Raw genomic sequence first — 144,179 nt, 5'->3', positions numbered from 1 at the left:
ACAAACAACTCACAACACAACACAAACACATGGGAAAGTGACAAGGACAAATACTCATGCGAAAACAGAAGAGCTGGACAAGTAAAAAGAGGAGGAGACACAGATATAGGCATGGCATGCCCTTATAAAATGATGTAAAACACCGCAAGGTGACTCAAAGCGGAGTCTCCCTTTTTTCCAAAAATTGGGCCACATAGACATTCCTTCAGTGGCAGCACTTGTGCCCCAGTTGTACACTTCACAGGTAGAATATCAGAAAATATGGAGTCATATTCCAATATTTAGATATAAAATGTATACATTTTATTAGATATAATTCATAATTCATAAATTGAACTGACAAGACGGGGGAGGGGGGAATAAAGTGCAAGATGGTAGGGCAGCAATTACCACAGAGAAAAATTCTTGGGGAGCACAGTATCAATTTTTATGCAGATGGCAGCATGTACATAAACCGGTAGCGTTTAAGCAAACCGCATAGGGTAAAGCACCGTAGCTAAAGTAGACCGCGGGCACAGGAGACAACCCAGCAATTACATAGATGGAAACCCACCAGCACTAAGGTCATCATGCACACATAGATGAGAGCACTCACTGTATTATCACATATAAATCCAAGTGCCAGATATACACTGTGGCCACAACCTGTCCGTGTGCTGCATACCAATGCAGGAAAGATTTTTTCCTTCCTTTCCAAAGAGCTGGTAGGGTTTATTTTAAAGTATAGAAGGATTACTCCAAATGCGGGTTAGCTCATGTCCCAGCGGCTAAAATCTTGGTGCCACGGTGATAAGAGAGCCCGCTATGCAGTCAGCGGCATGCTGCAATCATACAATAAACCAGAGTAAAGAGGTTAGTTGTGCTTACCCATTTAAGTAGCTCAGCGGTAAAGCTGTCCTAGGGGCCCCGATGCTGCGTTTCGCGTAGGGCTTCCTCGGGGGGCCATGGTCCCCCGAGGAAGCCCTACGCAAAATGCAGCGTCGGGAAAATATGGCCCCCCGAGGAAGCCCTACGCGAAATGCAGCGTCGGGGCCTCTGCATCTTGCACTTTATTTCCCCTCCCCCGTCTTGTCTGTTCAATTTATGAATTATGAATTATATCTAATAAAATTTATACATTTTATATCTAAATATTGGAATATGACTCCTTTTTTTTCTGATATTCTATTGTGCTTGGAGTCTCCAAATGTGACTTCTACCATGTATTTGATCTCACTTCACAGGTAGATTTGCATCAAGCACATTCAAAAATACGCCATCCTTAACTGTCCCCAGGATGACACCGGGGTGGGTAGCAAAGTCTTTGCTGAACCATGACTTGTTCATCTTGGATCATTTTTAGAAACACTGCAAGCAAGGGTTACTCCAAGCAGAGTCTCCCTTTTTTCCAAAAATTGGGCCCCCAAGACACCCCTTCAGTGGGAGCACTTGTGCCCCAGTTGTACACTTCACAGGTAGATTTGCATCAAGCACATTCAAAAATACACCATCCTTAACTATCCCCAGGATGACACCGGGGTGGGTAGCAAAGTCTTTGCTGAACCATGACTTGTTCATCTTGGATCATTTTTAGAAACACTGCAAGCAAGGGTTACTCCAAGCGGAGTCTCCCTTTTTTCCTAAAATTGGGCCACACAGGCACCCCTTCAGTGGCAGCACTTGTCCCCAGTTGTACACTTCACAGGTAGATTTGCATCCAGCACATTCAAAATACACAAGCATTTACTCTCCCCAGGATGACACAGGGGTAGTAAATTCCTTGTGGATCCATGACTTGTTCATTTTGATGAACGTTAGCCTGTCCACATTGTCACTGGACAGACGCGTGCGCTCATCTGTCAGCACACACCCAGCAGCACTGAAGACACGTTAAGAGACAACGCTGGCAGCTGGACACGACAAGATCTCCAAGGCGTAAGTGGAGAGCTCTGGCCATTTTTCAAGATTTGAAGCCCAAAATGAGCAAGGCTCTATTTGCAAAGTCATGGCCTCGATGTTCATTTAGAGATACTCCTGGGAGATTCACTCCGTGCACCACGGTTGTTTGGTGGAAAAGCCGAGCTAAGATCGAGTAACAGCTTTTGCTGATACTCCTGCATACGTTCGTCCCTTTCTATGGCTGAAATTATGTCACAAAATTTGGACTTCTACCGGGGATCTAATAGTGTGGCAAGCCAGTACTCATCATCACTTCTAATTTTGACAGTACGAGGGTCATGTTGGAGGTAGTGCAGTAAGAAGGCGCTCATGTGTCTTGCGCAGCCATGCGGACCAAGTCCACGCTGTGTTTGTGGCATAGAGGTGCTACCCGTTCTTTCTTCCTCTGACATCTCCCCCCAACCTCTTTCAACTGAAATTTGACCAAGGTCTCCCTCATCCGCTGAGTCTTCCATGTCCATGGACAGTTCGTCCTCCATTTCTTTATGTTCTCCTGCTACCATTCGCCCTTGTTGATCCCTGTCCCCCATGGTCCCATGTCTGCCGCCTTGGTGATGATGAACGTCTGGACCTTGGTGATGTTGTTGTCCCTTGCGCATATGAATCCTCCTGTAGTTCCTCCCCTTCCTGTTGTCCCACCCCCTGACTCCGAATAGTGTTTAGCGTGTGCTCCAGCATGTAAATGACTGGAATTGTCATGCTGATAATGGCATTGTCAGCGCTAAACATATTCGTCGCCATTTTGAAACTGTGCAGAAGGGTGCATAGGTCCTTGATCTGAGACCACTCCATCAGGGTGATCTTCCCCACCTCTGCATCTCGTTGGCTCAGGCTATATGTCATGACGTATTGCACCAGGGCTCGGCGGTGCTGCCACAGTCGCTGTAACATGTGGAGAGTCGAATTCCAGCGTGTCGGCACATCACATTTCAGGCGATGAACCGGCAGGCCGAAAGACTTCTGGAGTGATACAAGTCGATCAGCTGCGGCGGTTGAACGTCGGAAGTGAGCAGACAGTTTTCGTGCCCTGTTCAGAAGGCCATCTAGGCCGGGATAGTGTGTTAAAAATTGCTGGACAACAAGGTTCAACACATGAGCCATACAAGGCACGTGTGTCACCTTGCCCAGGCGAAGGGCCGCACCCAGGTTTGCAGCATTGTCGCACACGGTCTTACCAGGCTGCAGGTTGGGTGGAGACAACCATTTACCAAACTCAGTCTCCAGAGCTGTCCATAACTCAGCCGCTGTGTGACTCTTATTTCCAAGACATTTCAAGATAAAGACCGCCTGATGCCATTGCGCTCTGCTGCCAGTATAGTAACGAGGGGTGCGTGATTCCTTCTGCGCAGATACAACGCTGGTGGCCTGACCAGGCAGGCTTGGGGCGGAGGTGGAGGACCCAGACGAGGTTGAGGAGGCAGAAGCAGTGGAGGAACTTGGACAGACAGAGGATTGACACACAAGTCATGGGGACGGCAAGACTTGTGCAGCAGACCCTTCACCATCTATCACCATAGTTACCCAGTCCCCAGTCAGCGACATGTAACATCCCTGTCCATGCTTACTGGTCCAAGTATCGGTGGTGAAATGCACCCGTTCACACACAGAGTTTCTCAAGGAAGCAGATATGTTGTGTGCGACATGCTGGTGTAGCGCAGGCACACCTTTCTTAGAGAAGTAGTGGCGACTGGGCATCTGGTACTGGGGCACAGCGACAGACATAAGGTCTCGAAAATCCTGTGTGTCCACCAGGCGGAAAAGCAGCATTTCAGTAGCCAAGAGCTTACAGAGGGATAAAGTCAACCTCTTAGCTTTGTCATGGGTCACAGGAAATGGCCTTTTATTTGTCCACATCTGAGGGACAGAGATCTGGCTGCAGTGTGTAGACGGTGGTCAGTAGGGTGTCCCTGAAAAAATTCAGGTTTGTGAGGAAAGTGCAGGCATAGACATGATGTTGCCTTCATCCAACGTTGGTGCTATTGATGTCTGAGAGAGCTGTACACACGCACTTGTTTCCCCTTCCAAACCAACTGACGACCTACCAAGCAAACTGCCTGGTGTGGTTACAGTTGTGGAAGTTGTGCGTGGAAAACCAGGTGTTACAGCTGTCCCCACAGTCCTAGAAGATGAAGAGCGCGCGGATGCACTGGAAGGGACAGGCGGTGGATGGTGCGCTCCGCTAGGCCGCATTGCAGCACGGTGAGCTTCCCACTGGCACATATGATATTTATTCATGTGACGATTCATGGAAGAAGTTGTCAAACTGCTGAGGTTTTTTCCTCTACTAACAGATTCCCGACAAATTTTACAGATCCCATGATTTGGGCGATCCTTTGCAAAGTCAAAAAAGGACCAGGCTAGGCAAGGCTTAGAGGACATGCGACCTGCTGAGCCACTCCGACTAGTGCTCAGAGGCAGAGTGGTGGCTGAGGATGCAGTTGTAGACGTGCTACCAGTACTCCTCCTCTGTCCAGGAAGGCGCAAGGTAACTTTGTCATCAGTTGCATCCTCCTCCACCACCTCTGTTGACCTCCTCGAGTGCCTGACTGTGGGTTGACAGTAGGTGGGATCCAGAACTTCCTCATCAAGCGTTGTGTTTGCACTCCCCTCTCCGTCAGACCGAGCCTCTTCCTGCCCTGACCGAATATTTAAGTTGTCATCCCAATCTGGTATCTGCGTCTCATCGTCATCAGTATGTTCCTCATTCACCTATAAACAGCCCCTTTAAATTCTCAAGAATTGATTCCCATCTAAAACATATATTACCTACAATGATGATACAGGAATCTAGATTGCTTTCAAAAAGTGAAAAATTATTTTTCTTCATAAGCAAAGTGCATAGTCATTTTAATTAATAACATTTAACAATAGGACAACAGTTTAGTGAACAATGGGGGAAGAATAGTATAGCCGCACTAAAATTCGTAAGGTGGCGATCCCTGAGCAGACGGTGACCAACAATAGTATATTTATTCATTAGATACCGGCATTGACTAAATTACAAGAAATTGCAAAGGAGATGATGTCTGAAGAAATGTGCAAACATGCCTGAATATCTCCATGCAGAGACGCTCAGCAACCTACTTTAGTCCAAATAGTAGGACTGTGTATCTTTAGACTGTAAGTATAATAACCATAATGACCATAGGTTATATGAGAGCTGCAAATGGATACCATTCAATACATGTGCAAATAGTATTCAAGTTATTATTAACATAATACTACCATATATAAATCAATCAAGGCCACATATAGATACCTCTCAGATAATTTGTAGTATGCTAAGTAAACAAGTTGTAACCTTCAATGCACTTGATTGCAATACTAGTATTTTAGTCCATACCGGAAGTCATATCTTTCAGTAGTTTGAAAGTCACCACGTGGTCGGGGGCCGTCACCAGAGAATATACCTCAACGCACGTTTCACCGCTCTGGTTTCATCAGGAGGCTTGTGTGACATGCAGTGATTTCACCTTTTAACAATCCCCTGATCCAGCACAGGTGTGCGCGCCCGGTCAGTTGTTTTGGACACGCCCGCCCCAAGATGCACATCCCGCGAGCCCGTCACTTGTCGAGCGCGTCATACGCCGCGTGACCGATCACGTGCAGTCAGCGGTCATGTGACACGGAGCCAGCAGGGAGACCGGATGTATCATCCGGTCGCCATGCCAACTCTCTCTGTCGGCTGACTTGCTCGCGGTAATGCGCAGCGCATGCTGCAGGCACGTCTCTCCGTCAGCGCGCATTCCCTGGGCCTGATCATTTGAATCACATCAGAAAACAAAACATCGCCAGTTGTAAGTAACCCTTTTCATAGATGATGTCAGTACATATACCGCCTATTCATAGCCTAATTTACATATGATCATTTATCCTGGAAGGATAGAGAGAGAGCAAAAAATCAATATAGGGATCGCATCCTATATTCTTGCAATTTAGATAAGAGAATGGGATAGCTATTCAGTAATCTTTGTATATATTATCATAAAATAGCCACCATTATATATATAGAAAATATTGCAATCCCAATTTTCTTCTCTCTTGTCTTTTATTTCCTTCCTTCATTCCTTAGGCTTATGATAATTAGGTTCTTTCATTACGCATCATCCAATGGGGGTCATCATTCAATAAATGGTGAATAATAGCGGAACTATAACATACATGGGGAACTACAAGGAAAACAAATAAATACAATTAAAAACATGTGTAAGAAAAATTAAGTTAAAATTCGCGCTAACCTGATAAATAGGACTTAAAGCTCAGGGACTCATTTAGTCCCGTAGGTGTCATTGTATCTAGGACTACTATCCGCTTAGTTTCATTTTTCAATAATTCGTTCTTATAGTTTCCACCCCTGGCACCTAAGCTTACATGGTCAATACCCTTCACCTTAAAGCCTATTGGGCTACTGTTATGGTGAAGAAAGAAATGTTGTGGTATTGATTTTAACCCCACTATATCTTTACAGCCCTTGGCATTGACTATGTCCCTCACATGTTCCAGGGTTCTCACTCATAATTGCCTTGTGGTCATGCCTATGTATATTTTGTTACACGGGCACCAAGCGTAGTATATGACCATGTCTGTCCTACACGTAATGTTATGAGTGATAGAATAGTTTCTAGAAGCAGAACTATTGTCAAACGTTACACTCCTCTGTATGTATTTACAAGCGGTGCAGTTCCCACATTGAAAGCACCCCCATCTAGGTCCTTTTTGACCCAGCAGATTATATTGTGGTGGGACATAATGGCTCCGCGTAAGCATGTCTCTTAGGTTTTTGGACCTACGCCAAGTCATTGCTGGGTATGTTGTTAAATGTTTGGCCAGGTCCTTGTCAGCCAACAGGATCTGCCAATATTTTCTAAACATGCCCCCAATCTCGTTCCACCTATCATTGAAGTTAGTGATGAATCTCACTTGTTGGAGGTTCTGATTTCTTTTATGTGTCACTAATAGGTGCTCTCGCTCACTCCTTGCTGTCCTAATGAAGCCCTGTCTGATGTTTTTAGGTTTATAACCCCGTTCTTCCAAATTAGTTCTTAATCGTTGGGCTTGAACACCAAAATCTCTATCATTTGAATATATTCTCCTCATGCGTAGGAACTGTCCTATAGGCACTGCCTTGATGGTTTGAGTATGGTGTGAGGACGAGGCGTGCAAAAGTGTATTGGTCGCCGTTTTCTTCTTGAATACATCTGTAACAATGTGACCATCCTCACCCCTCATGATTAGAACGTCCAGAAACTCCACCTTCCAATAGTCATATTTGGATGTTAGTCGAATGTTAAATTCATTCACATTCAGTCTTTGCAAGAAATTCACCAGGGATGCCTGAGGGCCCTGCCATATAAACAGGATATCATCAATGTAATGATGCCATGGGACCACTGCATCGAACCCCTCTACATGTTGGACAACCTCCCGCTCCCACAGCCCCAGGAAAAGGTTAGCATATGAGGGCACACAAGTCGCCCCCATTGCCACCCCCTGGAGCTGTAGGTAATAGCGGTCTTTAAAGATAAAGTAGTTATGGGTTAAGATGTAATCCAATAACTCCATAACGAATTCCATAAATTCAGTGTCCATGTTAGTCATTTGCAGAAAGGCTCTAGATGCAGCGGTCCCATGGCTATGAACAATCGACGTATATAGTGCATCAACATCACATGTAGCCAGATACATATCTGGTTCCAGTTGAATGTGGTTGAGGCGCCTTAAGATGTCTGTCGTATCCCTGATATATGATGGCAGGGTCCCGACACATCCCTGGAGAAAAAAATCAATAAACTTGCAAGCCTTCTCATTTAGTCCATTAATTCCCGATACTATGGGGCGACCGGGTGGACGGTCTCTATTTTTGTGGATTTTTGGAATGACATAGAAGGTTGGAGTCTTTGGGCAGTCAACCATGAGTCCATCTCTCATTTTGAGTGAGATTATGCCTTTCCTAAAGCCCGTTTGTATAATGTCATCTAATATTCTTTTGAATTGGGCAGTAGGATTGGCATCCAGTCTTTGATAACATATGCTGGTGTTCAACTGCCGAAAAACCTCACATTCATACTGATCTGCAGGCCAAACAACAAGATTCCCCCCCTTATCGGCAGGTTTTATCACCACCGTTTTCATATTTTTAACTCCTTAATTGCCTGTCGTTCAATAAAGGTCAAATTAAATTTTGTAATTTTGTCTGGAATGGTATATAATGCCTCTCTTACCAGCTTTACAAAGATGTCCACATTCGGACAAAGGCCATGAGGGGGGAAAACTTTGAAATCTATGCAGATAAGTAGGAAATTTAACTTGTTCAGGTTCTTCCACTTCTTGCTGCTCTTCCAACAGAGACTCCAAATCCGAAAGAGCTTGCTGTTCCTTAAATGTAGAGAATAAATTATTATCATCACTGTTGGCAAAGAATTTTTTATATCTCAATTTTCTAGCAAACAGCTCTAAATCTTTTATGATAGTAAAGTGATCTAGTTTTGCTGTGGGGGGAAACGTAAGTCCCTTTTCAAGTACACTGATCTGAGACTTCGTAAGTGTTATATTAGAAAGGTTAATTACCTTTAATTTATCCTGTTTTTCTGCGCTCCTTTCTTTTGATTTCTCAGAACTCGTCCGGAACCACTCAAATTTATGGCATCGGGTAGAGGGCCGTGTTCCAATATGTCTCTCCTCCCTTGCCGCTTGGCTAAAAAATGCTCTCCACATGATTCCTCAGAAAAACTAGATGCTAGGGATGATGACCTTGAATTTCTAGCTATCCTCCCTCTCCCACTTTGATTATTATTATAATAATGATATATTTTTTTATTCTGATAGTCTGATAAATCTCGTTGGTATTTCTTGATTTTTCTATCTTGAACTTCCTTTTCACATTTATTAATTTCTAAATCAAGCTCTTTATCGAACTTGGAATGCTCCTCTGGAGACAGACTTTCCTGAATCTGGATTTTATAATTATCTAGATCTTTCTCTACTATTTCAATAGCTTTTTTGTCCAGTCCTATAAGTAATTCTATGAGAGTGCGAGAGCATCTAGTCAGTGCCTCCTCCCACCTTTCAATGAACAGAGGGTCAGAGATTACCGCCGTGGGAAATTTTTGTATTCGCAGTCCACGTGGGACTATGTTTTTTTGAAGATACGTTTCTAGGGAAACCTTGTTCCACCATAGACGAGTACGACGCTTGAGAGAGTGAATAAAAATAAAATATGAATAAAAAGAATTTTTCACTTTTTGAAAGCAATCTAGATTCCTGTATCATCATTGAAAGTATGTTCCTCATTGTCTATAACAACAGGTGTTACAGTTTGTGAATAAGGGTCAACATTATGCTCAGAAACTTGATCATCACGGCCTGAATCTGAGTCACAAAGGTTCTGGGCATCACTGCAGACCATTTCCTGGTCTGTACTCACTGTAGCTTGGGAGCATACCTCTGATTCCCAGGCTGTAGTGTGACTGAACAGCTCTGCAGACTCAGCGATCTGTTTCACCATACTGTGCAGGGTGGATGGAGACTTGAGAGCTGGGAGAAAGCAAGTGTGATTGGGATAACAACTCAGAGGACTGGTTTTTTCTGGATGCAGTAGTTGAGGTGGAGGAGAGGGCACTTGTTGGACCACTTGACATCCATTCAAGCATGTTATTTTTTTGGGCATCATCTACCTTTGTTCCAGTTGTTCGTGTCCGTAAAAAAGGGAGCACATCTGATTGTCCACGGAAAGTAGTAGACATCTTACTTTTGCTGGAAGATGGCCTATCTTCAGCAGATGTTAATGGAGCTTTGCCACCTTCCGCACGGACACAAACTTTTTTTCCTTTTCCAACACGTCTGTTCCCCTTTCCACCAGCATCTGTCATTTTGCCACTCATTTTGATTGCGACAAGATTGTCCACTTAAAATGTGGTAGTAAAAATTGAGAGGTGGTGTAGATTGCAGAGGTGGTCTAGCTTTATTGACAGCAGAAGAAACAACACAGACTATCCCTGACAATGCAACTATGGCCCTTAAACTGGCAGTACAGTTTGCTATTATAATGGCTTAGTAAAAATGAGCTTGAGGGTGCAATTCAGAGGTGCTGGAAATTGCTTGGCACCAGTGGGACACTAATGAAGTCCAACAGCCACTTTTTGGATGCCACTAAGTTTCCTCAGTGTTTGCTATTATAAAGGCTTAGTAAAAATGAGCTTGAGGGTGCAATGCAGAGGTGCTGGAAATTGCTTGGCACCAGTGGGACACTAATGGAGTCCGACAGCCCCTTTTTGTATGCCACTTAGTTTTCTCAGTGTTTGTTATTATAATGGCTTAGTAAAAATGAGCTTGAGGGTGCAATGCAGAGGTGCTTGAAATTGCTTGGCACCAGTGGGACACTAATGAAGTCCAACAGCCACTTTTTGGATGCCACTAAGTTTCCTCAGTGTTTGCTCTTATAATGGCTTAGTAAAAATGAGCTTGAGGGTGCAATGCAGAGGTGCTGGAAATTGCTTGGCACCAGTGGGACACTAATGGAGTCCGACAGCCACTTTTTGGATGCCACTCAGTTTTCTCAGTGTTTGCTATTATAATGGCTTAGTAAAAATGAGCTTGAGGGTGCAATGCAGAGGTGATTGAAATTGCTTGGCACCAGTGGGACACTAATGGAGTCCGACAGCCACTTTTTGGATGCCACTAAGTTTTCTGTGTTTGCTATTATAATGGCTTAGTAAAAATGAGCTTGAGGGTGCAATGCAGAGGTGCTGGAAATTGCTTGGCACCAGTGGGACACTAATGGAGTCCGACAGCCACTTTTTGGATGCCACTCAGTTTTCTCAGTGTTTGCTATTATAATGGCTTAGTAAAAATGAGCTTGAGGGTGCAATGCAGAGGTGATTGAAATTGCTTGGCACCAGTGGGACACTAATGGAGTCCGACAGCCACTTTTCGGATGCCACTAAGTTTTCTGTGTTTGCTATTATAATGGCTTAGTAAAAATGAGCTTGAGGGTGCAATGCAGAGGTGCTGGAAATTGCTTGGCACCAGTGGGACACTAATGGAGTCCGACAGCCACTTTTTGGATGCCACTCAGTTTTCTTAGTGTTTGCTATTATAATGGCTTAGTAAAAATGAGCTTGAGGGTGCAATGCAGAGGTGCTTGAAATTGCTTGGCACCAGTGGGACACTAATGAAGTCCAACAGCCACTTTTTGGATGCCACTAAGTTTCCTCAGTGTTTGCTCTTATAATGGCTTAGTAAAAATGAGCTTAAGGGTGCAATGCAGAGGTGCTGGAAATTGCTTGGCACCAGTGGGACACTAATGGAGTCCGACAGCCACTTTTTGGATGCCACTCAGTTTTCATAGTGTTTGCTATTATAATGGCTTGGTAAAAATGAGCTTGAGGGTGCAATGCAGAGGTGATTGAAATTGCTTGGCACCAGTGGGACACTAATGAAGTCCGACAGCCACTTTTTGGATGCCACTCAGTTTTCTCAGTGTTTGCTATTATAATGGCTTAGTAAAAATGAGCTTGAGGGTGCAATGCAGAGGTGATTGAAATTGCTTGGCACCAGTGGGACACTAATGGAGTCCGACAGCCACTTTTTGGATGCCACTAAGTTTTCTGTGTTTGCTATTATAATGGCTTAGTAAAAATGAGCTTGAGGGTGCAATGCAGAGGTGCTGGAAATTGCTTGGCACCAGTGGGACACTAATGAAGTCCAACAGCCACTTTTTGGATGCCAGTAAGTTTCCTCAGTGTTTGCTACTATAATGGCTTAGTAAAAATGAGCTTGAGGGTGCAATGCAGAGGTGCTGGAAATTGCTTGGCACCAGTGGGACACTAATGGAGTCCAACAGCCACTTTTTGGATGCCACTAAGTTTTCTCAGTGTTTGCTATTATAATGGCTTAGTAAAAATGAGCTTGAGGGTGCAATGCAGAGGTGCTGGAAATTGCTTGCCACCAGTGGGACACTAATGGAGTCTCACAGCCACTTTTTGGATGCCACTAAGTTTTCTCAGTGTTTGCTATTATAATGGCTTAGTAAAAATGAGCTTGAGGGTGCAATTCAGATGTGCTGGAAATTGCTTGGCACCAGTGGGACACTAATGAAGTCCAACAGCCACTTTTTGGATGCCAGTAAGTTTCCTCAGTGTTTGTTATTATAATGGCTTAGTAAAAATGAGCTTGAGGGTGCGATGCAGAGGTGCTGGAAGTTGCTTGGCACCAGTGGGACACTAATGAAGTCCGACAGCCACTTTTTGGATGCCACTAAGTTTCCTCAGTGTTTGCTATTATAATGGCTTAGTAAAAATGAGCTTGAAGGTGCAATGCAGAGGTGCTGGAAATTGCTTGGCACCAGTGGAACACTAATGAAGTCCAACAGCCACTTTTTGGATGCCACTAAGTTTCCTCAGTGTTTGCTATTATAATGGCTTGGTAAAATTGAGCTTGAGGGTGCAATGCAGAGGTGCTGGAAATTGCTTGGCACCAGTGGGACACTAATGAAGTCCAACAGCCACTTTTTGGATGCCACTAAGTTTTCTCAGTGTTTGCTATTATAATGGCGTAGTAAAAATGAGCTTGAGGGTGCAATGCAGAGGTGCTGGAAATTGCTTGGCACCAGTGGGACACTAATGGAGTCCACTTTTTGGATGCCACTAACTGGCAGCACTCTTTTCAATTAAAATGGCTTTGCAAAAATGTGCAGGAGGGGAGAATGCATAGATGGTGGGACTTGCAAGGCACAAGTGCCACAATAATGGAGGACAGCAGCCACTCTTTGGATGGCACTAACTGGCAGCACTCTGAAATTAAAATGGCTTTGCTAAAAAGGGCAGGAGGGTACAGTGGCAGGGTTGTGAGTCAGTGTAGAGGAAAGGAAGCCTCACTTTCTATCCCTCCTAATGGTGAAATGCAGCAAGGAAGTCCCTGAGCTTAGCTACACAGACGCTGTTATCTGTAGCTGTTAAAAACTGTTTCCACGGACCTGACTGTCACCTATGGCTCTGAGCCGGATGAAATGAGCCCTTAAAAGGGCTGAATTAAACTTCTATCCCTAATCTGTAGAGTGCTGTGTGTAGAGCGTACACAGCAGGATTGGCGGCATGAGCTGCATCAGCGGTGACTGTCACCCAGACGCAGAAGTCAGATAATGGCGTCTAGACGGAAAAATGCCCGTCTTTATAATGCAAGGACATGTGACATGGACAGCCTATGACACATGCCCTTGCTTGTCTGGCAAAAAGTCTACTTAGCTGTGTGTGTGTCTGGGATTGGCTGACATGCTGGCCCACCCCACTACACGCGCGCTTAGGGAAGGAAGAAAAGAAAAAAAAAATGGCGATCGCCATTATCCCAGCAGCAGTGATCTGAACGCGCAGTCCCCGCACACTATACGCTGAAATTTCATAATAGTGTGAGTCACAGAGTGACTTACACTATTACAGTGAAAAGCCAGCTAGTAATTAGCTTGGCTTTTTGCTGATAGAACCGTTCTCGAACGTAACTCGAGCTAACGAACTTTTAGCAAAAAGCTCGAGTTCTAGTTCGATCTAGAGCACACCCCAAAATCACTCAAACCGCGAACTGGAGAACCATGAACCACGAACCGTACTCAACTCTACTCCTAACCCCCACCCCCAGTTACTGTAGGAACCTCTATACAGGTGTTGATCGTGTTGAGGAATAGATGCGTGCAGGTGTACCTGGCAGGACCTGTCCAGCCTGCAGAGGATCTAACCTGCACATTTATCTAGATCGGTTGTGGATATGGAGGAGAACCCCATTTTCCAGAACTTAGAAAATAATGAAGAAGCTGACGTCAAGAAGACAGGTGAAACCTAGCTGCCTTCCAGTTGTTGGTCGTATACCATGTTAGAGGGGTTAAGTTCTAGGATACCCCTGAAAAGAAAAGCCCAGTCAGGTCCTGTGTATTAGAGTTGAAGGCAGATGAGCCTTGCTGTCCTATTGCCCTCATGGGCAGTTACATCTGAACTTATACTGCTTTGTAGTCCATCATGGACTTTGTCTGTTCAGTCATGAACTTTGCCCAACCACACATGGACTCTGCCACTTGAAGGACTGTTGATGGGGGAGGAAGGACGGATGACTCAATGTTTCGGCTGGGTCAGGAACCTTAAGGACTGTGCCTTTGGACATGAAGGGCTGCTGCTGTGTTTACCTGAGGGCCTATGTTTAACCGTGAACTTGGACACTGTCCCTGTGTACCTGTAATGCCCATACCAGTATCCCCGTCCTGTCCTGCCCCCTCCCCCGGTGGGGATGTCCAATCTCTCCCCTGCCTGGCTGTCCTGTGGTGTAAGCCCTATCCTCAGATCATGCTGCTGTCTCTCAGGGCTTGAACACATCTCACAGGCCTCCTGGGAATCCCCACACTGCCACGCCCCTTTTCATAAAGGGTCAGCATGTCCTGACAGGTCAGCTGTGAGGTTTCAGCTATTTAACACACCTTCCCCTTAAGGGAGGTGCCTGGCAATGAGTTAGTTATGTTGCTAGTTCTCAGGTCGAGCCGCTTACTAACGTGTGTACCTGCTATCACCTCCAGCAACAGTAGCGAAGACTCAGCAGTTGGTCCAGTTTGCTCCCCCAGGCAAGTGAACTGTATTTTTTGTACAGTGGACTCATTAATACTGTACTTGCCCCACGACCACAAGTGTCAAACTAGTGGGATGGGGTCATGCCGACCCAAGCAGAAGAGGCTTTCTGGTGCATGGAATCTGTTGGCCAGCTGTAAGGGGACCTTAGAGGAAAAAGAGAGAGCCTGACTGAGGACAATGGGAAAGGGGTGTCCAATCTACAAGCGGAACCTAAGGAAGCAGTAAAGTAAGTGTTGGGGTATAGTGGACATATCAACACACATTGATCAGTATGCCTGTATATGTGGGAAGATGCAGGATATCCAACTGTCTATCTATCCATTTGTTGTCTCTGTGGCCAAAAACAAACTATTATCTGAGAAAGGAGCTAGTGTATTTTAAAGCTGAAGATGGTGAATGTGTTATCAACTACCTGCTGCTCACAAGTTTGGCCATTTATTAAAAGGACAGTTTGAAAGTCTTGTTTGGTTTCCTCATTGCAAGGGCCAAACAGGATGGTACCGCACAATGTGCAACACAGTGGAAATTGGAGATCCCAGACTCCAAAATATCGTCACATACACACACAGATAACCTCCAATTTTCTGCAATGTGCCTGGGCATGACAGATGAGGCCCTGTTCCACAACTACCACCTTGGCCACTCTTCATGTAGAGCAATGACTGAAGCCTCACCGGCCGCAGTCCTATGACAGAAACCCCGTGGCTGTCAGGAAGCATATGTTTATTTCCTCACAGTAGCGGGGCTCTCAGGGTGGTGGCCACACATCTTTAGAATGCTACTAAACTGCAGATTAACCCCATATCTGCAGAGTGATAGTGTTTTTTTTACATGACAGTTTCCCTTTAACTGCATGCATGCCATTTCAGAAGCTTGCCTCACACAATTTAACCCTGCACAAGAGCTCAGAACATCATCAGCACCATGGGGCTTACAATGATGTGACTATGCATTTTATGTCAAGTAAAATCAATGTTTCTTCTTGCGGTTGTTGATCATCTGCAGCACTGTTATTGATTAAGTTGTAGGCAAGCACGAAATATATCCGAATTTTGCTGCAACACTGAGTTCAAAACATAATGTGTTTGGTTTATCCTATCATATTGATAGCTTAGGAAATTGCAGAGGTTTTGTTTTTTTCTCAACTTAGATCTACATCTTGAAGCACACCAATCACCAGGATTTTCCTATATAACCTAAAGCCAGTGCTATATTGGCAGTATCATGCTGATTCTATGCATACCTTTAGTTGTCAGCTAGGATGTATCGGTTTTGAAATGAAAGCAAGTAAAGCTTGTAAAATGAACAGGTGCCGAGCAGCTAATAGCTGGGGTGGATTTGGATAGTGATTTCTGCCCCCGGCCTGTCCGTCCTCCCCTATCTATTATATATGCTAATTCTATTATAGAAGGTTGTGGCTATAAATCAAGATGGCTAGATGGACCTTGCTGATGTCATACCCATGTGCCCAGAAGGGGCAAGACCTCAGCCAACAGAAAAATAATGTTGCTTCCTGGTATCAGCTATGTTGGCTTAGGCCCCCTTCTGGTCACATGGGTATGACGTCAGCAGGTCTTTCAACCCACCATGATTTAAAGCCACAACCATTAGTAAAACACTTCTATAATGGAATTACCATAAATAATAGATAGGGGGAGGATGGACAGGCAGGGGGCGGGAATCACTATCAAAACCCACCCCAGCTATTAGCTGCTACAGCTGCTACCAATCAAAAAGCTGTTCATTTTACAAATCTTACTTGCTTGTGTTTTAAAAACTATACATCCAATATCACAACTAATAGTATCTATAGAATCAGCATGATAGTACCTCTATAGTACTGGCTTTAGGTTACATGGGAAAATTTCGGTGATTGTTGCGCTTTAAAGATGATCTGTCACCAGATTTCACAATACAAACTATTAACATTACCACATAGACCTTGGACGTGAAGAGACTTGGCTTTTAGCTTGAAAATCCATGTCAGAATGGCTGTATAATTCTGATATTAAAGGGTTATTCCCATAATTGCATTATTTATCACAAAAAAACAATGCCTACCGTATATGCCGGCGTATAAGACGACTGGGCGTATAAGACGACCCCCAACTTCTGCCCTAAAACTATAGAATTTGGGATATACTCACTGTATAAGACTACCCCCGTTCAGTATGCTTCAGTATGCTAAGAGCAGGGGGCCGCACTGTGTGAGGAGGTGTTTTTTTTACTGTCCAGTATAACCAATAGGATTAGTGCAGGGGCCAGCATGTAAGCTCTTCATTAATGTCCCTGCATGGATGCGAGGGGAATCTGGCGTTACTGCACTAATCGTATTGGTTATACTGGACAGTGAAAAAAAAAAACACCTCCTCACACAGTACGGCCCCCTGCTATATATACGCTATATATCCGCTGTATATATACCAGTATATATGCTGTATGATATACCAGTACGGGGCCGGGCTGTGTATCGCGTTTCCATAACGACGAGGCAGGAACTTCCCTGCTAGAGCGCTGACGTCAAGGCAGAGCTGCTTGCCTCTGATTGGCCAGCGCTCTGCCATTCAGCAGCGGTGACAGGAAGTTCCTCCCTCGTCGCTATGGAGGCAGAATCCAAGCGTGGAACGGAGTGGAGCGGCGCACTACAGCACCCAGGTATATATCCGGCGTATAAGACGACCCCCCCACTGTAGCCATTATTTTAAGGGGGTAAAAAGTCGTCTTATACGCCAGTATATACGGTACTTATTTTTAATATAAAGTTTAATCCCAACATAAAGGGTTTTTTTTGTACCTACTTTGTGTCTTTTGCATTTTTATCTATCCTTCTGTGCATATAGCTTAACATAGCTGATAGGGTTTGTTCTATTTTTAAACTGATAACACTACATTTCCCAGCAGCACTCCAGAATAACCGACAAGCTAAACTAAGTGTTGATTTCACCTTATACCTCTATATACTCTTTGGTCCAGTACCGAAGCCTGTCTGGTTAATATTATCTTCTGCAATGTTTATCAGTATACTGTAACTGTCTGTGTGTTTTTACTTTTACAATATTATTAGCTGGTTTACAGCAGAGTTCATCTTTCCTGCACTCCTCCAAACTGAAATTTGTAATAACTGTACAGTGCAGTGTTGAGACACAAGCTGAGCTGTGTTTGTTGCTTGCCTCTCACAGACTGATAACGTCAAACTGCAAGTGCAACTCTGTTTATGCCTATGGAAGAGTATTACCTTCTGCCATATGCATCCACAAACCAGCATTTGACCCCATAAAACAAAAATTTGCAGTAAACGGGCGCTGTAATAACTGGGACTTTTAATTAAGTAAAATCACAACGCGTTTCTGGCATGATTCATCCCCTCCCTTAGGTAATAAGACAGATCACTCACCTATAGCTGTTATATAGGAAATATATGATGACTACAATGATCAATCGTTAATTAATTAATCTACCAATCAATTAAAATATTTTCAATAGCTTAAAATAATACACACTATTAGTTGAAGCTATTCAAAAGGTTTTAATTGATTGGTTAATTAATTAATTAACCAATGACCATAGTAGTGATCATATATTTGCTATACAATAGCTATAGGTGACTGATCTGTGTTTTCACCTGAAGAAGGGGATGGATAGTCCCGGAAACACATTGTGATTTTACTTAAGAAATAGTCTCTTATTTCACAGTGGAGCCAGTTATTGCGGCGGCCGTTTACTGCCTATTTTTGTTTTTTTGCGTCTATTGTTTTACTCCCATTGGGAGCCGGCAGATAGAGCAGCAGCAATCCTGAGCCCATGTTCCAGCCCTACCATGAACTGGCAGTTAATCAGAAAGAGCCATGTGTGATCTCACTCACGGATCCGCAGCAAGCGACACTACTCTAACCCCTGACAGGACGGTCAGGCCAGCGCTTTGTCTGCAGTATCCATTCATCTCTGAGGTGCCACTGACAACGATGGTGTGGATCGCGAGTCTCCCATCACAGGCTAAATAGCTGATCAGTCTCAATGGCGTCCATACAACGGTCCCTGAGATCAGCAATAAGCGGGTTTCCTGCGTTTTTCCTGCTAACACAACCAACATAGGTGAGTGCAGCGCACTATCTATCCCTACCATCTTACCAGTCAGATACACACAGAAGTGCTTCTCCTTTCTTTCTATTTCATATAAAGCATTTGGAATTTCACATCACTGATCTCTCAGCAGCAAGCACGAAACACCCCTTTGTCTCTCTTAAAGGGAACCAAACATCAGGATTTTCGTGTATAAGCTGCAGCCGGTGCAGTACTGGCACTATCATGTACAGTGTGTACATACCATCAGGGGGCAGCTCGGGTGTTTAATCAGTGAAATCCAACTTTATAAAGTTTGAAATTTCATGCACTTTTTGATTGACGTGTGCACCTCTCTGTTAATGTCCGGGCGGGTTATGCAGGAGTTCCCCGCCCCCCCACCAGCCGGTTCCTCCCTCTCTCCTGATGTCCGGGCGGGTTATGCACGTGTTCCCCGCCCCCCCCGCGCTGCCTGTTCCTCCCTCCCTCCGGCTGTATGTAAAATGCTAATCTTCAGAAACATGGCGCCGGAGTGGGCCTCTGCGCATAGCGCTTATCTCCGGCGCAATGTTTCTGAAGCCCGCATTACACAGCTTGGTGTCTGCAGACTGCAGAACAGCTGATCAGAGGACGCGATCAGCTGTAGCTATGATGACGTGCCGCCTCAGGACACCGGGCCAGGACAGGAGCTTGCCAGCGACATCGGGGGTCAGGTGAGGTAAGTTCACAATGGACTCACATGACCCCGTGACGGCAGTGCTGCGAGACCCGGTCACGGTAGTGATATCGGGTGGCACTGTCTTCACGGGGTCAGGTGAATGAAATTACTAGCACCTGTGATGTCATTGCCCCAGCAGGCATGCACACATTATACACACACTATATATATATACACACACACACACACACACTCTGCTGTGTGTGCGCCCCTGCGTTGACCTGGGCTCACCTTCTGAGTTCCAGGTCACTGCAGGAAAGCACTCACAGCTGTGTGTGTGTATAATGTGTGTATGCGCGTGTGTATAATGTGTGTGCGCGTGTGTATAATGTGTGTGTGCGCGTGTGTATAATGTGTGTGTGCGCGTGTGTATAATGTGCGCGTGTGTAAAATGTGTGTGTGCGCGTGTGTATAATGTGTGTGTGCGTGTGTGTATAATGTGTGTGTGCGCGTGTGTATAATGTGTGTGTGCGCGTGTGTATAATGTGTGTGCGCGCGTGTATAATGTGTGTGTGTGCGCTGGCGTGTATAATGTGTGTGCGCGCGTGTATAATGTGTGCGCGCGTGTATAAGGTGTGTGCGCGCGTGTATAATGTGTGTGCGCGTGTATAATGTGCGCGCGCGCGTGTATAATGTGCGCGCGTGTATAATGTGTGTATGCGCGTGTGTATAATGTGTGTCTGCGCGTGTGTATAATGTGTGTTTGCGCGTGTGTATAATGTGTGTGCGCGCGTGTATAATGTGTGTGTGCGTGCGCGCGTGTATAATGTGTGTGTGTGCGCTGGCGTGTATAATGTGTGTGCGCGCGTGTATAATGTGTGTGCGCGCGTGTATAAGGTGTGTGCGCGCGTGTATAATGTGTGTGCGCGTGTATAATGTGCGCGCGCGCGTGTATAATGTGCGCGCGTGTATAATGTGCGCGCGCGCGTGTATAATGTGTGTGTGCGTGTATAATGTGTGTGCGCGCGCGTATAATGTGTGTGCGCGCGCGTGCAATGTGTGTGCGCGCGCGTGTGTATAATGTGCGCGCGAGTATAATGTGTGTGCGCGCGCGTGTATAATGTGTGCGCGCGCGTGTATAATGTGTGCGCGCGTATAATGTGTGTGCGCGCGCACATATAATGTGTGTGCGCGCGCGCGTGTATAATGTGCGCGCGCGTGTATAATGTGCGCGCGCGTGTATAATGTGCGCGCGCGTGTATAATGTGCGCGCGCGCGTGTATAACGTGTGTGTGCGCGCGTGTATAATGTGTGTGCACGCGCGTGTATGCGTGTATAATGTGCGTGTGTGTGTATAGTGTGTGTGTGTGTATAGTGTGTGTGTGTGTGTGTGTGTATAGTATGTGTGTGTATAGTGTGTGTGTGTGTGTGTATAGTGTGTGTGTGTGTGTGTGTGTGTGTAGTGTGTGTATAATAGGATAATAATGATGGAGGAGGCGGAGGATAATAATGATGGAGGAGGAGGAGGATTATGAGGAGGAGGAGAATGGTGATGGAGAAGTAGGAGGAGGTGGAGTATTCATAGAGCTTACCTATCCCCGCTGCCTGCCGCGTCCTCGCCACCTATGCTGCTGCTACTTGCGGTTGTATAATGAATTTTTCATCGATATGTATGTTGGAAGGTGGCTTGTGCAACCAACGCACCAAAACCGTAGGAAAAACGCATGCGCTTTTCCTGCAGTTTTCGCGCGGTTTTTCCACAGGTTGGTTCCTGCGTTTTTTTTATGCTTAAACTGCAATAAATAATATAGATAATCGATAGACAGATAATGGATAGAGGGAAAGATGGATAGATAGATAGATGAGAAAGACCTATATAATGTCCCACCCCCTGCATATTCTAAGCTGGCACCCTTTAGTGACTTTCATGTGACACTAAAGGGTGCCTAGCCTTGTAATTAGCCAAAAAATAAATAAATATTTTAAAAAAAGACGTGGGGTCCCCCCTATTTTTTGTAGCCAGCTAGGGTAAAGCAGACGGCTGCAGCCTGCAGACCACAGCTGGCAGCTTTACCTTGGCTGGTAATCCAAAACAGAGGGCACCCCACGCTGTTATTTTACATTAAATAAATAATTTAAAACAAAAAACGTGGGGTCCCCCCCAAATTGGATCACCAGCCAAGGTAAAGCGGACAGCTGGGGTCTGATATTCTCAGACTAGGGAGGTCCACTGTTATTGGACACTCCCAGCCTAAAAATAGCAGGCTGCAGCCGCCCCAGAAGTGGCGCATCCATCAGACGTGCCAATACTGGCGCTTCGCCCCAACTCATCCCGTTGCCCTGGTGCGGTGGCAAACGAGGTAATATATGGGGTTGATAACAGCTGTGAATTGCCAGCTGACATCAAGTCCTGGTATTAGTAATGGGTGGGCATCTAGTAGACACCCCCATTACGAATTCCTTTATTTGAAAGTAATACTTTTTATTAGAACAAAAAAACCCCCGACGCCATCCCTCGTTGACCAATTTATTAACAAAATTATTAAAATGCTAAAGGTCCGCCGTAATCCATTTAGATGTCCCCCGACGTTCTCCAAAGTTGACCCTGAAAAGACATAAAAATAGAAATTAGAACACAATAGACGCCATATTTTCAAATTTAATTCCCTGACATCCATAATCCAGGTCCACCGAGATCCAAATCTGGGGTTGATCTCATACTCCCTGGTACGTTCAATGCAGAACTAAAAGTCCCCCATTGATTGTGATAGCAGCCCCTCACTTCCACCTGTGACGTCATTGCCCCAGCAGAGAGGCGCGCGCGCGCGCACACACACATACTATACGCGCGCACACACATTATACACACACGCGCGCACACACACATTATACACACGCGCACACACACATTATACACACGCGCGCACACACATTATACACACGCGCGCACACACATTATACACACATGCGCACACACACATTATACACGCGCCCACACAGATTATACACACACACACGCGCACACACACATTATACACACACGCGCACACACACACACACATTATACAGACGCGCGCGCACACACACTATATACACACGCGCGCACACACTATAAACACACACACACTATACACACAAACACACACACTATACACACACAGACTACACACACACACTATACACACACACACACTATACACTACACACACACTATACACTACACACACACTATACACTACACACACACACACACACACACACTACACACACACACACTATACACTACACACACACAGACACACACACTATACACACACACACTATACACACACACTATACACTACACACACACACACACACACACTATACACACACACACTATACACACACACACTACACACACACACACACTATACACACACACACACTATACACACACACACTATACACATGACAACACAAGGCCTACCCATTAAATTAAAGACACCACACTTGAATAAAGTAAATGGCATAAAATGGCCGTGACATTTATTAAGGGTTACATAATAAATAAATTAATTAATAAATAATTAAAACCAATATTTTATTAAAATTCTTCCATAACCATATACCATAAATAACCAGTCCGCCAGTAAAACTGGCGACTTTACCCAATACTTTCAAAAAGAAGTCCATAACCAACCAGTCCACCAGTAAAACTGGCGACTTTCCCACTAACAAATGTCACGACGAGAGCAGTTCATGAAGTAGTCTTTCTCCAGGGGGGGAGGGTGGGTGTTCTTCTTGATCTTCAATTCTTCTGACAGCCAGCTGACGGAAGCAGCTACTTTTATAGTTAAAATTACCCGCACTTTCTGCCAGCTGATCCAATCAGCTGGCAGCAAAACAGGCGCGCAAAAACCAGACTAAACCTGTCAGAGCCAGAATACCTCAGAGCCACTGACTGAAAATTTGTTAACCCTTTCTGCACCTGAATAATGTTAACCAAATTCACAACCAAATAGTGAGGCCTGTGTTATCATGCGGTCGCTACGGCATACAAGATACCGTGCTCTGAACATGACAACACAAGGCCTACCCATTAAATTAAAGACACCACACTTGAATAAAGTAAATGGCATAAAATGGCCGTGACATTTATTAAGGGTTACATAATAAATAAATTAATTAATAAATAATTAAAACCAATATTTTATTAAAATTCTTCCATAACCATATACCATAAATAACCAGTCTACCAGTAAAACTGGCGACTTTACCCAAACGCCAAGGACTAACAGTCCTTGGCCCACCCCCACTAACAAATATCACAGCCATTTCTCGATACAATTTTGGAGCCCTAAATTGAATATGTCCAATCCCACGTCTGACAGATGGACTAAATCATCCCTGTAAAGGCCACTCAGAAAACCTTCCAGATCAAGATGTCTGTAGGTTGACCCATTTATAACTGGTAAAAACCTTTCCATGGCACGGTTTACCCTTTTCCGAATCCGCTCCCGAAACCTCAGCCTGTCACAATGCCACTGCAAACGGGGAACGATTTCGGAAAAGACCAAACCCGCATCAGGAAACCATGACCTAATGATTGAAAGGTCTCTTCGCATGGCAGCAATCAGATCAAGAGTTTTCACTTTTCCAATATCATTCCCACCCAAGTGCAAAATGATTAAATTTGGAGAAGGCCACAATGTTTTTAAACAGCTCATCTCCTTCATCAGTCCGTCCCATCTCATACCTCTAACGCTGTACCACAAAATGTTAAAATGTTCAATATTAATGGCTAAATTCTCTCCATATGACCTTCCTGATGCTCTTCTCTTGGCCCAAAATATGTAAGAGTGTCCCACTATCCAAATGACAATGGGACCTACAAAAAAGAAAAAGAAATTTTATACTAACAACCTTGGACGGACATAAATTTTGTAACGCTTTGACTCCCATCTCCCAATCCCCATAATTTTACTAGCCGGTAACCCCCTTATGGCTGCTTCTGTAGCTGCCCCTATACGAAAAGAATGGGATGACAGTTTAAGATGCTCTAGATTCAGTTTAATCAAGGATTTTTTAAAAACTGAATTAAACTGAAACACCGTCACCGGACTCCCATCCTGATGGATAAGAAACGCCCCATCAAATGGAGGTCTAATCTGAAGCCAATTGTTAACATTGGAGACAGGACAAATAACTGAATTCTTTATCCGAAATAACCTAACGTTTGATCCCAAACCATCCTGATCAGACTTAGACCTACCAATACAAATCCTCAACGACTTATCAGTAACAAAAACATCTGAAAACATCAATCCTGACAACCGACTCCTACTAACAGAAACTAACTCACTAATCCTAAAAGCTCCAAAATATGCTAAAACGAATGCCACCCTAAACACCATTGACTCAAAGTCATTAACGCAAATATATGGCAACACATTCCACAATGAGAGCAATAACTTAAGAGAAATAGGTCTACGATTATCCGGCTTCCACGTCCTTTTCCTATAACCTTTCAATGCCTGTTGAACTGGGAAAAAACTCTTCAATGACAACAGACCATGCAATCTCAAGAAAAAAGACACACCTGAAAAAATATTAGAAACTGACCCCACCGCTAAATTCTTTCTCATCAAAAAATCCAGAAATTCAAGCGCTAAACCCACATTACTCTGAAAACAATCCACTTTATGAAAAACACAAAAATTCTGCCATTCTAACCATGCGGCCGAATACCTGGCCCATGTTGAATCAGCAATAGACCTCTTAATAGCCGAAACAACTAAGCCATCACTACAATCCATAAAGCTTCTGGGCACGGGCTCCCGAGAGAAATTGCCATCGGTTCCATACAAAAAAGTTCTTCCCGATCCTGCAGAGACAGAGCATTGTCCAACTTATTAACCCTGTCTGATTCCTGCTATCTGATACCAACAGCATCCTTCGATTTGACCACAACTTACCCCAGACCTCAACCAACCGCAAAACTGGAAATAAGGACATTCCCGTACTACTGACCGTCACAACAATAACCTTCCAATAATTGCGCCAAAACTCAAATACGAATTCACCTTGACAAAAAACCGTACTCACCCTGACCAAAAACAACTACAAAACGTAGGAAAGTTCAAAACTCCCGCCGAAAAAGTACCGCCACATAAACAAATCTTCCTTAAGCTGATGTGCCAAACTAATATAAGAACCCGAAGATGATAATCCCTTAGTATCAGCCTTCTGTCTGTCTAGGGAGCGCCTTAACCATCCCAGCATGTTTTGTAACCTCACTAGAGTCGCCGCCTTTAAAAATGGACTCTTTACTGTTGTGTTGCTGCTGGTTACTCTGATTCTGTTTCTTAAAGCATTTGATGACGGCATGATTGCCCCCGCAAAAGGAGCACTCATGCCGAAATCTGCAGTTAGATGCAAACTTACAATTTGATTCATTATAAGCGAAACAAAATCCTTTACTAACAGTAGAATTATTAATACTCTGTCTACCAAACTGGCTTCTCTGAGGAAGCATCAGATTCAGCCAAAGACCGATGTCTTTTTGACCCCACAGCACACTGCGATGGATGGCTAACTTCTGACGAAAACTCTCATCATAAGTCAGCCATGCCTGACCGCCGAAGCTGCGATAAGCTTCCAGTATGCTGTCAAGGTGCTGAAATAACCCCGAACAAACAGAAGGGTTCCTTTCCCCTAAAACAGAGGAAAAGATGCAAAATGCCTGCAGCCAGTTATGAAAAGATCTAAGGGGACCTTTCTTCCTATCATCCAACTCCGTCTTATCCTCTTTATTAACATTATCTCTGTTAGACGGAAGCAGAGAAAATAAATCAATAAATTCCCCCTTATAAATCTTTTCTTTAACTGGCTGCGGCAGATGAAAACCCAGGGGAGACAAGTCACATGTCAATGCCTCTTTAAATAAATAACCAGGCAATGACATGGACTCCTGACTACCCATAGGGGCTGCACTACCCCCCCTAGGCGTCCCTCCCCCTGCTAACAATTCTCCTAACACCTTCCTAACTACAGACTCCATACTAACAGACAGAGGGTCGACACACGAGACAGACAGGGGAACATTGAACATCTCACCCCTCCTTCTGCTCTGCGATCCTCGGCCCTCCTCTGGAATTCCAGCTTCTGCAGCTGAGCCACGCTGATGATCCTGTTCTCTGACTCCAACTGGCAGATCATCTTCTTCAGACGGGGAGTCAGACCAGGGGGCCCCCGTCGCTCTTCCGGCCTCCGGCACGCTCACACTTGCTGGTGCAGCCCTGCTCCTGCTAGGATTTTCAAATCCCTGGGTCAGCGCCGCGCTTTTACGACGGCGCTGACTAGATGATCCACTCTTCCTCTTCCTGGACACATGACCGGGTGCAGGAGGATGACGTGCTGAAGTCCCGGCAGACAAGATGGGCGGCGATAACTCCGCTCCGGCATTCCCCTCTTCTCTGGACGATGACGTCGGGGGGAGGAAGCTGCTGCGTCTCTGGGACCTCCTCCTTGCAGGGATTTCCTCAGTCAGCTCTGCCATCTCCTCAGGAGCGGTGAGTTGAATCACCGCAGCGTCGCCGTCCATTTCTTCCTCAGCTTCTGCTGGCCGCCTGGGCACCGCCAGGCATTGTTTAAGCCAGGCTTCTCCGCCGTCCTCGCTCGCCCTCTTCATGAACTCCTGTAGCAGGCTCTCCATCAGCTGTTCTTCTTGATCTTGAATTCTTCTGACAGCCAGCTGACGGAAGCAGCTACTTTTATAGTTAAAATTACCCGCACTTTCTGCCAGCTGATCCAATCAGCTGGCAGCAAAACAGGCGCGCAAAAACCAGACTAAACCTGTCAGAGCCAGAATACCTCAGAGCCACTGACTGAAAATTTGTTAACCCTTTCTGCACCTGAATAATGTTAACCAAATTCACAACCAAATAGTGAGGCCTGTGTTATCATGCGGTCGCTACGGCATACAAGATACCGTGCTCTGAACACACACACTATACACACACGCACACACACACACACTATACACACACACATACTATACACACACACACACTATACACACACTATACACACACACACTATACACACACGCACACTATACACACACACACTATACACACACACTATACACGCGCGTGCGCACACACATTATACACGCATACACGCGCGCGCACACACATTATACACGCACACACATTATACACGCATGCGCACACACATTACACACGCGCGCGCACACACATTATACACGCGCGCGCACACATTATACACGCGCGCACACACACATTATACACGCGCGCACACACATTATACACACGCGCGCGCGCACACACATACACGCGCACACACACATTATACACGCGCGCGCACACACACACATTATACACGCGCGCGCACACACATTATACACGCGCGCGCACACACACATTATACACGCGCGCGCGCACACACATACACGCGCGCGCGCACACACACATTATACACGCGCGCACACACACACATTATACACGCGCGCACACACACATTATACACGCGCGCGCACAAACACATTATACACGCGCGCGCGTGCACACACACATTATACACGCGCGCGCGTACACACACATTATACACGCGTGCGCACATTATACACGCGCACACACATTATACACGCGCGCGTACACACTATACACGCGCGCGCACACACACACATTATACACGTGCGCGCGCACACACACATTATACACGCGCGCACACATTATACATGCGCGCAGACATTATACACGCGCACACACATTATACACACGCGCGCGAGCACACACATACATTACACATATTATACACACGCGCACACACACATTATACACACGCGCACGCACACATACACACGCGCACATTATACACACGCGCACGCACACATTATACACACGCGCATACACACACGCGCATACACACATTATACACACGCGCATGCACACATTATACACACGCGCATACACACATTATACACACGCGCATACATATATTATACACACGCGCATACACACGCGCATACACACATTATACACACACACAGCTGTGAGTGCTTTCCTGCAGTGACCTGGAACCCAGAAGGTGAGCCCAGGTCAACGCAGGGGCGCACACACAGCAGTGTGTGTGTGTGTGTGTGTGTGTGTGTGTGTGTGTGTGTATATATATATATAGTGTGTGTATAATGTGTGCGTGCCTGCTGGGGCAATGACATCACAGGTGCTAGTAATTTCATTCACCTGACCCCGTGAAGACAGTGCCACCCGATATAACTACCGTGACCGGGTCTCGCAGCACTGCCGTCACGGGATCATGTGAGTCCATTGTGAACTTACCTCACCTGACCCCCGATGTCGCTGGCAAGCTCCTGTCCTGGCCCGGTGTCCTGAGGCGGCACGTCATCATAGCTACAGCTGATCGCGTCCTCCGATCAGCTGTTCTGCAGTCTGCAGACACCAAGCTGTGTAATGCGGGCTTCAGAAACATGGCGCCGGAGATAAGCGCTATGCGCAGAGGCCCACTCCGGCGCCATGTTTCTGAAGATTAGCATTTTACATACAGCCGGAGGGAGGGAGGAACAGGCAGCGGGGGGGCGGGGATACACGTGCATAACACGCCTGGACATCAGGAGAGAGGGAGGAACCGGTTGGTGGGGGGGCGGGGAACTCCTGCATAACCGTTTACCATAACATTAACAGAGAGGTGCACACGTCAATCAAAAAGTGCACAAAATTTCAAACTTTATAAAGTTGGATTTCACTGACTAAACACCCGAGCTGCCCCCTGATGGTATGTACACACTGTACATGATAGTGCCAGTACTGAACTGGCTGTAGCTTATACACGAAAATCCTGATGTTTGGTTCCCTTTAAGCCTTTTATACAGCATTTCCTGGCAGTACGTCAGTGCTCTTAGACCCTGTATATACAGCCCCATCCTGCAGTTCAACAACCTTTCAGTCCTATGCTGCATAATATTATTCCTCCCAGACCATTTTTGTATAGCTTTATCCTGCAATACATTGCTCTTCTTAGATACTACCAGCATACATGCACACAGCTGCTTTATGGTATGAGCTTTGCAATGTAATGATAGAGCCCTACCCCTTCCGTTGACATTATCCCTCACAACTGAGAAACTCTGTTTTAAACTAAACCCAGAGCAGAGCTTATGCTGGTAGAAAGCCAGCTAACAAACACCTCACTGTGCATGTGACACGCCCACCAGGGACATGGGGCACTCAGAACCGGAATGGGTAGGTTTCTGGGAGGATGTCACGACGGCAAGGCCTGACTCTATGACCTTGGCGGTGTTTTTAATTAAAATGATGAGATGGGGGATATATGTACATGGAATATGTTGTGACACCACCTGTGGTGTGCGGCCAGATATGAGCAGCCGCTGCCTTCCAGGTCCCCTGGGGTCGGTGGTGACGCAGCAGAGTTGGTTTAGCTCTCTACGAGTAGAGCTTAGCCCCAGGGCAGGTAAATTGGTGATAGAGTCTATGGTGTTGAGTAGAGATGAGCGAACCGGTCGCGGTTCGGCTCGAGGTTGGTTCGCCGAACGGACCTCCCGTTCGAGTTCGGTTCGTCGAACGTTCGACGAACCGAACTCGAACTGCATAGGAAACAATGGCAGGCAATCACAAACACAGAAAAACACCTAGAAAACACCCTCAAAGGTGTCCTAAAGGTGACAAACAACTCAAACACATTGGAAAGTGACAAGGACATATACTCATGCGAAAACAAAACAGCTGGACAAGGAAAAAGAGGAGGACACACAGATATAGGCATGGCACGCCCTTCTAAAATCATGTAAAACACCGCAAGGTGACTCCAAGCGGAGTCTCCATTTTTTCCAAAAATTGGGCCACACACACACCCACCCCTTCAGTGGCAGCAGTTGTGCCCCAGTTGTACACTTCACAGCTACATTTGCATCAAGCACATTCAAAAATACGCCATTCTTATCCATCCCCAGGATGACACCGGGGTAGGTAGCAAAGTCTTTGCTGACCCATGACTTGTTCATCTTGGCTTCTTTTAAAAACAATGTAAGCAAGGGTTACTCCAAGCGGAGTCTCCCTTTTTTCCAAAAATTGGGCCACACAGACACCCACCCCATCAGTGGCAGCACTTGGGCCCTAGTTGCAAACAGGATGTTTTGATTTGCATCAAGCACATTCAAAAATACGCCATTCTTATCCGTCCCCAGGATGACACCGGGGTAGGTAGCAAAGTATTTCCTGATCCCAGCTCTGTTCATCTTGGCTTCTTTTAAAAACACATCAAGCAAGGGTTACTCCAAGCGGAGTCTCCCTTTTTTTCCAAAAATTGGGCCACACAGACACCCACCCCATCAGTGGCAGCACTTGGGCCCTAGTTGCAAACAGGATGTTTTGATTTGCATCAAGCACATTCAAAAATACGCCATTCTTATCCGTCCCCAGGATGACACCGGGGTAGGTAGCAAAGTCTTTGCTGATCCCAGCTCTGTTCATCTTGGCTTCTTTTAAAAACACATCAAGCAAGGGTTACTCCAAGCGGAGTCTCCCTTTTTTTCCAAAAATTGGGCCACACAGACACCCACCCCATCAGTGGCAGCACTTGGGCCCTAGTTGCAAACAGGATGTTTTGATTTGCATCAAGCACATTCAAAAATACGCCATTCTTATCCGTCCCCAGGATGACACCGGGGTAGGTAGCAAAGTCTTTGCTGATCCCAGCTCTGTTCATCTTGGCTTCTTTTAAAAACACATCAAGCAAGGGTTACTCCAAGCGGAGTCTCCCTTTTTTTCCAAAAATTGGGCCACACAGACACCCACCCCATCAGTGGCAGCACTTGGGCCCTAGTTGCAAACAGGATGTTTTGATTTGCATCAAGCACATTCAAAAATACGCCATTCTTATCCGTCCCCAGGATGACACCGGGGTAGGTAGCAAAGTATTTCCTGATCCCAGCTCTGTTCATCTTGGCTTCTTTTAAAAACACATCAAGCAAGGGTTACTCCAAGCGGAGTCTCCCTTTTTTCCAAAAATTGGGCCACACAGACACCCACCCCATCAGTGGCAGCACTTGGGCCCTAGTTGCAAACAGGATGTTTTGATTTGCATCAAGCACATTCAAAAATACGCCATTCTTATCCGTCCCCAGGATGACACCGGGGTAGGTAGCAAAGTCTTTGCTGATCCCAGCTCTGTTCATCTTGGCTTCTTTTAAAAACACATCAAGCAAGGGTTACTCCAAGCGGAGTCTCCCTTTTTTTCAAAAAATTGGGCCACACAGACACCCACCCCATCAGTGGCAGCACTTGGGCCCTAGTTGCAAACAGGATGTTTTGATTTGCATCAAGCACATTCAAAAATACGCCATTCTTATCCGTCCCCAGGATGACACCGGGGTAGGTAGCAAAGTCTTTGCTGATCCCAGCTCTGTTCATCTTGGCTTCTTTTAAAAACACATCAAGCAAGGGTTACTCCAAGCGGAGTCTCCCTTTTTTTCCAAAAATTGGGCCACACAGACACCCACCCCATCAGTGGCAGCACTTGGGCCCTAGTTGCAAACAGGATGTTTTGATTTGCATCAAGCACATTCAAAAATACGCCATTCTTATCCGTCCCCAGGATGACACCGGGGTAGGTAGCAAAGTCTTTGCTGATCCCAGCTCTGTTCATCTTGGCTTCTTTTAAAAACACATCAAGCAAGGGTTACTCCAAGCGGAGTCTCCCTTTTTTTCCAAAAATTGGGCCACACAGACACCCACCCCATCAGTGGCAGCACTTGGGCCCTAGTTGCAAACAGGATGTTTTGATTTGCATCAAGCACATTCAAAAATACGCCATTCTTATCCGTCCCCAGGATGACACCGGGGTAGGTAGCAAAGTATTTCCTGATCCCAGCTCTGTTCATCTTGGCTTCTTTTAAAAACACATCAAGCAAGGGTTACTCCAAGCGGAGTCTCCCTTTTTTCCAAAAATTGGGCCACACAGACACCCACCCCATCAGTGGCAGCACTTGGGCCCTAGTTGCAAACAGGATGTTTTGATTTGCATCAAGCACATTCAAAAATACGCCATTCTTATCCGTCCCCAGGATGACACCGGGGTAGGTAGCAAAGTCTTTGCTGATCCCAGCTCTGTTCATCTTGGCTTCTTTTAAAAACACATCAAGCAAGGGTTACTCCAAGCGGAGTCTCCCTTTTTTTCCAAAAATTGGGCCACACAGACACCCACCCCATCAGTGGCAGCACTTGGGCCCTAGTTGCAAACAGGATGTTTTGATTTGCATCAAGCACATTCAAAAATACGCCATTCTTATCCGTCCCCAGGATGACACCGGGGTAGGTAGCAAAGTCTTTCCTGATCCCAGCTCTGTTCATCTTGGCTTCTTTTAAAAACACATCAAGCAAGGGTTACTCCAAGCGGAGTCTCCCTTTTTTCCAAAAATTGGGCCACACAGACACCCACCCCATCAGTGGCAGCACTTGGGCCCTAGTTGCAAACAGGATGTTTTGATTTGCATCAAGCACATTCAAAAATACGCCATTCTTATCCGTCCCCAGGATGGCACCGGGGTAGGTAGCAAAGTCTTTGCTGATCCCAGCTCTGTTCATCTTGGCTTCTTTTAAAAACACATCAAGCAAGGGTTACTCCAAGCGGAGTCTCCCTTTTTTTCCAAAAATTGGGCCACACAGACACCCACCCCATCAGTGGCAGCACTTGGGCCCTAGTTGCAAACAGGATGTTTTGATTTGCATCAAGCACATTCAAAAATACGCCATTCTTATCCGTCCCCAGGATGACACCGGGGTAGGTAGCAAAGTCTTTGCTGATCCCAGCTCTGTTCATCTTGGCTTCTTTTAAAAACACATCAAGCAAGGGTTACTCCAAGCGGAGTCTCCCTTTTTTTCCAAAAATTGGGCCACACAGACACCCACCCCATCAGTGGCAGCACTTGGGCCCTAGTTGCAAACAGGATGTTTTGATTTGCATCAAGCACATTCAAAAATACGCCATTCTTATCCGTCCCCAGGATGACACCGGGGTAGGTAGCAAAGTATTTCCTGATCCCAGCTCTGTTCATCTTGGCTTCTTTTAAAAACACATCAAGCAAGGGTTACTCCAAGCGGAGTCTCCCTTTTTTCCAAAAATTGGGCCACACAGACACCCACCCCATCAGTGGCAGCACTTGGGCCCTAGTTGCAAACAGGATGTTTTGATTTGCATCAAGCACATTCAAAAATACGCCATTCTTATCCGTCCCCAGGATGACACCGGGGTAGGTAGCAAAGTCTTTGCTGATCCCAGCTCTGTTCATCTTGGCTTCTTTTAAAAACACATCAAGCAAGGGTTACTCCAAGCGGAGTCTCCCTTTTTTTCCAAAAATTGGGCCACACAGACACCCACCCCATCAGTGGCAGCACTTGGGCCCTAGTTGCAAACAGGATGTTTTGATTTGCATCAAGCACATTCAAAAATACGCCATTCTTATCCGTCCCCAGGATGACACCGGGGTAGGTAGCAAAGTCTTTCCTGATCCCAGCTCTGTTCATCTTGGCTTCTTTTAAAAACACATCAAGCAAGGGTTACTCCAAGCGGAGTCTCCCTTTTTTTCCAAAAATTGGGCCACACAGACACCCACCCCATCAGTGGCAGCACTTGGGCCCTAGTTGTACACTTCACAGCTACATTTGCATCAATCACATTCAAAAATACCCCATAATTAACCGTCCCCAGGATGACACCGGGGTAGGTAGCAAAGTCTTTGCTGACCCATGACTTGTTCATCTTGGCTTCTTTTAAAAACAATGTAAGCAAGGGTTACTCCAAGCGGAGTCTCCCTTTTTTCCAAAAATTGGGCCACACAGACACCCACCCCATCAGTGGCAGCACTTGGGCCCTAGTTGCAAACAGGATGTTTTGATTTGCATCAAGCACATTCCAAATCCACAAGCATTTACTCTCCCCAGGATGACACAGGGGTAGTAAATTCCTTCTGGATCCATGACTTGTTCATTTTGATGAACGTCAGTCTGTCCACATTGTCACTGGACAGACGCGTGCGCTTATCTGTCAGCACACACCCAGCAGCACTGAATACACGTTCAGAGACAACGCTGGCAGCTGGACACGACAAAATCTCCAAGGCGTAACTGGAGAGCTCTGGCCATTTTTCTATGTTTGAAGCCCAAAAGGAGCAAGGCTCCAGTTGCACAGTCATGGCATCGATGTTCATTTGGAGATACTCCTGTATCATCCTCTCCAGCCGTTGAGTATGTGTCAGACTTGTTGTCTCTGGTGGCCTTGCAAAAGAGGGTCTAAAAAAATTATGAAAAGATTCCATAAAATTGCTGTTACCGGCACCAGATACGGTCCTACTGGTACGGGTAGACTGGTGAAGATGACGAGACCGTCCCATGTTTGTCAAGTTACAACTGGGAGATTCCCTCCCTGCACCTGCACGGTTGTTTGGTGGAAAAGCCGAGCTAAGATCGAGTAACAGCTTCTGCTGATACTCCTGCATACGTGCTTCCCTTTCTATGGCTGGAATTATGTCACAAAATTTGGACTTGTACCGGGGATCTAATAGTGTGGCAATCCAGTAGTCATCATCACTTCTAATTATGACAATACGACTGTCATGTTGGAGGTAGTGCAACAAAAAGGCACTCATGTGTCTTGCGCAGCCATGCGGACCAAGTCCACGCTGTGTTTGTGGCATAGAGGTGCTACCCGTTCTTTCTTCCTCTGACATCTCCCCCCAACCTCTTTCAACTGAAATTTGACCAAGGTCTCCCTCATCCGCTGAGTCTTCCATGTCCATGGACAGTTCGTCCTCCATTTCTTCATGTTCTCCTGCACCTTGCTCAACATTTCGCCTGCTACTATGCGCCCTTGTCGATCCCTGTTCCCCATGGTCCCATGCCTGCTGCGTTGGTGATGATGAACGTCTGGACCTTGGTGATGTTGTTGTCCCTTGCACATATGAATCCTCCTGTAGTTCCTCCCCTTCATGTTGTCCCACCCCCTGACTCCGAATAGTGTTTAGCGTGTGCTCCAGCATGTAAATGACTGGAATCGTCATGCTGATAATGGCATTGTCAGAGCTAAACATATTCGTCGCCATGTCGAAACTGTGCAGAAGGGTGCATAGGTCCTTGATCTGAGACCACTCCATCAGGGTGATCTGCCCCACCTCTGCATCTCGTTGGCCCAGGCTATACGTCATGACGTATTGCACCAGTGCTCTGCGGTGCTGCCACAGTCGCTGTAACATGTGGAGAGTTGAATTCCAGCGTGTCGCCACATCGCATTTCAGGCGATGAACCGGCAGGCCGAAAGACTTCTGTAGCGATGCAAGTCGCTCAGCTGCGGCGCTTGAACGCCGGAAGTGAGCAGACAGTTTTCGTGCCCTGTTCAGAAGGCCATCTAGGCCGGGATAGTGTGTTAAAAATTGCTGCACGACAAGGTTCAACACGTGAGCCATACAAGGTACGTGTGTCACCTTGCCCAGGCGAAGGGCCGCACCCAGGTTTGCAGCATTGTCGCACACGGCCTTACCAGGCTGCAGGTTGAGTGGAGACAACCATTTATTAAACTCGGACCGCAGAGCTGACCACAACTCCTCAGCTGTGTGACTCTTATTACCAAGACATGTCAAGCTAAAGACCGCCTGATGCCGTTGCGCTCGGCTGCCAGCATAGTAATGAGGCGTGCGTGATTCCTTCTGCGCAGTGAGAACGCTGGTGGCCTGACCAGGCAGGCTTGGGGCGGAGGTGGAGGACCCAGATGAGGTGGAGGATGCAGAAGCTGTGGCGGAACTTGGACAGACAGAGGATTGACACACAAGTCGTGGGGACGGCAAGACTTGTGCAGCAGACCCTTCACCATCTATCACCATAGTTACCCAGTGCCCAGTCAGCGACATGTAACGTCCCTGTCCATGCTTACTGGTCCAAGTATCGGTGGTGAAATGCACCCGTTCACACACAGAGTTTCTCAAGGAAGCGGTGATGTTGTGTGCGACATGCTGGTGTAGCGCGGGCACACCTTTCTTAGAGAAGTAGTGGCGACTAGGCATCTGGTACTGGGGCACAGCGACAGACATAAGGTCTCTAAAATCCTGTGTGTCCACTAGGCGGAAAGGCAGCATTTCGGTAGCCAACAGCTTACAGAGGGATAGAGTCAACCTCTAAGCTTTGTCATGGGTCGGAGGAAGTGGCCTTTTATTTGACCACATCTGAGGGACAGAGATCTGGCTGCTGTGTGTAGACGGTGTTGAGTAGGGTGTCCCTGGAAAAATGCAGGTTTGTGAGGAAAGTGCAGGCGGAGACATGATGTTGCCTTCATCCAACGTTGGTGCTATCGATGTCTGAGAGAGCTGTACACACTCACTTGTTTCCCCTTCCAAACCAACTGACGACCTTACAAGCAAACTGCCTGTTGTGGTTACAGTGGTTGAAGTTTTGCGTGGAAAAACAGGTGTGACAGCTGTCCCCACAGTCCTAGAAGATGAAGAGCGCGCGGATGCACTGGAAGGGGCGGGCGGTGGATGGTTCGCTCCGCTAGCCGGCATTGCAGCACGGTGAGCTTCCCACCGGGACTTATGATATTTATTCATGTGACGATTCATGGAAGAAGTTGTCAAACTGCTGAGGTTTTGACCTCTACTAACAGAATCATGACAAATGTTACATATCACATGAGTTGGGCGATCTTTTTCGATGTGAAAAAAGGCCCAGGCTAGGCAAGGCTTAGAGGCCATGCGACCTGTTGATCCACCCCGAATAATGCTCATAGGCAGAGTGGTGGCTGAGGATGCAGTTGTAGACGTGCTACCAGTGCTCCGACTCTGTCCAGGAAGGCGCAAGGTAACTTCGTCGTCGGTTGCATCCTCCTCCACCGCCTCTGTTGACCTCCTCGAGTGCCTGACTGGGGGTTGACAGTAGGTGGGATCTAGAACGTCATCATCAATTGTTGTGTTCGCACTCCCCTCCCCCTCAGACCGAGCCTCTTCTTGCCCTGACCGAATATTTAAGTTGTCATCCCAATCGGGTATCTGCGTCTCATCTTCATCAGTATGTTCCTCATTGTCTATAACCACAGGTGTTACAGTTTGTGACAAAGGGTCAACATTATGCTCAGAAACTTGGTCCTCACGGCCTGAATCTGAGTCACAAAGGTTCTGGGCATCACTGCAGACCATTTCCTGTTCTGTACTCACTGTAGCTTGGGAGCAGACCTCTGATTCCCAGGCTATAGTGTGACTGAACAGCTCTGCAGACTCAGCCATCTCAGTTCCACCATACTGTGCAGGGCTGATGGAGACTTCAGAGCTGGGAGAAATCAAGTGTGATTGGGATGACAACTCAGAGGAATGGTGTTTTTTGGATGCGGTACTTGAAGTGGCTGAGAGGGCACTTGTTGGACCACTTGAGATCCATTCAAGCATTTTCCTTTTTTGCCCATCATCTACCTTTGTTCCTCTTGTTCGTGTCCGTAAAAAAGGGAGCACATCGGATTGTCCACAATAAGTAGTAGACATCTTACTTTTGCTAGTAGATGGTCTATCTTCAGCAGATGATAATGGAGCTTTGGCACCTTTCCCACTGACAAAACCTTTTTTGCCTTTTCCACCACGCCTCTTCCCCTTTCCACCAGCATCTGTCATTTTGCCACTCATGTTGATTGCGACAAGATTGTGGACTGAAAATGTGGTAGTAAAAATTGAGAGGTGGTGAAGATTGCAGTGGTGGTCTAGCTTTATTAACAGCAGAATAATAAAGAATAAATATCCCTGACAATGTAACTTAGTTATAATTCGTTGGAGTGTGCAACGCAGGCAGACGTGCTGCAAATGTCTTGGCACTAGTGGGACTATAGCAAAGTCCAATAGCCACGTATAGGATGCCACTAGGTACACTGAGTGTGTGCTAGTATAATGGCTTAGTTATAATTAGTTGGAGTGTGCAACGCAGGCAGACGTGCTGCAAATGTCTTGGCACTAGTGGGACTATAGCAAAGTCCAATAGCCACGTATAGGATGCCACTAGGTACACTGAGTGTGTGCTAGTATAATGGCTTAGTTATAATTAGTTGGAGTGTGCAACGCAGGCAGACGTGCTGCAAATGTCTTGGCACTAGTGGGACTATAGCAAAGTCCAATAGCCACGTATAGGATGCCACTAGGTACACTGAGTGTGTGCTAGTATAATGGCTTAGTTATAATTAGTTGGAGTGTGCAACGCAGGCAGACGTGCTGCAAATGTCTTGGCACTAGTGGGACTATAGCAAAGTCCAATAGCCACGTATAGGATGCCACTAGGTACACTGAGTGTGTGCTAGTATAATGGCTTAGTTATAATTAGTTGGAGTGTGCAACGCAGGCAGACGTGCTGCAAATGTCTTGGCACTAGTGGGACTATAGCAAAGTCCAATAGCCACGTATAGGATGCCACTAGGTACACTGAGTGTGTGCTAGTATAATGGCTTAGTTATAATTAGTTGGAGTGTGCAACGCAGGCAGACGTGCTGCAAATGTCTTGGCACTAGTGGGACTATAGCAAAGTCCAATAGCCACGTATAGGATGCCACTAGGTACACTGAGTGTGTGCTAGTATAATGGCTTAGTTATAATTAGTTGGAGTGTGCAACGCAGGCAGACGTGCTGCAAATGTCTTGGCACTAGTGGGACTATAGCAAAGTCCAATAGCCACGTATAGGATGCCACTAGGTACACTGAGTGTGTGCTAGTATAATGGCTTAGTTATAATTAGTTGGAGTGTGCAACGCAGGCAGACGTGCTGCAAATGTCTTGGCACTAGTGGGACTATAGCAAAGTCCAATAGCCACGTATAGGATGCCACTAGGTACACTGAGTGTGTGCTAGTATAATGGCTTAGTTATAATTAGTTGGAGTGTTCAACGCAGGCAGACGTGCTGCAAATGTCTTGGCACTAGTGGGACTATAGCAAAGTCCAATAGCCATGTATAGGATGCCACTAGGTACACTGAGTGTGTGCTAGTATAATGGCTTAGTTATAATTAGTTGGAGTGTGCAACGCAGGCAGACGTGCTGCAAATGTCTTGGCACTAGTGGGACTATAGCAAAGTCCAATAGCCACGTATAGGATGCCACTAGGTACACTGAGTGTGTGCTAGTATAATGGCTTAGTTATAATTAGTTGGAGTGTGCAACGCAGGCAGACGTGCTGCAAATGTCTTGGCACTAGTGGGACTATAGCAAAGTCCAATAGCCACGTATAGGATGCCACTAGGTACACTGAGTGTGTGCTAGTATAATGGCTTAGTTATAATTAGTTGGAGTGTGCAACGCAGGCAGACGTGCTGCAAATGTCTTGGCACTAGTGGGACTATAGCAAAGTCCAATAGCCACGTATAGGATGCCACTAGGTACACTGAGTGTGTGCTAGTATAATGGCTTAGTTATAATTAGTTGGAGTGTGCAACGCAGGCAGACGTGCTGCAAATGTCTTGGCACTAGTGGGACTATAGCAAAGTCCAATAGCCACGTATAGGATGCCACTAGGTACACTGAGTGTGTGCTAGTATAATGGCTTAGTTATAATTAGTTGGAGTGTGCAACGCAGGCAGACGTGCTGCAAATGTCTTGGCACTAGTGGGACTATAGCAAAGTCCAATAGCCACGTATAGGATGCCACTAGATACACTGAGTGTGTGCTAGTATAATGGCTTAGTTATAATTAGTTGGAGTGTGCAACGCAGGCAGACGTGCTGCAAATGTCTTGGCACTAGTGGGACTATAGCAAAGTCCAATAGCCACGTATAGGATGCCACTAGGTACACTGAGTGTGTGCTAGTATAATGGCTTAGTTATAATTAGTTGGAGTGTGCAACGCAGGCAGACGTGCTGCAAATGTCTTGGCACTAGTGGGACTATAGCAAAGTCCAATAGCCACGTATAGGATGCCACTAGGTACACTGAGTGTGTGCTAGTATAATGGCTTAGTTATAATTAGTTGGAGTGTGCAACGCAGGCAGACGTGCTGCAAATGTCTTGGCACTAGTGGGACTATAGCAAAGTCCAATAGCCACGTATAGGATGCCACTAGGTACACTGAGTGTGTGCTAGTATAATGGCTTAGTTATAATTAGTTGGAGTGTGCAATGCAGGCAGACGTGCTGCAAATGTCTTGGCACTAGTGGGACTATAGCAAAGTCCAATAGCCACGTATAGGATGCCACTAGGTACACTGAGTGTGTGCTAGTATAATGGCTTAGTTATAATTAGTTGGAGTGTGCAACGCAGGCAGACGTGCTGCAAATGTCTTGGCACTAGTGGGACTATAGCAAAGTCCAATAGCCACGTATAGGATGCCACTAGGTACACTGAGTGTGTGCTAGTATAATGGCTTAGTTATAATTAGTTGGAGTGTGCAACGCAGGCAGACGTGCTGCAAATGTCTTGGCACTAGTGGGACTATAGCAAAGTCCAATAGCCACGTATAGGATGCCACTAGGTACACTGAGTGTGTGCTAGTATAATGGCTTAGTTATAATTAGTTGGAGTGTGCAACGCAGGCAGACGTGCTGCAAATGTCTTGGCACTAGTGGGACTATAGCAAAGTCCAATAGCCACGTATAGGATGCCACTAGGTACACTGAGTGTGTGCTAGTATAATGGCTTAGTTATAATTAGTTGGAGTGTGCAACGCAGGCAGACGTGCTGCAAATGTCTTGGCACTAGTGGGACTATAGCAAAGTCCAATAGCCACGTATAGGATGCCACTAGGTACACTGAGTGTGTGCTAGTATAATGGCTTAGTTATAATTAGTTGGAGTGTACAACGCAGGCAGACGTGCTGCAAATGTCTTGGCACTAGTGGGACTATAGCAAAGTCCAATAGCCACGTATAGGATGCCACTAGGTACACTGAGTGTGTGCTAGTATAATGGCTTAGTTATAATTAGTTGGAGTGTGCAACGCAGGCAGACGTGCTGCAAATGTCTTGGCACTAGTGGGACTATAGCAAAGTCCAATAGCCACGTATAGGATGCCACTAGGTACACTGAGTGTGTGCTAGTATAATGGCTTAGTTATAATTAGTTGGAGTGTGCAACGCAGGCAGACGTGCTGCAAATGTCTTGGCACTAGTGGGACTATAGCAAAGTCCAATAGCCACGTATAGGATGCCACTAGGTACACTGAGTGTGTGCTAGTATAATGGCTTAGTTATAATTAGTTGGAGTGTGCAACGCAGGCAGACGTGCTGCAAATGTCTTGGCACTAGTGGGACTATAGCAAAGTCCAATAGCCACGTATAGGATGCCACTAGGTACACTGAGTGTGTGCTAGTATAATGGCTTAGTTATAATTAGTTGGAGTGTGCAACGCAGGCAGACGTGCTGCAAATGTCTTGGCACTAGTGGGACTATAGCAAAGTCCAATAGCCACGTATAGGATGCCACTAGGTTCACTGAGTGTGTGCTAGTATAATGGCTTAGTTATAATTAGTTGGAGTGTGCAACGCAGGCAGATGCGCTCTGCAAATGTCTTGGCACTAGTAGGACTATAGCAAAGTCCAATAGCCACGTATAGGATGCCACTAAAAAACACTTAGTGTGTGCAAGTATAATGGCTTAGTTATAATTAGTTGGAGTGTGCAACGCAGGCAGATGCGCTCTGCAAATGTCTTGGCACTAGTGGGACTATAGCAAAGTCCAATAGCCACGTATAGGATGCCACTAGGTACACTGAGTGTTTGCTAGTAAAATTGCTTAGTTTAAAAAAGTTGTAGTGTGCAATGCAGGCAGACGTGCTCTGCAAATGTCTTTGCACTAGTGGGACTATAGCAAAGTCCAATAGCCACGTATAGGATGCCACTAGGTACACTGAGTGTTTGCTAGTAAAATTGCTTAGTTTAAAAAACTTGGAGTGTGCAATGCAGGCAGATGTGCTCTGCTAATGTCTTTGCACTAGTGGGACTATAGCAAAGTCCAATAGCCACGTATAGGATGCCACTAGGTACACTGAGTGTGTGCTAGTATAATGGCTTAGTTATAATTCGTTGGAGTGTGCAACGCAGGCAGATGCGCTCTGCAAATGTCTTGGCACTAGTGGGACTATAGCAAAGTCCAATAGCCACGTATAGGATGCCACTAGGTACACTGAGTGTTTGCTAGTAAAATTGCTTAGTTTAAAAAAGTTGTAGTGTGCAATGCAGGCAGACGTGCTCTGCAAATGTCTTTGCACTAGTGGGACTATAGCAAAGTCCAATAGCCACGTATAGGATGCCACTAGGTACACTGAATGTTTGCTAGTATAATGGCTTACTTAGAATGAGTTGGAGTGTGCAGAGGACAAGAGGGTACAGTGGCAGGATTGTGGTGCTCTGGGTAGAGGAATGGAAGCCTGCCTTTCTATTCCCTCCTAATGGTGAAATGCAGGGAGGAAATCCCTGACCTGGGCTACACAGACGCTGTTGCTGTTTGCAGGACCTGTCACTTATGGCTCTCTGACCCTGCCGCTTTGAGCCCTTAAAAGGACTGCTAGAATGTGCTCTCCCTAAGCTGTCTAACGCTGTGTATGCAGCGCATACAGCTGTATCGGCTATAGGACTCAGGAGGACGGAGCTGCGACACTGATGTCTGACACCAAAGACGCAGAAGGCAGATAATGGCGTTCGTGAAGAAAATGTCCGGTTTTATAATGCAGGGACATGTGACATGCAGATCCTATCACACATGCCGTTGCTTCTCTGGCTCAAAGTCCACTTAGGTGTGTGTGTGTCTGTGATTGGCTGACATGCTGGCCCGCCCCACAAGACGCGCGCGCTTAGGGAAGGAAGACAAGAAAAAAAAAAAAAAAAATGGCGATCGCCATTATAGAAACAGCAGTGATCTGAAGGCGCTGTTCCCGCACACTATACACTGAAATGTGATAATAGTTTGATTCACAGAGTGACTTACACTATTACAGCAGAAACCAAGCTAGGATTTAGCTGTTTTTTGGCTGCTAGAACCGTTCTCGAACGTTTGTAGAACTATCGAGCTTTTGCAAAAAGCTCGAGTTCTAGTTCGATCTAGAACATGCCCCAAAATCACTCGAGCCGCGAACTGGAGAACCACGAACCACGAACCGCGCTCAACTCTAGTGTTGAGTAGAGTTGAGCGCGGTTCGCGGTTCGAGGTTCTCCAGTTCTAGGCTCGAGTGATTTTGGGGCCTGTTCTAGATCGAACTAGAACTCGAGCTTTTTGCAAAAGCTCGATAGTTCTAGAAACGTTCGAGAACGGTTCTAGCAGCAAAAAAACAGCTAATTCCTAGCTGGCTTTCCGCTGTAATAGTGTAAGTCACTCTGTGACTCACACTATTATGACATTTCAGTGTATAGTGTGCGGGAACAGCGCCTTCAGATCACTGCTGTTTCTATAATGGCGATCGCCATTTTTTTTTTTTTTTCCTTGTCTTCCTTCCCTAAGCGCGCGCGTGTAGTGGGGTGGGCCAGCATGTCAGCCAATCCCAGACACACACACAGCTAAGTGGACTTTTAGCCAGAGAAGCAACGGCATGTGTGATAGGATGTCCATGTCACATGTCCCTGCATTATAAAACCGGACATTTTCCTCCAGGACGCCATTATCTCTTCTGCGTCCTTGGTGTCAGACATCACTTGGGTAGCTGCGTCCTGAGTCCTATCGCTGATACAGCTGTATGCGCTCCATACACAGCGCTGGACAGCATAGGGATAGCACTTTCCATCAGTCCTTTGAAGGGCTCGTACCGGCAGGGTCAGAGCCATAGGTGACAGGTCCTGAAAACAGCGACAGCGTCTGTGTAGCAAAGGTCAGGGATTTCGTCGCTGCATTTCCCCATTAGGAGGGATAAAAAGGCAGGCTTCCATTCCTCTACCCAGAGCCCCACAATCCTGGCACCGTACCCTCCTGTCCTCTGCACACTCCAACTCATTATAACTAAGCCATTATACTAGCAAACACTCAGTGTACCTAGTGGCATCCTAAACGTGGCTGTTGGACTGTTGTCTAGTCACACTAGTGCAAAGACATTTGCAGCACCTATACCTGCATTGCACACTCCAACTCATTATAACTAAGCCATTATACTAGCAAACACTCAGTGTACCTAGTGGCATCCTAAACGTGGCTATTGGACTTTTGTCTAGTCCCACTAGTGCAAAGACATTTGCAGCACGTCTGCCTGCATTGCACACTCCAACTCATTATAACTAAGCCATTATACTAGCAAACACTCAGTGTACCTAGTGGCATCCTAAACGTGGCTATTGGACTTTGCTATAGTCAAACTAGTGCAAAGACATTTGCAGCACCTCTGCCTGCATTGCACACTCCAACTCATTATAACTAAGCCATTATACTAGCAAACACTCAGTGTACCTAGTGGCATCCTAAACGTGGCTATTGGACTGTTGTCTAGTCACACTAGTGCAAAGACATTTGCAGCACCTCTACCTGCATTGCACACTCCAACTCATTATAACTAAGCCATTATACTAGCAAACACTCAGTGTACCTAGTGGCATCCTAAACGTGGCTATTGGACTTTTGTCTAGTCCCACTAGTGCAAAGACATTTGCAGCACGTCTGCCTGCATTGCACACTCCAACTCATTATAACTAAGCCATTATACTAGCAAACACTCAGTGTACCTAGTGGCATCCTAAACGTGGCTGTTGGACTGTTGTCTAGTCACACTAGTGCAAAGACATTTGCAGCGCCTTTACCTGCATTGCACACTCCAACTCATTATAACTAAGCCATTATACCAGCAAACACTCAGTGTACCTAGTGGCATCCTAAACGTGGCTATTGGACTGTTGTCTAGTCACACTAGTGCAAAGACATTTGCAGCACCTCTACCTGCATTGCACACTCCAACTCATTATAACTAAGCCATTATACTAGCAAACACTCAGTGTACCTAGTGGCATCCTAAACGTGGCTGTTGGACTGTTGTCTAGTCACACTAGTGCAAAGACATTTGCAGCACCTCTACCTGCATTGCACACTCCAACTCATTATAACTAAGCCATTATACTAGCAAACACTCAGTGTACCTAGTGGCATCCTAAACGTGGCTATTGGACTGCTGTCTAGTCACACTAGTGCAAAGACATTTGCAGCACCTATACCTGCATTGCACACTCCAACTCATTATAACTAAGCCATTATACTAGCAAACACTCAGTGTACCTAGTGGCATCCTAAACGTGGCTATTGGACTTTTGTCTAGTCCCACTAGTGCAAAGACATTTGCAGCACGTCTGCCTGCATTGCACACTCCAACTCATTATAACTAAGCCATTATACTAGCAAACACTCAGTGTACCTAGTGGCATCCTAAACGTGGCTATTGGACTTTGCTATAGTCACACTAGTGCAAAGACATTTGCAGCACCTCTGCCTGCATTGCACACTCCAACTCATTATAACTAAGCCATTATACTAGCAAACACTCAGTGCACCTAGTGGCATCCTAAACGTGGCTATTGGACTTTTGTCTAGTCCCACTAGTGCAAAGACATTTGCAGCACGTCTGCCTGCATTGCACACTCCAACTCATTATAACTAAGCCATTATACTAGCAAACACTCAGTGTACCTAGTGGCATCCTAAACGTGGCTGTTGGACTGTTGTCTAGTCACACTAGTGCAAAGACATTTGCAGCACCTCTACCTGCATTGCACACTCCAACTCATTATAACTAAGCCATTATACTAGCAAACACTCAGTGTACCTAGTGGCATCCTAAACGTGGCTATTGGACTTTTGTCTAGTCCCACTAGTGCAAAGACATTTGCAGCACGTCTGCCTGCATTGCACACTCCAACTCATTATAACTAAGCCATTATACTAAGCAATTTTTGCTGCAAGTTTAAGGGCCGTAGTTGCATTGTCAGGGATATTTATTCTTTATTATTCTGCTGTTAATAAAGCTAGACCACCACTGCAATCTACACCACCTCTCAATTTTTACTACCACATTTTCAGTGCACAATCTTGTCACAATCAACATGAGTGGCAAAACGACAGATGCTGGTGGAAAGGGGAAGAGGCGTGGTGGAAAAGGCAAAAAAGGTTTTGTCCATGGGGAAGGTGGCAAAGCTCCATTATCATCTGCTGAAGATAGAGCATCTACCAGCAAAAGTAAGATGTCTACTACTTACAGTGGACAATCCGATGTGCTCCCTTTTTTACGGACACGAACAACAGGAACAAAGGTAGATGATGGCCAAAAAAGGAAAATGCTTGAATGGATCTCAAGTGGTCCAACAAGTGCCCTCTCAGCCACTTCAAGTACCGCATCCAAAAAACACCAGTCCTCTGAGTTGTCATCCCAATCAAACTTGCTTTCTCCCAGCTCTGAAGTCTCCATCAGCCCTGCACAGTATGGTGGAACTGAGATGGCTGAGTCTGCAGAGCTGTTCAGTCACACTATAGCCTGGGAATCAGAGGTCTGCTCCCAAGCTACAGTGAGTACATAACAGGAAATGGTCTGCAGTGATGCCCAGAACCTTTGTGACTCTGATTCAGGCCGTGAGGACCAAGTTTCTGAGCATAATGTTGACCCTTTGTCACAAACTGTAACACCTGTGGTTATAGACAATGAGGAACATACTGATGAAGATGAGACGCAGATACCCGATTGGGATGACAACTTAAATATTCGGTCAGGGCAAGAAGAGGCTCGGTCTGAGGGGGAGGGGAGTGCAAACACAACAATTGATGATGAAGTTCTAGATCCCACCTACTGTCAACCCACAGTCAGGCACTCGAGGAGGTCAACAGAGGTGGTGGAGGAGGATGCAACTGATGACGAAGTTACCTTGCGCCTTCCTGGACACAGTTGTAGTACTGGTAGCACGTCTACAACTGCATCCTCAGCCACCACTCTGCCTCTGAGCATTATTCGGGGTGGATCAACAGGTCGCATGGCCTCTAAGCCTTGCCTAGCCTGGTCCTTTTTTGACATAGAAAAAGATCGCCCAAATTATGTGATCTGTAAAATTTGTCATGGTTCTCTTAGTAGAGGTCAAAACCTCAGCAGTTTGACAACTTCTTCCATGAATCGTCACATGAATAAATATCATATGGCCCGGTGGTAAGCTCACCGTGCTGCAATGCGGCCTAGCGGAGCGCACCATCCACCGCCTGCCCCTTCCAGTGCATCCGCGCGCTCGTCATCTTCTAGGACTGTGGGGACAGCTGTCACACCTGTTTTTCCACCCACAACTTCCACCACTGTAACCGCAACAGGCAGTTTGCTTGGTAGGTCGTCAGTTGGTTTGGAAGGGGAAACAAGTGAGTGTGTACAGCTCTCTCAGACATCGATAGCACCAACGTTGGATGAAGGCAACATCATGTCTCCGCCTGCACTTTCCTCACAAACCTGCATTTTTCCAGGGACACCCTACTCAACACCGTCTACACACAGCAGCCAGATCTCTGTCCCTCAGATGTGGTCAAATAAAAGGCCACTTCCTGCGACCCATGACAAAGCGAAGAGGTTGACTCTAACCCTCTGTAAGCTGTTGGCTACTGAAATGCTGCCTTTCCGCCTAGTGGACACACAGGATTTTAGAGACCTTATGTCTGTTGCTGTGCCCCAGTACCAGATGCCTAGTCGCCACTACTTCTCTAAGAAAGGTGTGCCCGCGCTACACCAGCATGTCGCACACAACATCACTGCTTCCTTGAGAAACTCTGTGTGTGAACGGGTGCATTTCACCACCGATACTTGGACCAGTAAGCATGGACAGGGATGTTACATGTCGCTGACTGGGCACTGGGTAACTATGGTGATAGATGGTGAAGGGTCTGCTGCACAAGTCTTGCCGTCCCCACGACTTGTGTGTCAATCCTCTGTCTGTCCAAGTTCCGCCACTGCTTCTGCATCCTCCACCTCATCTGGGTCCTCCACCTCCGCCCCAAGCCTGCCTGGTCAGGCCACCAGCGTTCTCACAGCGCAAACGGAATCACGCACCCCTCATTACTATGCTGGCAGCAGAACGCAACGGCATCAGGCGATCTTTAGCTTGACATGTCTTGGGAATAAGAGTCACACAACTGAGGAGTTGTGGTCAGCTCTGCGGTCCGAGTTTATTAAATGGTTGTCTCCACTCAACCTGCAGCCTGGTAAGGCCGTGTGCGACAATGCTGCAAACCTGGGTGCGGCCCTTCGCCTGGGCAAGGTGACACACGTACCTTGTATGGCTCACGTGTTGAACCTTGTCGTCCAGCAATTTTTAACACACTATCCCGGCCTAGATGGCCTTCTGAACAGGGCACGAAAACTGTCTGCTCACTTCCGCCGTTCAAGCGCCGCAGCTGAGCGACTTGCATCGCTCCAGAAGTCTTTCGGCCTGCCGGTTCATCGCCTGAAATGCGATGTGGCGACACGCTGGAATTCAACTCTCCACATGTTACAGCGACTGTGGCAGCACCGCCGAGCCCTGGTGCAATACGTCATGACGTATAGCCTGGGCCAACGAGATGCAGAGGTGGGTCAGATCACCCTGATGGAGTGGTCTCAGATCAAGGACCTATGCACCCTTCTGCACAGTTTCGACATGGCGACGAATATGTTTAGCGCTGACAATGCCATTATCAGCATGACGATTCCAGTCATTTACATGCTGGAGCACACGCTAAACACTATTCGGAGTCAGGGGGTGGGACAACAGGAAGGGGATGAACTACAGGAGGATTCATATGCGCAAGACACAACAACATCACCAAGGTCCAGACGTTCATCATCACCAAGGCGGCAGGCATGGGACCATGGGGGACAGGGATCAACAAGGGCGCATGGTAGCAGGCGAGATGTTGAGGAAGGTGCAGGAGAACATGAAGAAATGGAGGACGAACTGTCCATGGACATGGAAGACTCAGTGGATGAGGGAGACCTTAGTCAAATTTCAGTTGAAAGAGGTTGGGGGGAGATGTCAGAGGAAGAAAGAACGGGTAGCACCTCTATGCCACAAACACAGCGTGGACTTGGTCCGCATGCCTGCGCAAGACACATGAGTGCCTTCTTGTTGCACTACCTCCAACATGACCCTCGTATTGTCAAAATTAGAAGTGACGATGACTACTGGATTGCCACACTATTATATCCCCGGTACAAGTCCAAATTTTGTGACATAATTCCAGCCATAGAAAGGGACGCACGTATGCAGGAGTATCAGCAGAAGCTGTTACTCGATCTTAGCTCGGCTTTTCCACCAAACAACCGTGCAGGTGCAGGGAGTGATTCTCCCAGTAGTAACTTGCCAAACATGGGACGGTCTCGTCATCTTCAACAGTCTACCCGTACCAGTAGGACCGTATCTGGTGCTGGTAACAGCAATTTTATGGAATCTTTTCATAATTTTTTTAGACCCTCTTTTGCAAGGTTACCAGAGACAACAAGTCTGACACATTGTCAACGGCTGGAGAGGATGATACAGGAGTATCTCCAAATTATTATTATTATTATTATTATTTATTATTATAGCGCCATTTATTCCATGGCGCTTTACAAGTGAAAGAGGGTATACGTACAACAATCATTAACAGTACAAGACAGACTGGTATAGGAGGAGAGAGGACCCTGCCCGCGAGGGCTCACAGTCTACAGGGAATGGGTGATGGTACAATAGGTGAGGACAGAGCTGGTTGCGCAGTGGTCTACTGGGCTGAGGGCTATTGTAGGTTGTAGGCTTGTTGGAAGAGGTGGGTCTTGAGGTTCCTCTTGAAGCTTTCCACGGTAGTGGAGAGTCTGATGTGCTGAGGTAGAGCGTTCCAGAGTATGGGGGATGCACGGGAGAAATCTTGTACACGATTGTGGGAAGAGGAAATAAGAGAGGAGCAGAGAAGGAGATCTTGTGAGGATCTAAGGTTGCGTGCAGGTAGGTACTGGGAGACTAGGTCACAGATGTAGGGAGGAGACAGGTTGTGCATGGCTTTGTATGTCATGGTTAATGTTTTGAACTGGAGTCGTTGGGCGATGGGAAGCCAGTGAAGGGATTGGCAGAGTGGCGAGGCTGGGGAGTAGCGAGGGGAGAGGTGGATTAAGCGGGCTGCAGAGTTTAGGATAGATTGGAGGGGTGCAAGAGTGTTGGAAGGGAGGCCAGAGAGCAGGAGGTTGCAGTAGTCGAGGCGGGAGATGATGAGGGCATGCACTAATGTTTTTGAAGATTCTTGGTTAAGAAAAGCCAGGATCCGGGAGATATTTTTGAGTTGTAATCGGCATGAGTTGAAGAGGGCTTGGATGTGTGGCTTGAAGGATAGAGCAGAGTCGAGGGTTACTCCAAGGCAACGAGCTTGTGAGACTGGGGTGAGTGAGCAACCATCAAGTTTGATGGAAAGGCTTGTTGGAGGAGGTGAGTGAGGAGGAGGAAAGACAATAAACTCTGTTTTGTCCATGTTAAGTTTTAGGAATCGTGCAGAGAAGAAGGATGAAATAGCAGACAAACATTGTGGTATTTTGGTTAGTAGAGAGGTAATGTCAGGTCCAGAGAGGTAGATCTGTGTGTCATCGGCATAGAGATGATACTGGAAGCCGTGGGACTCTATGAGCTGTCCCAAGCCGAAGGTATAGATGGAGAACAGCAGGGGTCCAAGAACTGAGCCTTGAGGGACACCGACAGATAGGGGGCGAGCTGAGGAAGTGGTGTGAGAATGGGAGACGCTGAAAGTTCGGTCGGTTAGGTATGAGGAGATCCAAGATAGGGCCAAGTCTGTGATGCCCAGAGATGAGAGAATCTGTAGTAGGAGGGAATGGTCTACTGTGTCGAAGGCAGAGGACAGGTCCAGGAGGAGGAGGATAGAGTAGTGTCGCTTGGCTTTGGCGGTTAGTAGATCATTGGTGACTTTGGTTAGGGCAGTTTCGGTAGAATGATGTGGTCGGAAGCCAGATTGAAGCCGGTCAAAGAGGGAGCAGGAGGAGAGGTATGAGGACAATTCAAGATGGACATGCTGTTCCAGTAGTTTTGAGGCATAGGGGAGAAGGGATATGGGGCGATAGTTTGACACAGAGGATGGGTCAAGGGAGGGCTTTTTGAGGATGGGTGTAATAGAGGCATGTTTAAAGCATGAAGGGAATACACCACTTGCTAGTGATAGGTTGAAGAGATGGGTTAGGGCTGGGATGAGGACTGCGGTGATGTTGGGGATGAGGTGCGATGGGAGCGGGTCCAGTGCACAGGTGGTTAGATGTGATCTTGAGAGTAGAGTGGAGAGATTGTTTTCTGTCATGGTGGAGAAGCTGGATTTGGAGGAAGAGGGATGAGTAGCTATGATGAGGGGCTGTGGTGATTGTGGGCCAAAGCTTGCTCTGATGTTGTCAATCTTCCGCTTGAAGAAAGAGGCAAAGTCTTCAGCTGAGATGAGAGGAGAGGGAGGTGGTGCCGGAGGACGGAGGAGAGAATTGAAAGTGTTGAATAGCTGTTTAGGGTTGTGAGAGAAAGAAGATATGAGGGATGAGAAGTAGGTTTGTTTTGCAGCAGTGAGTGTGGACTTGAAAGTGGTGAGGGACTCTTTATATGCAATGAAGTGCTCAGTGGAATGAGACCTCTTCCATCTGCGCTCAGCAATTCTGGAAGCCCGTCTAAGTTCTTTAGTCTGCCTTGTGTGCCAGGGTTGCCTGTTGATTGTGCGGGTTTTGGTGTGTGTGAGGGGGGCAGCTGATTCGAGAGCTGCAGAGATTGTAGTGTTGTATAAAGTTGCAGCGGCATCTGCATCATGTAGAAATGCAATGTCTGTGAGGGGGAGAAGGGACTGAGAAAGGGCGTGTAAATCAATGTGTTTGATATTTCTGCGAGGGTATGAAAATTTGTGGAGGGGGGGTTGCATACTTGGAGAAGAGAGGGAAGAGAATGTGAGTAGGTTGTGGTCAGACAGGGGGAGAGGTGAGTTAGAGAGGTTAGATAGGGAACAGAGGCGAGTGAAGATGAGGTCCAGCGTGTGGCCATCTTTGTGAGTAGCTGCAGAAGACCATTGGGTGAGGCTGAAGGAGGAAGCGAGTGTTAGAAGTTTGGAGACAGATGAGTGGGAAGTGTCAATGGGGATATTGAAATCACCCATAATGATGGTGGGGATGTCCGTGGAAAGGAAGTGTAGTAGCCAGGTGGTGAAATGGTCAAAAAAGGCAGTGGCTGGCCCTGGAGGGCGGTAAATGACAGCCAGCTGAAGGTAGGAGGGGGCGTAGATGCGTACGGAGTGCACCTCAAAAGAGGGGAGCGTGACAGAGGGTGGTAGAGGAATTGGTGTAAAGGAGCATTGGTCGGACAGGAGCAAACCAACTCCTCCACCATGCTTGTTACTGGGGCGGGGGGTGTGAGAGAGTTGGAGACCACCATAAGAAAGTGCAGCAGGAGAGGCAGTGTCAGAGGGGGTGAGCCAGGTTTCTGTGATGGCGAGGAAGGAGAGTTTATTAGTGATGAACAGATCATGAATGTAGGATAGTTTGTTGCAGACAGAGCGAGCGTTCCATAGAGCTCCTGTTAGTGGGACTGGGGGAGCGGGGGCTGGGTGAATGGGTATGAGGTTTGTGAGGTTGCGGAAATTTGTGTTAGGTTGTTGAAGAGGGTTTGAAGTGACAATAGGGATGTGGTGAGGAGGACCAGGATTTGGAGCAATATCCCCAGCAGTGAGGAGAAGCAGTGAGAGTGTTAGTAAGTGGGAGCAGGAGAGGCCATGAGATGGACGTGTGTATCTGGAGACACTGGGTGAAATGTGGTAGAAAATATATGAGGGAAAGGTGAGATGGGTGGGGAGGATGGAGGGAGAGATGAAAAGTTCATTACTGGCTTTAGGGATCAGAGGGAGCAGTAAAAAGTGAAGTATTATAGGGGTGAAAGTGACTAGAAACACAAACATTGTTTACATTGCCATGACTTCGATGCCATGACTTTGCAAATGGAGCCTTGCTCCTTTTGGGCTTCAAATCTAGAAAAATGGCCAGAGCTCTCCAGTTACGCCTTGGAGATTTTGTCGTGTCCAGCTGCCAGCGTTGTCTCTGAACGTGTCTTCAGTGCTGCTGGGTGTGTGCTGACAGATAAGCGCACGCGTCTGTCCAGTGACAATGTGGACAGACTGACGTACATCAAAATGAACAAGTCATGGATCCAGAAGGAATTTACTACCCCTGTGTCATCCTGGGGAGAGTAAATGCTTGTGGATTTGGAATGTGCTTGATGCAAATCAAAACATCCTGTTTGCAACTAGGGCACAACTGCTGCCACTGAAGGAGTGGGTGTGTGTGGGGCCCAATTTTTGGAAAAAAGGGAGACTCCGCTTGGAGTAACCCTTGCTTGCTGTGTTTTTAAAAGAAGCCAAGATGAACAGAGCTGGGATCAGGAAAGACTTTGCTACCTACCCCGGTGTCATCCTGGGGACGGATAAGAATGGCGTATTTTTGAATGTGCTTGATGCAAATTTAGCTGTGAAGTGTAAACTGGGGCACAACTGCTGCCACTGAAGGGGTGGGTGTGTGTGGGGCCCAATTTTTGGAAAAAAGGGAGACTCCGCTTGGAGTAACCCTTGCTTGCTGTGTTTTTAAAAGAAGCCAAGATGAACAGAGCTGGGATCAGGAAAGACTTTGCTACCTACCCCGGTGTCATCCTGGGGACGGATAAGAATGGCGTATTTTTGAATGTGCTTGATGCAAATCTAGCTGTGAAGTGTACAACTGGGGCACAACTGCTGCCACTGAAGGGGTGGGTGTGTGTGGGGCCCAGCCCAATTTTTGGAAAAAAGGGAGACTCCGCTTGGAGTAACCCTTGCTTGCTGTGTTTTTAAAAGAAGCCAAGATGAACAGAGCTGGGATCAGGAAAGACTTTGCTACCTACCCCGGTGTCATCCTGGGGACGGATAAGAATGGCGTATTTTTGAATGTGCTTGATGCAAATCTAGCTGTGAAGTGTACAACTGGGGCACAACTGCTGTCACTGAAGGGGTGGGTGTGTGTGGGGCCAAATTTTTGGAAAAAAGGGAGACTCCGCTTGGAGTAACCCTTGCTTGCTGTGTTTTTAAAAGAAGCCAAGATGAACAGAGCTGGGATCAGGAAAGACTTTGCTACCTACCCCGGTGTCATCCTGGGGATGGATAAGAATGGCATATTTTTGAATGTGCTTGATGCAAATCTAGCTGTGAAGTGTACAACTGGGGCACAACTGCTGCCACTGAAGGGGTGGGTGTGTGTGGGGCCCAATTTTTGGAAAAAAGGGAGACTCCGCTTGGAGTAACCCTTGCTTGCTGTGTTTTTAAAAGAAGCCAAAATGAACAGAGCTGGGATCAGGAAAGACTTTGCTACCTACCCCGGTGTCATCCTGGGGACGGATAAGAATGGCGTATTTTTGAATGTGCTTGATGCAAATCTAGCTGTGAAGTGTACAACTGGGGCACAACTGCTGCTACTGAAGGGGTGGGTGTGTGTGGGGCCCAATTTTTGGAAAAAAAGGGAGACTACGCTTGGAGTAACCCTTGCTTGCTGTGTTTTTAAAAGAAGCCAAGATGAACAGAGCTGGGATCAGGAAAGACTTTGCTACCTACCCCGGTGTCATCCTGGGGACGGATAAGAATGGCGTATTTTTGAATGTGCTTGATGCAAATCTAGCTGTGAAGTGTACAACTGGGGCACAACTGCTGCCACTGAAAGGGTGGGTGTGTGTGGGGCCCAATTTTTGGAAAAAAGGGAGACTCCGCTTTGAGTAACCCTTGCTTGCTGTGTTTTTAAAAGAAGCCAAGATGAACAGAGCTGGGATCAGGAAAGACTTTGCTACCTACCCCGGTGTCATCCTGGGGACGGATAAGAATGGCGTATTTTTGAATGTGCGTGATGCAAATCTAGCTGTGAAGTGTACAACTGGGGCACAACTGCTGCCACTGAAGGGGTGGGTGTGTGTGGGGCCCAATTTTTGGAAAAAAGGGAGACTCCGCTTGGAGTAACCCTTGCTTGCTGTGTTTTTAAAAGAAGCGAAGATGAACAGAGCTGGGATCAGGAAAGACTTTGCTACCTACCCCGGTGTCATCCTGGGGACGGATAAGAATGGCGTATTTTTGAATGTGCTTGATGCAAATCTAGCTGTAAAGTGTACAACTGGGGCACAACTGCTGCCACTGAAGGGGTGGGTGTGTGTGGGGCCCAATTTTTGGAAAAAAGGGAGACTCCGCTTGGAGTAACCCTTGCTTGCTGTGTTTTTAAAAGAAGCCAAGATGAACAGAGCTGGGATCAGGAAAGACTTTGCTACCTACCCCGGTGTCATCCTGGGGACGGATAAGAATGGCGTATTTTTGAATGTGCTTGATGCAAATCTAGCTGTGAAGTGTACAACTGGGGCACAACTGCTGCCACTGAAGGGGTGGGTGTGTGTGGGGCCCAATTTTTGGAAAAAAAGGGAGACTACGCTTGGAGTAACCCTTGCTTGCTGTGTTTTTAAAAGAAGCCAAGATGAACAGAGCTGGGATCAGGAAAGACTTTGCTACCTACCCCGGTGTCATCCTGGGGACGGATAAGAATGGCGTATTTTTGAATGTGCTTGATGCAAATCTAGCTGTGAAGTGTACAACTGGGGCACAACTGCTGACACTGAAGGGGTGGGTGTGTGTGGGGCCCAATTTTTGGAAAAAAAGGGAGACTCCGCTTGGAGTAACCCTTGCTTGCTGTGTTTTTAAAAGAAGCCAAGATGAACAGAGCTGGGATCAGGAAAGACTTTGCTACCTACCCCGGTGTCATCCTGGGGACGGATAAGAAGGGCGTATTTTTGAATGTGCTTGATGCAAATCTAGCTGTGAAGTGTACAACTGGGGCACAACTGCTGTCACTGAAGGGGTGGGTGTGTGTGGGGCCCAATTTTTGGAAAAAAGGGAGACTCCGCTTGGAGTAACCCTTGCTTGCTGTGTTTTTAAAAGAAGCGAAGATGAACAGAGCTGGGATCAGGAAAGACTTTGCTACCTACCCCGGTGTCATCCTGGGGACGGATAAGAATGGCGTATTTTTGAATGTGCTTGATGCAAATCTAGCTGTGAAGTGTACAACTGGGGCACAACTGCTGCCACTGAAGGGGTGGGTGTGTGTGGGGCCCAATTTTTGGAAAAAAGGGAGACTCCGCTTGGAGGAATGTGGCGCCCCTGACCTGGTCAGGCACCACTGAGTACTGCACCCATGCTGGGGACAGTACAATACAGGTAATCCAAAAGGCTGACCGAGGTGTGACTACACAGGCGCATAGTGATCAGGTCTCACACATGTACCTATGAGAGGACCCCTGGGGATCCCAGGAGGGGGAAAAGCCTTCGCCTCCACTGGAATAGTGGAGGGGGCCAAAAGCCTCCATCTCCTCTCAAGGGGTGTGGTAAGAGAATCTGGTTGCTAGGTGGCGTAGGCAGGCACAAAAGGGAAAAGAGAAGGAGGAGTAAACAGTCTGCAGCAGAGTGTGGAGGAGTGAGGAGCAGGAAAGTGAAGCTCTGACAGGAGCAGCAGTGAAGGTCCCAGATGTGAGCCGGTTCAGAGCAGAGTCCAGGGAGCTCCGAGGAGAGCTGACCCCTTCCCCTGGGCTGCTGTAGTCTGACAGCGTCCGCGCAGTGGCTACCGACGGGGGAGAACGGTCACCTAGGAGTGCTACCCGAAACCCATCTCCAGCTAGAGAGAGAGCACAGAGTGGGAAGTAAGGAGACTGCTAGGGAGAACCAGGCCCAAACGGGCGGCAGATCCCGGAGCGGGGATAGATCCACCTTTCCTTGCTAAACCTGCCGGTGTGGGGCCCTCAAAGCCCACACCCCAACACCACAAAAGCCGCAGCCACGTAGCCACAGTTAGGGCCCATAGCTCACAGGAGGCAAGCAGCTGGAGTGAGCTGGTCCAGGCCACAAGCAAACGGCAAACGAAGGGGAGTGAGGCTTCAGCAACTTCCCTGGGTGACCCCCATAGGGACTAAAAGTCGGGGTCACCCCAAACCACCAAGGGCTAAGGAAGGCGAGTTGGTAGTCACCACCAGAAGTCAGCCTGAAGGATACCTGGTTCCAGCCTGGTTCATCCCAGCTACGCCCGGGTTACTCACCCTGCCATCTGAAGTGAGTAAAACCCCTGAAAGACATTCTGCGTGTGTGGAGTTATTCTGCGCCTTGTGGTTCTACGCACCTACACAGGGCCCTGGGGCTTGCCTCACTCTCAGGAGGCTATTCCAACTAACTGCACTCACCATCAGCCCCAGGCGTCCCTCAACCTGCAGTGGCGGTCCCTACTGGCCGCAATACTGAGAGTGGCGTCACGACAAGAAGAAGATCTCCTACCTGTGACCAGATCCAGCTGAGTGGAGTCCCTGAAGGTAATGCACCGACACAACACCTGTGGGGCTTCACATCTGGCGTCACGAACAGGATAAGGACTAGACCTGTTCAGACAGGTGACCATGTGCCTGGGCGGTCCGCTTGAAAAATTGGAAGCGCCGCCATATTGCCACCATGAAAAGCGCGCTGAAAAACAACAGCAGCCCGCGCTGGGAGAAGTTACCGCCCACGAAGAGGTGTGGCTACCCAGAGATCCCCTGCAGAGTCCTGACCTCGCAAGTGAAGAGAGCGGAAGCGTCCAGAGACGTCGGGACAGAAAGGGAGCCAGAAGCCTGCTGCTGGGAGAGGAGCTGCTGAAAGAGGCAGAGCGGAAACTGAACAGCTTGTTACTAGAGGCAACGACGAGTCCACTGCTGGGAAATCGTACAGAAGAGGGCGCAGAAGAAATGGCGTCTGACCGCAGAAACCCAGAACCGGGCTCCGCTGCCTGGTGGTATCGGGAGCTGGCCCAGTTCTGCGACCGACTGGAGACCCGGGTCGTGGAGCAGATCAGAGAAGAACGCATGGAACTTCTGGAGATGGCTGCCGCGGTTCAGGCCTATGAAGGGAGAGCCGCGCGCCGAGCGCCAGACCGAGTGGTGACGACTCAGACCCCGATGCTGCCACCGATGGGTGAGTCCAGTGATGCCCCTGCCAGCGCGAGTGCCCCGACCCCTGCTGCCACGTCCGCGGTCCCTGAAGAGGCGTCCGGCGCGGCGACGCTGAGCCAGGCCGCGACCACGCCAGGTGCGGCCCGCCAAGCCCCGGCCGCCGCAGCGATGCCCTGCTCGGCCCACCAAGACCCGGTCCCTGCAGCAACGCCCAGTCCGGCCCGCAGAGAACCGGCAGCCACCGCGACCCTCATCCACGCCGCAGGTGTGACGCTGACCCAGGCCGCCGCCTTGCTAGGCCCGGCCCGCCGAGACCCCACCGCAGCAGCCACGCTCGTCCGCGCCGCAAGTGAGGTGCTGAACCAGGCCGCAGCCACGCCAGGTGCGGCCCGCCAAGCTCCGATCGAGGCAGCGACGCCCAGCCCAGCCTGCAAAGACCCCATCGCAGCTGCGACGCCGATCCAAGCTGCGCCAGAAACGCCCATCCAGGCCGCCGCCATGCCAGGCGCGGCCCGCCAAGACCAGGCCGCCGCCATGCCAGGCGCGGCCCGCCAAGATAAGATTGCATCACCATTTACCCCGGCCTGCAAGGCCAGAGCAGACACCGCTCCCCAGTCCAAAGAGGTCCCTGCTGGAAAGCCCACGCTGGGGGAGGACCCCGCATACTGGCAGCTGAAGGCTGACATGGAGGCCAAGTTCCCACAGGAGATGGTGGATCAGTACATGCTCCCTCCGCCCACCCCCAAGAGGATTCCGGCAACCCCTGCAGCAACTACGCCAAAGAGTCCCCCGCCTGGGCCTGCTGAAGAAAGCCCATCCCCAGCACTGCCACCGAAGGAGTGCTCAGAAGAACTAAGGGGGAGAGGAGGCCAGGAGGCTGAGGAGCTGACCTCGGAGATACCAGCAGTGGATCCATGCCCAGAGCCAGAGATGTTGCCATATTCCCGCTGGGATGAAGAAGACCTGACACCGTCTGCGGAAGAAGATTTGCCTAAAAGCCTCACCTGGGAGCTTGTAAGCTGTACCTCGCAGAATCCAGCCCGCAAGACACGGCGCCGTAGCAGAAACCAGTTGTCACCTGCTCCGCCATCCCCAGAGCAAAGAGAAGTCACGGCCAGAGACCTAGAAGAAAAACGGTTCCTGAGAAGAGCCAAAGCACAGGTCAGAGGACCCCTTTGTAGAGGAATTGTGGAAGACTTTAGCCTGAAGTCAGGATACGGGTTCATCGTTGCACCTGGTATCAAAGAAGGCATTTTCGTCAATAGAAGAGATGTGAGAGCTCATCTGCCCAGAGGACATCCTGGAAGAAACTTAAAGATGGGAGACTCCGTACAATTTACCATGCATCAAGGAGAAAGAGGGTGGTACGCGCTAGATGTAGCACCATGTCCTAAAGAAGAAGACAGGAAAGACAGCGATAAAGAAAGAAAAGACAAAGGACCTACTGACGAGACTACCACAGATGAAGAAAGAGGTCAAGGAAGCAACAGGTGCCGCAGCCCTACAGGCCCAAGCCCTGGTGAAGAGGAATCTGCATAAAGTTCATGTAAAGTAAAGCAAGTTACCAGTTTGAAAAAGTTTGTTTTGCAACGTTTTACAAGTTCAAGTATGTGCCCACATAAACTGATGTGAGAAATAAACCTTAAGGCTATGAACTGGCTATAGCCACAAACTCTCGCAGTGTAAATAGTTACACCAGAGGGCACCACCGCCACCAGAGTCAGCCTGTTTAGGGGCTTGGCTCGTCTGCAACCAGGGAGCACGTCCGTATATAGGGCCTTGGCTTACCTGCAACCAGAGAGCATGCCTGTTTATGGGGCCTGGCTCTCCACCACAAAGAGGGTACCTGGTCAGCACCAACTGTGGAGGCCGCCTCTACATCCTGCCAGAAGAGGCTGAAGGCGCGGCTCCACCAGGCCAGGTATACCCTGAAGACCACCAGACCATGAAAGCCGCCTCTACATCCTGCCAGAAGTGGCTGAAGGCGCGGCCAACGTGAGAGGGTTTTGGGTGGGTTAACGGACTTGTGGGTGGAGGGTGGTGATGTATGGTACCTGGTGCTTTTAAATGTTTTACATGTTTTAATGTTTTATGCATTTTAAAATGTTGTCTTGCAGCCCGAGGACGTGCTGGTGATAACTAAGGGGGAATGTGGCGCCCCTGACCTGGTCAGGCACCACTGAGTACTGCACCCATGCTGGGGACAGTACAATACAGGTAATCCAAAAGGCTGACCGAGGTGTGACTACACAGGCGCATAGTGATCAGGTCTCACACATGTACCTATGAGAGGACCCCTGGGGATCCCAGGAGGGGGAAAAGCCTTCGCCTCCACTGGAATAGTGGAGGGGGCCAAAAGCCTCCATCTCCTCTCAAGGGGTGTGGTAAGAGAATCTGGTTGCTAGGTGGCGTAGGCAGGCACAAAAGGGAAAAGAGAAGGAGGAGTAAACAGTCTGCAGCAGAGTGTGGAGGAGTGAGGAGCAGGAAAGTGAAGCTCTGACAGGAGCAGCAGTGAAGGTCCCAGATGTGAGCCGGTTCAGAGCAGAGTCCAGGGAGCTCCGAGGAGAGCTGACCCCTTCCCCTGGGCTGCTGTAGTCTGACAGCATCCGCGCAGTGGCTACCGACGGGGGAGAACGGTCACCTAGGAGTGCTACCCGAAACCCATCTCCAGCTAGAGAGAGAGCACAGAGTGGGAAGTAAGGAGACTGCTAGGGAGAACCAGGCCCAAACGGGCGGCAGTTCCCGGAGCGGGGATAGATCCACCTTTCCTTGCTAAACCTGCCGGTGTGGGGCCCTCAAAGCCCACACCCCAACACCACAAAAGCCGCAGCCACGTAGCCACAGTTAGGGCCCATAGCTCACAGGAGGCAAGCAGCTGGAGTGAGCTGGTCCAGGCCACAAGCAAACGGCAAACGAAGGGGAGTGAGGCTTCAGCAACTTCCCTGGGTGACCCCCATAGGGACTAAAAGTCGGGGTCACCCCAAACCACCAAGGGCTAAGGAAGGCGAGTTGGTAGTCACCACCAGAAGTCAGCCTGAAGGATACCTGGTTCCAGCCTGGTTCATCCCAGCTACGCCCGGGTTACTCACCCTGCCATCTGAAGTGAGTAAAACTCCTGAAAGACATTCTGCGTGTGTGGAGTTATTCTGCGCCTTGTGGTTCTACGCACCTACACAGGGCCCTGGGGCTTGCCTCACTCTCAGGATGCTATTCCAACTAACTGCACTCACCATCAGCCCCAGGCGTCCCTCAACCTGCAGTGGCGGTCCCTACTGGCCGCAATACTGAGAGTGGCGTCACGACAAGAAGAAGATCTCCTACCTGTGACCAGATCCAGCTGAGTGGAGTCCCTGAAGGTAATGCACCGACACAACACCTGTGGGGCTTCACAGTAACCCTTGCTTGCTGTGTTTTTAAAAGAAGCCAAGATGAACAGAGCTGGGATCAGGAAAGACTTTGCTACCTACCCCGGTGTCATCCTGGGGACGGATAAGAATGGCGTATTTTTGAATGTGCTTGATGCAAATCTAGCTGTGAAGTGTACAACTGGGGCACAACTGCTGCCACTGAAGGGGTGGGTGTGTGTGGGGCCCAATTTTTGGAAAAAAAGGGAGACTACGCTTGGAGTAACCCTTGCTTGCTGTGTTTTTAAAAGAAGCCAAGATGAACAGAGCTGGGATCAGGAAAGACTTTGCTACCTACCCCGGTGTCATCCTGGGGACGGATAAGAATGGCGTATTTTTGAATGTGCTTGATGCAAATCTAGCTGTGAAGTGTACAACTGGGGCACAACTGCTGCCACTGAAAGGGTGGGTGTGTGTGGGGCCCAATTTTTGGAAAAAAGGGAGACTCCGCTTGGAGTAACCCTTGCTTGCTGTGTTTTTAAAAGAAGCCAAGATGAACAGAGCTGGGATCAGGAAAGACTTTGCTACCTACCCCGGTGTCATCCTGGGGACGGATAAGAATGGCATATTTTTGAATGTGCTTGATGCAAATCTAGCTGTGAAGTGTACAACTGGGGCACAACTGCTGCCACTGAAGGGGTGGGTGTGTGTGGGGCCCAATTTTTGGAAAAAAGGGAGACTCCGCTTGGAGTAACCCTTGCTTGCTGTGTTTTTAAAAGAAGCGAAGATGAACAGAGCTGGGATCAGGAAAGACTTTGCTACCTACCCCGGTGTCATCCTGGGGACGGATAAGAATGGCGTATTTTTGAATGTGCTTGATGCAAATCTAGCTGTGAAGTGTACAACTGGGGCACAACTGCTGCCACTGAAGGGGTGGGTGTGTGTGGGGCCCAATTTTTGGAAAAAAAGGAGACTCCGCTTGGAGTAACCCTTGCTTGCTGTGTTTTTAAAAGAAGCCAAGATGAACAGAGCTGGGATCAGGAAAGACTTTGCTACCTACCCCGGTGTCATCCTGGGGACGGATAAGAATGGCGTATTTTTGAATGTGCTTGATGCAAATCTAGCTGTGAAGTGTACAACTGGGGCACAACTGCTGCCACTGAAGGGGTGGGTGTGTGTGGGGCCCAATTTTTGGAAAAAAAGGGAGACTACGCTTGGAGTAACCCTTGCTTGCTGTGTTTTTAAAAGAAGCCAAGATGAACAGAGCTGGGATCAGGAAAGACTTTGCTACCTACCCTGGTGTCATCCTGGGGACGGATAAGAATGGCGTATTTTTGAATGTGCTTGATGCAAATCTAGCTGTGAAGTGTACAACTGGGGCACAACTGCTGCCACTGAAGGGGTGGGTGTGTGTGGGGCCCAATTTTTGGAAAAAAAGGGAGACTACGCTTGGAGTCTCCTTGCGGTGTTTTACATGATTTTAGAAGGGCGTGCCATGCCTATATCTGTGTGTCCTCCTCTTTTTCCTTGTCCAGCTGTTTTGTTTTCGCATGAGTATATGTCCTTGTCACTTTCCCATGTGTTTGTGTTGTGTTGTGAGTTGTTTGTCACCTTTTGGACACCTTTGAGGGTTTTTTCTAGGTGTTTTTATGTGTTTGTGATTGCCTGCCATTGTTTCCTATGCAGTTCGAGTTCGGTTCGTCGAACGTTCGACGAACCGAACTCGAACGGGACCTCCATTCGGCGAACCGACCTCGAGCCGAACCGGGACCGGTTCGCTCATCTCTAGTGTTGAGATGTAATAGTGGGGTGCAGAGCCGGAGGCCCAGGCAATCACTGGGCAACACAGGAATGCAGTCACATGTTCTTAACTCACAGATAATAGTTCCAGGTTACCACGACTAGTCAGATGCTGCCCTCGGAGTGCTGGGCCCTGCTGTGAAGTGCCCCAGCCGATCCCCGGATAGTTCGGAGGCACAACCTGGTACACCCTTCTGTGTTCCTTCCCTGGTCGTCTTCCTCAACTGGCCTCTCCTGCCTGCCCCGTACCTCCCACACAGTGCCCTGAGCCGGTGTTCGCAGATCCCTCTTATGGGTGGCTTTCCTGCCCTGTCCCTTGGTCCTATGTGGTCACCTTTTCAGCTTTTTATGTGCAGTGGTAGCTTCGGTACTTGAAGGAGCCTCAGCCTCCGGTTTGCTAGCTTAGTCAGGTTATTCTCCACTAGTCTAGGGACCGGTCCCCTTTGCGGCCAAGTCCCTCCACACCAGTATGCTGGCTGTAATATGAGCCCACGGCTGGACTTCTCACTTCCCGTGGCTCTAGGACTCCTTCTAATCTGTCTCCCTCCTTGCCCTTGGACGGGACGAGCTGCTCCAGCTCCAGTCCCCAGGACCTGCCTCCTCCATGTCTACTTCCTGACTCCCTCACGTTCTACAGTCTGCTCCCACTAACTAAACCCCACCTCCAGACTGGCTTCGGGACTGTGCTCTCCTCAAGGTACAACTTGCCCTAACCACGGCCTAATGGAGAGTCGCTAAACTAAGAGTGTGTGTCAGTGTACAATGACTTGTGGCCTCCTCCTTACCCCGGAATGGGATACCACACCTCTGGCTGAGGTGCAGTACCTCTGTGGTGACTGGACCCTCAGGGGCACCACGCATGATTGACCATGAGTCAATACTACACCAGCAGCTTCCAATGGCAACTACATGGTAAATACAGCCTGGAGGGACATGCTTTAACCCCTTTACCCCAGAGCAAGGTGTTCACCTTAATGACCAGGCCATTTTTTGCAATTCTGACCAGTGTCACTTTGACAGGTTATAACTCTGGAACACTTCAACGGATCCTGCAGATTCTGACATCGTTTTTTCATGACATATTGTACTTCATGATAAAATTAGGAAAATATTTTTGTGTTTATTTGTGAAAATATTGGAAATTTGGTGAAAATTTCCCAATTTTCAACTTTTGAAATATGCCTATAAATCTGAAATATGTCACACAAAATAGTTACTAACTAACTAACTACTTTACATCAATGCAATTTCTCAAACATAATTTTTTCGGATTAGGAAGTTATAAGGGTTCAAAGTTCATCAGAATTTTATCAGTTTTCCAAAAAAATGTACAAAACCATTTTTTAGGGATCACATCCCATTTGAAGTGACTTTGAGAGGCCTGGGTGACAGAAAATATACAAAAGTGACACCATTCTAAGAACTGCTCTGCTGAAAACCAAAACCAAGAAGTTTATCAACTTCTTAGTTTATTAACTTTATTAAGTTTATTAACTCTTCAGGTGCTTCACAGGAACCAAAGCAATGTGTAAGGAAAAAAGGAAAATTTTTCTTTTTTTTTTTACACAAAAATGTTACTTTAGTCATAAAATTTTGCATTTTCACAAGGGTATCAGGGAAAAAATGAACCATGAAATGTATTGTGCAATTTGTCCTGAGTACATTGATACTTCATATGTGGTGAACATCAATTGTTTGGGTGCACGGCAGGACTTGGAAGGAAAGGAGGGCCATTTGAATTTTTGAAAGCAAAATTAGCTGGAATCATTAGTGGATGCCTTGTCGCATTTGTAGACCCCCTGACAGGGGCGTAACTACCGCGGTCGCAGCCCAGCAGATCAGCAGCCAGCTCCTTTCTGTGAGAGGAGCTGCGCTGTTCTGCCACAGACCACGCGGCGCGGCTGCCGCTATATGACCCAGTTGCCGCCGCTGACACCGGGCCCCCCTGCCTGGTGTCAGCGGTTGCGTCACCGCGCTCCTGTCACTCACCGCGCTCCCGTCACTCACCCCGCTCCCGTCACTCACCGTGCTCCTGTCACCACGCTCCCGTCTCTCACCGCGCTCCCGTCACCGCGCTCCCGTCACTCACCCCGCTCCCGTCACTCACCGTGCTCCTGTCACCACGCTCCCGTCTCTCACCGCGCTCCCGTCACCCCGCTCCCGTCACTCACCGCGCTCCCGTCACCGTGCACTGCTTTGATATTGCATAGAGCAGCTGGCGCCGTTCTATGCATCATCATTCTTCCCCCGTGCCTGCGCGGTGAGGTCACTCCTGTGCGACTGCTGTGTGTGGTGAGAGCACAGAGCACAGGAGGATGCCAACCAGAGCCACGGGGGAACGAGGACAGAAGTGAGGATAAGCAGCGGGGAAACAAGTAGAGGTGAGGACAGAGCTGTGGTGGAAGGAGAAGAGAGGTGAGTACTTGTTTTTTTTTTGTTTTGTTTTTTTATAAATCAGTGAGTACACGGGGAGGCTGACTGCAGGACACATGGAGTCCTTGGAGGGTGCCTGGATGCAGGACACATGGAGGCACTGGGGGAGTTGGCTGCAGGACACATGGAGTCCTTGGAGGTGGCCTGGCTGCAGGACACATGGAGGCCCTGGGGGGGCTGGGTGCAGGACACATGTAGTCCTTGGGGGGCCTGGCTGCAGGACAAATGGAGTCCGTGGAGGGGGCCTGGCTGTAGGACACATGGGGTCCTTGGAGGGGGCCTGGCTGCAGGACACATGGGGTCCTTGGAGGGGGCCTGGCTGCAGGACACATGGGGTCCTTGGAGGGGGCCTGGCTGCAGGACACATGGAGTCCTTGGAGGGGGCTGGCTGCATGAAACATGGAGGTCTATGGGGCTGCATTATACATGGAGGTCTATGGGGCTGCATAATAAACATGAAGGACACCTTATACATGGACTATATGGGTGCATTATACATAGAGTAGTATGGGGCTGCATAATACGATATGAAGGTTTATGGGGCTGCATTGTAATACATATAGGACTATGGGGGCTACATTATAACATATGGAGGACTATGGAGGCTACTTTATACATGGAGGACTATGGGGGTGCGTTATAAAACATGAATGACTGTGGTGCAGTATAATATATGGAGAACTATGGGTGAATTATAATACATGGAGGACTATGGGAAATGCATTATAATACATGGAGGACTATGGAGGTGCATTCTAATATATGAAGGGTTATGTGGGACCCTTTATACTATATGGAAGGCTATGTGGGGGCCATTATAGTATTTGGAGAACTATATATGAGGGGGGACAAAGATACAAGCATGGGATGGGAATGTTTTGTGCTGAAGGAAAAAGGCTCTTTCCCTCAGCACCCAGCTTTCCCATGCTCTGATATGGGAAAGCTGGGAGCTGAGGGAATGATGTATAGCAGAGCATGGGAAAGCTGGGTGCCGAGGACAAGATGGATATCAGAACATGGGAAAGCTGTGTTCTGATAGAGGGATTTCAGATCATGGGAAACCTGGGTGCTGAGGATAAGAGCCAAGTGTCAGTATTATTATCCTGTACCCCGAGTGTCAGTGTCATTATCTCGTACCCTAAGTGTCGGTGTACGTGGAGGGGGGACCCGGGTCCAAATTTTGCACGAGTGCCCATCAAACTCTAGTTACGCCACTGCCCCTTGAGGTGTCTAAACAGTGGAGCTCCCCCACAAGTGACCCCATTTTTGAAACTAGACTCTTCAAGGAATTTATCTAGATGTTTGGGGAGCACCTTGAACCCCTAGCGACTTCACAGATGTTTACAACGTTGAGCCATGAAAAAATATATATATTTTTTTACCACGAAATTGCTACTTCAACCAGGTAGCTTTTTTTTCACAAGTGTATCAGGATAAAATGCCCCATAAGATTTATTGTGCAATTTCTCCTGAGTATGCAGATACCTCATATGTGGTGGAAATCTACTGTTTGGACGCACAGCAGGGCTCGGAAGGGAAGGAGCGCCATTTGAATTTTTGAAAGCAGAATTAGCTGGAATCATTAGTGGACAACCATGTCGCATTTGGACACCCCCTGAGGTGCCTAAACAGTGGAGCTCTCCCACAAGTGACCCCATTTTGGAAACTAGACCCCTCAAGAAATGTATCTACATGTTTGGTGAATACCTTGAACCCCTTGGGGCTTCACAGAATTTTATAACGTTGAGCCGTAAAAATATTAAAGAAATGTTATTACCACAAACTTGTTGCTTCAACCAGGTAGCTTTTTTCACAAGAGTATCAGGGAAAAATACACCATACAATTTACAGTGGAATTTCTACTGAGTACGCTGATACCCCATATGTGGTTGAAAACTACTTTTGAGGGACAGTGCAAAGTCAATAACCGAAGGAGCACCATATTTGAGATCAGATTTAGTTGCAATGGTTTGCGGTTGCCATGTCACATTGGCAGAGCCCCTGAAGTGCCAGAACAGCAGAAACCCCCAACAAAAGACCCCATGTTACAGGCTGCACCCCTCAATGCATTCATCCACAGGTGCAGTGAGTATATTGACATCACAGTTGTGTCAGAAAATGTTATAATATTAGGCAGTAAAGAAAAAATAATTGAATTTTTACCACTAAAACATTGTTTTAACCCCAGATTTGCAATTTTTACAAGAGTAATAAATAAAAAAAAGGCCCCATAATGTGTTGCATAATTTGTCCTGAATGTGGCAATACCTCACATGTAACTAACTGTACAGTACTGTTTGGCCGCACCACATGGCTTGGAGGAGAAGGAGCGCCAAACGCAGTGAATGTTGCAGAATTAAAGATTGCAAACATTTTGGATTAGTTCCCCTTTATCCTGTGCTCTAAGCTGAGCATTTACATTGGGGTTTCAAACTACATCTCTGAAATACGTGATTCAGATGAAACCTGCCACAGATCCATTCACTAATAATGAGACAGCAGAGTTACTCCGGACTCTGTTTGGTATCTCTTCAGTGGTGTCCATCTTCTCCATGATGAACAAAAACTGTTGCTGACCGCACTTTTGGACACGTTCGAAAAGACACATAAAAATATAGACACCACCAGATCACAGGCCAGACGTGAGGTCAAAGTGACTCCCTCTGCCCCATTACAGTGAATTTTTAGTTGGGAATTTTGTCTGAATCATGTTTTTTCAGAGATTGACATGTAATCCCAGTGTAAACGCTCAGAGCGCGGGATTATTATGAGCAACACTGTACTGAAAACTTTTAGCAGCAGAATGAACAAATCAATAACGATTGAAGAATTGGCTTTATTTATTTTTTACGCTGTTCACCTTGTGGTATAAGTGATTAGGTGTCTTTATTATTCAGGTCAATACGATTACAGTGATACCAGGTTTATATAGTTTTTTAGGTTTGGCGATTATCACACTAAAAATTGCTTTTTACAAAGTAAAGAATTTTTGCATCACTGAATTTTGAAGACTAAAGTTATTTTTATTTTTCAGCTGACATATGAGTCATGTGAGGGCTTGTTTTTTGCAGGATCAATTGGAGTTTTTATTGGTACCACTTTGGGCCACATATTAATTTTTGATCGCTTTATATTCCACTTTTTGTGAGGCAGAATCAAGAAGAAACAGAAATTCAGGAATTGTTTTTTGTTTTTGTTTGTTACGTTATTTACTGTGCCATAAAAGCGATAAAAGTTTTACTCTTCAGGTCGGTACGATTACAGAGATACCTCATTTATATAGTTTTTGTTATGTTTTGCCGCTTTAATACCCAAACAATTATTTTATGGGGAAAAAAAGAGTTTTTGCATTGCTGTATACTGAAAGCTACAGTTTTTTTTTATAGTTTTTCACCGATGCAGCTGTTTGGTGGCTTGTTTTTTGTACATGTTTACATGTTATTTACATGTGACTTTTTGATCGCGTTTTATTCCATTTTTTTGGGGAGGTGTATGATGAAAAGACATAGTTTTTGCTATATTTTTTTTTTTTTACTGTGCTCACTGAAGATGTTAACTAAGTGTGACAGTTTTATAGCTCGGGGTTGTTACAGAAGCGGCAATACCAAATATGTGCAGTTTTTTTGTTTTATTTTTATTTTTTTACAAAAATATACATATTTATTGGAATATATTTTATTTATTTTGTGTTTTTTTTCTCCAATTTTTTTAATACTTTTAACATATTTTTTTTTTTTTTTTAACTTTAATTTTACTTTTTTTACTTAGTCCCTTTCAGGGACACTATCTGTCAGTGATCTGATCACTGATATAATCCCCTGGAGAGCTTGATCACTGCAGGGGATTATATGTGTCAGGACTGCAGCAGCAGCTCTGACACTTCGCCTTACACATCATGCAGGCAGCATATTGTCTGAGGCTCTCCGTAGTTCAGTAACCCTGGGTCGTCATGGTGATTTCCCAGAGTTACCATGGCAGGATTGGGTCCCTGTAATCGCATTACAGGGGCCAATCCAGTTCCATACCATCATTAGAGGCAGACCATGCCACTGCTACAGGGCCCGTGAGTTGGAGGGGCCCAGAGCGGCTGCCCGCAGTGTGTGCATTTCCACATTCATGCATCATGCCCCAGGGCCATCACCAAGCAGCTGATTAATGCCGCTGGGTGTCGACACTGTTTGTTGCAGAGTCATCCACACTGCACATTGTGCGCGGGCTGTGCTGAAGAGGAGGGAGTGGCCAGGCAGCTTCTTCTTCTAATCAGAGAGCTGTGAGAGATTCCAGGAGGAGAAAAGCCAATCAAGAGAGGGCGGAGCTTGTGCAGTACCACTGCGGGAGAATGAAATGAAGAGGAAAACACAAAAACACAGTCCTGGAGTGGAGGAGAAGTAGAGACCACAGAAAAGAGAGGAAAGCAAACAGAGAGCAGAAAAACAGTGTGAAACAGAACAGAAGGAATAAAAAGAAAAAGCAGAGGACAGGAAGAGGAGCCAGGAGAACTGACAGGAAGTGCATGCAACAGGAAGGCCGGAGCCACTATTATCATCTCTCACAGCATGGGAGCAGGTGAGTATTATAATGTACAAATATCTGCCTGTAACACTACAGAAAAACAGCCCTGTGCTGTGCCATCACTGTGTGTGTGTGTGTGTGTGTCTGTTGCCCCTGTGATGTGCCATCACTGTGTGTATATATGTTGCCCCTATGCTGTGCCATCACTCTGTATATGTGTGTTGCCCATGTGCTGTGCCATCACTGTGTGTGTTTTGCCCATGTGCTGTGTCACCACTGTGTGTGTCACCCCTATGCTGTACCATCACTGTGTGTGTGGATGTGTGTTGCCCATATACTGTGCCATCACTGTGTGTGTGTGTGTTGCCCCTATGCTGTGCCATCACTGTGTATTTGTGTGTCTGTTGCCCCTGTGCTGTGCCATCACTGTGTGTGAGTTTGTGTGTGTATGTTGCCTCTGTGCTGTGCCATCACTCTGTGTGTGTGTGTTGCCCCTGTGCTGTACCATCACTCTGTGTGTGTTACCCATGTGCTGTTCCATCAGTGTGTGTGTGTGTGTGTGTGTGTGTTTTGCCCATGTGCTGTGCCATCACTGTATGTGTGTGTGTGTGTGTGTGTGTGTGTGTCTGTTGCCCTATGCTGTGCCATTTGTGTGTGTGTGTGTCGCCCCTTTGCTGTGCCATCACTGTGTGTGTTGCCCATGTACTGTGCCATCAGTGTTTGTGTGTGTATTATCCCTGTACTTTGCAGAGTTTTACTATAGATCCAAAAACTATAAAGGGGGTCATAATCGTTACCATTACATGACAGATGTGAAAATGTATATTGTGTGTGGTGAGGGGCACGAAGAAGGACATCGCTACTTTAGGCCAAGTTCACATATTGCAGATTTTTGAGGATTTGCGGTGTGCAACCACTGGTTTTGGTGCAGTGGACTTTGCTCAGTAACAGGACGGTGCTTATATTCAGACTCTATGTGGAGATATTTGGTCATAGTGTGGTGGCATTATTTTGCAATGTATTAATGGCCTTTGTATGGTGGGTGTTGTTCAGTACCACTATGTAGTAGTATGTGTTATTTCTGACTATAAGCAGCCCCCAGTAACATGTACAGTACAGACCAAAAGTTTGGACACACCTTCTCATTCAAAGAGTTTTCTTTATTTTCAGGACTCTAAAAATTTTAGATTCACATTGAAGCCATCAAAGCTATGAATTAAAACTTGTGGAATGAAATATTTAAAGTGTGAAACAACTGAAAATATGTCTTGTATTTTAGGTAATTCAAAGTAGCCACCTTTTGCAGAGGTGTATCTAGGCTTTCCAGCACCCGGGGCAAGAATTCAATTTGGCGCCCCCCCTCATGTGACCATATATTTATATGTGATTTGCACACTTAGTCACGTTATGACGAGCTGCTCTTAATAATTCTCTCAATGTTCAAAGAGAAACATAGGAAGAAAAGCTAATTGTCTCGTGCAAGTATGAAAATCACATATGAGTGGAGGGGCCATATGATGACTACTAGAACCAGAAGCAGAGCTGAATCCTGACAGGGAGTATATTACATGCTGTCATGATTGGGCTACACTGTTTAATTTTACAAGTAAAGGGCCTCTCCAGGTTTGAGATAAAAATCTGCAGTCACTTTATGTGTCACTCTATGTGACTGCAGTCTTCTGAATTCTCACACTGCACACTGTCAGGATTCTCTGGTGCCGGCGGTGAGTGGGAGGTCACGAAACTGCAAGTATGTGATTTACATAAATGTGGTCACGTGCCGACTCGACATGCTTGGCCTCGCTCAATAAAAATGAATTGAGTAAGGCCGGACACATCTAGTTAGAATGTGTCCAGAAATATAAAAATTTCTTACTTGCGCTCATATGACCGTCCACTCTCGCCACTGGCAACGGAGAATCCTAAAAGTGTGCAAGCGCTGTGAGAATTCAGAAGCCTGCCGTCACCTAGAATGACTGGAAACTTTCATTTCAAACCTGGACAAGACTTTACTTATACAGTTAAGCAGTGTAGCCCAATTCTAAAACGGGCTTTACACGCTACGGTATATCTAACGAGATGTCGGCGGGGTCACGCCGTAAGTGATGCACATCCGACCTCGTTAGGGATATTGTAACGTGTGACAGCTATGAACGAGCTGAAATACTCATCTTCTCGTTCATCGTTGACACGTCGCTCATTTTCTAAAAATTGAAAGTCCTGTTGTTCATTGTTCCCGAGGCAGCACACATCGCTCCATGTGACACCCTGGGAACGATGAACTGCAGCTTACCTGCGTCCCGCCGGCAATGCTGAAGGAAGGAGGTGGGCGGGATGTTTACATCCCGCTCATCTCCGTCCCTCCGCTTCTATTGGCCGGCCGCTGTGTGACATCGCTGTGACGCTGAATGTCCCTCCCCCTTCAGGAAGAGGATGTTCGCCGCCCACAGCGAGGTCGTTTGGAAGGTAAGTACGTGTGATGGGGGTTTACAACATTGTGCGACATGGGCAAGAAATTGCCTGTGCCGCACAAACGATGGGGGCGGGTGTGATCGAAAATGCGATCGCACGAGAAATCGACACATGTAAAGCAGCCTTAAGTAAAGGGGTTGTCCAATCTTACAATTTATGTATTGTAAAGCCTGCTTTACATGCTGCAATGTATCTTACAATGTGTCGGCGGGGTCACGTCGTACGGGATGCACATCCGGCATCGTAAGGTACATTGCAGTGTGTAACAGGTTCGTGCGATTGCGATTGAACGGTAAAATGTTCATCGCACGCACGTCGTTCGTTCTTCATGAATTTAACGTCAGATTGTTCATCGTACCCGGGGTAGCACACATCGCAGTGTATGACGTCCCGGGAACGATGAACAGATCTTACCTGCGTTCTGCGGCTCCTGGCCGTTAATGCGGAAGAAAGGAGGTGGCCGGGATGGGCTCCGCCCCTCCGCTTCTATTGGCCGGCTGCTGCCTGACGTCGATGTGACGCCAAACGTCCCTCCCACTCCAGGAAGTGGACGTTCGCCACCCACAATGAGGTCGTATGGACGGGTAAGTACGTGTGACGGGGATTAATCGTTTGTGCGGCACATTCAACAAATTGAACGTGCCACACATACGATGGGGGCGTTGCAAATCGCATACGTTATCGTATGCAAAATTGCAACGTGTAAAGCAGGCTTTACTTGTGTACAAGATCAGAAGTAGTAACAGCACCAGAACCACCAGAGGTACAGAAATACATAATTGTAACACCCAACAGTACAGAAACACAGCATCACAACCACCAGCAGTACAGAAATTCATCATCCGAACCACCAGCAGCACAGAAGTACATCCATATAACCCCATAAGATTAGAAACTTAGCATCAAAACCCTCATCAGTACAGAAATACATCATCAAAAAGATTAACACCTAATCTGAGAGCAGCATAACGTAGGGGGCAGAGATCCTGATTCTAGCGGTGTGTCACTTACTGTGCTGCTTAGTGTAGTTTTGATAAAATCACTGTTTAATCAGCAGTAGATTATCATTATAGGACTGCTTGGCATGCTACCAGGTAGTCCAGCATATTTATGAGCTCTGTATAACTGCTAGGTCTGCAGCAGAGAAAACATTGATTTTATCAAAATGACAGCAAATAGCTCAGTAAGTGACACATCGCTGGAATCAGAGTCTGTCTCTACATTATGCTGCTCTTAGATGGGGGAGCAAAAGCCTGGTGACAGATTCCTTTTAACAATTGTAAGGAGATACTTGGGAGTTATCAATCATCATCAGACTGAGGACTATACAGAAACTACAGTAAGGCCTCGGTTCCACTTGCGTTTTGCACGGACGAGTGCAATCCGATAAAACATCAAATTGCACTCGCATCAGTGTAAAATGATGGGGCAGTGTCCATCTGCGATTGATTTTTCATGATATATTGGCATGAAAAAAGAATTGCAGCATGCTGCGAGTGTCTGACAGTCTCAGCTCACACACCCATACAGATCTACGGAAGCGTGTGAGACATCGCACTGCAATTGGATGTCATCAGAATGCAGTTCGATGTACGCAGAGACAGGCCGTGGAGAAGGGGTAGAATTACTCCCTCCATTTCCTCTTGTCCGAAGCTGTGATCTGATCGCAAGATTGGATCACAGTCGCATGACACTCGGCTCACGCTCGCAGCAGAGCCTGAGGCGAGTGTCATTAGCATATCGCATCTGATGCTCTCGCATAAGAAGCAATGTGCAAGTGTGACTGAGGCCTAATGATGAGAATTAGTCAGTATAACAAATAAGGGCTGGAGTCACATTAGCGTATGGCATCCAATGCAAGTACAATGGATGTGATATGCTAATGACCCTTGGCTCAGGCTCTACTGCGAGCGTGAGCCGAGTGTCATGTGATTGTGGCCTGATCTTGCGATACATGCACACACAGACACATTACAGATATTATTAATATGGGGAAGCCAGCAGCAGCCTCACTCACCTCCCCCGCTTGTCTCCGTCCAACTCCTCCTCGGCATGTTCACCTCCCCCGCTTGTCTCCGTCCAGCTGCTCCTCGGCATGTGGCTGTGTCGCACTGATTGGTGGCCATGACTAACAGACATGGCCACACACAGAGCACACTGACACTGCTGTATATATATCACAGGAGAGGCTGGGGACATACAGCAATCGGGGGACATTCAGATCTGAGGTGGTATACAGCACTGGGGTGGGGGACATACAGATCTGGGAGGTATATAGCACTGGTTTGGGGACATACAGCTCTGAGGGGTATATAGCACTGGTTTGGGGACATTCATCTCTGGGAGGTATACAGCTCTAGGGTGGTATACTGCACTGGAGTGGGGGTATACAGCTCTAGGGTGGTATACTGCACTGGAGTGGGGGGGACATACAGCTCTGGAGTTATACAGCACTGGAGTGGAGGACAAACAGCTCTGAGGGTATACAGCACTGGAGTGGGGGACAAAGAGCTCAGGAGGGTATACAGCACTGGAGTGGGGGACAAACAGCTCTGGGGGGTATACAGCACTGGGGTGAGGGGGAGATACAGCTCTGAGGGGTATATAGCACTGGAGTGGGGGGAACAGACCGTTCTGGTGGGTATACAGCACTGGGATCAGGGGACAGACAGTTCTGAGGGGTATACAGCACTAGAGTCAAGGAATAGACAGTTCTGGGGGTATACAGCACTGGGGTCAGGGGACAGACAGTTCTGAGGGATATATGTGACGCCCTGGCAAAACCAGATAATCACAAATAGGCCCCCGCATAACACCTTCCCTCACCTAGATAACACACAGCCTACCTGAAGCCCTAGTCACCCCCCCTTAGGGAAAGATAAGCACACCAGTGGGCGGGACCAGGCAGTTGGATACGCCCACCTAGGGGTCTAGACAGCCCGAGGCGGAAAAACAAGTTGAGTAGAAGTTGTAGTTCAAGTGAAGAGTAGAGTGGGCTGGGGCTAGGTGTAGTCCCAGCAGGAGGAGAAGCTCAAGTTGAACGGTGCCAGGGTTGGAGGCCTGGTGCCTTTGGCTAGGTGGCAGACTGTGGTCTCGATCAGCAGGAGACAGGAAGACGGCTCAGCAGATCAAAGGTGGACCGGGACAGGGTTGTAGCCCGCCGGTACCGGCACGGAGAACTGACCCGGAAACCATAGCACAGAGGGGGTACTCGGACCCTGAAGCCAGGACCGAAACCAGCGGCCTAGCTAATTAACTGATTGAGGGCAGGATTATAGGTGTTACGGGGGGCTGTCTGATAATAACCTAAAGGAGTATCAGACAGTCAGGGTCCACCGTGCAAAGACTCTGCTGCAGACTATGGCAGAGTGCAATACCTCTGTTAACTCACAGAAGGATATAATAAGTAAGTAAAGCAGTTCCTCCCTTACTTGGAGGGTGTGTGGAATGATCTCTGTTAATAATCACAGAGACAAAGGCAATGTGTGCAAAATGGCACCTACCTAGGTCCGCTCTTCTAGTGGTGCAAAAGAGACGAACAGCAGCGTAAGCCGCACAAAGCTCCTACCTGCGTTCACTCCACTAGTGTGCGAGGACACGAACCACTAGATATGGCACCTGCCTAGGTCCACTCTTCTAGTGGTGCAAAAGAGACGAACAGCAGCGTAAGCCGCACAAAGCTCCTACCTCTGTTCGCTCCCCTAGTGTGCGAGGATACGAACAACTGCCAGACGCAGTATAAGGAACGTTACCCTAGCAGCAACGTCCACCTACGAGTCGAACCACAAGGCCCAGCCAGACCATGTGCCTCAGGCACCTGCCTATGTCCGCTCCCCTAAGAGGTAAGGATACGGACAGCAGCCGAAGCTGTAAGGTATAAGAACGCTACCCTGCCGGTAGCACTCACCTAGCATAGACAGAGGAATACCTAGAGGAACGCGCACAGAGCGTCTACTCTTATGCATGAACCAAGAGGACTGAGCGACATGCGGCGTGTGTCAGGGTCTTATATAGACTCTGTGCCTCATCCAAGATGGAGGACATCAGAGCCAATTCGCTGCCAGAACGACAGGAGTGACGTCATGCTGGCCTATCACCGAGCAAGGCATCACAAGCACATGACCAGCGACCAATCGGCATAGAAGGTGTCAGAGACATGTGACCTCGTGTCAGCGATGATGTCACCCGCACATGTGCAATGGCTCCAAGATAGGACTTAGTCTCCAGCGCTCGCAAATGTGCAGTAGCAAGAAATCTGGACATAGTCTCCAGTGCTCGCAGCAACCGTAACAATAGGTCCTATCCCACCCAAAGTCCCTAAAGAAGACAACAGCCCACCGATAGGGATAAGGCCACCGTCAGAGCCCATAGAGCCCACGGACCAGAGTCTGCAGGGCACGGCTCCTTAGGCCACAGCCAGCCGGGAGCAGACTCCTAAGTTCCAGACCAGGCAGTCCACCATGCACAAAACAAGTGCAGAGGGAAAAGGACAGCGACCACCAGACCGGGTGGGGGACCTGAATGCAACCTGCCGCGGCGGCCGGCCACCAGCACCCTGGTTTACCAAAAGACTCATGTGATTCATTTACTGTGAGTAACCAAACATCCCCCCACTTGTTTGGGCGCACCGGCCCTTGCCATCGCTATACTCTGCACAAAGACACTGGGTCCCGGGCAACCATCCCTACCCACGGAGGGGTTAACATCCAGCTGCCACTACATCTACCCCGAGTGCCCCACAACAGCAGCGGTGGTATCCCATCTCACCACACACCGTGATGTGCTGGCACGGGGGCGGCACATATATAGCACTTGGGTGGGGTAAATACACATTTCTGGGGGTATACAGCACTGGGGTGGGGTGAATAGTGAGTTCTGGGGGTATATAGCACTGGGGTGAGGTGAATAGAGAGTTCTGGGGGTATACAGCACTGGGGTGGGGTTAATTGACAGTTCTGGGGGTATACAGCACTGGGGTGGGGCGAATAGAGAGTTCTGGGGTTATACAGCACTGGGGTGGGGTGAATAAACAGTTCTGGGGGTATATAGCACTGGGATGGGGTGAATAAACAGTTCTGTGGGTATATAGCACTGGGGTGGTGTTAATAGACAGTTCTGGGGGTATATAGCACCGGGGTGGGGTGAATAGACAGTTCGTGGCTGTGGCTTGAATGGCAGCGGGATCTGGGGCTTGTACAGCAGCCCGTCGCCCACAACTTACTAAATTGGGTATTTACAGGGGAAGAGTTTGTCAATGACGCCACCTGTGGGTTGCAGTGATAGTTTGATGACATCACCGCTGCCTTGGTATGGGGGCACCTGGGGCTGATGGAGCGGGGCAGTAGGATGGTATCCCCTCCACGGGTAGAGGAGGTGTTGACCCTTGGCCCAGGTGTAGGTGGTGTGCAGTGCTGGGGCGCCGTTTGCAGGCTGGACTGGATGACACCAGTGTACTCACTGTTGTTGAATAAACCACACAAAGTCCAAGTAGTAAACCAAGTGCCGGATACCGGTAGCCTCCGGAGGGTGTGCTCAGGTCCCACACACTGGTTGACAGGACAGGGGCCCTTCCTCCTGCACTTCAGTGTTTTGTCTTGTGTGTTAACTAGTCCGCATAAAATGGGAAAAGTCCGCTCCCGGTGTCCTTGCTGTGGGAGCTGTTGCCCACAAGAGCTGACCTTTGGGATTTTTGCATGCACTTGCAGATGCCCTATCCTCCGCATTGTGCTTCAGTCTCACTCTATCTGGGCTCACTGGTGGGACAAGATGTGGAATCTTGTCCCCTGCTGGCTAATTGACAAGGGGCTTGACGCTGTCCTCGCCCTAGGGTCTAGGCACTCCGACTGTGCACGGCCTCTGGACTGAATTCCCGCTGTTGGCACCGGTGGGCTACAACCCTGCCCTGGTCCACTTAAGGTCTCCTGCGACTAGATCTCCGTCGCCTGTGGCCCTGCTCTACCGTCTGCCACCTAGTCAGCTCAGGTAGTCCGGGAGCTACAAGCCCGACTACCACTTCACTCCTCTCACTTCCTTTCTCCAGACTAAACTCCTCTGTTCCCTCCACTGACACCTCAAAACCCCTAGGTGGGCGTCACCATCTGCCTGCCCCTGCCCACTGGTGTGTCCCTATTGTCCTGGGGGGGTGACTAGGCTTTGTGGCTGGTGTTTGTACCTGTGTGTGGGGTTGTGTTGGTAGGACAAGGAGGAGAGAGTCCTGCATCTGTAGTATGGATGCAGTCTCCTGTGACAACCTGGTTTTGCCAGGGCGTCACACTTACCTCCATTCAGATCTGCTCTTCTGTGTTCTCACTACTCACAAATGTCACATTCTGAATACCAGCTCTTCATAGCTGTTTGCAAGACCAGGTGCAAATGCACCTATTTAGCAGACAGCTGCGAGCCACACATCATGGGCCTGCGAGCCACAGGTTGGGGACCCCTGCTTTAGAGGGTGATATATGAAAAACAGGGCTGATCTAAAAATGATTTTTTTTTTTGCCATAAATAAAAAAAAAAGAAAGGAATATGTGTAAAATATTATAATTCCACAATGGGATTTTGAGACAATATGAATCCAGCTATAGAATGAAACTTTAATGAGTCTAAGTGACTTCAGTGAAGCCTGGCTCCCAGCTACAACTTGTGCTGAGCAGGAAAAAAACAAATAGAAAAATTGTATGAAAATGCCCTGAATAATAATGAATAAAATGCAAGTACCTAATAACTGGGTACTTAGTATATACATTTTTGCAAAAAGGTAAGAAGCCATCACACCTCATCAAGGTGTACCCATCTGGGACGGTCCCTAACCAACTAAAGACTACTTTACACACTGCGATATCAGTCCCGATATCGCTAGTGTGGGTACCCGCCCCCATCTGTTGCGCGACACGGGCAAATCGCCCAGACCTGTCACACATACTTACCTGCCCGGCGACGTCGCTGTGACCGGCGAACCGCCTCCTTTCTAAGGGGGCGGTCCGTGCGGCGTCACAGTGACGTCACGGAGCGGCCGCCCAATAGCAGCGGAGGGGCGGAGATGAGCGGGACGTAACATGCCGCCCACCTCCTTCCTTCCGCATAGCGGCCGGGAGGCAGGTAAGGAGAGCTTCCTCGTTCCTGCGGCGTCACACATACCGATGTGTGCTGCCGCAGGAGCGACGAACTACATCGTTACTGCTGTAGTAACGATAATCGAGAATGGACCCCCATGTCACCGATGAGCGATTTTTCACGTTTTTGGAACGATGCAAAATCGCTCATCGGTGTCACACGCAGCAACATCGCTAATGCGGCCGGATGTGCGTCACAAATTCCGTGACCCCAACGACTCCGCATTAGCGATGTCGCAGCGTGTAAAGATCCCTTTAGTTAAAAACATTTTCTATACCTAACTTGTGTCATGTCAAAAACTCCAATGTGAATGGTAACAAGTGGTTAGCTGGGTACACAGCGCAGTGGGAAGAAGCAATTGATTGTTCAGCCTCAGTAAAGGAAGGGCTGCACCCCTAACTTGCACTAAAGCAAGAGAACACCCAAAAAAACAAAAAACTGAGCTGTAACAAAAAAGCAGTAACCATGCAACATTACAAGCAGGTAAATGGCAGCCTCTAGACAGGAAAAAAAAGAGAGAAATTGTATGAAAAATACCCTAATAATGAACAAAATGCAAGTGCTTAATAATGGGGTACTTAGTAAAAAAGTAAAAAATGCAGTAAAACGCGGCAAGAAATGCATGTGTCGCGGGCGGGGAGGGGGGCCGCTGCGCTCACCACGCTCGGGTCCTGCACTGCTGCTGCTGCTTGCTGCTCGGTGGCTTGAGCGGTGGGCCGGATCCGGGGACTCGAGCGGCGCTCCTCGCCCGTGAGTGAAAAGGGGATTGGTTTTTGGGGATTTATTGTCCGTGACGCCACCCACGGTTGTGGTGAGGTTGTGACACCACCGCTGCTCTGGACGGGGATCCCGGGAGCGATGACGAGGAGCAGCTTGGATGTTGTTTCTCCCCTCTGTGGGTAGGGGGGTTGGTTGTCCCGGGGCCCGGTGAGGGAGGGATGTGTGGCAGGTGGGTTACGGGACCTGGTGAGGTGCAGGGTCGCGGGGGCAGCACGGTGCCGCATGGCACAGTGGTACTCACTCAGCCAATGATGAATGCAAAGTCCTTGGTAAAACACACGGCTGGATGGACGGGTCCCACTGACGGCGGCGGTGGTTTCTGCTCCCAGTAAGTTGGCGGCAACTGTCTTTCCCTGCACCTTTAGTATGTTCTTGGTACTGATGGCTTCCCACCAGTAACCCGCTCCCCAGCGTGGATGGATGCTGAGGGAGCTCCTTTTGCCCGCAGGCTCTGGCCCTGGGAACTGTAACCTTGGCGGTGACTGTGTTTCCCTTCACGGTTTGAGCTGTTGCCTTCTATCGGGTCTTGACTGCTGGGAAACCCAGGAGGTTCCCTTCGCTAACGGATTTGACCGGTTTTACGGCGACTCCAAGCCTGGTCGGGGTCCGTAAGCCCTGCCGAATGGGGCTGGCTTCTCTTCGCTCCCCGGTTCGGTACCGGTGGGCCACCGCCCGACCCCGGCCATACCATTCCGCGTTGATAGTCCTCTCCTGCAGACGGTCACCACCGTCTGCCAACCTTGCTGTATGTGCCCGAGCCACGTACCCGGACACGGTCAGTCTGCTCCACTACCACTTCACTCCTCGCACTTCACTCTCCCTAACTGAACTCCAAACTACACTCAACTTCCTTTTCCTGCTTCCAGGACTGTATACTCCTCGGCGGGCGGGGCCAACCAACTGGCTCCACCCCCTGGTGTGGACATCAGCCCCTGGAGGGAGGCAACAAGGATTTTTGTTTGACTTCGGTGTGCCTAGCCAGGGTGTGGGGTGTGTTGGTGTAGTACCTGTGACGTTCTGGCTTGTCCAGGGCGCCACATTCCCCCTTAGTAAAATGCAGACCGTCCGCGGGCTGCCCATCCATCACCGGTTTTATTTTTGTTTTTAACTGCAAAGATAGAAAAAACGGTAAAACATGTAAAAACAAGCATTTTTCAATCTTCCCACAACGGGAGGCATATCACTTAAACGTTACCAAACATTTTTAATAAACGGTACGGCTTCCGCTCTTCTCCCACCCAAACAACCTGGCCCTGAAGCTGCCCCTAAGAAGTGGGCAACATCCCATGACCCCAGTCCAGAACCAAGTTGCCCGAGCGGGTACGGTCTCTTTCAGGGGACCCTCGTCCATGGGGACCCCTGAACCCCCGAAGGATCGCCACCGGTTACGGTAGTGGCGGGCCTGGGCCATCCCTTTCCTCAAGGCCCATCCTCCCAAATCAGCCTCTCCGGAGGCGGTTACGGTATCAAGCCAACAATTTTTATTTACATCCCACTAGTTTGTGGTTGCCCTGCCAGTTCTCGGGCTTGTCCATAGCAGTTTCTACGCAATCGTTTCAGGAGGTCCCTACGGGGACCAGTTGCCGGCAACGGCCGGTTCAATCACGGTTATTCAATCAGATGAACTTCGGTTGATTCACTTATTATTCTTATCATTCAAACTTTCAACAACAACGGTGCTGATGGTCTCAACGGGGACAACTTGCAGCGGAGGGACCGCTGACTTCGTAGCGGCTACCACCGCAGGGGGTCGGCCCACTCGAACTCAGAAGTGGGCTCGGCGCCGGGGCCGGAGTCATTATCAACTGTCCCTGCGCCAGGCGGGTTGCTGCCAGCTGCCGCAGTCTCCGGGTCCCCCGCCCTTGGCACGTCAGGCTCCACTGTTGTAGCACGGTGCAGCAGGTCAGGTCGGTCAACACTGGGGCGCCCCGTGGGTAATGGCAGGGACGATACGAGAGCCGAGACCGGTCCGGGCCCCCCAGCCGCAGTGGCCGGTCCCTGTGGGACATGGAGGCGTGGGTCACTCGCCAGCTCCATCACGTCGGCTCCCATCTCATACATCGGGGCAGTCGCAACCAGCGCTTCCACTTCATTGGTCCACTGCTCCATCATGAGGTATATCTGATTCTGTTGGCGTTGGTTGAATTCAACTACTCTGGCCTTCATCCATGCCACGGTCCCGGGCTCGGGCTCGGAACCTGGCGCGATCACTGCCGGGGCTTCCGACACATTTTCATGAAGGGGCCGCGGCCTCGGTTGCTCCTGAGGAAGCGGTTTGGGGCGGCCCCGGGCATCTGCAGCCGGTCGGTCCACTCGGGCGGACGGGCAGGGTACCGCTACCGGTTGGGTAGGTAGTGGGTAGAGTTGAGCGCGGTTCGCGAATCGAGGTTCTCCAGTTCTAGGCTCGAGTGATTTTGGGGCCTGTTCTAGATCGAACTAGAACTCGAGCTTTTTGCAAAAGCTTGATAGTTCTAGAAACGTTCGAGAACGGTTCTAGCAGCAAAAAAACAGCTAATTCCTAGCTGGCTTTCCGCTGTAATAGTGTAAGTCACTCTGTGACTCCCACTATTATGACATTTCAGTGTATAGTGTGCGGGAACAGCGCCTTCAGATCACTGCTGTTTGTATAATGGCGATCGCCATTTTTTTTTTTTTTCCTTGTCTTCCTTCCCTAAGCGCACGCGTATTGTGGGGCGGGCCAGCATGTCAGCCAATCCCAGACACACACACAGCTAAGTGGACTTTTAGCCAGAGAAGCAACGGCATGTGTGATAGGATGTCCATGTCACATGTCCCTGCATTATAAAAACGAGTATCTGCCCGTCCGGACGCCATTATCTCTTCTGCGTCCTTGGTGTCAGACATCACTGTCGCAGCTCCGTCCTTTGTCCTATCGCCGATACAGCTGTATGCGATTCCATACACAGCGCTAGACAGCTTAGGGAGAGCACTTTCTATCAGTCCTTTTAAGGGCTCAAACCGGCAGGGTCAGAGCCATAGGTGACAGGTCCTGAAAACAGAGACGGCGTCTGTGTAGCAAAGGTCAGGGATTTCGTCGCTGCATTTCCCCATTAGGAGGGAATAGAAAGGCAGGCTTCCATTCCTCTACCCAGAGCCCCACAATCCTGGCACTGTACCCTCCTGTCCTCTGCACACTCCAACTCTTTTTAACTAAGCCATTATACTAGCAAACAGTCAGTGTACCTAGTGGCATCCTAAACGTGGCTATTGGACTTTTGTGTAGTCACACTAATGCAAAGATATTTGCAGCACGTCTGCCTGCATTGCACACTCAAACTCTTTTTAACTAAGCCATTATACTAGCAAACAGTCAGTGTACCTAGTGGCATCCTAAATGTGGCTATTGTACTTTTGTGTAGTCAAACTAGTGGAAAGATATTTGCAGCATGTCTGCCTGCATTGCACACTCAAACTCTTTTTAACTAAGCCATTATACTAGCAAACAGTCAGTGTACCTAGTGGCATCCTAAACGTGGCTATTGTACTTTTGTGTAGTCACACTAGTGGAAAGATATTTGCAGCACGTCTGCCTGCATTGCACACTCAAACTTTTTTTAACTAAGCCATTATACTAGCAAACAGTCAGTGTACCTAGTGGCATCCTAAACGTGGCTATTGTACTTTTGTGTAGTCACACTAGTGGAAAGATATTTGCAGCATGTCTGCCTGCATTGCACACTCAAACTCTTTTTAATTAAGCCATTATACTAGCAAACAGTCAGTGTACCTAGTGGCATCCTAAACGTGGCTATTGGACTTTTGTGTAGTCACACTAGTGGAAAGATATTTGCAGCACGTCTGCCTGCATTGCACACTCAAACTTTTTTTAACTAAGCCATTATACTAGCAAACAGTCAGTGTACCTAGTGGCATCCTAAACGTGGCTATTGTACTTTTGTGTAGTCACACTAGTGGAAAGATATTTGCAGCACGTCTGCCTGCATTGCACACTCAAACTCTTTTTAACTAAGCCATTATACTAGCAAACAGTCAGTGTACCTAGTGGCATCCTAAACGTGGCTATTGCACTTTTGTGTAGTCACACTAGTGGAAAGATATTTGCAGCACGTCTGCCTGCATGGCACACTCCAACTCTTTTTAACTAAGCCATTATACTAGCAAACAGTCAGTGTACCTAGTGGCATCCTAAACGTGGCTATTGTACTTTTGTGTAGTCAAACTAGTGGAAAGATATTTGCAGCATGTCTGCCTGCATTGCACACTCCAACTCTTTTTAACTAAGCCATTATACTAGCAAACAGTCAGTGTACCTAGTGGCATCCTAAACGTGGCTATTGTACTTTTGTGTAGTCACACTAGTGGAAAGATATTTGCAGCACGTCTGCCTGCATTGCACACTCAAACTTTTTTTAACTAAGCCATTATACTAGCAAACAGTCAGTGTACCTAGTGGCATCCTAAACGTGGCTATTGTACTTTTGTGTAGTCACACTAGTGGAAAGATATTTGCAGCACGTCTGCCTGCATTGCACACTCAAACTCTTTTTAACTAAGCCATTATACTAGCAAACAGTCAGTGTACCTAGTGGCATCCTAAACGTGGCTATTGGACTTTTGTGTAGTCACACTAGTGCAAAGATATTTGCAGCACGTCTGCCTGCATTGCACACACAAACTTTTTTTAACTAAGCCATTATACTAGCAAACAGTCAGTGTACCTAGTGGCATCCTAAACGTGGCTATTGTACTTTTGTGTAGTCACACTAGTGGAAAGATATTTGCAGCACGTCTGCCTGCATTGCACACTTCAACTCTTTTTAACTAAGCCATTATACTAGCAAACAGTCAGTGTACCTAGTGGCATCCTAAACGTGGCTATTGTACTTTTGTGTAGTCACACTAGTGGAAAGATATTTGCAGCACGTCTGCCTGCATTGCACACTCAAACTCTTTTTAACTAAGCCATTATACTAGCAAACAGTCAGTGTACCTAGTGGCATCCTAAACGTGGCTATTTGACTTCAATATAGTCCCACTAGTGCAAAGATATTTGCAGCACCTCTGCCTGCATTGCACACTCAAACTCATTGTTACTAAGCCATTATACTAGCAAACACTGAGTGAACTTAGTGTCATCCCAAACGTGGCTATTGGACTTCTGTATAGTCCCACTAGTGCAAAGATATTTGCAGCACCTCTGCCTGCATTGCACACTCAAACTCATTGTTACTAAGCCATTATACTAGCAAACACTGAGTGAACTTAGTGGCATCCTAAACGTGACTATTGGACTTCTGTATAGTCCCACTAGTGCAAAGATATTTGCAGCACGTCTGCCTGCATTGCACACTCAAACTCTTTTTAACTAAGCCATTATACTAGCAAACAGTCAGTGTACCTAGTGGCATCCTAAACGTGGCTATTGTACTTTTGTGTAGCCAAACTAGTGGAAAGATATTTGCAGCATGTCTGCCTACATTGCACACTCCAACTCTTTTTAACTAAGCCATTATACTAGCAAACAGTCAGTGTACCTAGTGGCATCCTAAACGTGGCTATTGGACTTTTGTGTAGTCACACTAGTGCAAAGATATTTGCAGCACGTCTGCCTGCATTGCACACTCAAACTTTTTTTAACTAAGCCATTATACTAGCAAACAGTCAGTGTACCTAGTGGCATCCTAAACGTGGCTATTGTACTTTTGTGTAGTCAAACTAGTGGAAAGATATTTGCAGCATGTCTGCCTGCATTGCACACTCAAACTCTTTTTAACTAAGTCATTATACTAGCAAACAGTCAGTGTACCTAGTGGCATCCTAAACGTGGCTATTGTACTTTTGTGTAGTCACACTAGTGGAAAGATATTTGCAGCATGTCTGCCTGCATTGCACACTCCAACTCTTTTTAACTAAGCCATTATACTAGCAAACAGTCAGTGTACCTAGTGGCATCCTAAACGTGGCTATTGTACTTTTGTGTAGTCACACTAGTGGAAAGATATTTGCAGCACGTCTGCCTGCATTGCACACTCAAACTCTTTTTAACTAAGCCATTATACTAGCAAACAGTCAGTGTACCTAGTGGCATCCTAAACGTGGCTATTGTACTTTTGTGTAGTCACACTAGTGCAAAGATATTTGCAGCATGTCTGCCTGCATTGCACACTCAAACTCTTTTGAACTAAGCCATTATACTAGCAAACAGTCAGTGTACCTAGTGGCATCCTAAACTTGACTATTGAACTTTTGTGTAGTCAAACTAGTGGAAAGATATTTGCAGCACGTCTGCCTGCATTGCACACTCCAACTCATTTTAACTAAGCCATTATACTAGCAAACAGTCAGTGTACCTAGTGGAATCCTAAACGTGGCTATTGTACTTTTGTGTAGTCAAACTAGTGGAAAGATATTTGCAGCATGTCTGCCTGCATTGCACACTCCAACTCTTTTTAACTAAGCCATTATAGTAGCAAACAGTCAGTGTACCTAGTGGCATCCTAAACGTGGCTATTGGACTTTTGTGTAGTCACACTAGTGCAAAGATATTTGCAGCACGTCTGCCTGCATTGCCCACTCAAACTTTTTTTAACTAAGCCATTATACTAGCAAACAGTCAGTGTACCTAGTGGCATCCTAAACGTGGCTATTGGACTTTTGTGTAGTCACACTAGTGCAAAGATATTTGCAGCATGTCTGCCTGCATTGCACACACAAACTTTTTTTAACTAAGCCATTATACTAGCAAATAGTCAGTGTACCTAGTGGCATCCTAAACGTGGCTATTGTACTTTTGTGTAGTCACACTAGTGGAAAGATATTTGCAGCACGTCTGCCTGCATTGCACACTCCAACTCTTTTTAACTAAGCCATTATACTAGCAGTCAGTGTACCTAGTGGCATCCTAAACGTGGCTATTGTACTTTTGTGTAGTCACACTAGTGGAAAGATATTTGCAGCACGTCTGCCTGCATTGCACACTCAAACTCTTTTTAACTAAGCCATTATACTAGCAAACAGTCAGTGTACCTAGTGGCATCCTAAACGTGGCTATTGGACTTCTGTATAGTCCCACTAGTGCAAAGATATTTGCAGCACCTCTGCCTGCATTGCACACTCAAACTCATTGTTACTAAGCCATTATACTAGCAAACACTGAGTGAACTTAGTGTCATCCTAAACGTGGCTATTGGACTTCTGTATAGTCCCAATAGTGCAAAGATATTTGCAGCACCTCTGCCTGCATTGCACACTCAAACTCATTGTTACTATGCCATTATACTAGCAAACACTGAGTGAACTTAGTGGCATCCTAAACGTAACTATTGGACTTCTGTATAGTCCCACTAGAGCAACGATATTTGCAGCACGTCTGCCTGCATTGCACACTCAAACTCTTTTGAACTAAGCCATTATACTAGCAAACAGTCAGTGTACCTAGTGGCATCCTAAACGTGGCTATTGTACTTTTGTGTAGTCACACTAGTGGAAAGATATTTGCAGCACGTCTGCCTGCATTGCACACTCCAACTCTTTTTAACTAAGCCATTATACTAGCAAACAGTCAGTGTACCTAGTGGCATCCTAAAGGTGGGTGTTGTACTTTTGTGTAGTCACACTAGTGGAAAGATATTTGCAGCACGTCTGCCTGCATTGCACACTCAAACTCTTTTTAACTAAGCCATTATACTAGCAAACAGTCAGTGTACCTAGTGGCATCCTAAACGTGGCTATTGGACTTCTGTATAGTCCCACTAGTGCAAAGATATTTGCAGCACCTCTGCCTGCATTGCACACTCAAACTCATTGTTACTAAGCCATTATACTAGCAAACTGTGAGTGAACTTAGTGGCATCCTAAACGTAACTATTGGACTTCTGTATAGTCCCACTAGTGCAAAGATATTTGCAGCACGTCTGCCTGCATTGCACACTCAAACTCTTTTGAACTAAGCCATTATACTAGCAAACAGTCAGTATACCTAGTGGCATCCTAAACGTGGCTATTGTACTTTTGTGTAGTCAAACTAGTGGAAAGATATTTGCAGCATGTCTGCCTGCATTGCACACTCAAACTCTTTTTAACTAAGCCATTATACTAGCAAACAGTCAGTGTACCTAGTGGCATCCTAAACGTGGCTATTGTACTTTTGTGTTATCACACTAGTGGAAAGATATTTGCAGCACGTCTGCCTGCATTGCACACTCAAACTGTTTTTAACTAAGCCATTATACTAGCAAACAGTCAGTGTACCTAGTGGCATCCTAAACGTGGCTATTGTACTTTTGTGAAGTCACACTAGTGGAAAGATATTTGCAGCACGTCTGCCTGCATTGCACACTCAAACTCTTTTGAACTAAGCCATTATACTAGCAAACAGTCAGTGTACCTAGTGGCATCCTAATTGTGGCTATTGTACTTTTGTGTAGTCAAACTAGTGGAAAGATATTTGCAGCATGTCTGCCTGCATTGCACACTCCAACTCTTTTTAACTAAGCCATTATACTAGCAAACAGTCAGTGTACCTAGTGGCATCCTAAACGTGGCTATTGTACTTTTGTGTAGTCACACTAGTGGAAAGATATTTGCAGCACGTCTGCCTGCATTGCACACTCAAACTCTTTTTAACTAAGCCATTATACTAGCAAACAGTCAGTGTACCTAGTGGCATCCTAAACGTGGCTATTGGACTTCTGTATAGTCCCACTAGTGCAAAGATATTTGCAGCACCTCTGCCTGCATTGCACACTCAAACTCATTGTTACTAAGCCATTATACTAGCAAACACTGCGTGAACTTAGTGTCATCCTAAACGTGGCTATTGGACTTCTGTATAGTCCCACTAGTGCAAAGATATTTGCAGCACCTCTGCCTGCATTGCACACTCAAACTCATTGTTAGTAAGCCATTATACTAGCAAACACTGAGTGAACTTAGTGGCTTCCTAAATGTGACTATTGGACTTCTGTATAGTCCCACTAGTGCAAAGATATTTGCAGCACGTCTGCCTGCATTGCACACTCAAACTCTTTTGAACTAAGCCATTATACTAGCAAACAGTCAGTGTTCCTAGTGGCATCCTAAACGTGGCTATTGTACTTTTGTGTAGTCAAACTAGTGGAAAGATATTTGTAGCATGTCTGCCTGCATTGCACACTCAAACTTTTTTTAACTAAGCCATTATACTAGCAAACAGTCAGTGTACCTAGTGGCATCCTAAACGTGGCTATTGTACTTTTGTGTAGTCAAACTAGTGGAAAGATATTTGCAGCATGTCTGCCTGCATTGCACACTCAAACTCTTTTTAACTAAGCCATTATACTAGCAAACAGTCAGTGTACCTAGTGGCATCCTAAACGTGGCTATTGTACTTTTGTGTAGTCACACTAGTGGAAAGATATTTGCAGCACGTCTGCCTGCATTGCACACTCCAACTCTTTTTAACTAAGCCATTATACTAGCAAACAGTCAGTGTACCTAGTGGCATCCTAAACGTGGCTATTGTACTTTTGTGTAGTCACACGAGTGGAAAGATATTTGCAGCACGTCTGCCTGCATTGCACACTCAAACTCTTTTTAACTAAACCATTATACTAGCAAACAGTCAGTGTACCTAGTGGCATCCTAAACGTGGCTATTGTACTTTTGTGTAGTCACACTAGTGGAAAGATATTTGCAGCACGTCTGCCTGCATTGCACACTCAAACTCTTTTGAACTAAGCCATTATACTAGCAAACAGTCAGTGTACCTAGTGGCATCCTAAACGTGGCTATTGTACTTTTGTGTAGTCAAACTAGTGGAAAGATATTTGCAGCATGTCTGCCTGCATTGCACACTCCAACTCTTTTTAACTAAGCCATTATACTAGCAAACAGTCAGTGTACCTAGTGGCATCCTAAACGTGGCTATTGTACTTTTGTGTAGTCAAACTAGTGGAAAGATATTTGCAGCATGTCTGCCTGCATTGCACACTCCAACTCTTTTTAACTAAGCCATTATACTAGCAGTCAGTGTACCTAGTGGCATCCTAAACGTGGCTATTGGACTTTTGTGTAGTCACACTAGTGCAAAGATATTTGCAGCACGTCTGCCTGCATTGCACACTCAAACTTTTTTTAACTAAGCCATTATACTAGCAAACAGTCAGTGTACCTAGTGGCATCCTAAACGTGGCAATTGGACTTTTGTGTAGTCACACTAGTGCAAAGATATTTGCAGCACGTCTGCCTGCATTGCACACTCAAACTCATTGTTACTAAGCCATTATACTAGCAAACTCTGAGTGAACTTAGTGGCATCCTAAACGTAACTAATGGACTTCTGTATAGTCCCACTAGTGCAAAGATATTTGCAGCACGTCTGCCTGCATTGCACACTCAAACTCTTTTTAACTAAGCCATTATACTAGCAAACAGTCAGTGTACCTAGTGGCATCCTAAACGTGGCTATTGTACTTTTGTGTAGTCACACTAGTGGAAAGATATTTGCAGCACGTCTGCCTGCATTGCACACTCCAACTCTTTTTAACTAAGCCATTATACTAGCAAACAGTCAGTGTACCTAGTGGCATCCTAAACATGGCTATTGTACTTTTGTGTAGTCACACTAGTGGAAAGATATTTGCAGCACATCTGCCTGCATTGCACACTCAAACTCTTTTTAACTAAGCTATTATACTAGCAAACAGTCAGTGTACCTAGTGGCATCCTAAACGTGGCTATTGTACTTTTGTGTAGTCACACTAGTGGAAAGATATTTGCAGCACGTCTGCCTGCATTGCACACTCAAACTCTTTTGAACTAAGCCATTATACTAGCAAACAGTCAGTGTACCTAGTGGCATCCTAATTGAGGCTATTGTACTTTTGTGTAGTCAAACTAGTGGAAAGATATTTGCAGCATGTCTGCCTGCATTGCACACTCCAACTCTTTTTAACTAAGCCATTATACTAGCAAACAGTCAGTGTACCTAGTGGCATCCTAAACGTGGCTATTAGACTTTTGTGTAGTCACACTAGTGCAAAGATATTTGCAGCACGTCTGCCTGCATTGCACACACAAACTTTTTTTAACTAAGCCATTTTACTAGCAAACAGTCAGTGTACCTAGTGGCATCCTAAATGTGGCTATTGTACTTTTGTGTAGTCACACTAGTGGAAAGATATTTGCAGCACGTCTGCCTGCATTGCACACTCCAACTCTTTTTAACTAAGCCATTATACTAGCAAACAGTCAGTGTACCTAGTGGCATCCTAAACGTGGCTATTGTACTTTTGTGTAGTCACACTAGTGGAAAGATATTTGCAGCACGTCTGCCTGCATTGCACACTCAAACTCTTTTTAACTAAGCCATTATACTAGCAAACAGTCAGTGTACCTAGTGGCATCCTAAACGTGGCTATTGGACTTCTGTATAGTCCCACTAGTGCAAAGATATTTAGAGCACCTCTGCCTGCATTGCACTCTCAAACTCATTGTTACTAAGCCATTATACTAGCAAACACTGAGTGAACTTAGTGTCATCCTAAACGTGGCTATTGGAATTCTGTATAGTTCCACTAGTGCAAAGATATTTGCAGCACCTCTGCCTGCATTGCACACTCAAACTCATTGTTAGTAAGCCATTATACTAGCAAACACTGAGTGAACTTAGTGGCTTCCTAAATGTGACTATTGGACTTCTGTATAGTCCCACTAGTGCAAAGATATTTGCAGCACGTCTGCCTGCATTGCACACTCAAACTCTTTTTAACTAAGCCATTATACTAGCAAACAGTCAGTGTACCTAGTGGCATCCTAAACGTGGCTATTGTACTTTTTTGTAGTCACACTAGTGGAAAGATATTTGCAGCACGTCTGCCTGCATTGCACACTCCAACTCTTTTTAACTAAGCCATTATACTAGCAAACAGTCAGTGTACCTAGTGGCATCCTAAACGTGGCTATTGTACTTTTGTGTAGTCACACTAGTGGAAAGATATTTGCAGCACGTCTGCCTGCATTGCACACTCAAACTCTTTTTAACTAAACCATTATACTAGCAAACAGTCAGTGTACCTAGTGGCATCCTAAACGTGGCTATTGTACTTTTGTGTAGTCACACTAGTGGAAAGATATTTGCAGCACGTCTGCCTGCATTGCACACTCAAACTCTTTTGAACTAAGCCATTATACTAGCAAACAGTCAGTGTACCTAGTGGCATCCTAAACGTGGCTATTGTACTTTTGTGTAGTCAAACTAGTGGGAAGATATTTGCAGCATGTCTGCCTGCATTGCACACTCCAACTCTTTTTAACTAAGCCATTATACTAGCAAACAGTCAGTGTACCTAGTGGCATCCTAAACGTGGCTATTGTACTTTTGTGTAGTCAAACTAGTGGGAAGATATTTGCAGCACGTCTGCCTGCATTGCACACTCAAACTCCTTTGAACTAAGCCATTATACTAGCAAACAGTCAGTGTACCTAGTGGCATCCTAAACGTGGCTATTGTACTTTTGTGTAGTCAAACTAGTGGGAAGATATTTGCAGCATGTCTGCCTGCATTGCACACTCCAACTCTTTTTAACTAAGCCATTATACTAGCAAACAGTCAGTGTACCTAGTGGCATCCTAAACGTGGCTATTGTACTTTTGTGTAGTCAAACTAGTGGAAAGATATTTGCAGCGCGTCTGCCTACATTGCACACTCCAACTCTTTTTAACTAAGCCATTATACTAGCAAACAGTCAGTGTACCTAGTGGCAACCTAAACGTGGCTATTGGAATTTTGTGTAGTCACACTAGTGCAAAGGTATTTGCAGCACCTCTGCCTGCATTGCACACTCAAACTCATTGTTACTAAGCCATTATACTAGCAAACAGTCAGTGTACCTAGTGGCATCCTAAACGTGGCTATTGGACTTCTGTATAGTCCCACTAGTGCAAAGATATTTGCAGCACCTCTGCCTGCATTGCACACTCAAACTCATTGTTACTAAGCCATTATACTAGCAAACACTGAGTGAACTTAGTGTCATCCTAAACGTGGCTATTGGACTTCTGTATAGTCCCACTAGTGCAAAGATATTTGCAGCACCTCTGCCTGCATTGCACACTCAAACTCATTGTTACTAAGCCATTATACTAGCAAACACTGAGTGAACTTAGTGGCATCCTAAACGTGACTATTGGACTTCTGTATAGTCCCACTAGTGCAAAGATATTTGCAGCACGTCTGCCTGCATTGCACACTCAAACTCTTTTGAACTAAGCCATTATAATAGCAAACAGTCAGTATACCTAGTGGCATCCTAAACGTGGCTATTGTACTTTTGTGTAATCAAACTAGTGGAAAGATATTTGCAGCATGTCTGCCTGCATTGCACACTCCAACTCTTTTTAACTAAGCCATTATACTAGCAAACAGTCAGTGTACCCAGTGGCATCCTAAACGTGGCTATTGTACTTTTGTGTAGTCAAACTAGTGGAAAGATATTTGCAGCATGTCTGCCTGCATTGCACACTCAAACTCTTTTTAACTAAGCCATTATACTAGCAGTCAGTGTACCTAGTGGCATCCTAAACGTGGCTATTGTACTTTTGTGTAGTCACACTAGTGGAAAGATATTTGCAGCACGTCTGCCTGCATTGCACACTCCAACTCTTTTTAACTAAGCCATTATACTAGCAAACAGTCAGTGTACCTAGTGGCATACTAAACGTGGCTATTGTACTTTTGTGTAGTCACACTAGTGGAAAGATATTTGCAGCACGTCTGCCTGCATTGCACACTCAAACTCTTTTTAACTAAGCCATTATACTAGCAAACAGTCAGTGTACCTAGTGGCATCCTAAACGTGGCTATTGTAGTTTTGTGTAGTCACACTAGTGGAAAGATATTTGCAGCACGTCTGCCTGCATTGCACACTCAAACTCTTTTTAACTAAGCCATTATACTAGCAAACAGTCAGTGTACCTAGTGGCATCCTAAACGTGGCTATTGTACTTTTGTGTAGTCACACTAGTGGAAAGATATTTGCAGCACGTCTGCCTGCATTGCACACTCAAACTCTTTTGAACTAAGCCATTATACTAGCAAACAGTCAGTATACTTAGTGGCATCCTAAACGTGGCTATTGTACTTTTGTGTAGTCAAACTAGTGGAAAGATATTTGCAGCATGTCTGCCTGCATTGCACACTCCAACTCTTTTTAACTAAGCCATTATACTAGCAAACAGTCAGTGTACCTAGTGGCATCCTAAACGTGGCTATTGTACTTTTGTGTAGTCAAACTAGTGGAAAGATATTTGCAGCATGTCTGCCTGCATTGCACACTCCAACTCTTTTTAACTAAGCCATTATACTAGCAAACAGTCAGTGTACCTAGTGGCATCCTAAACGTGGCTATTGGACTTTTGTGTAGTCACACTAGTGCAAAGATATTTGCAGCATGTCTGCCTGCATTGCACACTCAAACTTTTTTTAACTAAGCCATTATACTAGCAAACAGTCAGTGTACCTAGTGGCATCCTAAACGTGGCTATTGTACTTTTGTGTATTCAAACTAGTGGAAAGAAAATTGCAGCATGTCTGCCTGCATTGCGCACTCAAACTCTTTTTAACTAAGCCATTATACTAGCAAACAGTCAGTGTACCTAGTGGCATCCTAAACGTGGCTATTGTACTTTTGTGTAGTCACACTAGTGGAAAGATATTTGCAGCACGTCTGCCTGCATTGCACATTCAAACTCTTTTTAACTAAGCCATTACACTAGCAAACAGTCAGTGTACCTAGTGGCATCCTAAACATGGCTATTGGACTTCTGTATAGTCCCACTAGTGCAAAGATATTTGCAGCACCTCTGTCTGCATTGCACACTAAAACTCATTGTTACTAAGCCATTATACTAGCAAACAGTGAGTGAACTTAGTGTCATCCTAAACGTGGCTATTGGACTTCTGTATAGTCCCACTAGTGCAAAGATATTTGCAGCACCTCTACCTGCATTGCACACTCAAACTCATTGTTACTAAGCCATTATACTAGCAAACACTGAGTGAACTTAGTGGCATCCTAAACGTGACTATTGGACTTCTGTATACTCCCACTAGTGCAAAGATATTTGCAGCACGTCTGCCTGCATTGCACACTCAAACTCTTTTGAACTAAACCATTATACTAGCAAACAGTCAGTGTACTTAGTGGCATCCTAAACGTGGCTATTGTACTTTTGTGTAGTCAAACGAGTGGAAAGATATTTGCAGCATGTCTGCCTGCATTGCACACTCCAACTCTTTTTAACTAAGCCATTATACTAGCAAACAGTCAGTGTACCTAGTGGCATCCTAAACGTGGCAATTGGACTTTTGTGTAGTCACACTAGTGCAAAGATATTTGCAGCACGTCTGCCTGCATTGCACACTCAAACTTTTTTTAACTAAGCCATTATACTAGCAAACAGTCAGTGTACCTAGTGGCGTCCTAAACGTGGCTATTGTACTTTTGTGTAGTCCCACTAGTGCAAAGATATTTGCAGCACGTCTGCCTGCATTGCACACTCCAACTCTTTTGAACTAAGCCATTATACTAGCAAACAGTCAGTGTACATATTGGCATCCTAAACGTGGCTATTGTACTTTTGTGTAGTCAAACTAGTGGAAAGATATTTGCAGCATGTCTGCCTGCATTGCACACTCCAACTCTTTTTAACTAAGCCATTATACTAGCAAACAGTCAGTGTACCTAGTGGCATCCGAAACGTGGCTATTGGACTTTTGTGTAGTCACACTATTGCAAAGATATTTGCAGCACGTCTGCCTGCATTGCACACTCAAACTTTTTTTAACTAAGCCATTATACTAGCAAACAGTCAGTGTACCTAGTGGCATCCTAAACGTGGCTATTGTACTTTTGTGTAGTCAAACTATTGGAAAGATATTTGCAGCATGTCTGCCTGCATTGCACACTCAAACTGTTTTTAACTAAGCCATTATACTAGCACACAGTCAGTGTACCTAGTGGCATCCTAAACGTGGCTATTGTACTTTTGTGTAGTCACACTAGTGGAAAGATATTTGCAGCACGTCTGCCTGCATTGCACACTCCAACTCTTTTTAACTAAGCCATTATACTAGCAAACAGTCAGTGTACCTAGTGGCATCCTAAACGTGGCTATTGTACTTTTGTGTAGTCACACTAGTGGAAAGATATTTGCAGCACGTCTGCCTGCATTGCACACTCCAACTCTTTTTAACTAAGCCATTATACTAGCAAACAGTCAGTGTACCTAGTGGCATCCTAAACGTGGCTATTGTACTTTTGTGTAGTCACACTAGTGGAAAGATATTTGCAGCACGTCTGCCTGCATTGCACACTCAATCTCTTTTTAACTAAGCTATTATACTAGCAAACAGTCAGTGTACCTGGTGGCATCCTAAACGTGGCTATTGTACTTTTGTGTAGTCACACTAGTGGAAAGATATTTGCAGCACGTCTGCCTGCATTGCACACTCAAACTCTTTTGAACTAAGCCATTATACTAGCAAACAGTCAGTGTACCTAGTGGCATCCTAAACGTGGCTATTGTACTTTTGTGTAGTCACACTAGTGGAAAGATATTTGCAGCACGTCTGCCTGCATTGCACACTCCAACTCTTTTAACTAAGCCATTATACTAGCAAACAGTCAGTGTACCTAGTGGCATCCTAAACGTGGCTATTGTACTTTTGTGTAGTCACACTAGTGGAAAGATATTTGCAGCACGTCTGCCTGCATTGCACACTCAAACTCTTTTTAACTAAGCCATTATACTAGCAAACAGTCAGTGTACCTAGTGGCATCCTAAACGTGGCTATTGTACTTTTGTGTAGTCACACTAGTGGAAAGATATTTGCAGCACGTCTGCCTGCATTGCACACTCAAACTCTTTTTAACTAAGCCATTATACTAGCAAACAGTCAGTGTACCTAGTGGCATCCTAAATGTGGCTATTGTACTTTTGTGTAGTCACACTAGTGGAAAGATATTTGCAGCACGTCTGCCTGCATTGCACACTCAAACTCTTTTGAACTAAGCCATTATACTAGCAAACAGTCAGTATACTTAGTGGCATCCTAAACGTGGCTATTGTACTTTTGTGTAGTCAAACTAGTGGAAAGATATTTGCAGCATGTCTGCCTGCATTGCACACTCCAACTCTTTTTAACTAAGCCATTATACTAGCAAACAGTCAGTGTACCTAGAGGCATCCTAAACGTGGCTATTGTACTTTTGTGTAGTCAAACTAGTGGAAAGATATTTGCAGCATGTCTGCCTGCATTGCACACTCCAACTCTTTTTAACTAAGCCATTATACTAGCAAACAGTCAGTGTACCTAGTGGCATCCTAAACGTGGCTATTGTACTTTTGTGTATTCCAACTAGTGGAAAGAAATTTGCAGCATGTCTGCCTGCATTGCGCACTCAAACTCTTTTTAACTAAGCCATTATACTAGCAAACAGTCAGTGTACCTAGTGGCATCCTAAACGTGGCTATTGTACTTTTGTGTAGTCACACTAGTGGAAAGATATTTGCAGCACGTCTGCCTGCATTGCACATTCAAACTCTTTTTAACTAAGCCATTATACTAGCAAACAGTCAGTGTACCTAGTGGCATCCTAAACGTGGCTATTGGACTTCTGTATAGTCCCACTAGTGCAAAGATATTTGCAGCACCTCTGTCTGCATTGCACACTCAAACTCATTGTTACTAAGCCATTATACTAGCAAACAGTGAGTGAACTTAGTGTCATCCTAAACGTGGCTATTGGACTTCTGTATAGTCCCACTAGTGCAAAGATATTTGCAGCACCTCTGCCTGCATTGCACACTCAAACTCATTGTTACTAAGCCATTATACTAGCAAACACTGAGTGAACTTAGTGGCATCCTAAACGTGACTATTGGACTTCTGTATACTCCCACTAGTGCAAAGATATTTGCAGCACGTCTGCCTGCATTGCACACTCAAACTCTTTTGAACTAAACCATTATACTAGCAAACAGTCAGTGTACCTAGTGGCATCCTAAACGTGGCTATTGTACTTTTGTGTAGTCAAACTAGTGGAAAGATATTTGCAGCATGTCTGCCTGCATTGCACACTCCAACTCTTTTTAACTAAGCCATTATACTAGCAAACAGTCAGTGTACCTAGTGGCATCCTAAACGTGGCAATTGGACTTTTGTGTAGTCACACTAGTGCAAAGATATTTGCAGCACGTCTGCCTGCATTGCACACTCAAACTTTTTTTAACTAAGCCATTATACTAGCAAACAGTCAGTGTACCTAGTGGCGTCCTAAACGTGGCTATTGTACTTTTGTGTAGTCCCACTAGTGCAAAGATATTTGCAGCACGTCTGCCTGCATTGCACACTCCAACTCTTTTGAACTAAGCCATTATACTAGCAAACAGTCAGTGTACCTATTGGCATCCTAAACGTGGCTATTGTACTTTTGTGTAGTCAAACTAGTGGAAAGATATTTGCAGCACGTCTGCCTGCATTGCACACTCCAACTCTTTTTAACTAAGCCATTATACTAGCAAACAGTCAGTGTACCTAGTGGCATCCTAAACGTGGCTATTGGACTTTTGTGTAGTCACACTATTGCAAAGATATTTGCAGCACGTCTGCCTGCATTGCACACTCAAACTTTTTTTAACTAAGCCATTATACTAGCAAACAGTCAGTGTACCTAGTGGCATCCTAAACGTGGCTATTGTACTTTTGTGTAGTCAAACTATTGGAAAGATATTTGCAGCATGTCTGCCTGCATTGCACACTCAAACTGTTTTTAACTAAGCCATTATACTAGCACACAGTCAGTGTACCTAGTGGCATCCTAAACGTGGCTATTGTACTTTTGTGTAGCCACACTAGTGGAAAGATATTTGCAGCACGTCTGCCTGCATTGCACACTCCAACTCTTATTAACTAAGCCATTATACTAGCAAACAGTCAGTGTACCTAGTGGCATCCTAAACGTGGCTATTGTACTTTTGTGTAGTCACACTAGTGGAAAGATATTTGCAGCACGTCTGCCTGCATTGCACACTCCAACTCTTTTTAACTAAGCCATTATACTAGCAAACAGTCAGTGTACCTAGTGGCATCCTAAACGTGGCTATTGTACTTTTGTGTAGTCACACTAGTGGAAAGATATTTGCAGCACGTCTGCCTGCATTGCACACTCAATCTCTTTTTAACTAAGCTATTATACTAGCAAACAGTCAGTGTACCTGGTGGCATCCTAAACGTGGCTATTGTACTTTTGTGTAGTCACACTAGTGGAAAGATATTTGCAGCACGTCTGCCTGCATTGCACACTCAAACTCTTTTGAACTAAGCCATTATACTAGCAAACATTCAGTGTACCTAGTGGCATCCTAAACGTGGCTATTGTACTTTTGTGTAGTCAAACTAGTGGAAAGATATTTGCAGCATGTCTGCCTGCATTGCACACTCAAACTCTTTTTAACTAAGCCATTATACTAGCAAACACTGAGTGAACTTAGTGGCATCCTAAACATGACTATTGGTCTTCTGTATAGTCCCACTAGTGCAAAGATATTTGCAGCACGTCTGCCTGCATTGCACACTCAAACTCTTTTGAACTAAGCCATTATACTAGCAAACAGTCAGTGTACCTAGTGGCATCTTAAACGTGGCTATTGGACTTTTGTGAAGTCACACTAGTGCAAAGATATTTGCAGCATGTCTGCCTGCATTGCACACTCAAACTCTTTTTAACTAAGCCATTATACTAGCAAACAGTCAGTGTACCTAGTGGCATCCTAAACGTGGCTATTGTACTTTTGTCTAGTCACACTAGTGGAAAGATATTTGCAGCACGTCTGCCTGCATTGCACACTCCAACTCTTTTTAACTAAGCCATTTTACTAGCAAACAGTCAGTGTACCTAGTGGCATCCTAAACGTGGCTATTGTACTTTTGTGTAGTCACACTAGTGGAAAGATATTTGCAGCACGTCTGCCTGCATTGCACACTCAAACTCTTTTTAACTAAGCCATTATACTAGCAAACAGTCAGTGTACCTAGTGGCATCCTAAACGTGGCTATTGTACTTTTGTGTAGTCACACTAGTGGAAAGATATTTGCAGCATGTCTGCCTGCATTGCACAATCAAACTCTTTTTAACTAAGCCATTATACTAGCAAACAGTCAGTGTACCTAGTGGCATCCTAAACGTGGCTATTGTACTTTTGTGTAGTCACACTAGTGGAAAGATATTTGCAGCACGTCTGCCTGCATTGCACACTCAAACTCTTTTTAACTAAGCCATTATACTAGCAAACAGTCAGTGTACCTAGTGGCATCCTAAACGTGGCTATTGGACTTCTGTATAGTCCCACTAGTGCAGAGATATTTGCAGCACCTCTGCCTGCATTGCACACTCAAACTCATTGTTACTAAGCCATTATACTAGCAAACACTGAGTGAACTTAGTGTCAAACTAAACGTGGCTATTGGACTTCTGTATAGTCCCACTAGTTCAAAGATATTTGCAGCACCTCTGCCTGCATTGCACACTCAAACTCATTGTTACTAAGCCATTATACTAGCAAACACTGAGTGAACTTAGTGGCATCCTAAACGTGACTATTGGACTTCTGTATAGTCCCACTAGTGCAAAGATATTTGCAGCATGTCTGCCTGCATTGCACACTCAAACTCTTTTTAACTAAGCCATTATACTAGCAAACAGTCAGTGTACCTAGTGGCATCCTAAACGTAGCTATTGTACTTTTGTGTAGTCACACTTGTGGAAAGATATTTGCAGCACGTCTGCCTGCATTGCACACTCAAACTCTTTTTAACTAAGCCATTATACTAGCAAACACTGAGTGAACTTAGTGGCATCCTAAACATGACTATTGGACTTCTGTATAGTCCCACTAGTGCAAAGATATTTGCAGCACGTCTGCCTGCATTGCACACTCAAACTCTTTTGAACTAAGCCATTATACTAGCAAACAGTCAGTGTACCTAGTGGCATCTTAAACGTGGCTATTGGACTTTTGTGTAGTCACACTAGTGGAAAGATATTTGCAGCACGTCTGCCTGCATTGCACACTCAAACTCTTTTGAACTAAGCCATTATACTAGCAAACAGTCAGTATACTTAGTGGCATCCTAAACGTGGCTATTGTACTTTTGTGTAGTCAAACTAGTGGAAAGATATTTGCAGCATGTCTGCCTGCATTGCACACTCCAACTCTTTTTAACTAAGCCATTATACTAGCAAACAGTCAGTGTACCTAGAGGCATCCTAAACGTGGCTATTGTACTTTTGTGTAGTCAAACTAGTGGAAAGATATTTGCAGCATGTCTGCCTGCATTGCACACTCCAACTCTTTTTAACTAAGCCATTATACTAGCAAACAGTCAGTGTACCTAGTGGCATCCTAAACGTGGCTATTGGACTTTTGTGTAGTCACACTAGTGCAAAGATATTTGCAGCATGTCTGCCTGCATTGCACACTCAAACTTTTTTTAACTAAGCCATTATACTAGCAAACAGTCAGTGTACCTAGTGGCATCCTAAACGTGGCTATTGTACTTTTGTGTATTCCAACTAGTGGAAAGAAATTTGCAGCATGTCTGCCTGCATTGCGCACTCAAACTCTTTTTAACTAAGCCATTATACTAGCAAACAGTCAGTGTACCTAGTGGCATCCTAAACGTGGCTATTGTACTTTTGTGTAGTCACACTAGTGGAAAGATATTTGCAGCACGTCTGCCTGCATTGCACATTCAAACTCTTTTTAACTAAGCCATTATACTAGCAAACAGTCAGTGTACCTAGTGGCATCCTAAACGTGGCTATTGGACTTCTGTATAGTCCCACTAGTGCAAAGATATTTGCAGCACCTCTGTCTGCATTGCACACTCAAACTCATTGTTACTAAGCCATTATACTAGCAAACAGTGAGTGAACTTAGTGTCATCCTAAACGTGGCTATTGGACTTCTGTATAGTCCCACTAGTGCAAAGATATTTGCAGCACCTCTGCCTGCATTGCACACTCAAACTCATTGTTACTAAGCCATTATACTAGCAAACACTGAGTGAACTTAGTGGCATCCTAAACGTGACTATTGGACTTCTGTATACTCCCACTAGTGCAAAGATATTTGCAGCACGTCTGCCTGCATTGCACACTCAAACTCTTTTGAACTAAACCATTATACTAGCAAACAGTCAGTGTACCTAGTGGCATCCTAAACGTGGCTATTGTACTTTTGTGTAGTCAAACTAGTGGAAAGATATTTGCAGCATGTCTGCCTGCATTGCACACTCCAACTCTTTTTAACTAAGCCATTATACTAGCAAACAGTCAGTGTACCTAGTGGCATCCTAAACGTGGCAATTGGACTTTTGTGTAGTCACACTAGTGCAAAGATATTTGCAGCACGTCTGCCTGCATTGCACACTCAAACTTTTTTTAACTAAGCCATTATACTAGCAAACAGTCAGTGTACCTAGTGGCGTCCTAAACGTGGCTATTGTACTTTTGTGTAGTCCCACTAGTGCAAAGATATTTGCAGCACGTCTGCCTGCATTGCACACTCCAACTCTTTTGAACTAAGCCATTATACTAGCAAACAGTCAGTGTACCTATTGGCATCCTAAACGTGGCTATTGTACTTTTGTGTAGTCAAACTAGTGGAAAGATATTTGCAGCACGTCTGCCTGCATTGCACACTCCAACTCTTTTTAACTAAGCCATTATACTAGCAAACAGTCAGTGTACCTAGTGGCATCCTAAACGTGGCTATTGTACTTTTGTGTAGTCACACTATTGCAAAGATATTTGCAGCACGTCTGCCTGCATTGCACACTCAAACTTTTTTTAACTAAGCCATTATACTAGCAAACAGTCAGTGTACCTAGTGGCATCCTAAACGTGGCTATTGTACTTTTGTGTAGTCAAACTATTGGAAAGATATTTGCAGCATGTCTGCCTGCATTGCACACTCAAACTGTTTTTAACTAAGCCATTATACTAGCACACAGTCAGTGTACCTAGTGGCATCCTAAACGTGGCTATTGTACTTTTGTGTAGCCACACTAGTGGAAAGATATTTGCAGCACGTCTGCCTGCATTGCACACTCCAACTCTTATTAACTAAGCCATTATACTAGCAAACAGTCAGTGTACCTAGTGGCATCCTAAACGTGGCTATTGTACTTTTGTGTAGTCACACTAGTGGAAAGATATTTGCAGCACGTCTGCCTGCATTGCACACTCCAACTCTTTTTAACTAAGCCATTATACTAGCAAACAGTCAGTGTACCTAGTGGCATCCTAAACGTGGCTATTGTACTTTTGTGTAGTCACACTAGTGGAAAGATATTTGCAGCACGTCTGCCTGCATTGCACACTCAATCTCTTTTTAACTAAGCTATTATACTAGCAAACAGTCAGTGTACCTGGTGGCATCCTAAACGTGGCTATTGTACTTTTGTGTAGTCACACTAGTGGAAAGATATTTGCAGCACGTCTGCCTGCATTGCACACTCAAACTCTTTTGAACTAAGCCATTATACTAGCAAACAGTCAGTGTACCTAGTGGCATCCTAAACGTGGCTATTGTACTTTTGTGTAGTCAAACTAGTGGAAAGATATTTGCAGCATGTCTGCCTGCATTGCACACTCCAACTCTTTTTAACTAAGCCATTATACTAGCAAACAGTCAGTGTACCTATTGGCATCCTAAACGTGGCTATTGGACTTTTGTGTAGTCACACTAGTGCAAAGATATTTGCAGCACGTCTGCCTGCATTGCACACTCAAACTCTTTTTAACTAAGCCATTATACTAGCAAACACTGAGTGAACTTAGTGGCATCCTAAACATGACTATTGGACTTCTGTATAGTCCCACTAGTGCAAAGATATTTGCAGCACGTCTGCCTGCATTGCACACTCAAACTCTTTTGAACTAAGCCATTATACTAGCAAACAGTCAGTGTACCTAGTGGCATCTTAAACGTGGCTATTGGACTTTTGTGAAGTCACACTAGTGCAAAGATATTTGCAGCACGTCTGCCTGCATTGCACACTCAAACTCTTTTTAACTAAGCCATTATACTAGCAAACAGTCAATGTACCTAGTGGCATCCTAAACGTGGCTATTGTACTTTTGTGTAGTCAAACTAGTGGAAAGATATTTGCAGCATGTCTGCCTGCATTGCACACTCAAACTCTTTTTAACTAAGCCATTATACTAGCAAACAGTCAGTGTACCTAGTGGCATCCTAAACGTGGCTATTGTACTTTTGTGTAGTCACACTAGTGGAAAGATATTTGCAGCACGTCTGCCTGCATTGCACACTCCAACTCTTTTTAACTAAGCCATTTTACTAGCAAACAGTCAGTGTACCTAGTGGCATCCTAAACGTGGCTATTGTACTTTTGTGTAGTCACACTAGTGGAAAGATATTTGCAGCACGTCTGCCTGCATTGCACACTCAAACTCTTTTTAACTAAGCCATTATACTAGCAAACAGTCAGTGTACCTAGTGGCATCCTAAACGTGGCTATTGTACTTTTGTGTAGTCACACTAGTGGAAAGATATTTGCAGCATGTCTGCCTGCATTGCACAATCAAACTCTTTTTAACTAAGCCATTATACTAGCAAACAGTCAGTGTACCTAGTGGCATCCTAAACGTGGCTATTGTACTTTTGTGTAGTCACACTAGTGGAAAGATATTTGCAGCACGTCTGCCTGCATTGCACACTCAAACTCTTTTTAACTAAGCCATTATACTAGCAAACAGTCAGTGTACCTAGTGGCATCCTAAACGTGGCTATTGGACTTCTGTATAGTCCCACTAGTGCAGAGATATTTGCAGCACCTCTGCCTGCATTGCACACTCAAACTCATTGTTACTAAGCCATTATACTAGCAAACACTGAGTGAACTTAGTGTCATCCTAATCGTGGCTATTGGACTTCTGTATAGTCCCACTAGTGCAAAGATATTTGCAGCACCTCTGCCTGCATTGCACACTCAAACTCATTGTTACTAAGCCATTATACTAGCAAACACTGAGTGAACTTAGTGGCATCCTAAACGTGACTATTGGACTTCTGTATAGTCCCACTAGTGCAAAGATATTTGCAGCATGTCTGCCTGCATTGCACACTCAAACTCTTTTTAACTAAGCCATTATACTAGCAAACAGTCAGTGTACCTAGTGGCATCCTAAACGTAGCTATTGTACTTTTGTGTAGTCACACTTGTGGAAAGATATTTGCAGCACGTCTGCCTGCATTGCACACTCAAACTCTTTTTAACTAAGCCATTATACTAGCAAACACTGAGTGAACTTAGTGGCATCCTAAACATGACTATTGGACTTCTGTATAGTCCCACTAGTGCAAAGATATTTGCAGCACGTCTGCCTGCATTGCACACTCAAACTCTTTTGAACTAAGCCATTATACTAGCAAACAGTCAGTGTACCTAGTGGCATCTTAAACGTGGCTATTGGACTTTTGTGAAGTCACACTAGTGCAAAGATATTTGCAGCACGTCTGCCTGCATTGCACACTCAAACTCTTTTTAACTAAGCCATTATACTAGCAAACAGTCAATGTACCTAGTGGCATCCTAAACGTGGCTATTGTACTTTTGTGTAGTCAAACTAGTGGAAAGATATTTGCAGCATGTCTGCCTGCATTGCACACTCAAACTCTTTTTAACTAAGCCATTATACTAGCAAACAGTCAGTGTACCCAGTGGCATCCTAAACGTGGCTATTGTACTTTTGTCTAGTCACACTAGTGGAAAGATATTTGCAGCACGTCTGCCTGCATTGCACACTCCAACTCTTTTTAACTAAGCCATTTTACTAGCAAACAGTCAGTGTACCTAGTGGCATCCTAAACGTGGCTATTGTACTTTTGTGTAGTCACACTAGTGGAAAGATATTTGCAGCACGTCTGCCTGCATTGCACACTCAAACTCTTTTTAACTAAGCCATTATACTAGCAAACAGTCAGTGTACCTAGTGGCATCCTAAACGTGGCTATTGTACTTTTGTGTAGTCACACTAGTGGAAAGATATTTGCAGCATGTCTGCCTGCATTGCACAATCAAACTCTTTTTAACTAAGCCATTATACTAGCAAACAGTCAGTGTACCTAGTGGCATCCTAAACGTGGCTATTGTACTTTTGTGTAGTCACACTAGTGGAAAGATATTTGCAGCACGTCTGCCTGCATTGCACACTCAAACTCTTTTTAACTAAGCCATTATACTAGCAAACAGTCAGTGTACCTAGTGGCATCCTAAACGTGGCTATTGGACTTCTGTATAGTCCCACTAGTGCAGAGATATTTGCAGCACCTCTGCCTGCATTGCACACTCAAACTCATTGTTACTAAGCCATTATACTAGCAAACACTGAGTGAACTTAGTGTCATCCTAAACGTGGCTATTGGACTTCTGTATAGTCCCACTAGTGCAAAGATATTTGCAGCACCTCTGCCTGCATTGCACACTCAAACTCATTGTTACTAAGCCATTATACTAGCAAACACTGAGTGAACTTAGTGGCATCCTAAACGTGACTATTGGACTTCTGTATAGTCCCACTAGTGCAAAGATATTTGCAGCATGTCTGCCTGCATTGCACACTCAAACTCTTTTTAACTAAGCCATTATACTAGCAAACAGTCAGTGTACCTAGTGGCATCCTAAACGTGGCTATTGTACTTTTGTGTAGTCAAACTAGTGGAAAGATATTTGCAGCATGTCTGCCTGCATTGCACACTCCAACTCTTTTTAACTAAGCCATTATACTAGCAAACAGTCAGTGTACCTAGTGGCATCCTAAACGTGGCTATTGTACTTTTGTGTAGTCACACTAGTGGAAAGATATTTGCAGCACGTCTGCCTGCATTGCACACTCAATCTCTTTTTAACTAAGCTATTATACTAGCAAACAGTCAGTGTACCTGGTGGCATCCTAAACGTGGCTATTGTACTTTTGTGTAGTCACACTAGTGGAAAGATATTTGCAGCACGTCTGCCTGCATTGCACACTCAAACTCTTTTGAACTAAGCCATTATACTAGCAAACAGTCAGTGTACCTAGTGGCAACCTAAACGTGGCTATTGTACTTTTGTGTAGTCAAACTAGTGGAAAGATATTTGCAGCATGTCTGCCTGCATTGCACACTCCAACTCTTTTTAACTAAGGCATTATACTAGCAAACAGTCAGTGTACCTAGTGGCATCCTAAACGTGGCTATTGGACTTTTGTGTAGTCACACTAGTGCAAAGATATTTGCAGCACGTCTGCCTGCATTGCACACTCAAACTCTTTTTAACTAAGCCATTATACTAGCAAACACTGAGTGAACTTAGTGGCATCCTAAACATGACTATTGGACTTCTGTATAGTCCCACTAGTGCAAAGATATTTGCAGCACGTCTGCCTGCATTGCACACTCAAACTCTTTTGAACTAAGCCATTATACTAGCAAACAGTCAGTGTACCTAGTGGCATCTTAAACGTGGCTATTGTACTTTTGTGTAGTCAAACTAGTGGAAAGATATTTGCAGCATGTCTGCCTGCATTGCACACTCCAACTCTTTTTAACTAAGCCATTATACTAGCAAACAGTCAGTGTACCTAGTGGCATCCTAAACGTGGCTATTGGACTTTTGTGAAGTCACACTAGTGCAAAGATATTTGCAGCACGTCTGCCTGCATTGCACACTCAAACTCTTTTTAACTAAGCCATTATACTAGCAAACAGTCAATGTACCTAGTGGCATCCTAAACGTGGCTATTGTACTTTTGTGTAGTCAAACTAGTGGAAAGATATTTGCAGCATGTCTGCCTGCATTGCACACTCAAACTCTTTTTAACTAAGCCATTATACTAGCAAACAGTCAGTGTACCTAGTGGCATCCTAAACGTGGCTTTTGTACTTTTGTCTAGTCACACTAGTGGAAAGATATTTGCAGCACGTCTGCCTGCATTGCACACTCCAACTCTTTTTAACTAAGCCATTTTACTAGCAAACAGTCAGTGTACCTAGTGGCATCCTAAACGTGGCTATTGTACTTTTGTGTAGTCACACTAGTGGAAAGATATTTGCAGCACGTCTGCCTGCATTGCACACTCAAACTCTTTTTAACTAAGCCATTATACTAGCAAACAGTCAGTGTACCTAGTGGCATCCTAAACGTGGCTATTGTACTTTTGTGTAGTCACACTAGTGGAAAGATATTTGCAGCATGTCTGCCTGCATTGCACAATCAAACTCTTTTTAACTAAGCCATTATACTAGCAAACAGTCAGTGTACCTAGTGGCATCCTAAACGTGGCTATTGTACTTTTGTGTAGTCACACTAGTGGAAAGATATTTGCAGCACGTCTGCCTGCATTGCACACTCAAACTCTTTTTAACTAAGCCATTATACTAGCAAACAGTCAGTGTACCTAGTGGCATCCTAAACGTGGCTATTGGACTTCTGTATAGTCCCACTAGTGCAGAGATATTTGCAGCACCTCTGCCTGCATTGCACACTCAAACTCATTGTTACTAAGCCATTATACTAGCAAACACTGAGTGAACTTAGTGTCATCCTAAACGTGGCTATTGGACTTCTGTATAGTCCCACTAGTGCAAAGATATTTGCAGCACCTCTGCCTGCATTGCACACTCAAACTCATTGTTACTAAGCCATTATACTAGCAAACACTGAGTGAACTTAGTGGCATCCTAAACGTGACTATTGGACTTCTGTATAGTCCCACTAGTGCAAAGATATTTGCAGCATGTCTGCCTGCATTGCACACTCAAACTCTTTTTAACTAAGCCATTATACTAGCAAACAGTCAGTGTACCTAGTGGCATCCTAAACGTAGCTATTGTACTTTTGTGTAGTCACACTTGTGGAAAGATATTTGCAGCACGTCTGCCTGCATTGCACACTCAAACTCTTTTGAACTAAGCCATTATACTAGCAAACAGTCAGTGTACCTAGTGGCATCCTAAACGTGGCTATTGTACTTTTGTGTAGTCAAACTAGTGGAAAGATATTTGCAGCATGTCTGCCTGCATTGCACACTCCAACTCTTTTTAACTAAGCCATTATACTAGCAAACAGTCAGTGTACCTAGTGGCATCCTAAACGTGGCTATTGGACTTTTGTGTAGTCACACTAGTGCAAAGATATTTGCAGCACGTCTGCCTGCATTGCACACTCAAACTCTTTTTAACTAAGCCATTATACTAGCAAACAGTCAGTGTACCTAGTGGCATCCTAAACGTGGCTATTGTACTTTTGTGTAGTCACACTAGTGGAAAGATATTTGCAGCATGTCTGCCTGCATTGCACACTCTAACTCTTTTTAACTAAGCCATTATACTAGCAAACAGTCAGTGTACGTAGTGGCATCCTAAACGTGGCTATTGTACTTTTGTGTAGTCACACTAGTGGAAAGATATTTGCAGCACGTCTGCCTGCATTGCACACTCAAACTCTTTTGAACTAAGCCATTATACTAGCAAACAGTCAGTGTACCTAGTGGCATCCTAAACGTGGCTATTGTACTTTTGTGTAGTCAAACTAGTGGAAATATATTTGCAGCATGTCTGCCTGCATTGCACACTCCAACTCTTTTTAACTAAGCCATTATACTAGCAAACAGTCAGTGTACCTAGTGGCATCCTAAACGTGGCTATTGGACTTTTGTGTAGTCACACTAGTGCAAAGATATTTGCAGCACGTCTGCCTGCATTGCACACTCAAACTCTTTTTAAGTAAGCCATTATACTAGCAAACAGTCAGTGTACCTAGTGGCATCCTAAACATGGCTATTGTACTTTTGTGTAGTCAAACTAGTGGAAAGATATTTGCAGCATGTCTGCCTGCATTGCACACTCAAACTCTTTTTAACTAAGCCATTATACTAGCAAACAGTCAGTGTACCTAGTGGCATCCTAAACGTGGCTATTGGACTTTTGTGTAGTCACACTAGTGCAAAGATATTTGCAGCATGTCTGCCTGCATTGCACACTCAAACTCTTTTTAAGTAAGCCATTATACTAGCAAACAGTCAGTGTACCTAGTGGCATCCTAAACATGGCTATTGTACTTTTGTCTAGTCACACTAGTGGAAAGATATTTGCAGCACGTCTGCCTGCATTGCACACTCCAACTCTTTTTAACTAAGCCATTATACTAGCAAACAGTCAGTGTACCTAGTGGCATCCTAAACGTGGCTATTGTACTTTTGTGTAGTCACACTAGTGGAAAGATATTTGCAGCATGTCTGCCTGCATTGCACACTCAAACTCTTTTTAACTAAGCCATTATACTAGCAAACAGTCAGTGTACCTAGTGGCATCCTAAACGTGCCTATTGGACTTCTGTATAGTCCCACTAGTGCAAAGATATTTGCAGCACCTCTGCCTGCATTGCACACTCAAACTCATTGTTACTAAGCCATTATACTAGCAAACACTGAGTGAACTTAGTGTCATCCTAAACGTGGCTATTGGACTTCTGTATAGTCCTACTAGTGCAAAGATATTTGCAGCACCTCTGCCTGCATTGCACACTCAAACTCATTGTTACTAAGCCATTATACTAGCAAACACTGAGTGAACTTAGTGGCATCCTAAACGTGGCTATTGTACTTCTGTATAGTCCCACTAGTGCAAAGATATTTGCAGCACCTCTGCCTGCATTGCACACTCAAACTCATTGTTACTAAGCCATTATACTAGCAAACACTGAGTGAACTTAGTGGCATTCTAAACGTGACTATTGGACTTCTGTATAGTCCCACTAGTGCAAAGATATTTGCAGCACGTCTGCCTGCATTGCACACTCAAACTCTTTTGAACTAAGCCATTATACTAGCAAACAGTCAGTGTACCTAGTGGCATCCTAAACATGGCTATTGGACTTTTGTGTAGTCACACTAGTGCAAAGATATTTGCAGCACGTCTGCCTGCATTGCACACTCAAAGTCTTTTTAACTAAGCCATTATACTAGCACACAGTCAGTGTACCTAGTGGCATCCTAAACGTGGCTATTGTACTTTTGTGTAGTCAAACTAGTGGAAAGATATTTGCAGCATGTCTGCCTGCATTGCACACTCAAACTCTTTTTAACTAAGCCATTATACTAGCAAACAGTCAGTGTACCTAGTGGCATCCTAAACGTGGCTATTGGACTTTTGTGTAGTCACACTATTGCAAAGATATTTGCAGCACGTCTGCCTGCATTGCATACTCAAACTTTTTTTAACTAAGCCATTTTACTAGCAAACAGTCAGTGTACCTAGTGGCATCCTAAACGTGGCTATTGTACTTTTGTGTAGTCAAACTATTGGAAAGATATTTGCAGCATGTCTGCCTGCATTGCACACTCAAACTGTTTTTAACTAAGCCATTATACTAGCACACAGTCAGTGTACCTAGTGGCATCCTAAACGTGGCTATTGTACTTTTGTGTAGCCACACTAGTGGAAAGATATTTGCAGCACGTCTGCCTGCATTGCACACTCCAACTCTTATTAACTAAGCCATTATACTAGCAAACAGTCAGTGTACCTAGTGGCATCCTAAACGTGGCTATTGTACTTTTGTGTAGTCACACTAGTGGAAAGATATTTGCAGCACGTCTGCCTGCATTGCACACTCCAACTCTTTTTAACTAAGCCATTATACTAGCAAACAGTCAGTGTACCTAGTGGCATCCTAAACGTGGCTATTGTACTTTTGTGTAGTCACACTAGTGGAAAGATATTTGCAGCACGTCTGCCTGCATTGCACACTCAATCTCTTTTTAACTAAGCTATTATACTAGCAAACAGTCAGTGTACCTGGTGGCATCCTAAACGTGGCTATTGTACTTTTGTGTAGTCACACTAGTGGAAAGATATTTGCAGCACGTCTGCCTGCATTGCACACTCAAACTCTTTTTAACTAAGCCATTATACTAGCAAACAGTCAGTGTACCTAGTGGCATCCTAAACGTGGCTATTGGACTTTTGTGTAGTCACACTAGTGCAAAGATATTTGCAGCACGTCTGCCTGCATTGCACACTCAAACTCTTTTTAAGTAAGCCATTATACTAGCAAACAGTCAGTGTACCTAGTGGCATCCTAAACATGGCTATTGTACTTTTGTGTAGTCAAACTAGTGGAAAGATATTTGCAGCATGTCTGCCTGCATTGCACACTCAAACTCTTTTTAACTAAGCCATTATACTAGCAAACAGTCAGTGTACCTAGTGGCATCCTAAACGTGGCTATTGGACTTTTGTGTAGTCACACTAGTGCAAAGATATTTGCAGCATGTCTGCCTGCATTGCACACTCAAACTCTTTTTAAGTAAGCCATTATACTAGCAAACAGTCAGTGTACCTAGTGGCATCCTAAACATGGCTATTGTACTTTTGTCTAGTCACACTAGTGGAAAGATATTTGCAGCACGTCTGCCTGCATTGCACACTCCAACTCTTTTTAACTAAGCCATTATACTAGCAAACAGTCAGTGTACCTAGTGGCATCCTAAACGTGGCTATTGTACTTTTGTGTAGTCACACTAGTGGAAAGATATTTGCAGCATGTCTGCCTGCATTGCACACTCAAACTCTTTTTAACTAAGCCATTATACTAGCAAACAGTCAGTGTACCTAGTGGCATCCTAAACGTGCCTATTGGACTTCTGTATAGTCCCACTAGTGCAAAGATATTTGCAGCACCTCTGCCTGCATTGCACACTCAAACTCATTGTTACTAAGCCATTATACTAGCAAACACTGAGTGAACTTAGTGTCATCCTAAACGTGGCTATTGGACTTCTGTATAGTCCTACTAGTGCAAAGATATTTGCAGCACCTCTGCCTGCATTGCACACTCAAACTCATTGTTACTAAGCCATTATACTAGCAAACACTGAGTGAACTTAGTGGCATCCTAAACGTGGCTATTGTACTTCTGTATAGTCCCACTAGTGCAAAGATATTTGCAGCACCTCTGCCTGCATTGCACACTCAAACTCATTGTTACTAAGCCATTATACTAGCAAACACTGAGTGAACTTAGTGGCATCCTAAACGTGACTATTGGACTTCTGTATAGTCCCACTAGTGCAAAGATATTTGCAGCACGTCTGCCTGCATTGCACACTCAAACTCTTTTGAACTAAGCCATTATACTAGCAAACAGTCAGTGTACCTAGTGGCATCCTAAACATGGCTATTGGACTTTTGTGTAGTCACACTAGTGCAAAGATATTTGCAGCACGTCTGCCTGCATTGCACACTCAAAGTCTTTTTAACTAAGCCATTATACTAGCACACAGTCAGTGTACCTAGTGGCATCCTAAACGTGGCTATTGTACTTTTGTGTAGTCAAACTAGTGGAAAGATATTTGCAGCATGTCTGCCTGCATTGCACACTCAAACTCTTTTTAACTAAGCCATTATACTAGCAAACAGTCAGTGTACCTAGTGGCATCCTAAACGTGGCTATTGGACTTTTGTGTAGTCACACTATTGCAAAGATATTTGCAGCACGTCTGCCTGCATTGCATACTCAAACTTTTTTTAACTAAGCCATTTTACTAGCAAACAGTCAGTGTACCTAGTGGCATCCTAAACGTGGCTATTGTACTTTTGTGTAGTCAAACTATTGGAAAGATATTTGCAGCATGTCTGCCTGCATTGCACACTCAAACTGTTTTTAACTAAGCCATTATACTAGCACACAGTCAGTGTACCTAGTGGCATCCTAAACGTGGCTATTGTACTTTTGTGTAGCCACACTAGTGGAAAGATATTTGCAGCACGTCTGCCTGCATTGCACACTCCAACTCTTATTAACTAAGCCATTATACTAGCAAACAGTCAGTGTACCTAGTGGCATCCTAAACGTGGCTATTGTACTTTTGTGTAGTCACACTAGTGGAAAGATATTTGCAGCACGTCTGCCTGCATTGCACACTCCAACTCTTTTTAACTAAGCCATTATACTAGCAAACAGTCAGTGTACCTAGTGGCATCCTAAACGTGGCTATTGTACTTTTGTGTAGTCACACTAGTGGAAAGATATTTGCAGCACGTCTGCCTGCATTGCACACTCAATCTCTTTTTAACTAAGCTATTATACTAGCAAACAGTCAGTGTACCTGGTGGTATCCTAAACGTGGCTATTGTACTTTTGTGTAGTCACACTAGTGGAAAGATATTTGCAGCACGTCTGCCTGCATTGCACACTCAAACTCTTTTGAACTAAGCCATTATACTAGCAAACAGTCAGTGTACCTAGTGGCATCCTAAACGTGGCTATTGTACTTTTGTGTAGTCAAACTAGTGGAAAGATATTTGCAGCATGTCTGCCTGCATTGCACACTCCAACTCTTTTTAACTAAGCCATTATACTAGCAAACAGTCAGTGTACCTAGTGGCATCCTAAACGTGGCTATTGGACTTTTGTGTAGTCACACTAGTGCAAAGATATTTGCAGCACGTCTGCCTGCATTGCACACTCAAACTCTTTTTAACTAAGCCATTATACTAGCAAACACTGAGTGAACTTAGTGGCATCCTAAACATGACTATTGGACTTCTGTATAGTCCCACTAGTGCAAAGATATTTGCAGCACGTCTGCCTGCATTGCACACTCAAACTCTTTTGAACTAAGCCATTATACTAGCAAACAGTCAGTGTACCTAGTGGCATCTTAAACGTGGCTATTGTACTTTTGTGTAGTCAAACTAGTGGAAAGATATTTGCAGCATGTCTGCCTGCATTGCACACTCCAACTCTTTTTAACTAAGCCATTATACTAGCAAACAGTCAGTGTACCTAGTGGCATCCTAAACGTGGCTATTGGACTTTTGTGAAGTCACACTAGTGCAAAGATATTTGCAGCACGTCTGCCTGCATTGCACACTCCAACTCTTTTTAACTAAGCCATTTTACTAGCAAACAGTCAGTGTACCTAGTGGCATCCTAAACGTGGCTATTGTACTTTTGTGTAGTCACACTAGTGGAAAGATATTTGCAGCACGTCTGCCTGCATTGCACACTCAAACTCTTTTTAACTAAGCCATTATACTAGCAAACAGTCAGTGTACCTAGTGGCATCTTAAACGTGGCTATTGTACTTTTGTGTAGTCACACTAGTGGAAAGATATTTGCAGCATGTCTGCCTGCATTGCACAATCAAACTCTTTTTAACTAAGCCATTATACTAGCAAACAGTCAGTGTACCTAGTGGCATCCTAAACGTGGCTATTGTACTTTTGTGTAGTCACACTAGTGGAAAGATATTTGCAGCACGTCTGCCTGCATTGCACACTCAAACTCTTTTTAACTAAGCCATTATACTAGCAAACAGTCAGTGTACCTAGTGGCATCCTAAACGTGGCTATTGGACTTCTGTATAGTCCCACTAGTGCAGAGATATTTGCAGCACCTCTGCCTGCATTGCACACTCAAACTCATTGTTACTAAGCCATTATACTAGCAAACACTGAGTGAACTTAGTGTCATCCTAAACGTGGCTATTGGACTTCTGTATAGTCCCACTAGTGCAAAGATATTTGCAGCACCTCTGCCTGCATTGCACACTCAAACTCATTGTTACTAAGCCATTATACTAGCAAACACTGAGTGAACTTAGTGGCATCCTAAACGTGACTATTGGACTTCTGTATAGTCCCACTAGTGCAAAGATATTTGCAGCATGTCTGCCTGCATTGCACACTCAAACTCTTTTTAACTAAGCCATTATACTAGCAAACAGTCAGTGTACCTAGTGGCATCCTAAACGTAGCTATTGTACTTTTGTGTAGTCACACTTGTGGAAAGATATTTGCAGCACGTCTGCCTGCATTGCACACTCAAACTCTTTTGAACTAAGCCATTATACTAGCAAACAGTCAGTGTACCTAGTGGCATCCTAAACGTGGCTATTGTACTTTTGTGTAGTCAAACTAGTGGAAAGATATTTGCAGCATGTCTGCCTGCATTGCACACTCCAACTCTTTTTAACTAAGCCATTATACTAGCAAACAGTCAGTGTACCTAGTGGCATCCTAAACGTGGCTATTGGACTTTTGTGTAGTCACACTAGTGCAAAGATATTTGCAGCACGTCTGCCTGCATTGCACACTCAAACTCTTTTTAACTAAGCCATTATACTAGCAAACAGTCAGTGTACCTAGTGGCATCCTAAACGTGGCTATTGTACTTTTGTGTAGTCACACTAGTGGAAAGATATTTGCAGCACGTCTGCCTGCATTGCACACTCCAACTCTTTTTAACTAAGCCATTATACTAGCAAACAGTCAGTGTACCTAGTGGCATCCTAAACGTGGCTATTGTACTTTTGTGTAGTCACACTAGTGGAAAGATATTTGCAGCACGTCTGCCTGCATTGCACACTCAAACTCTTTTTAACTAAGCCATTATACTAGCAAACAGTCAGTGTACCTAGTGGCATCCTAAACGTGGCTATTGGACTTTTGTGTAGTCACACTAGTGCAAAGATATTTGCAGCACGTCTGCCTGCATTGCACACTCAAACTCTTTTTAACTAAGCCATTATACTAGCAAACAGTCAGTGTACCTATTGGCATCCTAAACGTGGCTATTGGACTTCTGTATAGTCCCACTAGTGCAAAGATATTTGCAGCACCTCTGCCTGCATTGCACACTCAAACTCATTGTTACTAAGCCATTATACTAGCAAACACTGAGTGAACTTAGTGGCATCCTAAACTTGACTATTGGACTTCTGTATAGTCCCACTAGTGCAAAGATATTTGCAGCACTTCTGCCTGCATTGCACACTCAAACTCTTTTGAACTAAGCCATTATACTAGCAAACAGTCAGTGTACCTAGTGGCATCCTAAACGTGGCTATTGGACTTTTGTGTAGTCACACTAGTGCAAAGATATTTGCAGCACGTCTGCCTGCATTGCACACTCAAACTTTTTTTAACTAAGCCATTATACTAGCAAACAGTCAGTGTACCTAGTGGCATCCTAAACGTGGCTATTGTACTTTTGTGTAGTCAAACTAGTGGAAAGATATTTGCAGCATGTCTGCCTGCATTGCACACTCCAACTCTTTTTAACTAAGCCATTATACTAGCAAACAGTCAGTGTACGTAGTGGCATCCTAAACGTGGCTATTGTACTTTTGTGTAGTCACACTAGTGGAAAGATATTTGCAGCACGTCTGCCTGCATTGCACACTCAAACTCTTTTGAACTAAGCCATTATACTAGCAAACAGTCAGTGTACCTAGTGGCATCCTAAACGTGGCTATTGTACTTTTGTGTAGTCAAACTAGTGGAAATATATTTGCAGCATGTCTGCCTGCATTGCACACTCCAACTCTTTTTAACTAAGCCATTTTACTAGCAAACAGTCAGTGTACCTAGTGGCATCCTAAGCGTGGCTATTGGACTTTTGTGTAGTCACACTAGTGCAAAGATATTTGCAGCATGTCTGCCTGCATTGCACACTCAAACTCTTTTTAAGTAAGCCATTATACTATCAAACAGTCAGTGTACCTAGTGGCATCCTAAACATGGCTATTGTACTTTTGTCTAGTCACACTAGTGGAAAGATATTTGCAGCACGTCTGCCTGCATTGCACACTCCAACTCTTTTTAACTAAGCTATTATACTAGCAAACAGTCAGTGTACCTAGTGGCATCCTAAACGTGGCTATTGTACTTTTGTGTAGTCACACTAGTGGAAAGATATTTGCAGCATGTCTGCCTGCATTGCACACTCAAACTCTTTTTAACTAAGCCATTATACTAGCAAACAGTCAGTGTACCTAGTGGCATCCTAAACGTGCCTATTGGACTTCTGTATAGTCCCACTAGTGCAAAGATATTTGCAGCACCTCTGCCTGCATTGCACACTCAAACTCATTGTTACTAAGCCATTATACTAGCAAACACTGAGTGAACTTAGTGTCATCCTAAACGTGGCTATTGGACTTCTGTATAGTCCTACTAGTGCAAAGATATTTGCAGCATGTCTGCCTGCATTGCACACTCAAACTCATTGTTACTAAGCCATTATACTAGCAAACACTGAGTGAACTTAGTGGCATCCTAAACGTGGCTATTGTACTTCTGTATAGTCCCACTAGTGCAAAGATATTTGCAGCACCTCTGCCTGCATTGCACACTCAAACTCATTGTTACTAAGCCATTATACTAGCAAACACTGAGTGAACTTAGTGGCATCCTAAACGTGACTATTGGACTTCTGTATAGTCCCACTAGTGCAAAGATATTTGCAGCACGTCTGCCTGCATTGCACACTCAAACTCTTTTGAACTAAGCCATTATACTAGCAAACAGTCAGTGTACCTAGTGGATCCTAAACATGGCTATTGGACTTTTGTGTAGTCACACTAGTGCAAAGATATTTGCAGCACGTCTGCCTGCATTGCACACTCAAAGTCTTTTTAACTAAGCCATTATACTAACAAACAGTCAGTGTACCTAGTGGCATCCTAAACGTGGCTATTGTACTTTTGTGTAGTCAAACTAGTGGAAAGATATTTGCAGCATGTCTGCCTGCATTGCACACTCAAACTCTTTTTAACTAAGCCATTATACTAGCAAACAGTCAGTGTACCTAGTGGCATCCTAAACGTGGCTATTGGACTTTTGTGTAGTCACACTAGTGGAAAGATATTTGCAGCACGTCTGCCTGCATTGCACACTCCAACTCTTTTTAACTAAGCCATTATACTAGCAAACAGTCAGTGTACCTAGTGGCATCCTAAACGTGGCTATTGTACTTTTGTGTAGTCACACTAGTGGAAAGATATTTGCAGCACGTCTGCCTGCATTGCACACTCAAACTCTTTTTAACTAAGCCATTATACTAGCAAACAGTCAGTGTACCTAGTGGCATCCTAAACGTGGCTATTGGACTTCTGTATAGTCCCACTAGTGCAAAGATATTTGCAGCACCTCTGCCTGCATTGCACACTCAAACTCATTGTTACTAAGCCATTATACTAGCAAACACTGAGTGAACTTAGTGTCATCCTAAACGTGGCTATTGGACTTCTGTATAGTCCCACTAGTGCAAAGATATTTGCAGCACCTCTGCCTGCATTGCACACTCAAACTCATTGTTACTAAGCCATTATACTAGCAAACACTGAGTGAACTTAGTGGCATCCTAAACGTGACTATTGGACTTCTGTATAGTCCCACTAGTGCAAAGATATTTGCAGCACGTCTGCCTGCATTGCACACTCAAACTCTTTTGAACTAAGCCATTATACTAGCAAACAGTCAGTGTACCTAGTGGCATCCTAAACGTGGCTATTGGACTTTTGTGTAGTCACACTAGTGCAAAGATATTTGCAGCACGTCTGCCTGCATTGCACACTCAAACTTTTTTTAACTAAGCCATTATACTAGCAAACAGTCAGTGTACCTAGTGGCATCCTAAACGTGGCTATTGTACTTTTGTGTAGTCAAACTAGTGGAAAGATATTTGCAGCATGTCTGCCTGCATTGCACACTCAAACTCTTTTTAACTAAGCCATTATACTAGCAAACAGTCAGTGTACCTAGTGGAATCCTAAACGTGGCTATTGTACTTTTGTGTAGTCACACTAGTGGAAAGATATTTGCAGCACGTCTGCCTGCATTGCACACTCCAACTCTTTTTAACTAAGCCATTATACTAGCAAACAGTCAGTGTACCTAGTGGCATCCTAAACGTGGCTATTGTACTTTTGTGTAGTCACACTAGTGGAAAGATATTTGCAGCATGTCTGCCTGCATTGCACACTCCAACTCTTTTTAACTAAGCCATTATACTAGCAAACAGTCAGTGTACCTAGTGGCATCCTAAACATGGCTATTGGACTTTTGTGTAGTCACACTAGTGGAAAGATATTTGCAGCACGTCTGCCTGCATTGCACACTCAAACGTTTTTTAACTAAGCCATTATACTAGCAAACAGTCAATGTACTTAGTGGCATCCTAAACGTGGCTATTGTACTTTTTTGTAGTCAAACTAGTGGAAAGATATTTGCAGCATGTCTGCCTGCATTGCACACTCAAACTCTTTTTAACTAAACCATTATACTAGCAAACAGTCAGTGTACCTAGTGGCATCCTAAACGTGGCTATTGTACTTTTGTGTAGTCACACTAGTGGAAAGATATTTGCAGCACGTCTGCCTGCATTGCACACTCAAACTCTTTTTAACTAAGCCATTATACTAGCAAACAGTCAGTGTACCTAGTGGCATCCTAAACGTGGCTATTGGACTTCTGTATAGTCCCACTAGTGCAAAGATATTTGCAGCACCTCTGCCTGCATTTCACACTCCAACTCTTTTTAACTAAGCCATTATACTAGCAAACAGTCAGTGAACCTAGTGGCATCCTAAACGTGGCTATTGGACTTTTGTCTAGTCACACTAGTGCAAATCTATGTGCAGCACCTGTGCATGACACCCTCCTGCTCAGTTTTTAATAAGCTATAATGATAGCAAAAAATACTGCCATTTAGTGGCATCATAGAACTGGCTGTTGTATTCCATTAGTGCCCCACGGGTGCCAAGCTATTTCTAGCACCTGTGCATGACACCCTCCTGCTCTGTTTTTAATAAGCTATAATGATAGCAAAAAATACTGCCATTTAGTGGCATCATAGAACTGGCTGTTGTATTCCATTAGTGCCCCACTGGTGCCAAGCTATTTCTAGCACCTCTACATGACACCCTCATGCACATTTCGCTACGCTAATGTTATAGCAAACTCAGGGAATTCATTGCTGCATTTGATAATTCGGAGGGATAGAAAGTGAGGCTTCCTTTAGCTTTTCCTTCTGTTCATAGACAGCATCTCCAAGTTCACACCCGAAGAGCAATTTCTCCTCCACGTCTAAGTGTGGAGAGGCAGCTAGTGCGCATGCGTGTGCCGATTTACCCCAGCTGCAGCCTAACTACAGTGTTTCGCCTAGTGAGTATGCTCAGCCTGACTGTGCCATTCCTGACGCTAAGTCTTCATTTCGGGATACAGCGCATGCTCCCACACTAAGTGTCAAAAGCCTCTTTGCACAGGTACTTGCATTCCGTGCCGGGTCTAAGTCCTGTTTTGTGCCTAGACACCATGCTAAAGCTGATAGTCTTTTTTCAGAGACTGTATTTCATGCTACTGAGCATGCTCAGGCACTTACTGCATCAGAGACTAGGTCCAGTAATGAACTCTTTGGCCCTGCCCCTGATGTGGGGGTCCCATATAGACCACAGGGCATCAGGTGTCCTCCCAAATGGCTTGCAGAGGCCCACCCCTATGACTTGTCACCGCATTATTGATGGTCAGACGATGACTGGTGAGGTGTTTGGGTCATGGCAGCCATGAGGTCATCATTGAAGTTGCGGTTCCAAATAGGACGCTAGTTATGCCACTCATGACGTGTCACTCTACTTTTGTCTCCAGGAGGTTCATTGTGGTTCACCCTGGTTTGGGGCGGACCCAGGTTATAAAAGGGGCTGGAGCCAACAAGGAGGTGCGCATTCTTCTATTATGCTCCGAAAGAGCACACCTCCATGTGTTGAACCCATTGCGGCTTTAGGCCAGAGGTAGGCAGGGATAGGGTGTCGATGCAGGCCACCACCACAGTTGGTAACGCAGAACGGTTAAGACCAGCTCCTGTCCTACCAGTCCTGCTTGTGCAGCCCAGTGGCATTAACAGGCCTGCTGCTGCTGATGCGCCTGCTGTCCACAGGTGTGGCCCCTACGCACACGGTCAGCGTACTCAATGGCTCCTGTGTTGTTAACAGGGAGTTCCTGGGCTGGGTGGGCATGTGGACCCTGTGACGCTAACAGGGCTCCCAGTCTCCAGATCCGAATGGCGTCTAACTCGGTTCAGGCTACTATTAGTTTCATAGCCACACAGCTCTGTATCCTCCACCAAACCTTCCAGTTGCCAACCTCTCCTTTTCCAACTGGGAGCACGGTGGACACTGACTGCTGATGGGGATATATACCTTTCTCTTTCTTTTCTTATTAATTTTCGTTATATAGCGGTAACATAGTATATACCACCTTATCCAAATCTGCCAGTCCCACTGTAACAGATGGTGTTTCTTCATCAAATGTTTCTTTTGCTTAACCACCAAATCCACGGACCAAAACTTTTTTCCCCTTTCCAACACACCTGTTCCCCTTTCCACCAGCATCTGTCCTTTTTCAACTCATTTTGGTATATGACCAAAAGTGCAACTCTGCAGGGACAGCGTACTTAACGCCATCTCAGCACAGCAGCCATCTCTCGGTCCCTCCGATGTGGACAAGGAAAAGACCATTTCTTCCTATCCATGACAAAGCGTTGAGATTCACTCTGTGCAGCACTGGTGTTTAGTGGAAAAGCAGATCTAAGATTGCGTACCACATTCTGCAGATACTCCTGTATACGTGCGTCCATTTCTATGGCAGGAATTATTTCGCCAAATTTTGTCTTGTACCGGGGATCTAACAGTGTGGCAACCCAGTATTCAGGATTACTTCGAATTCGTACAATCCGAGGGTCATGTAGGTAGTGCAGCAAGAAGGCGCTCATGTGTCTTGTGCATCCAGGAGGACCAAGTCCTTGGTGTGTTGGTGGCAGAGAGGTGAGAATCGTGCCTCCTTCCTCTGCCCTCTCCCCACAACCTCGCACAACCGAAATGTGAGCAAGCTCTCACTCATCTGCTGAGTCTTCCATGCCCATCGCCAGTTCGTCCTCCATTTCTTCATGGGCTCCTGCACTTTCCTCAACACTTTTTGCTGATACTATGCGCCCTTGTTACTCCCTCTCCCTCACCATGACTGCCGCATAGGTGCCGCTGACCATCTGGACCTCATAGATCTTGTTATCCCTTCCGCATATGACTCCTCCTGTACTTCCTCCCCTTCCTCTTGTCCCAACACCTGACTCCGAATAATAATTACAGTGTGCTCCATCATGTAGATGACCAGAATTGTCACGCTGAGAATGACATTGCCAGTGCTAAACATCTTCGTCGACATTTGTAAACTGTGTAGCAGGGTGCATAGGTCCTTGATCTGACACCACTCCAGCAGCGTGATCTGCACCACCTCTGGATCAAGTTATCCCAGGCTATATGTCATACCGTATTTCAGCAGGGCTCTCCGGTGCTGCCACACACGCTGCAACATGTGCAGATTCCAATTCCTGCGTGTCGGAACATCGCATTTCCGGCATTTAACTGCCAGACCCTAAGACTTCCGGAGTGATGAAAGTTGTTGAGCTGCTGTGTGCGCACGATGGAAGTAAGCACATAGCGAGCGTGCCCGCTGCACAAGGCCATGTAGGCCGGGATGGTGTTTTAAAAATTGCTGGAGAATTAGGTTCAACACGTGAGCCATACAAGGCACGTGTGTCACATTGCCCTGACGATGGCCCGCAGCCAGGTTTGCATCATTGCCGCACACGGCTGTTAAGTCACCAACGGAGTACGCTCCGTCAATTTGTACTCCGGTCGCCAGGTGACAACGTGTTCCTTTCATGCATAGTGCTGATGATGGGAGAGGAGTCGATGCCAGCGGTGCAGGTGGACGCAGGTTATGCTCACCCACTGGGCTGCATTACCTTGACAGATGCAGAATCTCTGGCTGAATGTAGCTGGTGGGTATCTCACAGATGAAATACCATCATTCAGCTACAACCAATGGGAAGACACCACACCCTTTTTTATGCCCATCCTGTCTGCAGACCACTGCCAGACATAGCTATGAACCTCTGGTTAATTTTACCTCCAGTTCAGTTTTATGATTTTGTGTGCTTGTTACCTGACTACTTTTCCTGCTTGCTGTTTATGTACCTTGTTGGCCGATCCGCATTTCACCTCTGCTTGTTTTCTGATTAAGTCCTGGCCGTCCCATTCTGTTCCTGTTCCTCAATTAATGTTTTGACCCTGCCTGACTACTATTCTCTGGAACTGCAGCCTTCCACAGGTATTAATCACCTTGGGCCCTGTGTAATTCCTAATCCCTGTATAGGGGTTAAAGGGTTTCAGGGTTCTAGGGGTCCTGCTTGGTGAGTGGCTTCCCTCTAGCCTATCATTTACAGCCCATCTGAGTGTGTGGATCAAGGAAGGCGTTACACCGTGCTCTCTGCAGAAGGCCATGTGGGCCAGGATAGTGCTTTAAAAATTGCTGGACAACCAGGTTCAACACGTGAACCACACAAGGCACGTGTGTCACATTGTCACAGCGAAGGGCCGCACTCATGTTTGCATCATTGTCGCACCCGGCCTTCCCTGGCTGCTGGTTGAGTGGAGACAACCATTGATGAAACTCGGTCTCCAGAGCTAACCGTCCACAACTTCTCAGCGGTGTGACTCACATTTCCCATACATTTCAAAGTAAACCTTTGACTGCCTGATGGCATTGAGCTCTGCTGCCAGCATAGTAAGGAGGTGTGTGGCAGTCCTTGTGCGCAGTTACAAGGAAGGGTGGCCTGACCACACAGGGTTTGCGCCAAGGTGGAGGACCCACACGAGGTTGAAGAAGCAGAAGCAGTGTATTAACTTCTACATACAGAAGAAGGATTGACACAACTCATGGGGACGGCAAGACTTGTACAGCAGACCCTTCTCCATCTCTCTCCACAGTAACCCATTGCCCAGTCAGCGACATGTAACGCCCCTGTCCATGCTTACTGGGCCAATTATCTGTGGTGAAATGCACCCTGTCACACAGAGTTTCTCAAGGAATCAGTGATGTTTAGTGCGACATGCTGGTGTAGCGCGTCCACGCCTTTGTTGGAGAAGGAGTGGCGCCTGGGCATCGGCTCTTGGGGCACTGCGATGGGCATAAGGTCTCGAAAATCCTCGGTTAAAAAGGTTGGAAAGGCAGCATTTTGGTAGCCCACAGTTTCCAGATGCTGAAAGTCAACCTCTAAGCCATGTCATGCCCTTCTAAAAGCATGTAAAACACAGTGAGGGGACTCCAACCACAGTCTCCCTCGTTGCCACTAATTGGGCCACACACACCCCACTTGACTGGCATCAGTTGACCTTCCCTTTTGAAAAAGAAAAAGATGCTTGGCATGAAGCACTCTCAAAAATACGCGTGCCTTTCCCGTCCCCTGGCTGACCCAGGGGAAGAAAAGTCCTCTGAGACCAATGACTTGTTCATCTTGGTTCTTTTAGAAACACAGCGAGGGGACTCCAACCACAGTCTCCCTCGTTTCCACTAACTGGGCCACACACACCCCACTTGACTGGCATCAGTTGACCTTCCCGTTTGAAAAAGAAAAAGATGCTTGGCATGAAGCACTCTCAAAAATACGCGTGCCTTTCCCGTCCCCTGGATGACCCAGGGGAAGAAAAGTCCTCTGAGAGCCATGACTTGTTCATCTTGGTTCTTTTAGAAACACAGCGAGGGGACTCCAACCACAGTCTCCCTCGTTTCCACTAATTGGGCCACACACACCCCACTTGACTGGCATCACTTGATCCCCCTTTTCAAAATGAAACAGATGCTTTGCATGAAGCACTCTCAAAAATACGCGTGCCTTTTGCCTCCCCTGGCTGACCCAGGGGAAGAAAAGTTCTCTGAGAGCCATGACTTGTTCATCTTGGTTCTTTTAGAAACACAGCGAGGGGACTCCAACCACATTCTCCCTTGTTTCCACTAACTGGGCCACACACCCCCCACTTGACTGGCATCAGTTGACCTTCCCTTTTGAAAAAGAAAAAGATGCTTGGCATGAAGCACTCTCAAAAATACGCGTGCCTTTCCCGTCCCCTGGCTGACCCAGGGGAAGAAAAGTCCTCTGAGAGCCATGACTTGTTCATCTTTGTTCTTTTAGAAACACAGCGAGGGGACTCCAACCACAGTCTCCCTCGTTGCCACTAATTGGGCCACACACACCCCACTTGACTGGCATCAGTTGACCCCCCCTTTTGAAAAAGAAAAAGATGCTTGGCATGAAGCACTCTCAAAAATACGCGTGCCTTTCCCATCCCCTGGATGACCCAGGGGAAGAAAAGTCCTCTGAGAGCCATGACTTGTTCATCTTGGTTCTTTTTTCAAAAGCGAGGGGACTCCAACCACAGTCTCCCTCGTTTCCACTAATTGGGCCACACACACCCCACTTGACTGGCATCACTTGATCCCCCTTTTCAAAATGAAACAGATGCTTTGCATGAAGCACTCTCAAAAATACGCGTGCTTTTTGCCTCCCCTGGCTGACCCAGGGGAAGAAAAGTCCTCTGAGAGCCATGTCCACATTGTCAGTGGACAGACACATGTGCTTATCTGCCAGCAGACCCCCAGCAGCACTGAAGACAGGTTCCGAGAGAACGCTGGCTGCAGGACACGACAAGATCCCCAAGGCGTACGTAGCGAGCTCAGGCAAGATTGGAAGCCTAAAATGAGCAGGGCTCAAGTTGCACAATAATGGAATCGATGTTTCCTTGCATATACTCATATATCTGTGTGTCCTCCTCTTTTTCCTTGTCCAGCTGTTTTGTTTTCGCATGAGTATATGTCCTTGTCACTTTCCCATGTGTTTGTGGTGTGTTGTGAGTTGTTTGTCACCTTTTGGACACCTTTGAGGGTGTTTTCTAGGTGTTTTTCTGTGTTTGTGATTGCCTGCCATTGTTTCCTACGCAGTTCGAGTTCGGTTCGTCGAACGTTCGACGAGCCGAACTCGAATGGGAGCTCTGTTCGGCGAACCGACCTCGAGCCGAACCGGGACCGGTTCGCTCATCTCTAGTAGTGGGCCTAGTGGCGGGGCGGCAGCGACTAACGCGGGTAGAGGGGGAGGCAGCAGGGTGAGCGGGTGCAGGCCGGGCCCCTCAGCCGCAGTGGCCGATCCCTCGGGAATACAGGGGCGTGGGTCTCTTACCCGCTCCTCCAGATCTTCCTCCACCTCGCGTCTCCGCATAGCAGCCACCACGTCCGCCATGTCGGCCTCCTACTCCTCCAGGAGGATCTGCATGCGGGCCTGCAGACGGTTACTCAGCGGGGCGGTCCGGTCCATCACCCACGCCGCGGTGCCTGGCGCGGGGACTACGGCGTTGTTAGTTGGACTGTACATCTCGGCAATGGTGTTTTCCAGGAACCCAGTATGGCTGCAGAGTCCTGGCGTCCCTTCTTTTATAGCCGCGGCTTACATGCGGCCAGACGCCATCCGTCCCCCTTAGTCTTTTTCCGGCTCCTCCTCTATAGGGGCGGGGTTTCGGCTTTCGCGCCTCCACTGCTCGGGAAGACACTCGAGCGGGGTATTTTTCGCGCCCAAAATGGCGGCGTCTCAAAATTTTCGGCCGGACACCTCCGGCGGTCACAAGGCGCACCTCTACCAGACGGCAGAGCGGTAAGATCCTGTTCGTGACGCCAAGTTGTCGCGGGCAGGGAGGGGGGCCGCTGCGCTCACCACGCTCAGGTCCGGCACTGCTGCTGCTGCTGCTTGCTGCTCGGTGGCTCGAGCAGTGGGCCGGATCCGGGAACTCGAGCGGCGCTCCTCACCCGTGAGGGAAAAGGGGATTGGTTTTTGTGGATTTATTGTCCGTGACGCCACCCACGGTTGGGGTGAGGTTGTGACACCACCGCTGCTCTGGACGGGGATCCCGGGAGCGATGACGAGGAGCAGCTTGGATGTTGTTTTTCCCCTCCGTGGGTAGGGGGGTTGGTTGTCCCGGGGCCCAGTGAGGGAGGGATGTGTGGCAGGTGGGTTACGGGATCTGGTGAGGTGCAGGGTCGCGGGGGCAGTGCAGTGCCGCACGGCACAGTGGCACTCACTCAGCCAATGATGAATGCAAAGTCCTTGGTAAAACACACGGCTGGATGGACGGGTCCCACTGACGGCTGCGGTGGTTTCTGCTCCTGGTAGGTTGGCGGCAACTGTCTTTCCCTGCACCTTTAGTATGTTCTTGGCACTAATGGCTTCCCAATGGTAACCCACTCCCCAGCGTGGATGGATGCTGAGGGAGCTCCTTTTGCCTGCAGGCTCCGGCCCTGGGAACTGTAGCCTTGGCGGTGACTGTGTTTCCCTTCACGGTTTGAGCTGTTGCCTTCTATTGGGTCTTGACTGCTGGGAAACCCAGGAGGTTCCCTTCGCTAACGGATTTGACTGGTTTTACGGCGACTCCAAGCCTGGTCGGGGTCCGTAAGCCCTGCCGAATGATGCTGGCTTCTCTTCGCTCCCCGGTTTGGTACCGGTGGGCCACCGCCCAACCCCGGCCCTACGGTTCCGCGTCGATAGGCCTCTCCTGCAGACGGTCACCACCGTCTGCCAACCTTGCTGTATGTGCCCGAGCCACGTACCCGGACACGGTCAGTCTGCTCTGCTACCACTTCACTCCTCTCACTTCACTCTCCTTAACAGAACTCCAAACTACACTCAACTTCCTTTTCCTGCCTCCAGGACTGTGTACTCCTCGGTGGGTGGGGCCAACCCCCTGGCTCCACCCCCTGGTGTGGACATCAGCCCCTGGAGGGAGGCAACAAGGATTTTTGTTTGACTTCGGTGTGCCTAGCCAGGGTGTGGGGTGTGTTGGTGTAGTACCTGTGACGTCCTGGCTTGTCCAGGGTGCCACACATGCCTAGGGAGAGGTTTTTATGGGACCAAAAACGTGCATCTTTGTGGTCACCACAAAGATGCAACGTGCGCACATAGCCTTAGCTGCCTCTGCAGTTAACCCTGCCAAAACTGCTCCTTCCTGTCACATGGTGTCTGCTAAACAGAACAAAACCATAACTCGGTACTATACTGGCGTAAAGAAGAGAACTCTGTCCTCTGATATCCTTTTTCAGTACCTCGGCCATGGGGATTAAAACAGGTTACATCTATTTAGCATATTAATGACACTACTATATTAAAACCATTGATGTATTCAGGGGGGTACACAACTGTCCACACCCTTCCATAGCTACTATTTTGGCTTATATTTGTTACAGCAGGGGAGTATCATTAAATAAGTAAAGTGGCAGCCTTTCCCTGTACTCCAATAATTACGTAGTAAAAATCCCAGTTACTAATTGGCTAAACAATAATTCAGCGGAGAAACTATTGCTTCCTCCATTGTTCTAACTTCTGGCCTGCTGTCCATCTTACCAAATAATCTTTCCTATTGATGAATATGCGCAACCAGCTCTGTCCTCACCTATTGTACCATCACCCATTCCCTGTAGACTGTGAGCCCTCGCGGGCAGGGTCCTCTCTCCTCCTATACCAGTCTGTTTTGTACTGTTAATGATTGTTGTACGTATACCCTCTCTCACTTGTAAAGCGCCATGGAATAAATGGCGCTATAATAATAAATAATAATAATAATAATAATAATAATAATATACGGAAAGGAATTAGCTAAGTAATGAAGAGACTGGTGAGGAACAGTGCCATTATGTTAGGGCCAGGTGGACGGACAGACCCAGGAGGTGGATCCACTGGGCTGAACTGCTTGATGGTGGTAAGGGGTCCGGTAGCTGGAGCACTACAGGTAGCTGAACAGTCCGTGCACAAGAGTATAACGGAGAAGTCCCTGGGACCACGGAGTCACTGATGGTAGTCCGGGGGACGGAACTCCGGTTCGGAAGCCGAGATGATGTCAGGCGGAGTCCGGAACCTTGGGAGCGAGATGACGGGTCACCGCAGGGATCAGAGATGGTACGGACTGTCAGGATGGCAGATAGACAGCGTTCGGGTCTCGGGATTCGGCAGGACCGGATGGCACGGCAGGATCGGCTCTAGAAGAGAGAGAGGTGAGTATCTCACAGGAACACAAGGAGACCTGACTCCTAGCTAGAGAAACACGAAGATCAGGCCCCGCCCACTTGGACATTAAACCCCTTTATACCCTGTACCTGTGTGCTTCATTTCCTGTCAATTGACGCTGGCCCTTTAAGAAAGGGTCAATGACCGCGCGCGCGCCCTAATGCGCATGCGCGCGGCCCGGGTGCCAGAAGCCAGAGCAGGAAGCTGAGGGAAGGAAGCAGCAGAGCCGGGCTGGGGCTGAGAAGCCGACGGGCGCCGGGAGCGGGGACCAGGACGCCTGGGAAGCGCAGGCGATGGACGCTGGAGAGCGGGGAGCGGAGGAGACCGGACCGAAGAACCGGGGAGCGAGGCAGGGGAGCCGGAGAGCGTGACAGGTGAGCCGGGGAGCAGCGCAGGGGACCCGGGGAGCGTGACAGTACCCCCCCCCACGCCCCCCTCCCCGCAACCGGGACAGGAAGGCACGGATCAGCGGAGTACCCACATTCTCCCGGGGCTCCCAGGACCTATCCTCAGGACCATACCCTGCCCAGTCCACCAGGAAGAACTGTCGACCCCGTACGGTCTTCATGGCCACGATATCCCTTACCGCATAGATGTCGTCATCGGCAATAGGAGGAGGAGCCGAACTGGCAGCAGCGGAGAAGGGACCAAGGAGAACCGGCTTGAGCAGGGAGACGTGGAATGAGTTGGGTATCCTCATCGTGGCCGGGAGCTGTAGCTTGTAGGAGACCTCATTGATCTTGTTGAGGACTTTAAACGGCCCGATGTAGCGAGGACCCAGCTTGTAGGATGGTATCTTCAATCGGACGTACTTGGAAGCAAGCCAGACTAGATCTCCAGGAGAGAAACACGGAGGGTCCAGACGTCTCTTGTCTGCGTGTCTCTTCATCCGCAGGGAAGCACGCCCAAGGGACGCCTTGACAGAGTCCCAAATGGTTGCAAAGTCACGGGCTACAGTATCAGCAGCAGGGACATCCGAAGAAGGGGATACAGGCAATGGGACGGAGGGCTGAAGTCCGTAAACGACATGGAAGGGAGAGCTGGAGGACGACTCACTGATGTGGTGGTTATGGGAGAATTCAGCCCAAGGAAGAAGCGTGGACCAGTCGTCGTGATGGGCGTTGACATAGTGACGTAAGAAGGAGGTCAAGATTTGATTGACCCTTTCCACTTGGCCATTAGACTGAGGATGGTAGGCAGAAGAAAAGTCCAGAGTCACTCCCAGATGTTTGCAGAGAGCCCTCCAGAAGCGGGAGGTGAACTGAGTTCCTCTGTCAGATACGATGTGTGATGGAAAGCCATGCAAGCGGAAGATGTGATGTATATAGGCGTCCGCGAGTTCCTGAGCAGAGGGCAGTCCAGCCATAGGGACGAAATGAGCCATTTTAGAGAACCGATCCACCACGACCCATATGACTGTGTGTCCGGAGGACAATGGCAAGTCCGTAATAAAGTCCATCGCTATGTGTTGCCACGGAACTGAGGGTATCGGCAGAGGCAGAAGACGGCCATATGGCAGGTGTTTGGGCGTCTTGTTCCTGGCACAAGAGGAGCAGGCAGAGACAAAAGCAGCGACGTCCGTGTGAAGGGATGGCCACCAGTAATGACGTACAATCGCACCCCATGTTCTCTTCTGACCAGCATGACCGGCTGTTTTCGAGGCATGACCCCAGTGTAACACTTTTTGCCTGTCAGTCTCAGAGACATAGGTCTTCCCGGGCGGTATCTGGGCCAGGGTGACAGGGGCCACCGAAATGATTTTGCTAGGACAGATGATGGGTTGGGTAGTCTCCTCCTCCTGCTCCATGGGCATGAAAGACCTGGACAAGGCATCAGCGCGTACATTTTTGTCCGCGGGTCGGAAATGGAGCTGGAAATCAAACCTGGCAAAGAATAAGGACCACCTGGCTTGCCGTGGGTTCAGTCGCTGAGCGGACCGCAGGTATTCCAGGTTCTTGTGGTCCGTGTAAATAATCACGGGGTACACTGCTCCTTCCAGAAGGTAGCGCCATTCCTCCAGAGCCAGTTTGACTGCCAATAGCTCTCGGTCACCGATGGTGTAGTTGCGTTCAGGCGCTGAGAAGCTCTTGGAGAAGAATCCGCAAGTCACCATCTTCCCGGAGGAGGACTTCTGCATGAGCACTGCTCCGGCTCCCGAGGAGGAGGCATCCACCTCCAAGGTGAACTGGCGGTTTAACTCCGGACGGTGGAGTACAGGAGAGGAGGCAAATGCCCGCTTCAGAGAGCCAAACGCGGCGTCGGCCGCAGGTGACCAGTCCTTTGGATTGGGCCACACACACCCCACTTGACTGGCATCACTTGATCCCCCTTTTCAAAATGAAACAGATGCTTTGCATGAAGCACTCTCAAAAATACGCGTGCCTTTTGCCTCCCCTGGCTGACCCAGGGGAAGAAAAGTCCTCTGAGAGCCATGACTTGTTCATCTTGGTTCTTTTAGAAACACAGCGAGGGGACTCCAACCACATTCTCCCTCGTTTCCACTAACTGGGCCACACACACCCCACTTGACTGGCATCAGTTGACCTTCCCTTTTGAAAAAGAAAAAGATGCTTGGCATGAAGCACTCTCAAAAATACGCGTGCCTTTCCCGTCCCCTGGCTGACCCAGGGGAAGAAAAGTCCTCTGAGAGCCATGACTTGTTCATCTTTGTTCTTTTAGAAACACAGCGAGGGGACTCCAACCACAGTCTCCCTCGTTGCCACTAATTGGGCCACACACACCCCACTTGACTGGCATCAGTTGACCCCCCCTTTTGAAAAAGAAAAAGATGCTTGGCATGAAGCACTCTCAAAAATACGCGTGCCTTTCCCGTCCCCTGGATGACCCAGGGGAAGAAAAGTCCTCTGAGAGCCATGACTTGTTCATCTTGGTTCTTTTTTCAAAAGCGAGGGGACTCCAACCACAGTCTCCCTCGTTTCCACTAATTGAGCCACACACACCCCACTTGACTGGCATCACTTGATCCCCCTTTTCAAAATGAAACAGATGCTTTGCATGAAGCACTCTCAAAAATACGCGTGCCTTTTGCCTCCCCTGGCTGACCCAGGGGAAGAAAAGTCCTCTGAGAGCCATGACTTGTTCATCTTGGTTCTTTTAGAAACACAGCGAGGGGACTCCAACCACAGTCTCCCTCGTTTCCACTAACTGGGCCACACACACCCCACTTGACTGGCATCAGTTGACCTTCCCTTTTGAAAAAGAAAAAGATGCTTGGCATGAAGCACTCTCAAAAATACGCGTGCCTTTCCCGTCCCCTGGCTGACCCAGGGGAAGAAAAGTCCTCAGAGAGCCATGACTTGTTCATCTTTGTTCTTTTAGAAACACAGCGAGGGGACTCCAACCACAGTCTCCCTCGTTGCCTCTAATTGGGCCACACACACCCCACTTGACTGACATCAGTTGACCCCCCCTTTTGAAAAAGAAAAAGATGCTTGGCATGAAGCACTCTCAAAAATACGCGTGCCTTTCCCGTCCCCTGGATGACCCAGGGGAAGAAAAGTCCTCTGAGAGCCATGACTTGTTCATCTTGGTTCTTTTTTCAAAAGCGAGGGGACTCCAACCACAGTCTCCCTCGTTTCCACTAATTGGGCCACACACACCCCACTTGACTGGCATCACTTGATCCCCCTTTTCAAAATGAAACAGATGCTTTGCATGAAGCACTCTCAAAAATACGCGTGCCTTTCCCGTCCCCTGGCTGACCCAGGGGAAGAAAAGTCCTCTGAGAGCCATGACTTGTTCATCTTGGTTCTTTTAGAAACACAGCGAGGGGACTCCAACCACAGTCTCCCTCGTTGCCACTAATTGGGCCACACACACCCCACTTGACTGGCATCAGTTGACCCACCCTTTTGAAAAAGAAAAAGATGCTTGGCATGAAGCACTCTCAAAAATACGCGTGCCTTTCCCGTCCCCTGGATGACCCAGGGGAAGAAAAGTCCTCTGAGAGCCATGACTTGTTCATCTTGGTTCTTTTTTCAAAAGCGAGGGGACTCCAACCACAGTCTCCCTCGTTTCCACTAATTGGGCCACACACACCCCACTTGACTGGCATCACTTGATCCCCCTTTTCAAAATGAAACAGATGCTTTGCATGAAGCACTCTCAAAAATACGCGTGCCTTTTGCCTCCCCTGGCTGACCCAGGGGAAGAAAAGTCCTCTGAGAGCCATGTCCACATTGTCAGTGGACAGACACATGTGCTTATCTGCCAGCAGACCCCCAGCAGCACTGAAGACAGGTTCCGAGAGAACGCTGGCTGCAGGACACGACAAGATCCCCAAGGCGTACGTAGCGAGCTCAGGCAATTTATCAAGATTGGAAGCCTAAAATGAGCAGGGCTCAAGTTGCACAATAATGGAATCGATGTTTCCTTGCATATACTCATATATCTGTGTGTCCTCCTCTTTTTCCTTGTCCAGCTGTTTTGTTTTCGCATGAGTATATGTCCTTGTCACTTTCCCATGTGTTTGTGTTGTGTTGTGAGTTGTTTGTCACCTTTTGGACACCTTTGAGGGTGTTTTCTAGGTGTTTTTCTGTGTTTGTGATTGCCTGCCATTGTTTCCTACGCAGTTCGAGTTCGGTTCGTCGAACGTTCGACGAGCCGAACTCGAACGGGAGCTCTGTTCGGCGAACCGACCTCGAGCCGAACCGGGACCGGTTCGCTCATCTCTAGTAGTGGGCCTAGTGGCGGGGCGGCAGCGACTAACGCGGGTAGAGGGGGAGGCAGCAGGGTGAGCGGGTGCAGGCCGGGCCCCTCAGCCGCAGTGGCCGATCCCTCGGGAATACTGGGGCGTGGGTCTCTTACCCGCTCCTCCAGATCTTCCTCCACCTCGCGTCTCCGCATAGCAGCCACCACGTCCGCCATGTCGGCCTCCTACTCCTCCAGGAGGATCTGCATGCGGGCCTGCAGACGGTTACTCAGCGGGGCGGTCCGGTCCATCACCCACGCCGCGGTGCCTGGCGCGGGGACTACGGCGTTGTTAGTTGGACTGTACATCTCGGCAATGGTGTTTTCCAGGAACCCAGTATGGCTGCAGAGTCCTGGCGTCCCTTCTTTTATAGCCGCGGCTTACATGCGGCCAGACGCCATCCGTCCCCCTTAGTCTTTTTCCGGCTCCTCCTCTATAGGGGCGGGGTTTCGGCTTTCGCGCCTCCACTGCTCGGGAAGACACTCGAGCGGGGTATTTTTCGCGCCCAAAATGGCGGCGTCTCAAAATTTTCGGCCGGACACCTCCGGCGGTCACAAGGCGCACCTCTACCAGACGGCAGAGCGGTAAGATCCTGTTCGTGACGCCAAGTTGTCGCGGGCAGGGAGGGGGGCCGCTGCGCTCACCACGCTCAGGTCCGGCACTGCTGCTGCTGCTGCTTGCTGCTCGGTGGCTCGAGCAGTGGGCCGGATCCGGGAACTCGAGCGGCGCTCCTCACCCGTGAGGGAAAAGGGGATTGGTTTTTGTGGATTTATTGTCCGTGACGCCACCCACGGTTGGGGTGAGGTTGTGACACCACCGCTGCTCTGGACGGGGATCCCGGGAGCGATGACGGGGAGCAGCTTGGATGTTGTTTTTCCCCTCCGTGGGTAGGGGGGTTGGTTGTCCCGGGGCCCAGTGAGGGAGGGATGTGTGGCAGGTGGGTTACGGGATCTGGTGAGGTGCAGGGTCGCGGGGGCAGTGCAGTGCCGCACGGCACAGTGGCACTCACTCAGCCAATGATGAATGCAAAGTCCTTGGTAAAACACACGGCTGGATGGACGGGTCCCACTGACGGCTGCGGTGGTTTCTGCTCCTGGTAGGTTGGCGGCAACTGTCTTTCCCTGCACCTTTAGTATGTTCTTGGCACTGATGGCTTCCCAATGGTAACCCACTCCCCAGCGTGGATGGATGCTGAGGGAGTCCCTTTTGCCTGCAGGCTCCGGCCCTGGGAACTGTAGCCTTGGCGGTGACTGTGTTTCCCTTCACGGTTTGAGCTGTTGCCTTCTATTGGGTCTTGACTGCTGGGAAACCCAGGAGGTTCCCTTCGCTAACGGATTTGACTGGTTTTACGGCGACTCCAAGCCTGGTCGGGGTCCGTAAGCCCTGCCGAATGATGCTGGCTTCTCTTCGCTCCCCGGTTTGGTACCGGTGGGCCACCGCCCAACCCTGGCCCTACGGTTCCGCGTCGATAGGCCTCTCCTGCAGACGGTCACCACCGTCTGCCAACCTTGCTGAATGTGCCCGAGCCACATACCCGGACACGGTCAGTCTGCTCTGCTACCACTTCACTCCTCTCACTTCACTCTCCTTAACAGAACTCCAAACTACACTCAACTTCCTTTTCCTGCCTCCAGGACTGTGTACTCCTCGGTGGGTGGGGCCAACCCCCTGGCTCCACCCCCTGGTGTGGACATCAGCCCCTGGAGGGAGGCAACAAGGATTTTTGTTTGACTTCGGTGTGCCTAGCCAGGGTGTGGGGTGTGTTGGTGTAGTACCTGTGACGTCCTGGCTTGTCCAGGGTGCCACACATGCCTAGGGAGAGGTTTTTATGGGACCAAAAACGTGCATCTTTGTGGTCACCACAAAGATGCAACGTGCGCACATAGCCTTAGCTGCCTCTGCAGTTAACCCTGCCAAAACTGCTCCTTCCTGTCACATGGTGTCTGCTAAACAGAACAAAACCATAACTCGGTACTATACTGGCGTAAAGAAGAGAACTCTGTCCTCTGATATCCTTTTTCAGTACCTCGGCCATGGGGATTAAAACAGGTTACATCTATTTAGCATATTAATGACACTACTATATTAAAACCATTGATGTATTCAGGGGGGTACACAACTGTCCACACCCTTCCATAGCTACTATTTTGGCTTATATTTGTTACAGCAGGGGAGTATCATTAAATAAGTAAAGTGGCAGCCTTTCCCTGTACTCCAATAATTACGTAGTAAAAATCCCAGTTACTAATTGGCTAAACAATAATTCAGCGGAGAAACTATTGCTTCCTCCATTGTTCTAACTTCTGGCCTGCTGTCCATCTTACCAAATAATCTTTCCTATTGATGAATATGCGCAACCAGCTCTGTCCTCACCTATTGTACCATCACCCATTCCCTGTAGACTGTGAGCCCTCGCGGGCAGGGTCCTCTCTCCTCCTATACCAGTCTGTTTTGTACTGTTAATGATTGTTGTACGTATACCCTCTCTCACTTGTAAAGCGCCATGGAATAAATGGCACTATAATAATAAATAATAATAATAATAATAATAATATACGGAAAGGAATTAGCTAAGTAATGAAGAGACTGGTGAGGAACAGTGCCATTATGTTAGGGCCAGGTGGACGGACAGACCCAGGAGGTGGATCCACTGGGCTGAACTGCTTGATGGTGGTAAGGGGTCCGGTAGCTGGAGCACTACAGGTAGCTGAACAGTCCGTGCACAAGAGTATAACGGAGAAGTCCCTGGGACCACGGAGTCACTGATGGTAGTCCGGGGGACGGAGCTCCGGTTCGGAAGCCGAGATGATGTCAGGCGGAGTCCGGAACCTTGGGAGCGAGATGACGGGTCACCGCAGGGATCAGAGACGGTACGGACTGTCAGGATGGCAGATAGACAGCGTTCGGGTCTCGGGATTCGGCAGGACCGGATGGCACGGCAGGATCGGCTCTAGAAGAGAGAGAGGTGAGTATCTCACAGGAACACAAGGAGACCTGACTCCTAGCTAGAGAAACACGAAGATCAGGCCCCGCCCACTTGGACATTAAACCCCTTTATACCCTGTACCTGTGTGCTTCATTTCCTGTCAATTGACGCTGGCCCTTTAAGAAAGGGTCAATGACCGCGCGCGCGCCCTAATGCGCATGCGCGCGGCCCGGGTGCCAGAAGCCAGAGCAGGAAGCTGAGGGAAGGAAGCAGCAGAGCCGGGCTGGGGCTGAGAAGCCGACGGGCGCCGGGAGCGGGGACCAGGACGCCTGGGAAGCGCAGGCGATGGACGCTGGAGAGCGGGGAGCGGCGGAGACCGGACCGAAGAACCGGGGAGCGAGGCAGGGGAGCCGGAGAGCGTGACAGGTGAGCCGGGGAGCAGCGCAGGGGACCCGGGGAGCGTGACAGTACCCCCCCCCACGCCCCCCTCCCCGCAACCGGGACAGGAAGGCACGGATCAGCGGAGTACCCACATTCTCCCGGGGCTCCCAGGACCTATCCTCAGGACCATACCCTGCCCAGTCCACCAGGAAGAACTGTCGACCCCGTACGGTCTTCATAGCCACGATATCCCTTACCGCATAGATGTCGTCATCGGCAATAGGAGGAGGAGCCGAACTGGCAGCAGCGGAGAAGGGACCAAGGAGAACCGGCTTGAGCAGGGAGACGTGGAATGAGTTGGGTATCCTCATCGTGGCCGGGAGCTGTAGCTTGTAGGAGACCTCATTGATCTTGTTGAGGACTTTAAACGGCCCGATGTAGCGAGGACCCAGCTTGTAGGATGGTATCTTCAATCGGACGTACTTGGAAGCAAGCCAGACTAGATCTCCAGGAGAGAAACACGGAGGGTCCAGACGTCTCTTGTCTGCGTGTCTCTTCATCCGCAGGGAAGCACGCCCAAGGGACGCCTTGACAGAGTCCCAAATGGTTGCAAAGTCACGGGCTACAGTATCAGCAGCAGGGACATCCGAAGAAGGGGATACAGGCAATGGGACGGAGGGCTGAAGTCCGTAAACGACATGGAAGGGAGAGCTGGAGGACGACTCACTGATGTGGTGGTTATGGGAGAATTCAGCCCAAGGAAGAAGCGTGGACCAGTCGTCGTGATGGGCGTTGACATAGTGACGTAAGAAGGAGGTCAAGATTTGATTGACCCTTTCCACTTGGCCATTAGACTGAGGATGGTAGGCAGAAGAAAAGTCCAGAGTCACTCCCAGATGTTTGCAGAGAGCCCTCCAGAAGCGGGAGGTGAACTGAGTTCCTCTGTCAGATACGATGTGTGATGGAAAGCCATGCAAGCGGAAGATGTGATGTATATAGGCGTCCGCGAGTTCCTGAGCAGAGGGCAGTCCAGCCATAGGGACGAAATGAGCCATTTTAGAGAACCGATCCACCACGACCCATATGACTGTGTGTCCGGAGGACAATGGCAAGTCCGTAATAAAGTCCATCGCTATGTGTTGCCACGGAACTGAGGGTATCGGCAGAGGCAGAAGACGGCCATATGGCAGGTGTTTGGGCGTCTTGTTCCTGGCACAAGAGGAGCAGGCAGAGACAAAAGCAGCGACGTCCGTGTGAAGGGATGGCCACCAGTAATGACGTACAATCGCACCCCATGTTCTCTTCTGACCAGCATGACCGGCTGTTTTCGAGGCATGACCCCAGTGTAACACTTTTTGCCTGTCAGTCTCAGAGACATAGGTCTTCCCGGGCGGTATCTGGGCCAGGGTGACAGGGGCCACCGAAATGATTTTGCTAGGACAGATGATGGGTTGGGTAGTCTCCTCCTCCTGCTCCATGGGCATGAAAGACCTGGACAAGGCATCAGCGCGTACATTTTTGTCCGCGGGTCGGAAATGGAGCTGGAAATCAAACCTGGCAAAGAATAAGGACCACCTGGCTTGCCGTGGGTTCAGTCGCTGAGCGGACCGCAGGTATTCCAGGTTCTTGTGGTCCGTGTAAATAATCACGGGGTACACTGCTCCTTCCAGAAGGTAGCGCCATTCCTCCAGAGCCAGTTTGACTGCCAATAGCTCTCGGTCACCGATGGTGTAGTTGCGTTCAGGCGCTGAGAAGCTCTTGGAGAAGAATCCGCAAGTCACCATCTTCCCGGAGGAGGACTTCTGCATGAGCACTGCTCCGGCTCCCGAGGAGGAGGCATCCACCTCCAAGGTGAACTGGCGGTTTAACTCCGGACGGTGGAGTACAGGAGAGGAGGCAAATGCCCGCTTCAGAGAGCCAAACGCGGCGTCGGCCGCAGGTGACCAGTCCTTTGGATTAGCCTCCTTCTTGGTCAAGGCGGAGAGAGGAGCAGTCAGAGCAGAGAAGTGAGGGATGAACTGGCTGTAGTAGTTGGCGAACCCCAGGAAGCGTTGGATTGCCTTCAGTCCAGAAGGAGGAGGCCAGTTGAGAATGGAGGAGACCTTCTTTGGATCCATCTGCAGTCCGGTATCGGAGATGATGTAACCCAGGAAGGGGAGAGAAGACTGCTCAAAGACACACTTCTCGTACTTGGCGTACAGACGATTCTCTCTCAGTCTTTGTAGAACCAGCTGCACGTTCTCTCTGTGGGTCTGGAGGTCCGGAGAGAAGACAAGGATATCATCCAGATACACCACCACACAGACGTAGAGAAGGTCCCAGAAAACGTCGTTCACCAATTCTTGAAAGACTGCTGGTGCGTTACACAGGCCGAAGGGCATCACGCAGTATTCATAGTGCCCATCGCGAGTATTGAACGCGGTCTTCCATTTGTCCCCAGAGCGGATGCGGACCAGATTGTAGGCACCCCGAAGATCCAGCTTGGTGAATACATGAGCTCCTCTAAGCCGGTCAAACAATTCGGGGATGAGCGGCAGAGGGTACTTGTTTTTCACGGTGATTTGGTTTAATCCCCGGTAGTCTATACATGGGCGTAAGTCGCCTTCTTTCTTCTTAACGAAGAAGAAGCCTGCTCCAGCAGGAGAGGAGGATCTCCGAATGAATCCCCTTGCCAGGCTCTCTGTGATGTAGGTAGACATGGCCCTTGTTTCGGCTGGAGACAATGGATATATCCGTCCTCGAGGTGGTGTTGTTCCCGGGAGCAGGTCGATGGCACAATCGTAAGGACGATGTGGCGGAAGTACCTCAGATTCCTTTTTATCAAAGACGTCCGTGAAGGACTAATAGGCCGAGGGCAGTCCCGGTAGGGACTCTGGAACCGGAGGTCGTCGGATGGGTTGTATGGTCTTCAGACATTTATCATGGCACGAAGAGCCCCATCGGGTGATTTCACCAGTGCCCCAGCTGACTGATGGTTCATGTGTCCGTAACCAGGGAAGTCCCAGCAGGATTTGATGGGACATGTGTGGGAGGACGTAGAGAGCGATGTTCTCGGTGTGCAGGGCACCGATACGCAGTTCGACCGGCCTGGTGATCCAGGAGATGGTGTCAGAGAGGGGTCTCCCATCCACAGAGGCAATCATTAGGGGCTTGTCGAGTGGAGTAACAGGCACCTGGTACTTGTCCACCGTGGCCTGCTGGATGAAATTGCCTGCGGCCCCAGAATCGAGGTACGCCTCAGCCGTGAACCGCGTCTCTCCCGTTGTCACTTGCACAGTCCACGTAACCGGGTCTGAGAGAGTCCCAGCACCTAGGGTGGCCTCTCCTACCAACCCTAGGCTTTGGAGTTTCCCGGCCTCTCTGGACAGGAGCGTAGAAGGTGTGTGCCCTCTCCGCAGTAAAAGCAGAGGCCCTTGGCGAGCCGCTCGGCTCGACGTTGTTCAGACTGCCGCACACGGTCGATCTGCATGGGCTCGTGGACGGAGACACCAGATGCCGTTGACTGAAGTACGACGGGCTTCTGCGGAGGAGAGGTATGCCGTACCGGACGTCTCTCACGGGACACCTCTTTGGATCGCTCCTGAAAGCGTATGTCCACTCGAGTCGCTAGAGTAATCAGGGCATCCAGGGTGGACGGTACGTCACGACCCGCCAGCTCATCTTTAATTCGCCCCGAGAGTCGTTCCCAGAAGGCGGCGGTTAGGGCCTCGTTGTTCCACCCGAGTTCCGAAGCCAAGGTGCGAAACCGGATTGCGTATTGACCCACCGTCAGAGTCCCCTGACGTAACCGGAGAAGAGATGAAGCAGACGCGGAGGCGCGTCCTGGCTCGTCAAAGGTGCCACGGAATGCCTGCAGGAACTCCTGGATGTTTGTGGTCACAGGATCCCCCTTCTCCCACAAGGGGTTCATCCACGCCAGTGCCTCACCCTCTAGATGGGACATGATGAAGGCGACCTTGGCTTGGTCGGAGGCAAACAAATGCGGCAGCTGCGTGAAATGGAGGGAGCATTGGTTTATGAATCCCCTGCAGGTCTTGGGGTCTCCGGCGTACCGGGGTGGTGAGGCCAAACGAAGTCTGGAAGCATCCGAAGAAGTCGCCACGGGAGCTGGAGCCGTGGATTGACTAGTGGAAGCCCGGGATGCTGAAGACGTAACTGACGCTTGTAGCGTGTTCAGGCGGGCGTCCACAGAAGACATGAATTGCAGCATGCGGGTCTGAGTCTCACGCTGGCGTTGGAGTTCCTCCTGTACGGCTGCTAGTGCTTCAGCGGGATCCATGGCCTGATCTTACTGTTAGGGCCAGGTGGACGGACAGACCCAGGAGGTGGATCCACTGGGCCGAACTCCTTGATGGTGGTAAGGGGTCCGGTAGCTGGAGCACTACAGGTAGCTGAACAGTCCGTGCACAAGAGTATAACGGAGAAGTCCCTGGGACCACGGAGTCACTGATGGTAGTCCGGGTGACGGAGCTCCGGTTCGGAAGCCGAGATGATGTCAGGCGGAGTCCGGAAACTTGGGAGCGAGATGACGGGTCACCGCAGGGATCAGAGACGGTACGGACTGTCAGGATGGCAGATAGACAGCGTTCGGGTCTCGGGATTTGGCAGGACCGGATGGCACGGCAGGATCGGCTCTAGAAGAGAGAGAGGTGAGTATCTCACAGGAACACAAGGAGACCTGACTCCTAGCTAGAGAAACACGAAGATCAGGCCCCGCCCACTTGGACATTAAACCCCTTTATACCCTGTACCTGTGTGCTTCATTTCCTGTCAATTGACGCTGGCCCTTTAAGAAAGGGTCAATGACCGCGCGCGCGCCCTAATGCGCATGTGCGCGGCCCGGGTGCCAGAAGCCAGAGCAGGAAGCTGAGGGAAGGAAGCAGGAGAGCCGGGCTGGGGCTGAGAAGCCGACGGGTGCCGGGAGCGGGGACCAGGACGCCTGGGAAGCGAAGGCGATGGACGCTGGAGAGCGGGGAGCGGCGGAGACCGGACCGAAGAACCGGGGAGCGAGGCAGGGGAGCCGGAGAGCGTGACAGGTGAGCCGGGGAGCAGCGCAGGGGACCCGGGGAGCGTGACACATTATACTGGGCACGAAGAATCAAGGTGAATGTTACTTTGTAGATCTAGCTGACAACTAAGTCAAAGCAGAACTATTGGTTCTCTGCCTTGCCACTATTCTAGTAAGCCACACGTTGCTGTATGCCCATCGTTTACAGACATTTGGGAGCCCACTTAGGATATCAGTTGCTAGAGTTTGACATGATGATGACTGGTTACCATCACTGGTGATGACGTTATCAAACTGCAAGTGAATCTATTTTTATTTTAATTGGTACAAATCTAGAGCTATGCATGGGTAGTGGGAATGCACAAAAGAATAATATACATAATTTTCTGTGTGGTGGCCAAAAAACAGATATTGATATTTTAAGAGGCCTCAAATGGTGACATTACTACTAAATTAGGGTTAAAAGTGAGACATAGTTATTGTATGGTGCCTCAGAGTGCAACATATTACTATTGTATAGGGGCATAAAGGGGGACATAAGTACTGTGTAGGGATAAGAAGGCAGGTATTACTGTGTGAAATCACCTATAAGGTGGATTTTTTTTCTACTGAAAATCTTATTTTATAATAATATAATCTTATAACATTTTAAAACGTTAAACACCATTTAGCGGTACAGTA

Source organism: Anomaloglossus baeobatrachus, chromosome 7 (assembly GCF_048569485.1).
Source record: "Anomaloglossus baeobatrachus isolate aAnoBae1 chromosome 7, aAnoBae1.hap1, whole genome shotgun sequence".
Lineage (NCBI taxonomy): Eukaryota > Metazoa > Chordata > Amphibia > Anura > Aromobatidae > Anomaloglossus > Anomaloglossus baeobatrachus.
Note: the sequence above shows the minus strand (reverse complement) of the source record.